Source organism: Aristolochia californica, unplaced genomic scaffold, assembly GCF_029961685.1.
Source record: "Aristolochia californica isolate CCGP_79_NKW_82.1479 unplaced genomic scaffold, dmAriCali1.0.hap1 SCAF_11, whole genome shotgun sequence".
NCBI classification, from domain to species: Eukaryota; Viridiplantae; Streptophyta; class Magnoliopsida; order Piperales; family Aristolochiaceae; genus Aristolochia; species Aristolochia californica.
In genome coordinates this window covers 3,268,873-3,411,755 of record NW_027181782.1, presented here as the reverse complement: position 1 = coordinate 3,411,755, position 142,883 = coordinate 3,268,873, and the positions used below count along the sequence as shown (strand labels likewise).

Here is a 142,883-nt window from a genome sequence, read left to right as displayed (position 1 = left end):
TATGTCGATTAATGTTTGGTTTCTTATTTTAACCATACCATTTTGAGACGGTGAGCCAGGCATTGTGTATTGTAGCACAACACCTTGTTCCTCAAGAAACCTTGCAAAAGGACCAAACAATTGTCCTCTTTCAGTGTACCTTCCATAATATTCACCACCTCTATCTGACCCCACGATTTTGATTTGTTTGTCTAATTGTTTCTCTACTTTTGTTTAATATACCTTAAAAGCATCTAGTGTTTCTCTTCTCTCACAAAGCAGATAGAGATACATATATCGTGTATAGTCATCAATAAAGGTAACGAAATACTTCTGACCGTTGAAGCATGCATCATAAGGACCTGAAATATCAGTGTGTATGATTTCTAAGACATCAAAAGTTCTTCTGGCACCTTTCTTATACTTGTTGGTTTGCTTTCCTTTAATGCAATCCACACATGTACTAAAATCAGTAAAATCAAAAGCCTCAAGGACTCCATCAATAACTAATATTTTAATTTTATAAATGGAGATATGGCCTAATCTCCAATGCCACAACATGAAAAATTTCTCATTTATAACACTTCGCTTAATGCCAACATTAATACCATGTACAGTAGTAAGATTGCAATCAAAGGTAGGATTTAATAAAAGTTTGAACAATCCTTCATCTAAGATTCCATTTCCAACAAGAACATGGTCTTTATACAATTGAAGGGAATTTCCAAGGAAATTAAAACTGAATTCAAAAAGTAAAAGTTTGGAAACTGAGATAAGGTTTCTAGAAAAATATGTAACATAGAATGTCCTTTCAAGGTCTAATACAAAGCCCTTATTGAGGACAAGTCTGTAAGTTCCAATCGCCTGCACATGTGAACCCATCTTGTTTCCTCAATAGATGGACCATTCACTTGGCGTCAATTTTTGTTGGTTCAAGAAACCTTGCATGGTGTTGGCAACATGGATAGTAGTACCGGAATCAATCCACCAAGTGTTATAAGAAGCATGAGTCATATAAGATTCAAAACACTCTATGGATATGAAATTACTTTTCTTTTCAAGCCAATGCTTGAACTTGGGGCAGGATTTCTTTATATGTCTTTTCTTCTTGTAGAATAAACATTTGACACCGCCCTAATATTCTTTATTAAGAGGCACTTTTCCCTTCCCTTTCTTAAAATGCGCACTTTCGATCCTCTCCTGATTCAGCCTCCCTTCCTCTTGTACACACATAGTCAAAAGTTCATTAATTGACCATTTATCCTTATGAGTGCTATAAGAGATTTTGTAGGGTGCATATGCAGACGAAAGCGAGTTAAGGATGAAGTGGAATAAAAAAGATTCAGACATCTCAATCTCCTTCAATTTCAGTCTTGCGGGTTATCAGGTTGCTTGCTAATGTCTTATTGGAAGTCTCAAACTGTTCCTAAATAGCTTGAAGATATTCCTTGGCTTTGGTTCATTTAGGAATGGATTCACGAATACTCTTCCCAATATGAGACTTAATAAACATCAAACTTAATCGATTGGATCGCTCCTAAAGTTCAAATGATGTTTTCTCAATTTGGGTACTAGATTCCGTGGGATTTGGCGGTTCATCCACTCGAAGTGCTAACTCAAGATCCATGCACCCTAATAACAGGAGAATTTTCTACATTTAGGGGAATAATAGAGGAATCAAAGTTTGGGATAGACAAAGTTTGAAGAACTGCAAAATAGACAACAAGCTTACTAAACATGTAATGAAACCAAAATTTTTGAATATTTTTCCATGTAAATAATTCAAACAAATAAATCAGCGTGTCATTATAATCTTTCCTGTGGGCTTAGATTATAGCACATATGTGATTTATGTCTCTTTATGATAAGACCCAGAAAATTTGTTTGTAAAGGAATATTCTAGGCCTGTGGGCGACTAGATTTTTTTTTAATATTTCTTTCTCATCCTGATTAATCACTTAAATATAACATTTACCCTGTGGGGTTAAATTATTATATCTCCATGATTAATCATAGTTTTTTATGTCATTAACTTTATGTGACTAAACTTAATGTCACTAGACATTTTCATAATTAAGAATGTTGTGACAATAACTCAACTATTCAAATGTATACCAAAAATAATTGACTAAAATTTATGTCAATTATTAATTCCTTATAATATGCATAAAACCTAAATAAATTTTTCACAATTGAAAAATCGATAAAATGTGCGTAGTATACAACTATATGTGCATGCACAATTATTTAATTCATATGAATTGAAATTGCATAAAAAGCAGATACTGCAATTTAAATATCTATTAAATGTGTGTCCAATGATAACACATGATGGCTAGTGGGCCTAATGGTTACTAGCGTCAGAAATGTTTCTAGTGCACAGGTTTAATTCCTGTTGGCGCAAAACAAAAAATTTGATTTTGAGAACCGAGTCGGCTCGGTCTTCTCTCGAGCAACTCACCTCGACACAACCCATCCAAGTCGACTCGTTATTTAAATGAAACTTAACTATAAGTTTCATATTTTTTTTTATTTCTACAATCAAGGTTGTCTTCAACTTCCAACCACACGCAGAGGGGGCGCTTGATGGCTCCCACCGGACTTTGGCCTCCTTTCAGACGTCAGCCGTCGTAGTCGGCATCACTGGAGCACTCCACACCAGCCAGCGGCACTCTTTCGCTGCAAAGGCCCGAGAGCTCAACGAACGAAGGGAGTCATCCGTCATCGCTCGTAGCCGGTCTTCGTCACTGCCTCAATGCTAGATTACGACGGCGACACCGGCCTACACACAGTGCCAACTCTACACACCGGTCGACTTCACAGCACCAACGCTCACAGATACCGAAGAGTGTACGCACCGAGCGTCGCTCTCCACATAAATAATGCCATATTAGAGAGGGTTGCTCTGATACCAAATGTAAAAATCTTCATATCATAAATTTCTAAAAATATAAATGAAATTCATGAATTTAAATCGTACGTTGTAACATGGTGTCAATTTTCGGCGAACAGAGTGTCTCGTCTATCGCAGAGGCTCGTCAATGACAACGTCGAGGCATACCTTTGCTAGACCAGATCCATTTCTTAAAGTCCTCTTTTCCATCAAAGAGGAGAGGTTGTAATTGTTACCCATTACAATCGGCGACCACCCACTCAGGGAAACACCCAAAGATGGGTTAGTTAGGTGACGGTTAAGGAACCCTCTAACAAAGTTACCTGCACCACCCTCCATTTCTCGATGAATTAGCAAGGACATGTTCCAGAGCTATATAGGATTGTTAAGGCTGTGTTTCAGCCTGACAAACAACCAAAGTCTTTCACTTCTGACCATAATCACCATCGGTGACTGAGACAAATCTCTTAAAAATTGAAACCCATGAACACTGCATCATAGTTCGTTTATCGTGCATGTTTCAAACAGATGTGGACTTCCCATTAACTTGTCACTATGATGACTGAATGCTAGAATCCAAGTTTCAAATTCGTCTCAAACAGAATTTGAAGTTGAATGAAGAGAAGGGAGACTCAACTTGTTGACGTTAATAGGATTCTGTCAACTTACAATGGAAAGAAGTGGTGTAAATGGCCTTAGAAAAACTGGTGGAAATATATGTGGACAACAAAGTCTCATGCGTCTAAGTAGCAATGTGATCTTCTTATGATCCTATAGATATGTGAAATTTGGGTCCAAGATACATCTCAAAATAACTGGTCAAGTTGAGAAACTTCTTTCCTAACTAATATAATATCTTTCAACTCATTGACCCATAGCAAACTATTTTTGAATACTCTCTCTCTCTCTCTCTCTCTCTCTCTCTCTCACGAGTTGTCCCTTTTTTGTAGCTCCTATATGTAGATAGTTTGGCTGAAAGCACGCATACAAGCACATGCTTTGATATCATATAAAATTTGAATCTAATGTCCAACTCAAAATGACTAGCCGACATAAACCCAAAGGTTTTTATTTGTTTATTTATTTGGAGGCACTATTGTTTAATATGAAAAATGAAATGAAAAGGATAGATAGTTTTCATAAAGTCAAATTTGCGTGCTTCAATTATTTGAGTTGAGTCTTCATAAAATCCTTATTTTATTTTTACTTTTTGTTCAAATATTGATCAGCTAGATAACAAAGTAGAATGAGCTGTTTTGAAAAAAAAATATAGATATCTTTAAATAAACATTGAAAGTTCTATAAGATTGACCAAAAAGGTCCCTTTTACATGATAAAATGAAAAATGTGGATATAATAGTGCATTCTAGTGGAGGACCCGAAACTTAAGTTTTTGTGTAGAAAAAGAATTAAAATGCTTAAGTATTCTTAGAACTACATAAAATAGCAAAACACAAATTTGTATGAAGTTAGAACAACTTGACCAAAGCCAAAAGTGTGTGCCTTAACATCTAAGATAGGAAGTTTTTACTGGTTCAACTCTACCAAGCTGACTATCTTGTCAATAAAAATAAAGAAATGAAACAAAAAAATCAAGGTAATAAAAGAGTAGATTAGATCTGGATAGGAGTTGTAAAAGGGTAAGGATAAAGCAAAAAAAAAAAAAAAGGAATTTTTGTTACTCTTTTGAATACCATTTGTTTATTTTGTTTCTAGTCGATCATTTTATTTTTAAGAGCATTATATTTATGCTTACCTACATATTTATCAACAGGTAAATGGGTAAAATAAAAAAATTTAGAAAATTATAAAACCTTAAAAAAATAATAATGATATAAATGAAAAATAATAAAAAAGGAAAAATTAATAACATAACACACACAATCAATACACACACACACACACACACTCAGTTGATCCAATACAAAAAGCCATTTGGTATGAAACATACAAAAAGGCTATCTTAGTCGTCCGATCATGATCGGATGGTTGAGATAGTTGTTGATCGGATAGCTGAAATAGTCATTGATTGGATGACTGAGATGGCCATTGAACGGATGGCTGAGATAGCCTTTTGATCATGATCAAACGGCTGAGATAGTATTTTGCATGTATCGTACAATTTTTCCTATTGGAAAGCTTTGCAACTGTAGCAAATGCCCGTGCATGAAGAAAGGGTGCTTTAATCAACCCTGGTCCTAGTAAATCAGAATCACGACGGAAATATAATCTGGTGCAAAATATACCAACAATCAACATGGGTTTAGTAATTACTTCATGAGGTAATCCAAGAAGAATCAAAGAAAAGAAAAAGAACGAGAAGAAAGAAAGAAATACACCAAATCCAAAAGTCTAGGGATGGCTCACTCGACCTCTATTTTTGTTGAAGTAAAAAACACATTACATAATTACAAAAATGCCATTGGTGCTTTAATTACAGGGTTTTCACTTTTGAAACATGAACAAGACCTTAAAGTTCCTTCATTGTGATTTTAATATCAATTATTAGACTGATTCAGTAAGGATCAACGTAAATATTTAACTCTGGACGATTAGAGCCGACGTCTTTGTTTCAACTTTGCAACAGTGAATGAAACACGCAATTAGACTTGACTTTTAAGTCTACAGACACCAAAAACTTGCGAATTTGACTAACATGGATTACTTTGGAGTTTCGCCTATAAAGAACGCCTTCTCTTCTGTTATTTCATCTGACAATGGAGGACTCTTCAAGGGCACTGGTGGCCGTGCTCGTTTTGGGGCTTCTGGTCTTCGGCGCCTCCGCTAGTTCCGAGATCGAAACCGAAGTAAGATTTGGTCGCGGAGGCCGCAGCTGGCTTAGGAGCTACCTTCCTTTTAGGATCCTACGGTATGACCCAGGTCGCCGGCCACCTTCTCCCGGAGACAACGGTCACCATCCACCGGGAAATTGACCGTGGCGCTCAGCCACCTCTGCAGACTTGGTTTGGTGATTATAAGGTTTCTTTGGTCTTCATGGAGAAACTTTTAATTTGCTGTTCTTGGAGTTCTTTTTTGCGTATATATGCGAATAATATCTGATGATTTGTCTTCACAACACAGATGGCTTGTTTCTCTGCATGATCCAAGGATTTTGTTATACTGCATATATGAAGAGTGCGTGAAGAATTATATTGAATAAGATATTCGTTTTTCTTCTCCGAAAATGCATGATGTTAAGATTAGTCTCGGACTCTCAGCTCTTTCGTAAAACCAGTGTGGGATGGTAACCTTTTTTGCTATAAACATTTGGCAAGTTAGAGCAGAACTTAACTGAGCCACTACCTAGGGGAGGTAAGGGGTTGGGTCCGCACGATTCAAAAATGAACAATTTGTCTTAAATAAAAGGAATAACTTCTCCAAAATGAAAATGACTACATGTTAAGATAGGGTTGATATTGTTTTCTTAGAAGGACAAAAAAATCTTGAAGCATTTTCAAATGTGGAACTTTTAACCTACACTAACCCCTTTTCATGTTTAAACCCAATAGGAAAACAAATGGCCTTACAAGTGGGTAGATACTTTCACCAAGCTCTTATATATTGTTTGTAGAGATAAGGTCTTACTCCATCCCAAAATAACTCGCTCTATTGTCGAACGTTACTTAGTAACATATTCCCAAATTATTTAATAGTTGTGGGACCTTTTACATACTCTCACCAAAAAAACCCTAATAGATTAATTTTTATTCAAAAGAGATTATTTTAGTACAACAAAAAAGCGAAGACACAATTTTCGAAAAAGCACCAATGACTGACAACTTCTTGTGCCTAAATCATTAAAATTTAGATATTTGAAGGAATATTGAGACCTTGTTCCAACAATTGTGAGTTGGAGTAAAAGACAATTACTTGGACTTTAAAAGCTCGTGGCTTTTGAGGATGGGAACCAATTTTCCCCATAAGAATCCCCAACATCAATCTCATTATACTTCAAAAACTAGTCACTCAAGTCTGTTATAAATATTATCATTGATCTTATCATTTTCGGTGATTTCAATTGTTGCCCTTTCAATGGTTTATTGGAGAACCAAATTGTTGAATCAGCTTCTTTGATTGTTGTTGCTAGTGATGGCTCCCATTGCCTCAAGTACCCGATTTTCAATGAAGTGGGGGCGATTTTGTGTACAACTATAGGACAAGCTATAGCACAATTGAATTTCAAATTTGTTTTCAATTTTTTCCAAAAATTGTGTTGGAAGATACCTCGAAGTGGCATCAATATAATTACCATCCCCACATCAAGGAGGTGGCAAAGGAGGTGATTTAAAGGTCTTCTCATAAGGATGGCACAAGGGTGTAATTATCTGAGAAAATGTATTCTACTTGTGTGTTTTCCTTTTTAAAGCATGTTCCCCTAAGGGCATTGTAGTTTTTGTTAATTTTCTTCCACAACTATAAATAGAGGCTCAAGGCATGGGGTTGATCATTAATGTCTCCCTCTCCTCTCTCAAATTAGTTCTTAGAATTGTCTCATCTCCCATGCTCTCTCTCTCCATCTATCTAGCTAAGTTCTCTCTTCTTTCTATCTTCACCTTTCTTTTCTTCCTTTCCTCTTTCACTACCTTGGTTGAGGACCTTGCCATGGGATCCTAAATTCAACATGGTATAAGAGGAATGAATTTAGGATCCCCACATCAAGATGAAAATTTGAATGGCTCTATTGATCAAGCTTCACAGAGGGTTCTTCTTGTTGATAAAGCGGACTTCTCTTGAAGGTACACCAAGATAAGTTTTTTTCTTATGGATGGCTTTCTTATCTAATATGAATGAAAAGCTGGTGATTATATTCTTGGTTTGAAAGTGGCTTGTCCGTGGTGATTATCTTCAGTTTTTATTCCTCATGCAAGACTGATTGTGTTATTTATCTCTTGCATATTATGCTAATTAGAGAGAGACCGTGCTGATTTGATATCAACCCTTACTTTTCCACAAACAAGGCCAAACCTTGTTGCTCTTCTTGAAGAATGGTTTGAATGCTTCTTTTCATAAAACTTTCATAACTTGAGCAGCTTTAATTTAATCCTAGAATCCTTGCTATAATACCATGTTAGATCTAGGGTTTAATCCATAGGAATCTTAGTCTAAAGGAGAAGAAGAAGTGAGAAAAGAAAAGTCTAGAGCATGAGATTAAGAGACCAAAGCATAGGGTTTGGAGTGAGCTCATGTCTAGACATCACAAGTTCAACTCAAAGGCCATGCGGTCACCACCCGTAGGCCACACGGGTTCGACATGTAGTCATCGCAGGTGCCACTATCAATGTACTATCTTCTTCAAAGTCATTATCACTATCAACGTTGTCGAGATTGATGGCATCAGAGGCAAGAGTAACTTGCGGAGAAACGCTTTCAATCTTTTGAGACATTTGAGATAAAATGCCCATTGAATTAGAGTTTGAAACTACACTAAAAGAGTAGTAGTTGTTCAAAACATTGCCAGACTCATCCCATTGTGCCCCTTCTCTAATGGTTAGGTAAGGAAACAAGCATAAGTACAGAAAAAGAGAAGAAACAAAACCAGTTTCCACAATTCTTTGAAAACAAATGACATGGAAACATAAAGCGTGTAAAGAGAGCAGAGATTACTAAGCTATGAGGGACCGGAGCTTGGGAGGAATAGTGAAAGCAGGATTGAAGACAATGAGCTTCTTTCTGGGTAGTGCAATGCGGACCTAGGAACGGGACTTCTTTCGTTTCCTTCATGATCCCCCCGTCATCCCTCTATCAGTCTTCTCCTTCCAACCTCATTGTTGTTAGCCCTACTTATATACGGAAAAAGATTGAGAGTTTCTAATTGTGGAGAAAATGTTACTTCCACCTATTGGTGCCTGCATGGCCTACCCTTGTTGCCAATGTGTGGCATCGGCATGACCTCCGTGTCGAACCCGGTTGGTGTCGTGTGGCCATCTTGTCGAAATAGCGTAACGTACAAGTCAAACCCATGTGGCCACCGAGTGGTACCCACATGGCCTACCCATGGCAAATCCACATGGTGCCTGCCTACCTCCGTGTCAAACATGCGTGGCACATGCATGGAATTTGTGTGGCCTACGTGTCAAACCCTCTAGACCTACATGTTGAACCCACATGGAGCCCACGTGGTTGGATCACCTAATGATAGGAAGTCTACTTTAGGGTATTGTACCTTAGTTGGAGGTAACCAGATTACATGGAAAAGAAAAAACAAAATGTTTTTGTGAGGTCTAGTGCAAAAGTAGAGTACAGAGCTATGACCTACACAGTCAGTGAGCTTCTATGGATCAGATCCATTTTTTACTGAATTGGGATTCTATAAAGAAGTTTCTATAAAAATATATTGTGACAACTAGGCAGCTATTCATATCACCTCAAATCTTGTCTTCCACGAGAGGACAAAATACATTGAGGTAGATTGCCACTTTATACAAGAAAAATTTCAGGTTTGGTATCTTATCTCTCAAACATGCCATCACAAGGGCAGGTGGCAAACATTCTTACGAAATCAATCACATTCATGAATGTAACCAATATATGCAGCAAACTGTGTATCTACGATTTTTTCTCTCCCCCAACTTGAGGGGGAGTGTTGGAAGACACATCGAAGTGGCATCAATGTAAATTACCTTGCCAAGTCAATGAGGTAGCAAAGGTCTTCTCATAAGAATGACACAAGGGTTTAATTACCTAAGAAGATGTATGTCTATTATGTCATTTCCTTTTCAAAGTTTGTAGCCCTAAGAGTATTGTAGTCATAGTAAATTTTCTTTTACAACTATAAATAGAAGTTCAAGGCATAAGGTAAATCATTAAGTCTCCCCTTTCCTCTCTCAAATTCGTCCTTAGAATTGTCTCATCTCTCAAACTCTCTCTCTCCATCTCTCTAGCCAAGTTTTCTCTTCTTTCTCTCTTCTCCTTTCTTCTTTTCCTTTTCTTCCTCTCTCCTATCATTACCCTCTTGTGGTTCTTGGTAGCTCATAATGATAACAAAAAGTAAAAACCAGCTGATTATGAATCTGGAGAACACAATGGGGATAAGCAAGCCGAAACTGGTTCTTCATTCTCACACTCCTTCATGCTTATAAAGTTGGAATTGATAAAGAATAATTCCAAGCTTACAAAGTTGGTGTTGGTAAGAATAAGTAAAGTAAAAGCGTCCGAGTAAAAATTTACCTTGTCCAAGATTTAAGTAAAGAATAAAGATAACTGAGTCATTCTCTCCTTTATACGTCCTCCAGCTTTTTCAGTCCCATTCGATGAAAATCTAACATAATCCTTTCCAATTTCTTCTTGTAAGGTACAAGCTTTCATCGTCTTTTCTTCCACTTTCATATCCTCCGCCAACATCAATATTTCCTATGAATCTGGTGTTAAATCCACAGACTTTCATCGGAGATATGGAAGAAATAATAATCTCTCCCCCTATTGATGCACTAATTGAAAACCTAAAATCAGCAGCAGAAGAAGAAATCAAATTTATGTGGGGCGTAGATAAGGAACTCACACGTCTCCTAAAGTCGTTCTCCTCGATCCAGTATGTGCTTGCAGATGCAGAAGGGAAGCAATTAACGTTGATTTCAGTGAAGAAATGGCTTCTAAGGCTCAAGAATGTGGCTTATGACGTAGAAGATGTCATAGAAAAGTTCAACACAAGAGTTGTAGAAACAAAAATGGAAGACGAAGAGGAATCGACCAAGATAGAGGAAGTGGAGAAAGAGAAGGGCGCATAATCTAGAAATGAAAAGCAGGTAATGAATCGTTGTTCTTGCTTTCAATCTGAAAATGCAATTCATGAGATAAGATACAAATTAAGAAGTTTAAGAAAAAGGGTAGAAAGGATTGAAAAGGATTGTCGTCGCCATCGTTTAATAGAAGCCCATGAGCAAGTGCTTATGCAAACCAGTATTCATGAACGACTGAAAATTTCTTTAATGGTTGATGCTCTTATTCTGGGGAGAGAAGAAGATAAAAATAAATTAGTAGAAGAACTATTGTCAAATATATTTAGTGTAAAAGTTCCTTCAGTCATTCCAATCGTTGCTCCTGATGGCATAGGCAAGACTACACTTGCTCGGCTTGTGTACAATTGCAAAGAAGCAGAACAACGCCTCAAACATCGTTGGTGGTTTCGTGCCTTTCCTGATCTTAACGAGGAAAAGGTTATTAAAGAAATTTGCTTGTGAACACTTAGAACTTTTTTATGATGGTATTGTTGATGCTAAGCTGATGTTTAAAGATTTGGTAAGAAAGAGCAGGTTCTTACTGGTTCTGGACGATGTATGAGACGACAATCCTAACCGGAAGATACTATTGAAACCCTTCACTACTAGACATAATCAGAGCAAGATCATAATAACTACACCAAGTGAGGAGATAGGACTGTTAACTGTTTTCATGAGAAACGATTTTCTCATTAATCGTGGTCTCAAACTTGTGGCAGTTGCAACTCCCTCGGTAACATGAAGCCATGAATAACCTTGATGGGAGGTTGTCTTCAGTTAGAGTTTCAGTCCCTTGTCTCGTCACTCAAGCCCCTTCAGTTGAGTCATTGCCGTGAGTGCTCAGAGATCAGAAGCGCCGAACGGAGAAGGGAATTTGAAGCGTATGGAAGGAGGTATGATTTTGCTTCCGTTTAAGGTATTGCAGATGTTGCAGAAAGAGCCATTAAAGATGTTGTTATTAGAAATTCATGTTTAAGGCTTACATTTGGTATCAGAGCAGACCTCTGATCCAGCATTTCGGTTCTATTTGAGCTTAAATTTAAAAGCTTTTTTTTGTTTTTTAAAACAAATTATGTGCGGTCTCTGTATGTTCCCCGTTTGCATGAGCCGGGGCTCTTGCATTGGCGAAAAGCGTCGAAGAAAAATGCAGCACCGACGCCGGTGACCATTCTGTACGATTTGCTGGAGTCGACATTGTATAAAAATAAATAAAAAAAAATTGGTGCCGACAGTCTCTGTCCGCTCTCGGTGCGGGACTGTCGGCGGCTCTCTCGCGACGCCTTAGAGCGTCAGAGCCGCAACGCCGACGCCGTCGACCATTCCGATAGGTTTGCCGGCGTCGACGACTTGAAAGAACATCGACAAACTTTCTTTCTACGCGCGGCTGGAGGTTGAAGACGACCTCAAGCGCGCAGAAACATATTAATTAAAATCATAAGGTATTTTTTTAAATACCGGGTGAGTTGGCTCAGGATGAGTCTTCTGCATCTTGTCTTTCCAACTCGGCAACCATGACTCAAATCGGGTTGACTCAGTGAAAAAATAAAAAAAATTGTCGAGTCGACTCGGACGTGTTGAGTTGGCTCGTCGTTCCGGGATCGAGCTGACTTGGTACTTATAATGGCTTTTGCGCCCGTGACCATTAGGCCACTGGTCGTCAACTGTTATGTACATAGGAAATTTTAGGTTTATTTCCTATTACAGTTTTTATGCATTTTTTTGGCATATATTTAAATGCATGAAATTAAAGTTATGCATAATATTATAGTTTTTAATTATGCATATCTTATGAGAATATTTTGTGCATAATGATAACATGTTAGTGTAAGTTAAAATTATGTCATTCATGTTATTCTCATACATTTATGAGATTTAATGTCTACTGATCCATATAATTTTTATTAATTAGAGAGTAGCCACAGCATCTTTAACTTAATAAAAATTATATATTATGATTAGGATTACATAAAGAAATATTTGACATTAATTGTAACTAATTTTACTTGATATAATAAATTTTATCCCACAAGAATTTTTATTATATTTGAGTTTATTAGTTAGGATAAAATATCAAGTTATTCATAATTTACCCACAGGGATTATGAATTTATAAATAATTTGATAGTATTATCACAAAGAAAAAGTAGAAATTAATTGTAATTAATTATAATTAATATAATAAATTTTATCCCACAAGAATTTTTATTATATTTGAGTATATTAATTAGGATAAAATATCAAATTATTCATAATTTACCCACATGAATTATGAATTCATAAATAATTTGATAGTTTTGTCATCAAGTTTACTCATAAAGAATATTGAATATGCTTGAATTAAAAAATATTTAGCCCACAGGCAATGTTTTTTATGTCAATTGATTTGATTTTTAAGCATGATTTACATTGGTAAAACATGATATTTTATTCAAGCCTCAGTTTTAACATCAGCATGTAATTTGTAATTTTATGCAGTTGTACAACCTGCACATTTCTCTGATATTCGTTGTGATATCCCTAATCTTAAGGGGGATAACTATAAGGTCTGGAAAGAGAGAATACTTCTTCATTTAGGGTGGATGGACATAGATTATGCTATTAGGAAAGACGAACCACCAGTAATTACTGATACCAGCACTGCAGCTGAAATTACACTTTATGAATGATGGGAGCAAACTAATTGCCTCAGTATAATGTTCATTAAGACTAAAATTGCTGTTGGTCTTCGTGGTTCTATTGAGCAGTATGAAAATGTCAAAGACTTGCTGAAAGCCATTGATGCTCAATTTGTCACTTCAGATAAGGCATTAACAAGTACCCTAATCATGAAGTTCTCATCTCTAAAGCATACCAGTATGAGAGGTGTACATGAGCACATCATGCAAATGAGGGATATTGCGGCTCAATTAAAAAATCTCGAGGTTGATATGTCAGAATCTTTCATGGTGCATTACATCCTGAATTCCCTTCTGCACTAATATGGATCCTTCAAAATCTTGTACAGCACACATAAAGATAAATGGTCAGTTAATGAACTTTTGCCCATGTGTGTTCAAGAGGAAGGGAGACTGGTGATGGAACAAGGAGAAAGTGTCATGCTGGCAACACATGGAAATGGCAAGTATCAAGCCAAACAAAAAGGGAAGGGCAAAATACCCCCCCCCCCCCCCCCCCCCCCCCTCAAGCTGGTATTAAGAAAGATTCCAAGTGTTTCTTTTGTAAAAAGAAGGGACACATGAAGAAGGAATGCGCCAAGTTTCAGAAATGGCTTGGTAACAAAGGTATACCAACCTCATTTGTTTGTTATGAATCTAATATGGTTAATGTCAATAATTACACTTGATGGATTGATTCTGGATCAACAATCCACATTTCGAATTCCTTGCAGGGTTTGCAAAACCTAAGGAAACCAGTGGGAAGTGAGCATCACATTTTCTCAGGAGATCAGATGAGCTCACATGTGGAAGCTATAGGAACTTGCTATTTAACTTTAAGTAGTGGCTTTGTTTTAAAATTAGAAAAGACCTTTTATGTTTCAAGTTTCTCCAGAAACTTGATTTCAGTTTCAAGGCTTGTACCTTATGAATATTCTTTTAACTTTTCAAACTCATCTTTCAGTTTATATTATAAGTCTGATTGTGTTGGGAATGGTACATTATCTGATGGTCTTTATAGCATTAATTTACAAAATGCCACTTACGGTTCAATGCATGTTCACACTGGTCATAAAAGAGGTGTTATTAATGAGGATTCCTCTACATTATGGCACCGGAGATTAGGTCATATCTCCATAGATAGAATTAAAAGATTAGTGAATGAAGGGGTACTTAATACTCTGGATTTTGCTAATTTTGAGACTTGTGTAGACTGCATTAAGGGAAAGCAGACTAACAAGTCAAAGAAAGGTGCCAATAGGAGTTCAACCATATTAGAGATCATACATACTGATATACGTAGTCCAAAAATGGACTCACATGGTCAGAAATACTTCATCTCTTTTATAGATGATTCCTCACAATACATGTATCTCTACATGCTTTAAAACAAGAATGAAGCATTAAACACCTTTAAGATCTTTAAGACTGATGTAGAGACACAATGCGGTAAGCAAATTAAGATCGTGAGATCAGATAGAGGTGGAGAACACTATGGTAGATACACAGAGAATGGACAAGCACCTGGGCCATTTGCAAAGTTTCTTCAAGAACATGGGATTGTTGCCCAATATACCATGCCTGGCTCTCCGGACCAAAATGATGTTGCAGAAAGAAGAAACCGAACATTATTAGGCATGGTGCGGAGTATGCTTAGCAACTCCAATCTTCCTAGATCCTTGTGGCTTGAAGCACTTAAGACGGCAGTGTATATATTAAACCGCGTTCCAACCAAGGCTGTTCCAAAAATGCGATTTGAATTATGGAAAGTTTGGAAACCGAGTTTGCGACATATGCACGTTTGGGGATGCCCGTCTGAAGTGAGAATTTATAATCCACAAGAGAAGAAGTTTGACCCAAGGACCATTAGTGGGTATTTCATTGGATATGCTGAAAGGTCTAAAGGTTACAGATTTTATTGTCCATCTCACAACACTAGGATTGTAGAATCAAGAAATGCAAAATTTCTAGAAAATGACTTAATCAGTGGGAGGAATCCAACTCGGAACATAATTTTTGAGAAGGTTCATTCAGAATCTCAACCTTCCACCTCAAGTGATAGATTGGTTATTGTTTACAGTACCCCTCAACTGCAAACTGGTGTTGAACAACCAATCATTGAAGTTCCACAAAATACTGACAACATTCCAGTAGATCAGGTACTTTAAGAGTTGCCAAGCACTTTTGAACAACTAGTTGAACCACATACTTCTCAGGAAAATGATGGTTCTACATTAAGAAGATCTACTAGACTCAGGAGATCAGCAATTCCTGATGATAATATTGTGTATTTGCAAGAATCTGATATTGGAACAGCAAATGATCTCATGTATTTTTTAGAAGCCATGAGTTGCAAAGAATCAGAATTATGGTACAACGCCATGAAGGAAGAGATGAATTCTATGAAGAGTAATGGAGTTTGGGATCTTGTTGAGTTGCCCAATGGATTTAAAGCCATTGGATGTAAATGGGTCTTTAAAACAAAGAAAGACTCATTAGGCAACATTGAGCGATACAAGGCAAGACTCGTTGCTAAGGGATTCAGTCAGAAAGAAAGAATCGATTACAAGGAAACTTTTTCTCCTGTATCTAAGAAAGATTACTTGCACATTATTTTGGCATTAGTAGCCCATTTTGAATTAGAGTTGCAACAAATGGATGTGAAAACGGCATTTCTCAATGGAGATCTAGATGAGGAGGTTTACATGAAACAATCTGAAGGATTCCCCTCTAGTGATGGTGACCAATTGGTTTGCAAGTTAAAAAAGTCAATATATGGATTAAAACAAGCATCCCGCCAATGGTATTTGAAATTCCATAATGTAATTTCTTCATTCGGGTTTGTAGAAAACATTATGGATCAATGTATATACCAGAAGGTCAGTGGGAGTAAAATCTGTTTTCTTGTTTTATATGTGGATGACATTTTGCTAGCAACCAATGATAAGGGTTTTCTTCATGAGGTGAAACAATTTCTCTCTAACAATTTCGATATGAAGGATATGGGTGAGGCATCTATGTCATTGGCATTAAGATTCATAGAGACAGATTTTGAGGTATCTTAGGTCTATCTCAGGAAACCTGTATTAATACAGTGTTAGAGAGATTTCAGATGTAGAGTTGTTCACCAAGTGTAGCTCCCATTGTGAAGGGTGATAGGTTCAATTTGAACCAATGCCCGAAGAACGACCTTGAAAGGGAACAAATGAAGGACCTTCCATATGCTTCTGCTGTCGGAAGCCTAATGCATGGTCAAGTCTGCACAAGACCTGATATTACATTTTTTGTTGGAATGTTGGGGCGATATCAGAGTAATCCCGGGTTAGACCACTGGAGAGCTGCAAAGAAAGTAATGAGGTACCTCAAGGAACCAAGACTACATGCTGATGTATAGGCGGACAGACAATCTAGAAGTCATTGGTTACTCAGATTCTGACTTTGCTGGTTGTATTGATTCCCGCAAATCAACATCAGGATACATTTTCTAGATGGCCAGTGGAGCAATATCATGGAGGAGTGCCAAAGAGACTTTGACCGCCACGTCAACTATGGAAGCCGAGTTAGTTTCCTGTTTTGAGGCTACTTCACATGGTGTATGGCTTAAGAGTTTCATTTATTGGCTTAGAATTATGGATTTTATCTCTAGGCCATTAAGCATATATTGTGATAATTCAGCTGTTGTTTTTATGGCCAAAAACAACAAAAGTGGAAGTCGAAGTAAACACATCAACATAAAGTATTTGGCCATAAGAGAACATGTTAAAGAAAAGAAAGTGGTCATTGAGCACGTCAGCACTGACTTAATGATCGCAGATCCTTTGACTAAGTGCATGCCACCGTTTAAATTAAAGGATCATGTTGTGAATATGGGACTTGGTTCCATTATCTAAATTTTCATTGTATGAACAATGTTATTTCAGTGAAATTCTTAATTAATGTGATATTTTTTCTCAAATTTATGTACACTTTAATTTTGAGAAAATTCATCTGTGTTGGACAAAGAGTAAACATAGGGTTTATTCATAAAGTATAAGTAATACATACATAGTAATACATGGAAGACAATACTTGTCATTAGAGGACCTATCGCCATGATTCATGTATTTATTACTTAAATTCAGATTATCGATGGGTTTAAAATTATATTAGAAGTTTGGGCCAAGTGGGAGAATGTTAACCGTTTTTATGAGAAACAGTTTTCTGATTAATCGTTGTCTCAAACTTCTGGCAGTTGCAACTTCCGGCAGTTGCAACTCCCTCGGTAACACGAAGCCATGAATAACCTTGATGGGAGGTTGGCTTCTTCCCCTGTCTCGTTACTCAAGCCTCTTCAATTGAGCCATCGCCGTGAGTGCTCAAAGATTAGAAGTGCCGAACAGAGAATGGAATTTGAAGCGTATGGAAAGAGGTATGATTTTGCTTCCTTTTAAATTATATAATGAATTTCATGTTGTTATTAGAAATTCATGTTTAAGGCTTACAAGGATCAGTCTTAGGCACAACTCCACCGTATCGTTTGGAAGGTTTATCCCATGAAAATTGCTCTAAGTTGTTTTACGTAAAGGCTTTTGATGCAGATAGCTTTCGAAGATACCCAAATCTTAGGGAGATAGGAGGGAAGATTGTAGAGAAATGCGGGGGCTTCCCTTTGGCTGTAAAGGCCCTCGGAGGCCTCCTTTGGAACGAAAGGAATGAAAATGAGTGGGTGAATGTCTTGGAAAGCTGCACATGGACCATAACCGAAGACAACAATGGAGTCTTACCTGCTTTGAAGATATGCTATCAGAAGCTTCCAGCAAACTCAAAAATGTGTTTTAGATACTGTTCTCTGTTTCCTAGGGACTACTACTTTAAGGACAATGAGTTGGTTGAGCTGTGGATTGGAGAGGAGTACATTCAAGATGAAGAATGCAGACAGATAGATAAAGCCACTCAAATCTTTTATGATTTATTGATCAAGTCATTTTTATCAGTGGATTCTTTCTGGTCGGACAGACCAAGATTCAAAATGCACGATCTCGCACATAATCTAGCAGAAGCAGTATCTAATGAAGAATTTGTAAGGTTGGAAGAAGGTAAACCTTCTGTGATTCCACAAGGTGCTCGCCATTCTTCTTTTGTTTGTTTCAATGAGAAGCCATTGGTTAAGTTGGAAGAGCTCTGCAAGTATAAGAGAGATGTTAGAGGGATTTTCCCTACTGAACAACTTGATCTTCTGCTACAATGCAAACTCATGCGTGTCTTGAGGCTGCAAGGTATCAACATTGAAACTCTTCCGTAAAGTTTCAGCAGTTTAAAGCTCCTACGCTTTCTTGATCTCTCGGACACTACTCTGCTACAGCTACCTTACTCGATCTGCAATCTGGAGACATTGGATCTCAGAGACTGCATTTTAATGAATGAATTGCCAAAAGACATTAAAAACGTCATTAACCTCAGATTCCTCTATTTGAAAGAAAGCATGGACTCGATTCCTCTATTTCCTCATGTTGGGAACCTGAGGAAACAACAAATTTTGCCTTCGCTTGGAGTCAGGAGAGAGGCTGGATACATGATTTCAGAATTGAAGGAGATGTCAGATTTGAAAGGAGGGATTATCATCTTCAATCTTCAAAATGTGGTTTATGGGGAAGAGGCTATGCAGGCTAAGACGAAGAACAAGCCTTACATTACTAGACTTGACTTTGGAATGGTATCCTATGAGTGGTGACAGATAGGGGTGGCTTCGAACAAAGCCGGCTCACGAGCGGCTCAAGTTCGGCTCGGTTCGATTCGTTATCTATCGAGCTCGAGCACCGAAATTGGCTCGTTTACCTTAACGAGCCGAGCTCGACCGAAGCCAGGTTCGGTTCGTCGGCTCACCAGCTAGCTCAAAGTGAGTCGGATCGGTCGAGATTGGGAGTGGGGGAGCGGGGGAGCGGGAGCGAGAACGAGGAGGGGAAAATTTTTTCCTCCCCTCGTCACCACCGAGCCCCTCCCGTCGGCTGTTGTCGCCGCCTCTACCACCATCGCAGCTATTCGCCGGCCATCTCCACTGCCATCGCAGCTGCTCGCCGGCCGCCTCTGTGGCCGTCCGTTTGATTTTTTCCTCTCCTCGTTGTCACCTCTGTTTTCGTCGCCGCCGCTTCCGTCACCGCCGCTTCCATCGCAGCCATCATTCCCCACGATAGGTCCTCCCCGGCGCCGTAACCCCCTTCCCTCCGTGTCGTCTCGGCGAAAAACCTGAACCTAAGTTCAGGGGAGAAATAATATCCCCCCTCCCCCGCGCGAAGATGATCTCGCACATGCGAAATAGTAAACAAAAAAAAAATTTCCTCTCAAAAAAATTAAAAATAAATTTTATAGAAATAAGTTTCTATAAACTATTAGAGTCTCATTTTTTTAAATATTTTTCTAATTGAAATTTTTTATTAAAAATCATATAATTTTCTAAGTAAGATTTTCATACCAAGATGGGGTAGAAAAATATATAGAAAATGTTTGAATAAGTATTTAACAGTTGATGCTATAATAATTTTAGCATGAAGCAATTTTGTGTTTGATATTTTATTTAATTAAAATTTTATCGATAAGTATAATAATATATTAGATTATTAATTTTTATTTATTTCCCTAAAAGAGACAATAAAAGGTCCATTTAACTTTCCTAAGAAAATTTAAAAATATTTCTTGAAATTTTCTAATAAGTCACTAATAGTTAGAAGATTTTATTTAAAGATTTTTTTGGAAATATGTATCATAGGAAAAATATTTTTAGTTTTTCCTAGAATATAAATTTTCATCTAGGGGCACTAAGGAGTTCATAATAAATTATGGCTAGATTCAAAAATTACAAAACAAGCTAGACAACAATTGGAATAAAAAAGATTAATATTGGTGCATTTTAATCCATTATTGAAATTCAATCCTAAACCTCCCCTATCATTATACTTTTTAAAAATGTATGCATAATTTTATATATAATTTATTCAAAGTCACCCCTACGTGCGAGATCATAAACAAGGAAAAAAAAAATTCTTTGTCCCTTCCTCATGGCTCTTAAAGAAATTGAAAAGATATTTTAGTAGAAATACGTTTCTAGAGATTATTAGTAGTTTTTTCAATAAATGTTGAAAAGACATTTTTAGTAGAAATATAGGGACCATTACTGCCTCATGTTTTTTCAAAATATTTTTCTAAATATAATTTTTTTTTTAAAAATCATATAATTTTCTAAATAATATTTTCTTGCCAGGATGGGTTAAAAAACCATATAGAAAATTTTTGAATAAGTATTTGACAGTTGATGATATAATACTTTGAGCATGAGGCAATTTTCATAACAATTTTGTGTTTGACATTTTATGTGATTAAAAATTTATCGATAAGTATAATAATATATTAGATTAATTATTAATTTTTATTTATTTCCTTAGAAAAGGCAATAAGAGGTTCATTTATTTCTTGTAATTTTCTAGTAAGTCTCTAATAGTAATAGGATTTTATTTAAAGGATTTATAGTTTTTATTTGGGTGATTGTAAATTGATAGTGACATTTCAATTAATTTTGTTGTGTTTGATTATTGTATGGAGTGTTTATACTATTTTACGGAGTGTACAAACAATTTCATGGAGAGTTTATGGAATGTATAGACAATTTTATGGAGTATTTATGGAGTTTTATGCAGGTATTATGTATATTGATTATGCCCAATTTTAAGTAGAGGTCATGTCGAATTTTATACAAGTATTATATATATAGATTATGCTCAATTTTAAGTAGAGGTTATGCCCAATCTTATACACGTATTATATATATAGGTTATGCCCAATTTTATGTAGAGGTCATGCCCAATTTTATGTAAAATGTATGCATAATTTTATCTACATTTTATTCGATATATATTTTTTGAAAAGTTTTAAATGTATGTTGAGGCTCGAGCTCGGCTCGAACTCGTTGGGCTCGAGCTCGATAACAATTTTAGGCTCGAGGCAAGGCTCGGCTCGAAATATTTAAATCAAGTTCGGCTCGAACATAAGCAGGTTCGCGCTCGGCTCGGCTCGATGCCACCCCTAGTGACAGAGATTCAAGTGTGGATGAAGAGGTGTTATATTCTCTGGAACCTCACAGCAGTTTGAAGAAATTAACTTTAGTCGGTTATCAAGGCAGGCGTTTACCAAGTTGGCTACAGAACCTCACAGATCTGAAGGATTTGGAATTGCATTCTTGCCCTAAATTGTCCTCACTGCCAGAAATGGATTGCCAAGCCCTCTGCAGCTTTTGAAGATCATTTCTTGTTCTTTATTGAAAGAGAGAGGCAAGCAAGAGACAAGCGAAGATTGGCCCAAGATAGCACATATCCCTGAAGTGACCATTGACTAAGGGTGTCATAGTGAAAGACGAAAATACCTGCCGAGTATATAATGTGAAACCCTGCAATGTACTATGCTTATACATGTAATTGGCACTGAATACTTTGCATTCGTGTTGGTGAATTTGGATTGATCTAAATGATGGGTATGAATACAATAGTCAATTTATAATATATTAAATGGACAAGAATATGTGCTAGAGAATCCTTTTTTTTTCATAATAGAAGGATTTTCATCTTGCACTGTGGCTTTAGAATGGTCCATGAGAATCCTGCTCTTATACAACAAGAAACAAAGAATATGTGCAAGAGAATCCTTTTTTTCAGAATCGAAGGATTTTCATCTTATACTGTGGAAGAGAAACATCTGGTTAGAGATACAAAAACTAGAGCTAAACTGATAGCACACAATATCATTCTAGAACTTTGGGAGCACTTTTTTGTTCGTAACGAGGGAGAGAGAAAGGAGTTCTTCATGAAGTTCGAGACAAAAGAACAAAAAAGAGTTTCTCTATGGCTAGGTTGGGAGAAATAATTTTTCCCCGCCCTGTGTGAATACGATTTCGCATATGTGAAAGTCACACCTGTGAGATCATAAACAAGTAAAAATAAATAAAAACTCTTTGTCCATTCCTCATGGCTCTTGAAGAAATTGAAAAGACATTTTCATGTTTTTTGGAAACATTTTTCTAATTAGAAATTCTTATTAAAAAATTATATAATTTTCTAAGTAAGATTTTCTTGCCAAGATGGGCTAGAAAACCGTATAGAAAAATTTTGAATAAGTATTTGACAGTTGATGCTATAATACTTTTAGCATGAGAAAATTTTCATAACAATTATGTGTTTGACATTTTATTTGATAAAAAATTTATCGATAAGTATATTAATATATTAAATTGATTATTAATTTTTATTTATTTCCCTAGAAGAGGCAATAAGAGGTCCATTTAACTTTCCTAAGAAAAATTTAAAATATTTCTTGTAATTTTCTAGTAAGTCTCTAATAGTAATAGGATTTTATTTAAAGGTTTTTCCTGAAATATGTATCAGGGGCACTAAGGAGGCCATAGTAAATCTATGGCCAGATTCAAAAATTACAAAATATGCTAGACAACATTTGGGGTAAAAAAGACTAATATTGGTGGGTTCTAATCCATTATTGAGATTCAATCCCGACTCTGCTATTATTTTTTTTTAAATGTATGCATACTTTTATAGATAATTTATTTGACATATATTTTATGTAGAGTATTAAATGTAGGTTAACCTCGAACTAGGCTAGAGCTCGAACTCGAACTCAATTAAAATTATTAGGCTTGAGCTTGATTGCAATTTTAGGCTCGAGGCTAGGTCAGCTCGAGCTCGAGTTTGAAATCTTTAAATCAAGCTCGGCTCGAACATAGGAAGGTTCAGACTCAGTTGGATTCGATGCTTCCCTTATGCCCAATGTTACGTAGAATTCATGCCCAATTTTATGTACAATATATGCCCGATTTTATGTAAAATATATGTATAATTTTATATACAATTTATTTAACATGTATTTTTTTGAAAAGTTTTAAATGTATGTTGGAGCACGAACTTGAGACATATAATTTTTTAAAAGTTTTAAATGAATGTTGAAGCTCGAGCGCAGCTCGAACTCGGTTAAAATTATTAGGCTTGAGCTCGATAAAAATTTTAGGCTCGAGGCTAGGCTCGGCTCGAACTCGAGCTCGAAATATTTAAATCAAGTTCGGCTCGAACATAGGCAGGTTTGGGCTCGGCTCGACTCGATGCCACCCCTAGATAAAATGAATCACAAGTCCCGTGCAATAAAAATAACATTCCTTCTTTTGTTAGTGCCCCATGTTGAAACTTATATCTTGGAAAACTTAGAAATACTTTTTCTAGGATTCATATTTTTCAGAAACCTTGAAATCTGAAATATATTTCTATTAAAAATATATTTCCTGTGTTTCCTAGAAAAGACACAAGGAGGGCACAAGTCCCGGGCAATAAAAATAACATCACTTCTTTTTTTAGTGCTCCCGGTTGAAACTTATATCCTAGAAAAGTTAGAATACTTTTCCTAGGATTCATATTTTCCAGAAACCTTGAAATCTGAAAAATATTTTTTCTATGTTTCCTAGAAAAGACACCAAAAGGGGGGGGGGGGGGGGGGGGGGGGGGGGGTCGTCTGTCAACTAAATATGAATCGAATGTTGGTGCTCCAGTAACGATGTCAAGAGATGAACTGAGAACTGCAATTAAAATTCATCTTTTGCGTCAAGTTGACTAACCCCCCTAACGAGGCGTACTTATTATAAACATGTGGTGGAAAGTTAATGGACCGATGTACTATTTGCTTTGGATCACAGCCCATTGAGGTGTTTGCCCTCTTTGAACTTCTTTATTTCTCTACTTCTTCCCTTGTTTTCTTCTTTCTTTCATCATCTACTTCTTTACTCCTTGAGTTCTCATTCTCTATTAAATACATTTTTCAAATCATATTATGGTATTAGAGAGTGTGTTTTTCTTTGACAAAAACTCTACCTTTAAATCTCTTTGATGTGATTTTTATATTTATATTATTGAGTTTCTCACCCTCTTCTTGGGTCATTGACTCTGGAGACCTAGTTTATATGTCAGTTGCTTTGTCTTATTTTTCAAATATATCTTATAATAATAGCCTTGGAGTTGTCACATTAGCAGATGGAACCACCTCCAATGTTACTTTTTGATGTGTTATTTATGCCTAATATTGTTATTAATCTATGGTTTGTTAGTAAACTTACTCAAAACTTAAATTATTCAATTACTTTCTATTATCCGTGTGTGTTATTCATGATCTCCAAACAAAGAAGAAGATCGGATGGGGCCATGACAGTGGTGGACTCTACTATCTTGAGTACCAAAAATCTACACTAACAGCTTTTAAAAGTTCAACTAAGGTATATGAGTGGCACTCAAAGTCAAACACCAAAGGTTTGAGAAACTAAATAATGGTGCCCTTTTTTGGTTCCTTTGATGGTACACCTACATTCCAATGAGAAGCATGTTAATTGGAAAATCAACACTTTGTCCTACCTTGTTAGCAGAACCTTGCATTTCACTTGACTGTTCCAATTAATTCATTTTGATGTATGAGGCCCTTGTCCTACCCTAGTAGTAGATACATTCCAACGTATTTATATTGAAGTTCAAAATCTGTTTGGAGTGTCCCTTGCTACTATCTGATTAGATAATACAAAACAGTTTATCAATTCTTCTTTCCAAAGTTTTTGTTTGTCTCATGGAATCATACATCAAACATCTTATGTCTACGGTGTATAGCCTTCTTTTCCATATGCTTGTCCCAGAGAGGTAATGAGCGGAAGCTAATCTTATAGTTATCTTTCTTATTAATTGTATGCCTTCCTTTGTGCTTGAGGAAAAATACCCATATGTATATTGCAACCCAAATGTAATTTTTTTCTCCCTACTACCAAAGTCTTTAGTTTCATTATGTATGTAATACAAATCCAACCAAAATGAAGTTATCTCCGTCTATTAAATATTTTTTTCTTGGTTATTCACGACTTCAAAACAGGCAATAGATGTTATGATCAACTTGCAATGACTTGGTATATTTCAGAAAAAATGTCTCTTTCTTTGAAGATACTCTATTTTATACTTCTACGCGAGTCAAAGATATGTCTATTCTAGAGATGCCTACTATTGGTCCAGTTGGTGTCTCAAGTCAGGGGTGAATTGAGTATAAAATAAAACTTAATCATTTTTCGTGTAACTAAAAATAAATAGATTCACAAAATGAAATGCATATGCACACAACCACAAAGAGGCAAAAAAATATAATATAATAATAATTAGTGGTAGTCCCCGTTGAATAACCCTTGTCAAGAAAATTCTCTCTATTTTACTTTAGTAATGAAAATTTCAAAGAAATTTTTCGCTCTCTTTAAGGTAAGTGTAATTCTTAATAACACTATCCCAATCTCCCCCAAAATATATTCAATACAAGCTAGATTTTTAGCTCTCTTTAAGGTAAGTGTAATTCTTAATAGCCCTCCCTCTCTAAATTCAAGGCTCTAGAATGTCAAATTTTCTAGCACTTAAGGTACTAGAATACCTCTTACATAGAAAAGTAAAAATACAAAAGATGAAAAAAAATTGAAACTTACATATTTCTTTCAGAGAAACAACCTTTCTCCTAGTGAGATCCAAGCTTCTAAATCTTTAAATGGAGTTTGATGGAACTATGATTTTTCTAAAGGTTTGGTGTGCCAATATAAGTTCATTGAATTCTCCTCTACAAGTTTAGGAAATTATTTAAAAAAATTCTAGTCAAGTTGTTATTTTTACACCATTTGCAAAAGCTGCAAAAAGGGTTGATTGATCATGCCATTTTGTTGATCAATCATGCCTTTGTAATGACTATATTTTTTGAGTAGCCCTTTTAAAAATATGTTGATCCATCATGCTATGGTGGATGATCAGTCACACCCCTTCAATTATTGATCATGCTAAGTGAATGACCCAATCATGCTTATAAATCCTATCTAACAGCACTTGGTACGATCGATTATTCTGCAAATTGGATGATTGACTATGCCTATTGCTAGTATACAAAAATGAGTTATAAGCATGACATAGACCATGCCTAAGGATCTTAAACTTTCTAAAATATTCATATGCAATTAAAAACATATTTTAGGAAAACATTTCATGCCCTAATGCCTTTTCATGAATTCAAAGATTGTGTAGTACAAAAGCATGAAATTAAAGTTTTAAGTGAAGTTTATATTTGGTGAAAACTTACGTTACAAAAACCTTTTTATAACATCTATGCGATGATTTTGAAAATATAAATGTTATAACTCCATAACATACTTGTGCTTAAGAATCAAATTTTGGTTTGCTATCTACTTTTGTTGTTATAGTTCTTGAGATTTTTCTAGTGATGTTTGTACTCTAGTCTACAAATCTTCAATCTTCTTCTTCATGTAGGTTCTTCTTCATAACAACAATCTTCAATAAGTTTTTGCTTTGAGACTTGACTTGAAAACTTGATTGATCATTCTATTGACTTGAGATTTTTGCCATACACTAATAACATGATTAGTAGCACACTTTTATAGTACCATTTGTTATCATCGAAATAATGAAGATCTATATGATGTTACCATTTGTCTAACTTATACAACTATTGATGGATGCCAAAGAAGATATAAATAGTTTTTAGATACAAAGCAAAGATACCATATCTCCAAGTTCTCTTCCAATTCCTTCTTCGTTGGTTGGCAGAAAAATGATACACTCAAACCTATAGATTAGACTATGGTGAGACTTTTTCCCTTGTAACTCGATTAAATTCAGTTCAAATATTAATCTCTATGCAATAAATAAGGGTTGGATATTACAATTAGCTTGATGTGAAAAATACTTTTCTATATGGAGACTTGGACAAGGAAGTATATACGGAGCAACCACTTGGATTTGTTGCTCATGAGGAGTCTAGAATAGTGCATCAATTGAATAAAGTTATTTATGGCTTAAACAAAGTCCTCAAGTTCGATTTGATAAGTTCACCTGAGTTGTTCTGAATTTTGGATTTATCAGAAGCAGTTCTGACCAGTCTATGTTTATTTTGAAGAGGATGACAGGTTGTGTAATATTGATTGTGTACGTGGATGATATTATTAACTCTAGAAGTAAGACATATGGCATTTTAAAAGTTAAAGCACATTTTCATAAGCATTTTTAGATCTCTTTTTCAATAATGCCCTTACATGCCATTGAGATTCTCCAAAAGTTTCTATTTTGGTGGTCAATTGTGGTAATTTTTTTGCTTCTACTTAATGTTACTTTATTCCTTTAAGAAAATTTTGAAAGACATGATAGAAATCTAGTCTTCTAATTAGTTTTATCCCTGTTTTGTATCAACATTGACTATTCTCATTAATCTATTGATTTGATGTATTGCTCTTTTTTTGGAACTATGAGTATCACATTGTCAACTCTTCACTTTTGAAGTATAGGTGTTGTTATCTTTGTGTTCCTCTAGCATTTTTTAAATTTTCATCTTTTACTTTTAATTACCATCTGCAAAGTACAACGTGAGTTTAGCGTTCACCCAATACCCAACGTGAGTCAAATCTTTTTATTCACCCAAGTGGTGATTTCCTAGTAAAGTTGTAGAAACATATGGCGTATATATATTGAGGTTTGGGGGGGGGGGGAGGGTGGTGTATTATTGTATAAGGATATTTGTGTATTTTATACACAAATATGTCTATGATTTAGTATAAAATACACGTATGTAACCCTAATTGAAAAAAGTGATTTTTCAGGCCGTCGCCCTAGTGGACGTTGGCACAGTGTCAAACTACCATAAAACTCTTTGTCGTCTTTATTCTTCCTTACCTTCTTCGTTAATCACGTCGTTATAGCGAAGAAGAAAGAGTTTTTTTGCACAACAATTGCTATCAGAGCTTTAGGAAAAACAAAGGAGGTTATAGCATCGCCGACAACCCTTTCTCTACCGACGATGCATCGTCGACAACAATGAAATCGTCGTTGTGAGAAATCACAGAAAGAGGAAATTTTGCATCTGCCATCCAAGAGGAAAAGCCTATCATCAGAAGAAAAAAAACTACCAAACGTTGACGATTGTTTAGCGACCACTACCGCTATCGGGGACAACAGCAGGGATGATGGAAATCTCGAGTCACGGGGCAGCTGTGAGAAATCACCGAAGAGAGAAGCGTCACGAAGGATGACGAGAATAAAATTTTGGAATTGTGAGGAGATGCCTGATGCGTGTGACGTCTGATTTTCTGACACCTGACACGTCTGGGATTTTTTTGACATCGTGGTCTACAGCGCACACCTGACGAGGTCATTTTTTGGTGTTTTCTATACAAACGCTAAAGGTGCATACACAATGCTTGAAATCTGGGCCTTTCGCACAAAAATCCCAAGTTAGGGTACGATGACTGGAGTTTCTTCTGCCAATTTTGACATGACGAAATTTGATGGAACTGGGAATTTTGGATTATGGCAAAGGAGGGTGAAGGACCTGTTAGTGCAGTTGGGCATGTTGAAGGCGCTATACAAAAAATAACTTGCAAGAATGGATGACATGGATTGGAAAGAAATGGAAGTGAAGGTTGTGGCGACTATTAGGCTTTGTTTGGCTGATGATGTGATGTATCATGTCATGGATGAGGAATCACTGGCAGAAGTTTGGTTAAAACTGGAAAGTTAGTATATGTCCAAGTCGTTGACGAACAAGCTCTATCTTAAGCAGAAACTATATGGTCTTAAGATGTCAGAGGGCTCGGATCTGAGCCAACATATCAACGTTTTCAATCAGCTCATTAGTGATTTGAGGCAGGTTGATGTGAAGTTTGAAGATGAAGACAAGGCGTTAATGTTGCTGAATTCCCTACCAAATTCACCTACGTATGAAAATTTGGTTACGACTCTGATGTGGGGAAAAAAAACTCTCGAATTGGAGGATATCACAAGTGCTCTAGTAGGCTTCCATCAGAGGAAGAAAGCCATTGATGAGACTTTACAAGGTAATGGACTTGTGGTGAAGGGTAACTAGGAATGTGGAAGAAATAAATCAAAACAAATCTCGGTCTAAATCCAGAAAGAGGAAGGACATCACATGTTTTAAGTGCGGGAAAAAGGGGCACATAAAACAGGATTGTCTAGAGAAAAAGAAAGGGAATGTAGAGAACAAAGAGGGTCCATCAATGTCTGTGAATGTAGTGGAAGAAAAATACTCAGAGAGTGGTGACGGGGATATGCTTTTTATTTCATCTAGTTCAGATTATCTCAGATATTCTTGGTTTCTGGATTCGAGATTCTCTTATCACATGACACCCAGTAAAGATTGGTCTCACACCTACAGGTTAGTAAACTTTGGTTCTATTCCGATGGGTAATGATGCTTCATTCAAATTTGTTGGAATAGGGAGCATAAAAATTAAAATGTTTGATGGTATGATTAGAATGTTGTGTGATGTTAGACATATACCGAATTTAAGAAAGAATTTGATTTCATTGGGCACTTTAGATTGTAATGGGTATAGTTACAAGTCTGCAAGTGGAGTAATGAAAGTGAGTAAAGGTGTTTTAACAAAGATGAAGGGGCAGAAACTATCTGGAAATATCTGTACATTGCAAGGTACCATAGTTGTAGGTGGAGTTGCAACTGTAGAGTCTAAGTCAGATTGTATAGTCTTGTGGCATATGTGGTTAGGTCATATGGAAGTAGGGGTGGCATCGAGCCGAGTCGAGCCTGAACCTCCTTATGTTCGAGCCGAGCTTGATTTAAATATTTCGAGCCGAGCTTCGAGCCGAGCCTCATCTCGAGCCTAAAATTGTTATCGAGCTCGAGCCCAACGAGTTTGAGCCGAGCTTCGAGCCAAGCTCGAGCCTCAACATACATTTAAAACTTTTCAAAAAATATATATCAAATAAAATATATATAAAATTATGCATACATTTTATATAAAATTGGCATGACCTCTACATAAAGTTGGGCATAACCTATATATATAATACGTGTATAAGATTGGGCATAACCTCTACTTAAAATTGAGCATAATCTATATATATAATACTTGTATAAAATTCGGCATGACCTCTACTTAAAATTGGGTATAATCAATATACATAATACCTGCATAAACACTCCATAAACACTCTATAAAATTGTCTATACATTCCATAAACACTCCATGAAATTTTTTATACACTCCATAAAATAGTCTAAAACTCCATACACTGCATAACATTATAAATAAACTCCATACAATAATCAAACACAACAAAATTAAATGAAATATCACTATCAATTTACAATCACCCAAATAAAAACTATAAATCCTTTAAATAAAGTGTGGATAGGCAATGAGGTAGACTACTCTGGCTTGAGAGTGTTTGGTTGTCTAGCCTGTGTACATGTTTCTAGTGAGGAAAGGTTGAAGCTTGATGCCAAGTCTAGACAATGTATATTTCTGGGCTTTCAGAAAGGGGTGAAAGGTTTCAAGCTCCGGGATCCGAAGGCAAACAAGATGGTGATCAGTAGAGATGTGGTTTTTGATGAAAAAGTCATGTTGCAGCGTACTCAGGAAGAACAAAAACATATTCCAGAAAATTGTAGCATCAATGAGCATGAGCATATGGTATAGGTGGAGCTAGAGAACCATGGTAAAGAAGAGGATACTCAACATGCATAAAGTTCTAGCTCAAGTGATCAGCAACATCACCATATAGTCACAGGCATACCTAAATGCACTATCAAGCCACCTACCAGGTATAGTTTTGAATATTTGGTTTCTTATGCGCTTATTAATAGTAGCGAGGATCCTACTACTTTTCAAAAGTCAATACAAAGCCAAGAGAAAAGTAGATGGATGGATGCTACGGTGGAGGAGATGGAGTCTTTGCATAAAAACCAGACATGGAAGTTGGTGGAGTTTCTCACGGGGAAGAGAGCGAAAGGGTGAAAATGGTTGTATAAGAAGAAAAAAGTAGTATTAGAAAAAGTGGGGGAAAAAATCAAGGCTAATCTAGTAGCAAAGGGTTACTCACAGAGGAAAGGGATTGACTATGATGAGGTCTTCTCCCCTGTGATCAAACACACCTCCACTAGGGCAGTGTTGGAGTTAGTAGCACAATCAAACATGCAGTTGGAGTAGATGGATATAAAGACAACTTTCCTTCAAGGTGACTTGGAGGAAATAATTTACATGGTACAGCCAGAAGGGTTCAGTCACCCTGGACAGGAATATTTGGTCTGTAATCTGAAGATATCACTTTATGGGTTGAAGCAATCTCCAAGGCAGTGGTACAAGCTATTTGACCCTTACATGATCCAGACTGGCTACAAAAGGTGTGAGTATGATTTTTGTGTTTATGTGAAAAGCCTTGATGATGATTTTTTTTTTAATTTTTCTGCTACTTTATGTGGATGATATGTTGATTGCTGCAAAGAGTATGAGTGAGGTCAAGAAGTTGAAGACTTTGTTGAACAGAGAATTTGACATGAAGCATTTGGGTGCGGCCAAGAAGATTATTGGGATGGAGATTTGCAGGGACAAAGCTTCTAGGAGAGTATGACTATCTCAGCATAGCTATGTTAAGAAGGTGTTGGACAGGTTCAGCATGGGTAATGCAAAACCAGTAAGTACACCTTTGGTGAATCATTTCAGATTGTTTACCGCTCAATGCCCGCAGACAAATGATGAAGTTCATGACATGTCAAAGGTCCCATATGCCAGTGCAGTGGGGTGTTTGATATATGTTCTGGTTTATTCGAGACCAGATTTGGCACAATCTATCAGCATGGTTAGCAAGTTTCTTTCAAATCCGGGTCGACAGCATTGGGATGCAGTCAAGTGGATTTTCATATACTTGAGGGGTACTACAGACTATGGCATCATGTTTAGCAGACAACAAAGTGACCTCAGTTGTAGGATATGTGGATGCAGATTATGCAGGGGACTTGGATGACAGGAGGTTTACCACATGTTATGTATTTACTCTTGTGGGAGAACCTATTTGTTTGAAGTCCCTGGTACAATCTATAGTTGCACTATTTGCTATTGAGTCAGAGTATATGGCAGTAGCTGAGGCTGCCAAGGAGGCTTTGTGGCTTACAGGATTGGTCAAGGAGCTGGGTGTCCAGCAAAGTGGAGTTCAGTTGCATTGTAATAGTCAGGGTGCCATTTATTTGGCAAAGAACCTGGTGTATCATGTGAGGGCCAAATACATAAATGTGAGGTTTCACAGGATCAGGGAATTGGTTTCATCAAGTGAACTACTACTTGAAAAAGTTCACACTTCTAAAATTGCAGAAGACATGTTGACAAAGCCTATTACTACAGATAAGTTCAAACATTTTTTGGACTTGATTAATGTCTCCAGTTGCTAGATGGGAGACAACCCTAACCTATTGTTCTAGGTGGAGTCCTATGCTATGCTTTCTTTTTTTGAGGGGATATTCGCTAAGGTGGAGATTGTAGAAGCATATGGCATATATACATTGAAGTTGGGGGTATTATTGTACAAGGGTATTTGTGTATTTTATACACAAATATGTCTAGGGTTTATTATAAAATGCACATATGTAACCTTCATTGAAGAAAGTGTTATTTTTTCAAGTCGTCAATCCAATGGATGTAGGCACAATACTGAACCACCGTAAAACTCTTTGCCGTCTTCGTTCTTCCTTGTCTTCTTCGTTAATCATGTAGTTATAGCAAAGAAGAAAGGGGGTTTTCGCACAACAAAAGCACTAATAGGATTTTATACTGAAGGTTTCTTGGAAATATATATCCTAGGAAAAATATTTCTAACAATTATTGGAATATAAATTTTTAACCAGGGGCACTAACGGGGGTCATAACAACAATCATTTCTGTTGCAGAAAACCGGTTTCTCACACGATAGTTTCAGAAAAAAAAAGTAAATTAAAGTTATATTATTACATTCAAAATACGTAAATAAAATCAAAAGTGACTCATGAGCATATTGTTAGTAATTAAATGGCAATAAGAGTGTCAGGTGTAAAGTATAAAGCTTTAGTGGGCAAAACTTTTTCATAAATTTTGCTTTTTGAGCTTAATTCCTCACGTTAAGAACAATTTACTGCTCCATGTGATCATTAAGCCCAACAGAAAATTTTGCTCTTGCTGCCTTATAAATAGCGAAGCGTTTTGTATTTTCTGAAACCATCAAAAGCCAAAAGATGGCATTGCCCAAGCAATTGCTTCTGCTACTCTTAGCAATGGTGGCTCTCACCTGTCCCTGTTTGATGGCTGCTGATGGTGGCTACGAGCAGAAGACCGAGGAGGTCATTCCTCCGCTGCCAAAGGCCCCTTTAGAGCAGAAGCCACCGTTCGTGGAGAAGCCCTTACCAGAACTTCAGCCAAACCTGGACGAAAAGAAGCCACCATGCAAGAAGGATAAGAAGGAGGAGAATCCACCGCCAGAGGTAAAACCACCACCGGAGATAAAGCCGCCCCCAGAGGTGAAACCACCGCCGGAAGAAGAGCCTCCCCCGATCGAGAAGCCAGAACCAAAGGACAAGCCTGACGATGAAAAGAAGAAGCCATGCAAGAAGAAGGATAAGAAGGAAGATAAGTCACCACCGGAGGAAATGCCGCCTCCACTGCTGAAGCCGCCGCCGATGGAGATGCCGCCTGAGTTGCCGAAACCGGATGATAAGCCCGACAAGAAGCCAGAATGCAAGAAGAAGCCCAAGGAAGACAAACCGGAAGAACAGCCCCCTCCATTGGAGAAGCCGCCTCCGCCGGAAGATAAGCCAGATCCCAATGTAAAGCAGCCTCCAGACGACAAGCCGGAGCCCGACGAAAAGCCCCATCTGCACCATAAGCACAAGCACAAGTGCAAAAAGCATAAAAAGGAAAAACACGAGGAAAATCCCCCACAGCCGCCTGTCCCACCACCGGTGCCTCCGCCTGTCCCACCACCTGTCCCGCCGCCGGTGCCACCACCGGTACCACCTCCAGAAAACGAGCCAGACAAGAAACACAAAAAGAAATGCAAGAAGAAACCACCACATGGGGGGGACGAATTGTCTTCACCTGAGCAATCGGGACCCGATAAGAAGCTACTCGAAGTAGAGATACCAACAGTCGAAAACAACCCTCGGTTGGGGAAAGCGCCATTGAAGGACACCCAGATGAAGATGCCACGACGGCTGGGACGTCCAGAAGCAGAGAAGGTTGCGGAGTTCAATAACAAGCAAGTGAAAGAGAAGGCACCAGGTAAGTCTCATAAGCAGCAGCTTCAGGCCAAGCCTTCACAGTCGAACAATTCCAACTGAGTCTTGTTTTGTTGGTGTTTAATGTGATCACCATTAATCTTCCAGGTCTGTGTGCTAAATATTTTTCATTGTCACTTTTGACTGTTGTTTCTTGTGATGTTGTTATCTGCGAGCCTTCAACTCTATTATTATGGCATTAATGGATTTCCCTCAAGTAAAAGCAAATGTGTGCATGCACAGTGAGAGAGCTCTCTTGCTCCTGTGTATCATTTCCCTTGCTTTTTACAAATCATAGTGGATGATGTTTTTAGCATACTACTTTATTGATAATAAGAAGTAAAACCTTATAAGAAGTATTTCTTCTCCAAAAGTGATACTTTCACATTTGTACTTGTTATTTTTATTTTCTTTTTCTTTTTTACTATATGGAGGTGTTTGTGTTGAGAGAGTGAAGAAAGAATCAACTAAATTTTTATTTTTTTTAGCTTTGTGTCGGTTTTAGGGGATGGGAAAATTATCACACAACTCATTTTATCCCACAAAAAGTTAAGGTCGATAAAAAAATTGGTTTTGTATTACTCCAGAAGAAAAATAAACCAAGAAACCTCAGATTGATCCTTTACCATTGACCCGTCTATCCTCCACCTTATCATCTGTTATTTATAAAGTATTATTTTATTTCTAGTGTAGGCACAAAAAACTAAAATTTAGTTTTTTGCCTAGAGAGGGTGGCAAATACATTTGTTACCTTTGTTATGTTTTACTTCTTTTTAATATTTCACTTAATATTGGTTGTGTTCACAATAGTAGTTTTGTAAATGCAAAATAACAATAATATGACATGTGTTTCAAAAGTCTTGGGAAAGGGGGAACATGGTTCCTGGACAACGGATGTTCAAGACACATGACTGGGGACAAGAACCTTTTCACCCACTTAGATATCAAGGAAGAGGAACAATAAAGCTTGAATGTGAGCAAGACCACATCAAAGGGATTGGGACTCTAGGTATGTACCCTTCTCTTATTATAGATGATGTTATTTTCATTGAAGGACTCAACTACAATGTCTTAAGCATAAGTCAATTGTGTGACAAGGGATTCAATGTTGAATCTGGGTTGAAAAGTTGTATTCTCTAACTTTGTTTTTAATGTTTGATGTATATAGACAACGTAACATGTATATTCTTAGAATAGATGATTTGCTTAATCATAAAGTATCATGTCTTATAGCTATAGTGAAACTACATTTTTGTGGCATAGAAGGTTAGTACATGTTAGCATGAAATTTTTGAAAAACCTTTCATCCAAAAGCATCGTGAAAGGCCTTCCTAACGGAATTTGAAAAATAATTTTTATTTGATGCATGCATGAAAGAAAACATGAACGCTGCATCAATCTATTATTTATTTTTAAAAATGTCTCAATCTAACATAAAAAAAGTAATTAGTGAACATTAAGACCCCAACCAGGGTCTTTCACTTTTGACCATAATCGCCGTCGGTGACTGAGACAAATCTCGTAAAAGTTGAAACCCATGAACGCTGCATCATAGTTCATTTATCATGCATGTTTCAAACAGATGTGGACTTCCCATTAACTCGGCACTACAATGACTGAATGCCCGAATCCAAATTTTAAATTCATCCCAAACAGAATTTCAAGTTGAATGAAGAGAAGGGAGACTCAACTTGTTGACGTTAATAGGATTTTGTCTTGCTTTTTTAAAGTTGTGTCATGTTGTTACAATGGAAAGAAGTGGTGTAAATGGCCTTAAAAAAACTGGTGGAAATGTATGTAGACAACAAAGCCTTATGCGTCTAAGTAGCAATGTGACCTTGTTATGATCCTATGGATATGTGAAATTTGGGTCCAAGATACATCTCAAAATAACTGGTCAAGTTGAAAAACTTCTTTCCTAACTAATATAATGTCTTTCAACTCATTCATCCATATCAAACTATTTTTTGAATATTTTCTCTCATGAGTAGTCCCTCTTTGTAGCTCCTATATGTAGATAGTTTGGGTGAAAACACGCATACAAGCACATGCTTTGATATCATATAAAATTTGAATACATTGTCCAACTCAAAATAACTAGTCAACATAAACCCAAAATCTTTTACTCGTTAATTTATTTGGAGGCACTATTTTTTAATATGAAAATGAAATGAAAAGGATAGATAGTTTTCATAAATTCGAATTTGTATGCTTCAATTATTTGATTTGATCCTTCATAAGATCCTTATTTTTTTTTTTTTTTTTTTTTTTTTTTTGCATGTATCAATCAGCTCGATAACGAAGTAGAATGTGTTGTATTGCAAACAATATAGAGATCTTTAAATAAACATTAAAAAGTCTATAAGATTGACCAAAAAGGTACCTTTTACATGATAAAATGGAAAATGTGGATATAATAGTGCATTCTGGTGGAAGACCTGAAACTTATGTTTTTGTGTAGAAAATGATTAAAATGCATACATTGTTAGAATTGCATAACATAGCAAAACACAAATTTGTATGAAGTCAGAACAACTTGACCTAAGCCAAAAGTGTGTGACTTAGCATCTAAGATAGGAAGTTTTTACTTGTTCAACTTTACGAATTTGACTATCAAGGGTAACAAAAGAGTAGATTAGATCCGGATAGCAGCTGTAAATGGGTAATGATAAAACAGAAAAAGAGGGTATTCTGGTTATTCTTTTGAATACCATTTATTTATTTTGTTTCTAATGGATCATTTTATTTTTAAGAGCATTCTATTTATGCTTACCTAAATTATTATCAACTAGTAAATGGGAAAAAATTTATAAAACCTTAAAAATAAAAGAATAATGATATAAATGAAAATTAATTAAAAAGGAAAAAGTAATAACATAACATCAACACACACACAGAGGACTAATCCAATACAAAAAGCAGCCAATTGGTGTGAAACATGTGAAATGTTATCTCAACCATCCGATCAATGTCTATCTCAGTCGTCTGATCATGATCAGACGACTGCACACACACACACACACATAGGCAAGGTAAGGGTTTGGCTCTGCACGATTTAAAAATGAACAATTTGCCTTAAATAAAAGGAATAACTTCTACAAAATGAACCATTACCTAGGCAAGGTAAGGGGTTGGCTCTACACGATTCAAAAATGAACAATTTGCCTTAAAAAAAGAAATAACTTTTACAAAATGAAAATGACTAATGTTAAGATAGGGCTGATATCGTTTTCTTAGAAGACGATCGTGTGACCTTATACACACACAAAATCTTAAAGCATTTTCAAATGTGGAACTTCTAACCTACACTAAGTCCTTTTCATGTTCAAACCCAATAGGAAAACAAATGGCCTTACAAGAGAACTACACCTATGGGGCATAAAAGAAACAAAAAACGTGGGTAGATACTTTCACCAAGCTCTTCTATATTGTTTGTCAAGATAAGGTCTTATTCCATCCCAAAATAACTCACTACTTGAAAAGTATATTGTCGAACGTTACATAGTAACATATTCCCAAATTATTTTAGTTGAAGGACATTTTACATTCTCTCACCAAAAAAAACCCTAATAGATTAATTTTTAATCATAAGAGTATTTTAGTACAATAAAAAAGCGAAGACAATTTTTGAAAAAGCACCAATGACTGACAACTTCTTGTGCCTAAATCATTAAAATTTAGATATTTGAAGGAATATTGAGACCTCATTCCAACAATTTTGAGTTGGAGTAAAAGAGAATTACTTGGACTTTCAAAGCTCGTGGCTTTTGAGGATGGGAACCAATTTTCCCCATAAGAATCCCCAACATCAATCTCATTATAGTTCAAAAACTAGTTGCTCTAGTTTGTTATAAATATTATCATTGATCTTATCATTTTTTGTGCTTTCAATGGTTTATTGAAGAACCAAATTGTTGAATCAACTTCTTTTATTGTTGTTGTTGGTGATGGCACCCATTGCCTCAAGTCCCCGATTTTTAATGAAGTGGGGGCAATTTTGTGCACAACTATAGTACAAGCTATAGTACAACTGAATTTCAAATTTGTGTTCAATTTTATCCAGAAATTGTGTTGGAAGACACCTCGAAGTGGCATCAATATAATTACCTTCCCCACAGCAAGGAGGTAATTTAAAGGTCTTCTCATAAGGATAGCATAAGGGTGTAATTATCTAAGAAGATGTATGTCTACTTATGTGTTTTCCTTTTTAAAAATGTGTAGCCCTAAGGGCATTGTAGTCATCGTAAACTTTCTTCCACAACTATAAATAGAGACTCAAGGCATGGGGTTGATCATTAAGTCTTCCATCTCCTCTCTCAAATTCGTTCTTAGAATTGTCTCATATCACATGCTCTCTCTCTCCATCTCTCTTCTTTCTATCTTCTCCTTTCTTCTCTTCCTTTCGTCTTTCACTACCTTGGTTGAGGACCATCATGGGATCCTAAATTCAACATGGTATCAGACCAATGAATTTAGGTTCCCCACATCAAGATGAAAATTTGAATGGCTCTATTGATCAAGCTTCACAGAGGGTCTACTTGTTAATAAAGATGATTTCTCTTGAAGCTACACCAAGATAAGTTTTTTTCTTATGAGATTATTGCTGATAGTTCTTTATCTCTATAAGATAGTTTATGAATGGCTTTCTTATTTAATCTGAATGAAAAGCTGGTGATTATATTCTTGGTTTTGAAAGTGGCTCATCCATGGTGATTATGTTCAGTTTTTATTCCCCATGCAAGACCGATTGTGTTATTTCTCTCTTGCATATTATGCTAATTAGAGAGAGACCATGCTGAATTGATATCAGCCCTTAATTTTCCACAAAAAGGTCGAAACCCGCTGCTCTTCTTGGAGAATGGTTTGAAGACTTCTTTTCATCAAAATTTTGTAACTTGAGCAGCTTTAATTTAAACCCTAGAATCCTTGCTATAATACCATGTTAGAACTAGGGTTTAATCCATAGGAAGCTTAGTCTAAAGGAGAAGAAAAAGTGAGAAAAGAAAAGTCTAGAGCATGAGATTAAGAGACCAAAGCATAGGGTTTGGAGTAAGCTCATGTATGAGCTCATGTCTAGGCATCACGGGTTCAACTCAAAGGCCATGCGGGCACCAGTCGTAGGCCACGCGGGTTCGACATGTAGGCAACACAGGTACCGCTATCAATGTACCATCTTCTTCAAGGTCACTGTCACTATCAACGTTGTCGAGATTGATGGAATCAGAGGCAGGAGTAACTTGCAAAGAAATGCTTTCGATCTTTTGAGACATTCGAGATAAAACGCCCATTGAATTAGAGTTTGAAACTACATCGAAAGAGCGGTAGTTGTTCAAAACGCTGCCAGACTCGTCCCATTGTGCCCCTTCTCTAATGGTTAGGAAAGGAAACAAGCGTAAGTACAAAAAAAGAGAAGAAACAAAACCAGTTTTCACAATTCTCTGAAAACAAACAACATGGAAACATAAATCATGTAAAGGGAGAGCGCAGATTACTGAGCTATGAGGGACCGGAGCTTGGGAGGAATGGTGAAAGCAAGCTTGAAGACATGGAGCTTCTTTCTGGATAGTGCAATGCAGACCTTGGAACGGGACTTCTTTTGTTTCCTTCGTGATGCACCCATTGTCCCTCTATCAGTCTTCTCCTTCCAACCTCATTGTTGTTAGCTCTAATTTAATATGGAAAAAGATTGAGAGTTTCTAATTGTGGAGAAAATGTTACTTCCACCGAGTGGCGCCTGCATGGCCTACCTGTGGCAAACCTGTGTTGCCAATGTGTGGCATCGGCATGACCTCCATATCGAACCTGCTTGGTGTCTCAGGGCCATCTTGTCAAAACAGCGTAACGTACGGGTCAAACCCACGTGGCCACCGAGTAACGCCCGCATGGTGTCCACGTGGTGTCTGCCTACCTCCATGTCAAACCTGCATGGCTTGCTCATCAAACATGCATGGCACGTGCAGGGAATTCTTGTGGCCTACGTGTCAAACCCACATGGAGCCCACGTGGTTGGATCACTTGATGATAAGAAGTCTACTTTAGGGTATTGTCCCTTAGTTGGAGGTAACCAGATTACATGGAGAAGTAAAAAACAGAATGTTGTTGTGAGGTATAGAGCAAAAGCAGAGTACAGAGTTATGACCTACACAGTCAATGAGCTTCTATGGAACAAATCCATTTTTACTGAATTGGGATTCTATAAGGAAGTTTCTATAAAAATATATTGTGACAACTAGGTAGCTATTCATATCACTTCAAATCTTGCCTTCCACTAAAGAACACAGCACATTAAGGTAGTGCCGCTTTATATAAGAGAAATTTCAAGTTTGGTATCTTATCTCTCAAACACGTTCCATCACAAGGGCATGAGGTAAACATTCTTACGAAATCAGTCACATTCAATAATTTAACCATTATATGAAGCAAGTTAGGTATCTACGATTTTTTCTCCCCCTCCCCCCCCCCCCCCCCCAACTTGAGGGAGAGTGTTGGAAGACACATCAAAGTGGCATCAATGTAAATGACCTGCCCCATGTCAAGGATGTAGCAAATGTCTTCTCATAAGAATGACTCAAGGGTGTAATTATCTACGAAGATGTATGTCTATTATATCTTTTCCTTTTCAAAGTTTGTAGCCCTAAGGGCATTGAAGTCATAGTGAACTTCCTTTTACAACTCTAAATAGAAGTTCAAGGTATGGGGTAAATCATTAAGTCTCCCCTCTCCTCTCTCAAATTCGTCCTAAGAATTGCTCCTCTCCCAAGCTCTCTCTCTCCATCTCTCTAGCCAAGTTTTCTCTTCTTTCTCTCTTCTCCTTTCTTCTTTTTCGTTTCTTCCTCTCCCCTTTCATTACCCTCTTGTGGTTCTTGGTAGCTCATAATGATAACAAAAAGTAACAACCAGCTGATTATGAATCTGGAGAACACAATGGGGATAAGCATGCCGAAACTAGTTCTTCATTCTCACACTCCTTCATGCTTATAAAGTTGGAATTGATAAAGAATAATTCCAAGCTTACAAAGTTGGTGTTGGTAAGAATAAGTAAAGTAAAGCGTCCTAGTAAAAATTTACCTTTTCCAAGATTTAAGTAAAGAATAAAGATAACTGAGTCATTCTCTCCTTTATACGTCCTCCAGCTTTTTCAGTCCTATTCGATGAAAATCTACCATAATCCTTTCCAATTTCTTCTTGTGAGGTACAAGCTTTCATCGTCTTTTCTTCCACTTTCATATCCTCCGCCAACAACAAGATTTCCTGTGAATCTGGTGTTAAATCCACAGACTTTCATCGGAGATATGGAAGAAATAATAATCTCTCCCACTATTGATGCACTAATTGAAAACCTAAAATCAGCAGCAGAAGAAGAAATCAAATTTGTGTGGGGCGTAGATAAGGAACTCACACGTCTCCTAAAGTCGTTCTCCTCGATCCAGTATGTGCTTGCGGATGCAGAAGGGAAGCAATTAACGTCGAGTTCAGTGAAGAAATGGGTTCTAAAGCTCAAGAATGTGGCTTATGACGCAGAAGATGTCATAGAAGAGTTCAACACAAGAGCTGTAGAAACAAAAATGGAAGACGAAGAGGAATCGACCAAGATAGAGGAAGTGGAGAAAGAGAAGGGCGCAGAATCTAGAAATGAAAAGCAGGTAATGAACCGTTGTTCTTGCTTTCACTCTGAAAATGCAATTCATGAGATAAGATACAAATTAAGAAGTTTAAGAAAAAGGGTGGAAAGGATTGAAAAGGATTGTCGTCGCCTTCGTTTAACAGAAGCCCATGAGCAGGTGCTTATGCAAACCAGTATTCATGAACGACTGAAAATTTCTTTAATGGTTGATGCTCTTATTCTGGGGAGAGAAGAAGATAAAAATAAATTAGTAGAACTGTTGTCAGATAAATTTAGTGTAAAAGGTCCTTCAGTCATTCCAATCGTTGCTCCTGATGGCATGGGCAAGACTACACTTGCTCGGCTTGTGTACAATTGCAAAGAAGCAGAACAACGCTTCAAGCATCGTTGGTGGTTTCGTGCCTCTCCTGATCTTAACGAGGAAAAGGTTATTAAAGAAATTTTCATGTCAACACTAGAACTTATTTATGATGGTACTGTTGATGCTAAGCTGATGTTTAAAGATTTGGTAAGAAAGAGCAGGTTCTTACTGGTTCTGGACAATGTAAGAGACGACAATCCTAACTGGAAGATACTATTGAAACCCTTCACTACTAGACATAAGCAGAGCAAGATCATAATAACTACACCAAGTGAGGAGATAGGATCAGTCTTAGGCACAGCTCCACCGTATCGTTTAGAAGGTTTATCCCATGAAAATTGCTCTAAGTTGTTTTACGTAAAGGCTTTTGATGTAGATAGCTTTCGAAGATACCCAAATCTTAGGGAGATAGGAGGGAAGATTGTAGAGAAATGCGGGGGCTTCCCTTTGGCTGTAAAGGCCCTCGGAGGCCTCCTTTGGAACGAAAGGAATGAAAATGAGTGGGTGAATGTCTTGGAAAGCTCCACATGGAACATAACCGAAGACAACAATGGAGTCTTACCTGCTTTGAAGATATGCTATCAGAAGCTTCCAGCAAACTCAAAAATTTGTTTTAGATACTGTTCTCTGTTTCCTAGGGACTACTACTTTAAGGAAAATGACTTGGTTGAGTTGTGGATTGGAGAGGAGTACATTCAAGATCAAGAATGCAGACAGATAGATAAAGCCACTCAAATCTTGTATGATTTATTGATCCAGTCATTTTTATCTGTGGATTCTTTCTGGTTGGACAGACCAAGATTCAAAATGCATGATCTCGCACATAATCTAGCAGAAGCAGTATCTAATGAAGAATTTATAAGGTTGGAAGAAGGTAAACCTTCTGTGATTCCACAAGGTGCTCGCCATTCTTCTTTTGTTTGTTTCAATGAGAAGCCATTGGTTAAGTTGGAAGAGCTCTGCAAGTATAAGAGATTAAGGTCCTTCTTGTATATAGACATGTTCCACAATAAGCGCCGTGTCTGGGTAGATGTTAGAGGGATTTTCCCTACTGAACAACTTGATCTTCTGCTACAATGCAAACTCATGCGTGTCTTGAGGCTGCGAGGTATCAACATTGAAACTCTTCCGGAAAGTTTCAGCAGTTTAAAACTCCTACGCTTTCTTGATCTCTCGGACACTACTCTGCGACAGCTACCTAACTCGATCTGCAAGCTCTACAATCTGGAGACATTGGATCTCAGAGACTGCATTTTAATGAATGAATTGCCAAAAGACATTAAAAACGTCATTAACCTCAGATTCCTCTATTTGGAAGAAAGCATGCACTCGATTCCTCTATTTCCTCATGTTGGGAACCTGAGGAAACTACAAACTTTGCCTTCGTTTGGAGTCAGGAGAGAGACTGGATACATGATTTCAGAATTGAAGGAGATGTCAGATTTGAAAGGAGGGATTATCATCTTCAATCTACAAAATGTGGTTTCTGGGGAAGAGGCTCAGCAGGCTAAGATGAAGAACAAGCCTTACATTACTGACTTGACTTTGGAATGGTATCCTATGAGTGGTGACAGAGATTCAAGTGTGGATGAAGAGGTGTTATATTCTCTGGAACCTCACAGCAGTGTGAAGAAATTAACTTTAGTCGGTTATCAAGGCAGGCATTTACCAAGTTGGCTACAGAACCTCACAGATCTGAAGGGTTTGGAATTGCATTCTTGCCCTAAACTGTCCTCACTGCCAGAAAATGGATTGCCAAGCCCTCTGCAGCTTTTGAAGATCATTTCCTGTTCTTTATTGAAAGAGAGATGCAAGCAAGAGACAGGCGAAGATTGGCCCAAGATAGCACATATCCCTGAAGTGACCATTGACTAAGGGTGTCGTAGTGAAAGACGAAAATACCTGCCGAGTATATAATGTGAAACCCTGCAATGTACTATTGCTTATACATGTAATTGGCACTGAATACTTTGCATTCATATTGGTGAATTTGGATTAATCTAAATGATGGGTATGAATACAATAGTCAATTTATAATATATTAAATGGACAAGGATATGTGCTAGAGAATCCTTTTTGTTTTCAGAATAGAAGGATTTTCATCTTGTACTGTGGCTTTAGAATGGTCCTTGAGAATCCTGCCCTTATACAACAAGAAACAAAGAATATGTGCAAGAGAATCCTTTTTTGCAGAATAGAAGGATTTTCATCTTGTACTGTGGAAGAGAAACATCTGGTTTATAAGTGAATTCAATTATTTGAGGACCATTCTGTTCTGTCATTCCACTCAATGAACAATCTCAAACATAACTTACATTTATATTGCAGAGATGGATTAGAGATAAAAAAACTAGAGCTAAACTGATAGCACACAATATCATTCTAGACCAATAGGGTATAGATCATACAAAGGGACAACTCTGATTCACATTAAGGAGGTCGAAAATAACCATAAGAAGAAAAGAAAGTTTGCACAGCAGTCATGATGAGAAGGACGATGGCTGCTACAACAGAAAGGATAGTCCAAGGATTACTGAAGTAATCTGTCATCAATTTAGCCCACCATATGTTAAATCTTTTTCGGTAGTATATATTCAAATCTCTGCATAGATGGGGAAGCAAATCATTTTCTCCTCCAATGAAGACAATGTTGGTGCCCAAGCCATTAAAAACTGAAGCAACCTGTTCTTCGGATCCTAATGTTTGCTCGATTATTCCATGGTAGTTAAGTATCTCCACATCCTCTACTGTATTAATCATGTAATCCATAAAGATGGCGTAGCCTGAAAAGTATGACCCTGCAGTAAGATGAGATTGCTCCCAGGCTACCAGTGTCCGTAACAGACTTTCAGTGTTGTTGTCAATGTGCAGACGTGGGATTTCCAGGACACCCCTGTGGAAGGTAATGTTGGAGAATCCAGTAGTGCGTTTCTTTCGAACCTTTATACCAGCATCTTGCAGTCTTCTCGCACATGGAATCGGTTCAATGGTCATCAGACTCGAAGATTGACGATGACGGGGAAGTTCGGGAGGTGGGCGTGATGGCATTAGAGTGCTCTTTATCTTATTGAAGAAAAGCTGTATCTGTCCTGGAGGTTCTTGGGGGCTGTTAGTTGGAAGAAGATGGGAGTGAACTAAATGAAGGAGGTGGAGGACTGATCCAGAGTTCATTAGAGGAGATTCCCCATTTTTGAACTCTAAAAACTGGCCAAAAAAACTAATACAGAGTGCCACCAAAGAAGGGTACTGAGAATCAGGAAGGACCATTTCATATAATTTCTGAAGAGCAAAGAAAGGAACCTGATTGTCAACAAGAAGCATGTCTATCCACAAGTCCTGCAGCCCGGCGGAACAAACTTGGTCCACTTGAGGTACGAGTTTGCCTTCATTGAACAGCAGCAGACAGTCAAGAATCTGGCAGCAACTCATTACCAGAACACTCAAACACTTGAAATCCACCTTGATTCTTACAAGGTGGGACACTCTTATCCGCTCTCTCATCTCATTCATCGCCAGGAGGTAATCCTCGAAACGCCTGGCGGGATTCCGGATGAGGATTGACTGGACGTGTGCCGAGATGTGCAGATCATTCAAACTTTGTCTTGGATAGGTTGATTCGAAGTTCCAGGCGACGTTGAAATAGGTGGATCGAACACGGTACTGCTGGGGTTTGACATTGTAAATGATCCTTGGGATAACGTAGATTGAGGTGGATGCGTTCCGATAAAACAAGGGTCGGAATCCAACTTTGATATCTTTCAGTAGATCCTTGTCGAAATTTTCAATCTCGTTCAATGGATCCTTGGGTGGTTCTGTTTCTGTGCTGTCCGCTGTGCTGCCTGCTGTGCTGTCTGACCACCTGCAACAAAGATTGAGCCCCAATTAGGCAGAAATCGTCTAGCTTAAATGGGAAGAAAGATTTATGAGCTGAGAGAGTTACCAATTCCATCTAGCACGATTAGACATCAAATATAACTGGAAATCTGAGGCGGAAGCGACCCTCTTCAGAGAAAGGACTGCGGAGAAGCTTGATGGAATGACAGTCAACGAAGATCAGGAGCAAATAAGATATCTTCAACGAAGGAACGATAAAACGAATCACAAGTCCCGTGCAATAAAAGTAACTTCACTTCTTTTGTTAGTGCCCCCGGTTGAAACTTATATCCTACAAAAGTTAAAAATTCTTTTCCTAGGATTCATATTTTCGAAAAACCTTGTGATCTGAAACATATTTCTATTAAAAATACTTTTCCGGTGTTTCCTAGAACAGACACTAACGGGACGTTATTAATTTAAATTTTCCGGTCAGATCTACCACTACAACGGCACTTCGGTGAACTTTCCCTCCGGTGGACTTTTCCAATGGTCCCACCCTCTTAACGTGCTCCTGAGGTTCCGTGTCAGTAGTCAAGTCTGAACATGTGGTGGAAATTAGGGTTGCTTTTCTCTTCAGTGTTTTCTAGCAGGAAAGTTAATGGGCCGATGGACTGTTTGCTTTGGATCACAGCCCATTGAGCTGTTTGCCCTCTTTGAACTTCTTCCCTTGTTTTCTTCTTTCTTTCATCATCTTCTTCTTTACTCCTTAAGTTCTCATTCTCTATTAAATACATTTTTCAAATTATATTATGGTATTAGAGTTGGTGGTTTAGAGTGTGTGCTTTTCTTTGAAAAAAAACTCTACCTTTAAATCTCTTTGATGTGATTTGTATATAAGTTGACATGCATAGGTTTTATGTATTGCATGATATTTGATTTCTATTATAAATGAAGGTGGTTCATCTGTGATCAAATATTAGTGAGGTAGTTAAGTTTCATAGGAGTATTTAAGTTGAATATTTGGTTGGAGTTGGAGATGTTATTAATCTAGTTACTAGGACAAACGATTTATTAGAGAAATATGAACATTTTTTGTAAGATTACGACTTCAAAATTGAATGGTGAATCAAGACAAGTATGTTTTTGGAGAACCTCCGACTACATATTTTTTCAGAAGAAATTTATCCAAAATCTATGGATTGTACCAATTTTTACACTATGGGGGTTAGTCAACTTGAAGTCCAAAATAAAGATCAACCGTATTACGCCCTTCATCAGTTGAAGTCATTAGTGGACTGCAGATGACATTTCATCTGGATGTTGGGGATGAAGCGGTCCTTCATCTCCACGTTATAAAAAATTTCATCTCGTTGAAGACCATTTTTCCCATTCTTCCAGATAAAGGACGTGCACCACGATTGAATTTTTCTTCCCCCTCTCTCCTCACACCACCATCTCTCGCGCGTCCTCATTTCCATTTTTTCATCCCTCTCCCGCACCCCCTCTCTCGTCTCCCTGCACCCCCGACGTCTTTGCTCCCTGTCTTTTCTCTCCCTCTCGTCTCCGGCCTCCGTCTCTGCTCCCTCTCGTCTCCGACCTCCGGCTCTCAGTCTTCTCTTGAACTCGCCCTCTCTCTTGCACCCCTTCTCTAGTCTCTGTGCTCCCTCTCTTCTTACGGACTCACTCTCCATTTTTCTCTCTCTCTTATCCCTCTCGACCTCCCTTTCTTCTCTCTCTTCTCCCTTTCGGTCTCCCAGTCCCTTCTCTATCTCGTTATTCTCCTTTCCCCCAAAATACCTTCCGATTTCGTTCGATTTCTATTTTCTTCGATTATGACATTTGGGCATCGATTGCTTAATTTATACTTCGATTAGGCATCGATTTCACCCTTCGGCTTCGGTTTTCCCCAAATTTCAGAAGGTATGACTAAACCCTAATTTTTTTCATTAAATTAGTGTTTTATTTTATTTTATTTTATTTTATTTTATTTTCAGTGCCTAATTGGGGGTTATTTGTGCATAATTGTGGGATTTAGGGTTATGGTTTAGGGTCTAAATTCTTGATTTGGGTTAGGGATTATTTTTAGGGCATACTTAAAACGGTTCAAGAGATTAACTAGAGATAAAATCAAACGTTTATTTTTTGTGAATCAGTGAATCAGAGTTGTTCAACATTTTCAGTAAACTATCTCAATAACTGGTTTAGAATTCACAAGTAAAACTCGGTGGGTGCCTGTAACTTGAATGAGAGAATACCAAGTCGCTCATTTTTGTTTGAAGCACTGCTTTGGATATATGGAGCAGCTAAAAGGTACAGATTTTTTAATCATCTCTTTTGAAAACATTGTTTGTACCCTTAAAGTGGTTCTTCGAGTGTGTCACTGGAAATGGTAGAGATGGAGTTGCATGGTTAGTGCAACTTCCCTTGCACCAAAGCTTGGCCGGAAAAACTCAATAGAAAACTCGATTTCAAATGTTAAAAGGTGCTCCTCCATTTTCTTTTAAAATCCAGGTGAAAATTGTACATGCTTGTTGCATATTGCACAATTATATACGTGGAGACGATTATGATGATATATTTGAAGATGAAAATGATAATTCGGGTGGCAAGCTTGGTAGAGGAGGTGATGCGGTCCAATTAGGTGCAATGGATGATACAGACAGTGACGATTGCGATGGTCCTGAGGATGAGGGTAGCCAAGTAACAAGCTTTCGGAGGCAGAGTGCATTACAATCCACAAGAACCGCACAATTTCGAGATGCCATATCGACTTCCATGTGGAACGATAAATTATGGTTGTATCTTATTACTTTTGAACATGTGTCGTTCATATGCAATAAACTTATAACTTGATGATTTTAATATTAAAGGCACGAACTTATTATTTGAATAATCTTTCTTTTAGGTTATTTATAAAGTTGTATATATATTTATTTATTATTTTTGTTCAATTTTATTACTATATTAAACTTCATATTTAAGTCTACGGTAAATAAAATATAATTAAAGTATGCATTTGATTAATTAATCACTTTTAATTTTTTTAAAATATATTATTAATTAATACCATGTAAAAAATCTATCTTATGTTATTAATATAACATTTTTTATTCATTAATCATATTTATTTTTTATTTACTCTATTGTATTAGTGATTTAATAGTGATAATTAAAATATTGTTAACTTAAGCACTTGGTTTAATTAACTCATTTTTATAATTAATAAAATCAATGGTTTTAAATTTCGAAGATGAAGATGAAGATGAACTTGTCCACACTAAGGGGGGGTTAGTCCACAATGAAGTGGAAATGAAGTGGAAAATTGAATTGAAGTGAGATGAATTGCTTCCACTTCAATTCATGTTTGGGTGTTAGTATAGACGAGTTCAAGTGGTTGGAAAACAGATTCCAATGTTAGTACCCCCAAATGAAAAATATGATATAAAAAGGAGAATAAGTGACATTTTATAATATACTTAAATAGAACATATACCTAAACATATAATTAACAAAAATAAACGTGGTTACTACACTTATAAGTGATTTATAGTATTAGAATATATTAATATCTTAATTAATGAAAAATTATATTATATTACTTAATGATTATAATTTATTATAAATTAAAAAAATAATTATGGTTTAATTAATTATAACAATTGGATAATTAAACCAATTAATGATTATAGTTTATTATAAATTAATATATTAATTACGTGTGACTAGAATAAATTATTTAAAATAAATAAATAAAATAAAAATAACATAAGTGAATATAATAAATAAATAAATTATTCTGTAATAACATAAGATATAGTTTAATATTAAAACTCATTATTTTAATAAAAATAAATAAATACATAATAAATAAATAAATATATTAATTTATCAATAACATAATATACATTTTAAATATTATCAATTAATAATATATTAACAAAAAATGAAAAACTAATGGTTTAATTAATTGGATAATTAAACCAATTATGACGATGTTTAATTTTTCCTAACTTAGGAAAAATTAAATATCGTCTTCGTCTTCCTCTGAGGCGATCTTGGCAACGGCGACGGCAGCGAGCAACGGCGATGGCGGCGACGCTCCGACGGTGCGCCGAGAGGGAGAAAATAGGGAGGCCGAGAGAGAAGAGAAGCCAGGAAGCCGAAGGGCTCTAGCCTCCCGTGCTCTGCGACGGAGGTCGAGAGAGGGAGGAAGGAAGGCCAACGGGGGGGGAGAGGCGGAAAGAGAGGGAGGCCGAGGGGCTCTGACCTCCCGTGCTCTGCGACGGAGGTCGAGAGAGGGAGGCCGAGGGGCTCTGCGACGGAGGTGGGGGCAGAGGGAGGACGGCCGACGGGGGTGGGGGTAGAGGGAGGAAAAAAAATCGCGGAGGGGGGGTAGAGAGGGAGGCCGAGGGGCTCTGCGTCTGGAGAGGCTGAGGGGGGGGAAGAAGCAACGCACGTCGCGCGTGGAAAGCTGATGATTCGCAAAATAGGTAGGAAACAGCTTTCCCCCGTTTTTGCCTGAGCGAATGAAATGGTGTTAGCTTACTTCAATTCAAGTCATTCTGGACTAACGCCATGAATGGGATGAACTAAGTAATGCAGGGGGAATTCATTCCACTTCATTGTGGACTAATCCCCCCTAACACCCATTTCGAAGATGAAGATCATGTAGATGCATGAGATGAACTTCAAATTTCCAATTTGTTAACTAACCCCCTATGGAAAGAGGTGACAAGCCTTTGATGCAATTTATGGGTGAATTGCAAGGAGCCTCAACAAATCAGTAAATTCCTTCTTGTTAAGTTATAAAAATACTAAAAAGCCAAAGAGAATAAATTAAAGTAACTCGATTGTTACATGCAATGTGACAAGTTATGAAGCTATTCAGGCATAGATTTTAACTTGAACTAACATACTCATATTTGAAGCACAGTAATAAGCCTCATGAGAGTATTCCTAGTGTTGAGTTAAAAAGTGGATAATTCGGCTACGGTGGTGAATAGTGATAACTTCGATAGTAGTGGTGGAGGAAACAATTTCAGAGGAAGGCATACAGGTTATAAAGGAGGAAGAGGTAGAACTCATTGAATTCTATGTATGCATCATGGAAAAATAAATCATTGGTCTAAGAAGTGTTGTGAAAAGTTTGGCAAGCCAATTTGGGAACATCAAGTAGTTCAAGGCAACAACACCAATAACATTGATCTAGTATGAATAAAGATGAATTACATTAGTCTGTACAAAGCTACTTGCAGAAATCTTATTCCTTATCTAAAAACTCATCTCCTACATCTTCCTCTCCTATTGTGGCTACTACAGCACAAATAGGTATATTTGTATTATTGAGTTTCTCACCCTCTTCTTGGGTCATTGACTCTAGAGGCCTAGCTTATATGTCAATTGCTTTGTGTTCTTTTTCAAATATATCTTATAATAATAGCCTTGGAGTTGTCACATTAGTAGATGGAACCACCTCAAAGGTGTTGTTATTGGTTCTATTTCTACCTCTCCAGTGTTACTTTTTTATGTGTTATTTATGCCTAATTTTGTTATTAGGTTATTATTTGTTAGTAAACTTAATCAAAGCTTAAATTGTTCAATTACTTTCTATTATCCATGTGTGTTATTCATGATCTTTAAACAAAGAAAAAGATCAGATGGGGCCTTGAGAGTGGACTCTACTATCTTAAGGAGCACCAAAAATCTATGCTAGTAGCTTTTAAAGCTTTTAAAAGTTCAACTAAGGCATATGAGTGGCATCTCAAAGTCAAACACCAAAGCCTTGAGAAACTAAATGAGTGTTGCCCTATTTTGGTTCCTTTAAAGATGCACCTACATTCCAATGTGAAGCATGTTAATTGGGAAAGCAACACTCTATCCTACCTAGTTAGCGAAACCTTGCACTTCATTAGACTGTTCCAATTAATTCATTTTGATGTATGAGGTCTTTGACCTACCCGTAGTAGTGGATATCTTTATTTTTTTCCTTTCATTGATGACTTCAGTAGGATCCTAGGTATATTTACTTAAGTCGCTAAATGAAGTGTCGATACATTCAAAAGTCTTTATATTGAAGTTCAAAAATCATTTCGGAATTCTTGATTTTCAGGATTCTATGAATTTAGCTCATGGAAAAAAAGACAATGACACCCATTGGGAGAAAAAAAAGAAGAATAAGAGTTTATGGACTTATATCTTAACTCATCCCCTGAAGTCCAATTTATAGATTAATCAAACTACAGTATAACAATTGTGCCCCTGGAACTTAACCTAATTACATCAATCATGCTTTATCCAAATCTACATAAATCAAGTGACGATAAATTAACTACATTAATCTAGGAAGATTTACCAAATCTTCCAACTCAAGTGATAAGGATTTCAACTCGTGCCAAATCTTCCAACTCATGTGATAAAGATTCCAGCTTGTGTGATGACTCATCATGACACCTCACATGATCATGGTGGATCCCACCAGCTCGTGTGATCATGGTGTATCCATATTTTATGGATTTGGGCCCATCTTCCAATTGGAATGTCCATCGCTACTCTCCGATTAGATAATATTAAAGAGTTTCTCAATTCTTCTTTCCTAAGTTTTTGTTTGTCTCATGGAATCATACATCGAACATCTTATGTCTACGGTGTGTAGCCTTCTTTTCCATATGCATGTCCCAGAGAGGTAATGAGGGGAGGCTAATCTTATAGTTTTTTTTCTTAATAATTGTAAGCCTTCATCCATGCTTGAGGGAAAATACCCATATGTATTTTGAAACCCAAATGTAATTTGTATCCCTACTACCCAAAGTCTTTAGTTTCATTATGCATATAATACAAATCCAGCCAAAATGAAGTTATCTCCATCTATTAAATAATTATTTCTTGGTTGCTCTCAACTTCCTAAAGGCAATAGATGTTATGATCGACTTGCAATGAGTTGGTATAATTCAAAAAATGTCTCTTTCTTTGAAGATACTCTATATTATACTTCTACTCGGGTCAAAGATATATCTATTCTGGAGATGCCTACTATTGGTCCAGGTGGTGTCTCAAGCCAGGGGTGAATTGAGTATAAAATAAAACTTAAGTGGTTTTGGTGTAATTAAAAATAAATAGATTCACAAAATGACACGCACATACACACAACCACAAAGAGGCAAAGATTTTTTTGTTATCAATGTTCCATTAGTGGTAATTCCCGTTGAAGAACCCTTACCCAGGAAAATTTTCACTATCTTATTCTATTAATGAAAATTACGAAGAGATTTTGACTCTCTTTAAACTAAGTGTAATTCTCAATCACACTGTCCCAACCTCCCACCCAAAGATATTCAATACAAACTAGATTTCAGCCCTAGTAGGCACTCCCTTTCTAAAATCAAGGCTCTAGAATGTCAAATCTTCTTGCACTTAAGGTACTAGACAAAGAAAAGTAAAAATACAAAAGATAAAAATGAAACTTACACATTTCTTTCAAAGAGATAGCCTTTCTCCTAGTGAGATCCAAGCTTCTAAATCTTTAAGCACATGGAAAAAAATGGATGGAGCTTGATGGAACTATGATTGCCAAGAATGTAAATAGAAATTGGAAGATTTAGACAAAATATGGTTTTTTCTCTTCAAAAAGGTAAAACAGAATTTTAAGCCCAAAAATATTTTTCTAGAGGTTTGGTTTGCCAATATAAGCTTATTGAATTCTTCTATACAAGTTTAGGAGCTTTTTTTAAAAAGTAGTTATTTTTTTACCGTTTGCAAAAGTTGCAAAAAGGGTTGGTAGATTATGTCATTTCGTTGATCAATCATGCCTTTGCAATGGCTATATTTTTTTAGTTCCTCTGCCCAATCATTGATCAAGGCATCGATCAATCACTTTGCAGCCCTTTTAAAAATATGTTTATCAATTATGCTTTGTAAAATGGCTTAGTAGTGTTATTTATGATCCATCATGTTATGGTGGATGATCAATCACATCCCTTCAATTATCCATCATACTAAGTGGATTATCCAATCATGTTTATAAATCCTACCTAACAGTATTTAGTACAATCAATCATTCTACTAATTAGATGATTGATTATGCCTATTGCCAGTACACAAAAATGAGTTATAAGCATGACATAGGCCATGACTAAAGGTCTTAAAGTTTCTAAAATATTCATATGCAATTAAAAAAATATTTTTGGAAAACATTTCATGCCCTAATGTTTTTTTCATGAATTCAAAGATTGTAGAGTACAAATACTTGAAATTAAAGTTTCAAGTGAGGTTTATATTTGGTGAAAACTTGTGTTATAATTCCAAAACCTTTCTATAACGTCTATGTGATGATTTTGAGTATGATTTTGAAAATATAAATGTTATAACTTCATAACATACTTGTTCTTAAGAGTCAAATTTTGGTTTGCTATCTACTTACTTTGCTATAGTTCTTAAGATTTTTCTAGTGATCCTTGAACTCTAGTCTACAAATTTTTAATCTTCTTCTTCATGTAAGTTTTGTTAGGAATTAGATGCCCTAATTCCAAACTAATGAGATCAATAATTATAATCGTGGAAGTAAAGAAAAACAAGCATGAGAACAAACAAGATTTATACAGGTTCGCCTCAAGGTGAGACTACGTCCTGTCTTCCGCCGTTATAGTAATCTACTATAAAGATAAAATAGTTTACAAGATAAATCGCACTGACTTAAAAGTGGTTTTTTTCTCAAACCTCTCTCGACCACAATTGACGCTCCTTGGATGATAAAATCCTAATAGCGGCACCCCAAATATAAAGAGGAAACTAGGGCAACCGCGAACAAGAGTAAAATTCCCAAACTGCTCTTACTGAAATAGCAACTAATATATTGTAGACCGGGCAGGGGCTCCACCCCCACACTCAGTGAAGGGCATTGATTAGGCTCCACAACTTAACAAATTCTTCTTCATAACAACAATCTTCAATGAGTTTTTTTCTTTGAGACTTGACTTGACAACTTGATTGATCATTCTTTTGACTTGATATTTTGCCGTAGAGCTTATACACTTGTGCTAGAAGGCATGTTTCTAACATACACTAATAACACCATTAGTAGCACACTTTTAAGCTACCATTTTGTTATCATCAAAATAATGAAGATCTATATGATGTTACCATTTGTCTAACTTATACTACTACTGATAGATGCCAAAGAAGATATATATAGTTTTTAGATACAAATCAAAGATACCATATCTCCAAGTTCTCCTCCAATTCCTTCTTCGTCATGTAAGTCTTCCTTTGCTCTTTTTGACGATCTTCATTTGCATGTGGCTATTACAAAAGGTGTTAGAGCATGTAATAAATACCCCATATAAATTTTTTTTGTCCTTTTAGTGGTTTTATCCTTCTTATAAAGTGTTCTTATCTAATATAAATTATGTATATGTTCCTAAATCTTATGTTGAGACTCTACAATGTCCCTATTAGAAAACAACTATGGAAGAAGAAATATTAGCCTTAATACATAGGGGTAATTGGACTTTATGTATTCCTCCTTCCATTGATACAACTATGGGTTGTAGATGAGTGTTTACCATTAAACACAAATCAGATGGCTCTATGGAAAGATACAAGGCTTGGTTGGCAGAAAAATGACACACTTAAACCTATAGATTAGACTATGGTGAAACTTTTTCCCTTGTAACTTGATAAAATTCAGCTCAAATATTAATCTATGTGGCAATAAATAAGGGTTGGATATACAATAGCTTGATGTGAAAAATATTTTTCTGTATGGAGACTTAGATAAGGAAGTATACTTTTCCTCAAGTCTTATTTGATAAGTTCACCAGAGTTGTTCTGAATGTTGGATTTATTAGAAGCAATTCTAACCAGTCTATGTTTATTTTGAAAAGGATGACAGGTTGTGTGATATTGATTGTGTATGTGGATGATATTATTATCTCTAGAAGTGATACATATGGAATTTTAAAAGTTAAAGTTCATCTTCATAAGCATTTTCATATCTCTTTTTCAACTCCCTTTATTGCCCTTATGTGCCACTGAGATTCTCCAAAGGTTTCTATTTTGGGGGTCATTGTGGTAATTTTTTTCCTCCTACTTAATGTTACTTTATTCCTTTCAGAAAATTTTGAAAGACATGATAGAAATCTAGTCTTCTAATTTGTTTTATCTTTTTTTTGTATCAAGACTGACTATTCTTATTAATCTATTGATTTGATGTATGCCTCCTTTTTTGGGAACTATGAGTATTACGTTGTCAGCTCCTTACTTTTGAAGTATAGGTGTTGTTATCTTTGTACTCCTCTAGTATTTTTTTTCAATTTTCATCTTTTATTTTTAATTACCACATGCAAAGTACAACATGAGTTTAGGGTTCACCCAATATCCAACGACAGTCAAGTCTTTTTATTCACCCAATTATTGGGATATAAATTTTTAACCAGGGGCACTAATAGGGGTCATAAAACCGATGTGATGGTTTCAGGAAAAAAAAAAGTAGATTAAAGTTATATTATTACATTCAAAACACGTAAATAAAATCAAAAGTGACTCATGAGCATATTGTTAGTAATTAAATGGCAATTAGAGTGTAAGGTGTAAAGTATAAAGCTTTAGTGGGCAAAACTTTTTCATAAATTTTGCTTTTTGAGCTTAATTCCTCACGTTAAGAACAATTTACTGCTCCATGTGATCATTAAGCCCAACAGAAAATTTTGCTCTTGCTGCCTTATAAATAGCGAAGCGTTTTGTATTTTCTGAAACCATCAAAAGCCAAAAGATGGCATTGCCCAAGCAATTGCTTCTGCTACTCTTAGCAACGGTGGCTCTCACCAGTCCCTGTTTGATGGCTGCTGATGGTGGCTACGAGCAGAAGACCGAGGAGGTCATTCCTCCGCTGCCAAAGGCCCCTTTAGAGCAGAAGCCACCGTTCGTGGAGAAGCCCTTACCAGAACTTCAACCAAACCTGGACGAAAAGAAGCCACCATGCAAGAAGGATAAGAAGGAGGAAAATCCACCGCCGGAGGTAAAACCACCACCGGAGATAAAGCCGCCCCCAGAGGTGAAACCACCGCCGGAAGAAGAGCCTCCCCCGATCGAGAAGCCAGAACCAAAGGAAAAGCCGGACGATGAAAAGAAGAAGCCATGCAAGAAGAAGGATAAGAAGGACGATAAGTCACCACCGGAGGAAATGCCGCCTCCACTGCTGAAGCCGCCGCCGATGGAGATGCCGCCTGAGTTGCCGAAACCGGATGATAAGCCCGACAAGAAGCCAGAATGCAAGAAGAAGCCCAAGGAAGACAAACCAGAAGAACAGCCCCCTCCATTGGAGAAGCCGCCTCCGCCGGAAGATAAGCCAGACCCCAATGTAAAGCCGCCTCCAGACGACAAGCCGGAGCCCGACGAAAAGCCCCATCTGCACCATAAGCACAAGCACAAGCACAAGTGCAAAAAGCATAAAAAGGAAAAACACGAGGAAAATCCCCCACAGCCGCCTGTGCCACCACCGGTGCCTCCGCCTGTCCCACCACCTGTCCCGCCTCCGGTGCCACCACCGGTACCACCTCCAGAAAACGAGCCAGACAAGAAACACAAAAAGAAATGCAAGAAGAAACCACCACATGGGGGGGACGAATTGTCTTCACCAGAGCAATCGGGACCCGATAAGAAGCTACTCGAAGTAGAGACACCAACAGTCGAAAACAACCCTTGGTTGGGGAAAGCGCCATTGAAGGACAGCCAGATGAAGATGCCACGACGGCTGGGACGTCCAGAAGCAGAGAAGGTTGCGGAGTTCAATAACAAGCAAGTGAAAGAGAAGGCACCAGGTAAGTCTCATAAGCAGCAGCTTCAGGCCAAGCCTTCACAGTCGAACACTTCCAACTGAGTCTTGTTTTGTTGGTGTTTAATGTGATCACCATTAATCTTCCAGGTCTGTGTGTTAAATATTTTTCATTGTCACTTTTGACTGTTGTTTCTTGTGATGTTGTTATCTGCGAGCCTTCAACTCTATTATTATGGCATTAATGGATTTCCCTCAAGTAAAAGCAAATGTGTGCATGCACAGTGAGAGAGCTCTCTTGCTCCTGTGTATCATTTCCCTTGCTTTTTACAAATCATAGTGGATGATGTTTTTAGCATACTACTTTATTGATAATTAGAAGTAAAACCTTATAAGAAGTATTTCTTCTCCAAAAGTGATACTTTCACATTTTTACTTTTTATTTTTATTTTATTTTTCTTTTTTACTATATGGAGGTGTTTGTGTTGAGAGAGTGAAGAAAGAATAAACTAAATTTTTATTTTTTTTTAGCTTTGTGTCGGTTTTAGGGGATGGGAAAATTATCACACCACTCATTTTATCCCACAAAAAGTTAAAGTCGCTAAACAAATTGGTTTCATATTACTCCAGAAGAAAAATAAACCAAGAAACCTCAGATTGATCCTTTACCATCGAAACGTCTATCCTCCACCTTATCATCTGTTATTTATAACGTATTATTTTATTTCTAGTGTAGGCACAAAAGTTAAAATTTAGTTTTGTGGCACAAACACAAGAAAATTGATTGGGAAAAAATTTCAAATGAAAATTTCTGTAGCAAAAATAGGTTAAAGAAAATGTGATTTTTCTATATTTTTTCCTCAAAACAACTCGAGAATTGTTACACATTTTGTGAAAGTGAGCAAATGAACAGTCAAGATAACATGTAATTGAATATAACAAAATAAAATAAAATAATGTTGACCTAAGAATAAGTTTAAAAAGTGTATGTTTACTTGTTCCATTTACTTTTTGTTGTTACAATCCTATTAGGTCTAATGAGGTGCAAACCTAGAGAGGGTGGTGAATACATTTGTTACCTTTGCTATTTTTAACTTCTTTTTAACATTTCACTTAATATCGGTTGTGTTCACAATAGTAGTTTTGTAAATGCAAAAAAATAAAAATTAATAAGACATGTGTATCAAAAGTCTTGGGAAAGGGGGAACAAGGTTCCTAGACAACAGATGTTCAAGACACATGACTGGGGATGTACCTTTCTCTTATTATAGATGATGTTATTTTCATTGAAGGACTCAACTACAATGTCTTAAGCATAAGTCAATTGTGTGACAAGGGTTTCAATGTTGAATCAGAGTTGAAAAGTTGTATTCTCTAACTTTGTTTTTAATGTTTGATGTACATAGACAAAGGTAACATGTGTATTCTTAGAATAGATTATTTGCTTAATCATAAAGTAGCATGTCTTATAGCTATAGTGAAAATACATTTTTTTGATTGTGAAATGTCTTTCTAATTGAATTTGAAAAATAATTTTTATTTGACGCAGGCATGAAAGAAAACATTTGAAAAATCCATTCATGCCTAACAAAGAAATTCTCACCTCCGGCCTGGACAACTAATTCATATAGATGGACTTGTATTGGACATTAGAATAGCTAATCTAGGTGGAAAACATTATGTATTTGTGATTGTTGATGATTATACTAGAGATTCACATGAACCTTGTTTCTAGTTCATAAGAATGATGAAATTTAAGGAATTTGTAGAACGGTCTACCTTGGTGGGAAATGAAATTGATAGGAGGATCATTAGAATTAGGAGTGATTGAGGCGGAGAATTTTTATGAGAATTTGAACAGTTTTTGATAAGAATGGATATAGACATGAATTATTCAGCATCTAGAACGCCTCAACAAAATGTAGTAGCTAAGTGAAAAGATAGAACCGTTCAAGAAATGTGTAGGATTATGCTAAATGAATTCAATCTACCTAAGTCAAGTTGCTTTATCATCAACCAAGTATACTTGAGACCATACTTTAAGAAAAACTCTATATGAACTTTGGAAGGGAAGGATGCACAACATTGGGATGTAAGTGTTACATTATAAACACAAAGGATACTTCAGATAGATTACTCTAAATCTAGTAAAGTAATTTTTATAGGATACTCAATATCTACAAATATTAAATATTATTGATAGACTTTTATTTGTCAATTAAAATAATATTATCAATATATTTTGATTAATAAAATAATTATAAATAAGCATACTATGTTTTAGTATTTCTATGAATTTTAAAAAATTTAAGACACTACATTTGTCTTTTTTATATTACAATAATCAAAACGTTCCTAAAAAATAATAGTAGTAATTATTATTATTTTAAAAACCAATGTACCTAAATAATATTTAGAGGCTCTAATGTTAAAAATTCCTCAATCTAACATAAAAAAGTAATTAGCGAACATTGAAAAAATGGCATTACCATTTTCACCTTATTTTCTAAGAAAAGAAACCCAATGTCATCCCCCATTCGCTCTCGAAATCCAAGTGAATTCCAAAAGGGCTACTCATTACAAATCTATCTCTCATTCACTCTTACCAGGTTGAAAGTTTGGGTGTATTCCAATTTTTTAGACCATCTAAATAGGAGAATCTAATTTTACATTGGAATCCAAACCTCACTTCATCCAATCTTATTCCTAGATTATTTTCGATCCAAAATTATTTCTAAATTATATTCACCCTAGGATGAAAGTTTCACAATGGCTTTTGCTCTGCCTATCAGATTTTAAGGATCATAAGACATCCATCACTGGAAATCCCCTTTTTACATCCAATATTTATCATTTATTCCTTTATAACATTCCTACATTCATATTTAAAATGTCCACATATATTCATTCATATTTCAACACATTCACAGTTATAACATCTCTAATAAAAATACCTTTATTTAATAAAATCCGCCTTAAATGTCAATTTTTTTATCAAAACCATTTCATCATAGAAGTAAGTCAAATTCTAAAGTACACAAAATTCTATTAAGTCGATTAGTTATCTATTTTCATTATTAGTCACATTTCTCGATCTTCAAAGGGGCACCCATCTGTTAAAAAAAAATTAGGATTCCATTATATATATATAATCACAATAGAAGAAGATTAAGTAGTAAGAAGAAGAAGAAGAAGAAGAATTGTGGAGAAAAATTTTTAAGACGAGAAGAAGAAGAGTGACAAATTTGAAGAAAGAGAAAGAAATAGGAGAATTAAGGTTATAGACTTGTCCAAACCCTCCCCCTTAAGTTGTATTTATAGATATCAAAAATACTAATATTATAATAATACCCTTCACTATAGTAAGAGTGAATAAGAGACATAAATCATAAACTATTTATTCACTAATACCTAGGGACAAATTCCTGTGTTTTCTACAACCTTGTTTGAAATATACAACAACCATCCTGAGTTCCTGGCAAATAAGTCTTTGCATTTTGTCAGAAGTATCCCAAAAGTGGAAGCTCACTAGAATTGATCATTTCAAACATATAAGAAAGGGTTTAAGTTAGCTCATGCCAGAAGAGTATGGAAGGCTTTCAGACAGTCATTACAAGGACATGACCAGGTTGCATGTCATGCATATTGTAACTATTATAGAAAGTTTCCCACTTCTAAACACACTATTTTACAACATGAACAAGTAGAAGAATAATTAAGTGACTCTTGTTCAAAGATTAAAGAGTGAAGTAATAAATAAATTTTGTACATTTTAAAAAGCTCAACATGATCTTTCCCAGTTTCACAGAACGTGCTGAGCCTGACTCTATCAACCATTTTGCCACAAATTTGAAGCCGGCATCTAATCCTCTGTCCTCCAATGGGTACTTACGATGGTCTCAATCCCTTCATTGCTGCTGCAAATATCTGCACACCAAATTTGAAGCAATTGCTAAGAGATCAAGAAAGGGAAAAATCATAATGTTTGGATAGAAACAGAATTCAACAATTCATGCATGCATAAGAATAGAATAAATTACCAGAAAATAATTAAGGTTCAAGTCTTAGATCTTTATGATGTTAGAGCAAACAAGCCTCTGAAACTGATTTTAAACTTAGTCACTGCATCATTGGTCTTGGTTTTAACATTGAGCTTCTAGTACATAATTTCATTTGCCACTTTTTGAATAGTAATTAACTCATAAAGTTCAACTCCCCTACTTTTACATACAAACAATTTGCCAAATGCAATGACATTTGCAATCATGTGATCATTTAAAATATGGAAGGTTTGCGTAGACGGTTCAGAACAGAGATATTGAGACCGCAAATGGAACAACTAGATTGTCTACTATGACAGAAATTATATGGCCAAAGTTGCATCTAGATATCAAACAAGCTAAATAGACTAAAAATGAAAAACCAAAAAGGAAAAAAAAAAAAAGAATGTGCTCTTATTGAGGGATTGCAAGAAAGTAAGAGTTTATATTGGCGAAATCAATATTTTAAGCCCTGAAGCAGACCAACTGATGACACCCAAGCCGGGGCATACTGGTTCTATATATTCCAACCCACTCTCAATCAGAAACCTGGTCGGTTAGATGAATCAGTTTGACCACTAACCTGTCAAATCAAAAAATGAGGTTCCTTGACTGACCTCTTGCTACCAAAATTTAGAGTCCAAATTTTGGGCTTTGAGGACAGATCATCTACCGATTCAACCCATGTTTTGTGAGCTTCAAGAGACCACCAACACCAAGTATATACTTCCAGCTCTATGTCGAACTGTCTACAAATGTTTCTTACTATTGTTTTGTTATACTATACTGCTGGCTATCAGAGCCATATAAAGCAATTTGACTAGACCTGACTGGTCCACCAGGTCACAGAACAGGGTCAAGTCTTTCAACAATGGTAAAACCTTATTACGTGGCAGCTGAAGAGGATTACATTGCACTCAACTTTCAAAAGATAAGACATTAATATAAACCAAAGAAAATCCTACATGTCATGTCTGACAAGGTAAATAAACCACTCAAAAAATTTAGTATCTGTAACCTGTTTTACTTGGTGTTCTACATAATACCAACAAAAATTCCTTTTCTTATGTTCTCTTCTTTTTTGGAAGACTAATATTTTCCCATTAAGTTCTAGATTTCACGATTCTTCTACCTAGGACTCAAAGACCACAGATGTATCTTTAAAATGCACAAACATATACATCCATCAGCAGATCTTCCGCATTTAAAGACATTGAACAAATCAAAATTATTTTGGAGAACAAAGCAGCCCCAGGTTCATGAAATCGAAATTACAAAAGAAAAGCAGTTCAACAAGATATGTGAAAACAGTAGAAGAATATGGGAAAACTATTTGCTGAAAATGTGGCTTCTCCTTAAATAGCCATGATCACACAAGGGGCTAATCTCCAACATAGAAGGGTGATTCAGTCATTTGGTTTCAGTTAGCAAGAGTTGTTAGTTTTATTCACTTTTGTTTTGTTCTAAAATAATATACCATCACATAATAAGTGATAAGAGGCATATGTGTGGTTTGAGAGGTGATAAATAGCTGGGCTAAATCGGCCATCATCCCCCTCATTCAAATAACAAATTCAGAAAAAAAAGATAAAAAACATTACTCTTTTCTAAGTCAAGAGGCCAGTCAAAGTGCCAAGTTGTTGGTTCTTTGTTCTCCAGAGTGACTTGGTCTTATGGTTTGTTTTCCTCTACATCCCACAAAGGTGACTGTAATGCATACTAGATGACCCATTGGCACAAATAAACACAAAATTGAAGCCAGAACATCTCTAACCTTATGAGGAGCTGCCGGGGGCTGCTTCATATCTCCATCAAGAACTAGCTCATGCTTGCGACTATTTCTTTCATGAGCTATACTGTTTCCCTCTTCCGCAGGATCACGAGTTCCTACATTCAATCTTTTATCTGAAAGATCAGTTTTAATCTCATCTTCAATGGCAATTCCACTGTTCTTTGGTTGACTGTTTCCTGCGGATTTATGGGCATCTCTTTCCTGTACTATATTGTGGTATTTCAATGTGGTTCTGTTTTCCCCCTTAGAAAATTGTGTAGCAGCAGCCCTAGCACCTGCTATGGCAGTATGAAGCCTTGCAGGTTTTTCCACTTCAGTAGGTTTAGATCCTGCCAACTGGAGCTTGAGTGACCCAGGCTTTAGCGAGAATTTATCCAAAGGATTTGGCAATGGGAATTTCACTGGAAGCGGACCTTGAACTGAACAAAGACCTCTTATTGCCGCCTCATATATCTGTGCCAACGTCAAGAGGACAAACAGATAAGTGTCCAAGGCACTGAAAAGAGGTTTTATAACAGTTATCCATCATATGAGATAAACAGATCGAGAGAGGGGGGGCACTGAACTAAGTACCTTCCTTTCCAAGTTATAAACACCTTGAAAACCTCGCATTTCAAATGGCACCAACAATTTCTGTTCAAAGCATAAGTGATCTTATCAGTGTTTAGACATGGTAATCTATGAAACCTTGAGCTCCTCAAACAAGGCACAAATACTTGCTAATATGAGTATTGGTATTATTCATGCATATCAAATAGAATAGCCAATAGTTGATTGACTTTGTTTTTCCACATGAACAAAGTTTTTCTAGAACTGAATGGCTCTAGAAGAGATACAAATGGGTTGAAGGATATAAATAATTTTGAAAGACAGAATAGTAGTAACATTCTTTTCCTACCAGACTCTAATCACAAAGTTGAGCGTTTCCGAGATATTAAAATTGAAACTAAATTTTGCTCGGCAGAGATTTAACACATGAAAACTATTGATAGAAGGCAATTACTCTTTTGGATACAATGTTAAAAAATGAAACAAAAATAAACTAACCCAGAGATGACAGGTACCTGTGGATTTTCGCAAAGCCAGCAAAACTCAGTTTGTCCTTCAAATCTCACCTGTAAAATGAACCCAGAATGGTTCAATAAGGATTAATGCTGATTCGTCCAAAATAAGAATAAGTTTTTTCATTTTTTTGAATCACAAAAATTAGAATTGAGTTTAAAAATCAAATTTTGGAACTCACCCCCTCAGGTAAGTCCGACCAGCCCACCAACTCTTCACATTTAACACATCCAACTACTTCAACACAGCCTGCAAGGATGGATGTTTCAAGATGCAATACATGACATCTAACAGTAGCATGTGTGTAAGAAACACCCTACACAGATGCATAAACTACCTTGGATGGACATAAAGTCCAAAGATCTTCATGAACACATGAAATTGAACTAATGATGTTAGAACCAGACCAGCCATCTGACCAGAAAGGACCAGGTCTGCCTCAATTGTTTCCACAACAAATCTTTTATGGTTGAAGCAGTATGGCACAGTTATCAATAAATCTTCCACACTCTCAATCCATCCTTCTCCTCCAAACTGATGTGTGTGCCCTTCCTCCATTGCTTAAAGGCAGGGGAGGGATGGAGCAGCACACCCCTCCCCTCAGTTTTATGAGGAGGGAGAGTGTAAAGGGGAGATTGTAGGCTGGCCTACCCCTTCCCTGCCTTTCTGCAGGCAAGGGGAGTGTAATTTGTCCTCTCTTATCAGCTTCCTCTCCAATGGGAGAAGCTAGAACGAGCTTGCAAGGATGGATAAAAATGTAATAGTAGCACATACCCAGAAGTCGCGACACAGGATAATGCTCAGGAAATTTCATATCCATTATCCCATTTACTGCATAAATCTCTCTATAGAAGTCTTCCATTGCTTTTATTGTTGCAGGATCAGGAACTTTACCCGCCGCATGTATCCAAAGCCGACCTTTCAGAAAGAAAAAATCACAAATTAGACTCACACCCATTAGAATCACATCTCAAGAAAAAAAAAATCTTTTGAAGGATCACATGTCAAATAGAAAAAAATAACAAACATTACTTCAGAAAGAGGAAAAAGATGCATTGTGTAGAATTTAGAGGTTAAGAAGAAGGAAGAAGAGAAAAAGAGAGAATGAAGAGAGAAAAGGGGAGAAAGCAAGTGTGTGGCAATCCCAGAACATGTCAGGTCAAAACACAACCCCCTTTTCTATTATATAGACACTTAAGCGAAAACCCATCAAAGTTACAATAATACCCCTCTACACTTAAACTATAATAACTCTCTAAAAACATATCAGAATAAAACAAACATTGAACCACGTAACTCTAATATGAAGAGGAACTTACTGCAAAACTATGAGGGACATGTGTCAAGAGTGAAATAAACAAACTACCCTTAACACATATTTCAACATTTCGCCTCAAGTTAGCGTATAAGTCAAGAAACTCCAGCTTGTTAAAAATTGCAAATTCTCACTTGATTAAAGTTTTGGTAAAGATATCACCAAGCTGATTAGCAGACTTAAAGTATTAGAGTGATAACTGCTCTACTCATCATAGCATACAAACAAAGTACTGGATTATTAGTAATGAAAATTGCAGATTGGTTTTTACAATACATCCTCATAGTCTCCTTGGTAGGAAAGCCTAACTTTTGCAACGTTGATCTACCCATAAAAGTTCACTAGCAGTATGAGCCATTGCTCGGTATTCAACTTTGCACTAGAGCAGCCCACAACGTTTTGTTTCTTCCTCTTCTAACTAATTAAATTTTTACCAACTAATTAAATTTCCACCAACAATCAACATCAAAATACTCACTAATCTGCAAATGACTTTGTGGCTCATACAATAATCCTTTTCCTGGTGCCCCCTTTAAGTGTCTTACTATCCTGTGAGCTGCCTCCAAATGGATCTTCCGAGTATGCTCCATAAACTGAATAACTATACTCACAACACATGACATATCTGATCAAGTCATTGTATTATAAGTAAGTTTGCCTATACATGGTTTTAGTTTTGCACTATCATCTTCATAAAGACTATGGTTTACTCGAAAAGTTTTGCCCCTAACAAACCATACTCTTGTAACACATCAGTGACATCCTTCCTCTATTCCAAAACAATTCCTGCCTTACTCCTTAATACCTCAATCACAAGAAAATACTAGAGCAACTTCAAATCCTTGTTTTGAAAATGTTTTGCAAGATATTCCTTTATCTCTTCGAGCCCTTTAGAATAACTTCTTGATAATGCTATGTCATCCACATATACAATTAACACCACAACCCTAACAGATTCTTGAAGACAAACAAGGATAGTCATGGTGACTTCTAACAAACCCCAAGGACATAACTCCTCTGCTAAATTTGTCGAACATCACTTTGGGGCCCTACTTGAGATCATTGGTTGTTTTGTTCAAGCAACATACTTTCACAGTCTCCCCCAAGGTAACATACCTAGGAAGTTGCTTCATGTAAACCTCTTTTTCCAAATCACCATACAAAAAAATATCTTTAACATCAAATTGGAACAAAGTTTAACCCTAGGTTAATGCTACAAAAATAAAAATCCAAAAAGAAGACAATAGTGCAGTCAAAGAAAATATTTCAAAGATATCCACACCTGGAGTTTGATTATAACCTTTTGGCCACAAGTCTGGCTTTATACCTTCCTATGGAGTCATCAGCCTTATACTTCACAATGTAGATCCAAAGCAGCCAACTATAGCAATATATGGTGGCAGGTCACATAATGTCCAGGTACTCTATCAAATAAAGTTTCCATCTCCATATTCATTGCCTACTTACGTTAAGGAGATAACAAGACTTTCTGCACTAAAGAGGGAATAGAACAAAGCTTTGTGGACTAAAGAATGAATAGAACAAGAAGACAACAACAAAGCAAATTTTTTGAAGGCACCAAACAAAGAATTCTGAAATTTCCCCTTCCTAGAGTAACCGCAAACTTAGAGAAAAGAGGAAGAGAGGCTTGAAACTTGCAACAATTGGATCAATGCTCTAATATCATGTAGAATTTAGAGGTTAAGAAGAAGAAAGAGAAGAGAAAGAGAAATAAGGAGAGAAAGTAAGTGTGCAGCAATCCCAACACACGTTACGGTCAAAACACAACCTCCTTTTCCATTATATAGGCACTTAAGTGAAAAGCCACCAAAGTTAAATATTGCCCTCTACACTTAAACTATCATAACTTTGTAAAAATGTAACAAAATAAAACGAAAAATTGAACCACATAACTCTAACAAGAGACAAGCATACTGCTATACTATGAGGGTATATCAGGAGTGAAATGACAAAAGTACCCTTTACAAGTATTTCAATGCATTAAAAACTGAGTTCAAAAGATACATCAAAAATACAAATCATGACAGACAAACGAAACAAATCCAAAGTTTGGATAGTATTAGTAGACCTGGAAGCCGCAGAGAACAAGAACGTGAATAGCAAAAGACATGATACAGTATCTGTCCAACGACTGTAGTCAACCTCATTGTTAGATATTCATCTAGGTATAATCTTGAAATTGAATCAAAAGATAGCACTTACTTCGTAGCCTTTATGACCATCTCAGTCTTATAGCTCATATAATTTCAACAAGCACACCATATTGGAAACGTCAGGACACAAAATTCTTGCCTCCAGCAAACCTTGACCTTTGTCCTTTTAAAATCAGGATGCACATTCTCTCTCTCTGACTCTCTATCCTCCCCTCCCCTCCTCTCTATAAAAGAAGAAGAAGAAGAGGGTGCATATCTCCAAATTGCAAGCCCACGAGAAGGCACAAAGATGACCTCAAAATTTACAAAAATAATATAATAATTATCTTCTCCTAAGACCATAAGGAGAAGGATAGTAACATTAACGCCTACTTCCAGCAGACAAGATAAAGGCCGTTATGGCTCTCTCCCCTTGTTTGATTCTTTTGTTATTTTTTGGTATCTATTACAATGTTTATACCCGGTTAACCCTGAGCCTAGGGAGACTCAAACTTAAGACCCCCATCTAGAAAGCCTCCTAATGATTATGAACAGTTAGTGCTACAGCATGTCAACAAAGCAAGGTTTCCTTTCTATTGGATCAAAACTCTTTCCAATTTTCAGTATTCCAAATTACAAAAGAACATACTTAGAGCTATGTTCAGAGGCATAAATCTCAGAAAGACCAAAAGCTGTCTAGTTTATCGCACTGTAATCTAAAACTAGTTTTCCATATACTGTGACGCAATATTACAATCACTTCAAAAACAAAATCGAGAATTTCAAGCAGTAAAGCAAACCTTTCCAAGACCCAACCATGCAAGGATCGTAACTACTAACTTTTCAAGAAGAGAAAAGTTGTCTCACCATCCGAGAACATACATACACCAAAAGTCGTAAAAAATAGAAACAACTTCACAAAAAAAAAAAAACACGCTTCAGATTAAAGGAACATTACAAGCAACGTAGTTCGGTAGCTACCTCTAATTGGCGCCGGCCAGGATCTTCCTTCGACGCGTTTGATTCCGTGGACGAGGAGAGAAGCCCATGGCTGGTGCATCGTCAGGCATGGGTTTCTGTAATTATCCCGAGAACGACCACTCATTTTGGTATGGAAGCGAATATCTCCCCGTATGCTACTTCTTTGCAGCTATAGTAAGAAAGGGGGGACAACAGTAGGAGATTCTCCGAGTAATGGAGATCGGAAAGAATCAAATCCAGCGCCTTTCTGCTTCCTGTAAATTTTGCTCCGGCTCTAATCTATCTGCCGAGAGTGAGATTCGGGTGAGATTATTGTGTCTCGCTCTCTTTCAAACCCTTCCTTATGCTAATCTCTTTCTACTGTGGCGGGTTCTTTATTATCGTTTGAAATTAGATTTTGAATTTATAGAAAAGATATAAAACAATTAAACCCTTAATTGAGACTATTTATGAGACCTCTTCCTATAAGACTATCTCGTAAGACTCTACTATATTAATTGTGTTTTTATGGTATATACTGTAAAAATATGAAAGACTCTTTTATATCTATTTTTCAACATTCTTCCTCAAATTGGAGTTTATAATCGAAAAAATTCTTCATAAATACAAAAGTTTCATCTTTTGTACTCCCATTTTCTTTAATATTTTGGTCGCATAGAAATTTCTACAATATGTGAAATTATTGAATTTATGACCCCATTACTAATATCTCAAGCAAGGTGAGAGAGGGAAGAAAGAAAAGAAGGAGAGAGAGAGCTCTCGAATAGAGAAAAGAAAAGAAGAAAAATAAGAAGGAAGGGAACTCTACACGTGAGAGAGAAGAGAGAACTCTTTGCTTTGATGATATTAATTCCGAGTTACAACACCTCTATTTATAGTAGAGGAGGTGATAAAATTCATATACAATTAAACTTTAAGTCGCCTAATTACATTATAACTCTAACTCTCTAAGATAAGCATATCATGATAAGATAACACAATCTATTTAGAGGTCTAATATAACTCAAATACTAACTCTTCTTTAAACACGTGAATACAAGAGAGGAAGTCAGCTCGTGGTTTTATCTTTATGGGTCCCACTTTATCTTCAAATCTTCTAACTTATTCCAGTTCATGCTTCTTATCTCCCAACTTGTGTCAGCTTGTGTGAGAACTCTTCTTGATATCCCACGTCCTCATGGTGGGTCCCACATTGTAACAGAAACAAAATACCATTTTTTTGCACTTCTTCAACTATTTTTCCCCCTCAAACTGAGGATAAAAAAACATAGAGAGCCAACTTGGATAGAATACAATGTGAGAGAAGAAAATCACTCTTAGTCATACGACAAAACTCCGTACACCAGTAAAAAATGGTCATAGTCAGAAGCATGCTCCAGTCAATTTTAAAGGTAGAAAAACAGTCCAACTTTAGGATACAACAAAGAGACTATTCACTTTTTAAGGGTAATTCAAACACAAATCACCTATTGGGTGAAAAATAAAATACATGACTCAAGTTGGATGTTGGGCACACTCCTATACATTTTAGGTAGTGGGTCTATGCATTGCTCTAAAGTAATGAAAACACGAAAAGATAAATTAAAAAAATACTAGAGGAAAATAATTTTAACCTAAAGGAGGCGACCATGCAATACTTATACTTCCAAACGAATTTAGAATATGATCTTTTATTTTTATTTTATTTTAAAAAAAAACTACGGGAGACTATAATGGTAGAACTTAATAAATTTGACCAAGTATAATTTTTTTTGGGTGACCACAAACCTTTAGAGTTAACTATGCGGAAGATACATAATTAAGTAACAAAAACGCAAAACTTGAAAACAACATCAAAGCAAGATATTGCATAGCTTGAATGAGCACATCCTAGAGTGATTAAGTCTGACCAAAACTCTCTAATTAAAAGAGAATTTTGGTTTAAAAAATTTGAATTTTAGGAGAAAAAAACCCAAATTAGATCAATGCACAAAGAAATCATAGGAGAGAAAATACGAAAAAATGAGAGATTTTTGGTAAAATTGACGTGTGGTACTTCTGATATTGATATCTCCAAAAATATAGCTCTAAATCACAAACGGTTTGTTGAAAAATAAACTAGACTCAAATATATTTAAATTGATACCTAATTTGACATAAAAAAACTTTATTCTTGAATCTTTTATGACCTTTTGATTTTCTTTGTTCTGAAGCTTGACCATTGCCGACTCCAATGCGAATATCTCCTTAAATGTAAATTAGATTGACATGAAATTGTCTCCTTTTGAAACTAGAATTCAATAACTTTCCTCTATACATAACATGTATTCATAAAATATACTTATTTTCAGATAAAGAATCTAATAGATTTTGGACTCTTTAATCTTGCTCGAACCTCTCTTGTTGTCTGACCTTCATCGCTTCAAATATATGATTTATCTTTGTAGAAAACTCTGATTTCCAAAATTCTTTTTGAGTTGGAAAGTAGAATCGAAGATATTTCCATAAATATAATTTTTCAATATAAAAAATTTATTATGGAGGTAAGAAAATAATGGGTAATGGGACAAGACAAAAAGAAAAAAAATATATTACGAATTTAAACTACTAGAGATGATAGATTAGAAAAGGATCATATTATTTGTGTGGGTGAACCGAGTCAAGTCAAGGAACCCACCCTGCTACCATGTTGAATTTTTGGAAAAGAGAAAAACTTCATCGACTTGTTGTAATTTGAGTACAATAAACTTCTATTTGTAATAGAGGAAACAAGTAGAAACAAATTACAATTAAACTACCTTTGTCCCAATTACACCCAAAGTTAAATACTAAAATATAAGTCCTAGAACAATTGAACAACTAAATATAAATAGAGAGCTATCATAACTAAAACACCTTTAATTGAGACTTTTCTATGAGACCTCCTCTTGTGAGACTCCTATAAGACTCCACCATATTAATTGTAGCTCTAAGACTTCTTACTGTGAGAGTTACGTAAGACTCTTCCATATCCATTCTTCAACACCTAGTGAAAGTGAAAGTATTTTTTTAATCTATTTCACGATGGAAACATATTTTTTTATGTTAACTTGTACAATGGAAAGTGCATAGGAAGGACAATAATAAGGGGGAGGGGCAAACAAGCTTGGAAGCCCAAATCACCTAGCACTTCAAATTTCATCCCAAAGGCACCCAACCCAAAAAGGATTTTTAGGGGATAAACTTTTCGTGATGTAGGTATGTCTCCGAACCAAGGCACTGAAAAAAAATTATTTTGGATAGCGGTTGCTCAAAGCACATGACAGGTGATAAGAAGAAGTTTGTTGAACTCAATCCCAAAGATGGAGGTCATGTATCTTTTGGAGACAACAGAAAGTGTACCATAAAAGGATTCAGTAAAATCGGTACCTCAATCTCTTTCATATTCGATGTGTATTATGTGGAAGAGTTGATGCATGACTTACTTAACCTTGGTCAATTTCGTGATAAAGGAAACAAAGTTTCATTTGAAAAGGACAAATGTTTAGTAAATAATGAAAATGAGAAACTAGTTCTAGAGGGGCATAGAAATCGAAATCTTTATGTAGTGAACATGGTCAATTTACCCTCAACTAGTGCCATTTGTTTGGGTGCAAAAATAAATGAATCTTGGTTATGGGATAAGAGACTAGGACATATATGAATAGATTTATTGAACAAATTAGTGACAGAATAACCTAGTGAGAGTACTACCAGATCAAAATTTAATAAGTGAGAGACCTTATGATGATTGCCGACTTAGAAAGCAACGCAATTTTTTTTTCAAATCTAAAAATGTAGTTTCAACCTCTCATCCTCTTCAACTAATCCACATGGACTTAGTTGGACCTACTCGAACCTTAAACATTAACGGAAAACATTTTGCCTTAGTGGTGGTAGATGACTCTTCAAGGTTAACATGGGTAGATTTCCTAGCTCATAAGGATGATGCTTTTCTAGCCTTAACTAAACTATGTGAAAAAAGTTCAAAAAGAGCAAGGTATAACATTGTCAAAATTAGGAGTGACCATAGAGGAGAATTTAAAAATTCACACTTTGAGGAATATGGCACAAAGCATGGTATAAAGCATACATTTTTAGCAACTTCAACAAAATGGTATTGTTGAGAGAAAAAAAAAACGAATCTTAATTGAAATGGCTAGAGTTATGCTTTATGCATACAACATGCCACATAGGTTTTGGGTCGAAGCTGCAAACATCGCATGTTATATCATTAACTGAGTTAGTATAAGGACACTTCTCAATAAAACTCCATATGAGTTGTCCACATGCACCCTTCCCAACATTACTTACATTAGAACCTTTGAATGCAAAATGTTCATATTGAAAGAACCAAAGGAAAAATTAGGGAAATTTGACTCTAGAGCTAATATAGGAAATTTTTTTGGATTATTCTTCTCATAACAAAGCATATAAAGTTTATAACAAAATATTTATGAGAGTAGATGAGTCAACTCATATTGAGTTTGACAATCCAACCCCAACTCCAATTTTTAATGATGAAGAGGGAAAACCCCTTAGATTCCTCCATGGGATCTCAACCTCAAGGCCAAAATCTTGAAGAAAACTCAAATGACTTGAATAACCAAAAAGAATCACATATGGAGCTAATGAACTATAAGTTCATGGCTAGTCATCATCTAGAACAAATCATTGGTGACTAAAGGCAAAATTGCTACAAGAAGAGCAACTCATGAGACTATGGCAAATAGTGCCTTTGTTTATCAAATAGAGCCCAAAAGCTTTGTCGAAGCCGAAAAAGAGGATTTCCGAATTATGGCAATACAAGAGGAATTGAATCAATTTGAAAGAAACAAAGTTTGGACTTTTGTACTTAGACCCAAAAATCAACAAGTCATAGGAACAAAGTGGGTCTTTAGAAACAAAGCTAATGTAGAAATTCAAGTAGTTAGAAACAAAGTTAGGTTAGTTGCCAAAGGATATAACCAAGAAGAAAGTATTGATTTCGAAAAAACCTACCATTACATATGGCTTTCCACATATCTAAGCTCTCAAAATTAATAACAAAAATTCCTTATTTATTTCTAATGTATTGGGTCTCATCAAACCTAGAGAGGCAAAGGAGTCACGACTCTCCATAAAAATAATGTTTTCATATGTTATCATTTATGTTAACTCCTAATTCAATGATGTTTGGTGTTGTTTCTTAATTCCACACTTAGGATCTTTTACTTTCTTTTTTGTTATACTTCTAACTTTGACTATTCTCACAATCTTAATTGTAATTCAATATGCATAGTCAATTTTATATGAACACACATTCAAATTCACAATGAACACAAATTTTAATAGTTGTTCACAATCTAGATTTTTAATATTTTCAATGTGTTTTTCACCTTAGTGTTCTACTATGTTAGAGTTGTCAAACAACAACTTACATCTAATTGCCTCTAAGGTAAAATACCATGTTGTCCAAATAGGGACTTACACCACTCAATTGACCATAAAAATCAATTTACAATGCACACCCTCACATAAAATTTACAACAACAAACTAGTCACACAACCTAGACCGTAAAAGGCTTTTCAGCAGCAAACTAAGCAATCCAAGCTAGACCCACACCTAATTTTTTTAGCAGCAACTCACTAGGCACACAAGGCCTAGACCCATAATGGGATTTTTAGCATAACCTACCTAAGCAATAATTTATGGTTTAATAGTAAGGCTTATCGATCTTATTTTCTCAAGAACACAAACAGCCAACTAAGTAGCACCTTGGATTTTACAACAACTTCTCCACAACCCCATGGTTCACTCATGATCAAATTGAGATGATGACGGTCTTGCATACCCAAGGCTTACCTAATTCGTATGGATTACTTGCTTACTATTCAGCCCAAATAAATTGCCTCTCCAATGCTAAGAAGCAGATGATCGTTTGGCAGCTCCTTGGCTACAATAATGACAATAATAGCAGATAAATTAAAATGAATTATTGCAACATGTGCCCACCTCCCACAAGGCAACGATCTACTCCTGTTGTTTGAAACATTGTCTCTTAGTCTAAGAAGAGATTACACTCCAACTTCGCAAGCAAGCAATCTCAAAACACCCTTCTACGTTCTTTCCATGTCTCTGCCTCTATGACTATAGAAATGGGGGTACTCTGCAAGAAAAAAAACCGCTGTACAACAATAAAAAAACTCGACCTTCTATCAAAGTTGATGATCATTACAACCAATGGCTTCAACCACCACTTGAATGATGTTGTCTTCCCAAACTTGGGATTTCTCATGTTGGAAGCCTTGAGGAAGACCAGAAATAAATGTTGTTATCCTCATAAAATCCCAGCTCTATTGAGGTAATGAAGGCACTTCAATTGAGGAGGAGTCATTTTGCAACTCAAAAAGTTTCACCTTACGAGGAATTTGAATAGTAGAAGGAAGATATCCAACACATCATGGTCTTAGGAACAACACTTTATTATGTCTCCAAAACTCTTAGACTGAGTGTTCCTTAAAGTGTGAGACAATCATGGTGAGATAAGGACACGTAGCAGAGGAGGATGAAGGTGCTATGGCGCTTGTTGTCGAAATACAAGAAATCGACAAGCACATGTACCATGACATGTACATGAAAGTGAAGGGTAGTGTTTTCAATAACAAGTGTGTGCTTATGGAGAGTATTCACTGGTCCAAGGCAAACATTGGCGTTGTGGACATTAGGACTAAACGAGGTAGAGAAACAAGGAGGAAGATGATGATAGAAGATGATGTGGATTTCTAAAAAAAATATGAACTCTATTTTTGAATTTTTGGGAAAGCAAGTTGAGATATATAACTGGACAAGTAAGCAAGAGACAATGAGCAAAAAAGGATAAACTAAACTAACACCTAATCGGGAGATCAACTTGCTCTAATACTATGTTGAATTTCTAGAAAAGAAAAATAATTTATTGACTTAATTATACCTCAGTAGAATGAACCTCTATTTAAAATAGACGGAACAAGTAAAATTAGATCACAATTAAATTACCCTTGTCCCAGTTACACCCAAACTCAAACAAAAAGACAAGTCCAAAAACAATAAAACAATTGATCATGAATAGAAAACTAACATAATTAAAACCCCTTTTAACTAAGGTTCTTCAATGGGACAATTTTTTTTGTGTGACTTTTATTAAACTCCACCATATTAATTTTGGCTCTATGAAACTTTTTATTGTGAGAGTTACGTTAGACTCTCCCATGCTAAAATATATAACCATGTCCCTGCATATAATGGGTGAGTTAGGGCAGGCTCTCACAAACCCCCTTGCACCCATCTCTCGCCTTTGGACTTTTGAATTTAATCCAATTTCGGGGGGGTGTTTGGTCCCCATGATAGGAAAAAAGGGAGGGGGGTGCGAGTTCATGTGATTACATTCTTCATTCACTTGAAGCTGTTAGTGGTGCACTTCCATCAAAATTTGAACTTGAAGTTGAATCTATCATGGGGATCTAAATGTCAGCTTCATTGTCCTTTGAAGGAATTAGTGTATCATAAACTGGATATAGTTAAATATATTATATAACCTAAGGTCAGCTCTCATATAACTCAGTGAGTCGTGACAAGGGGCCTGGATGACGGTGACTCCGCCCACCTAAACATGGGGCTGCAATTTTAGTGGATATAGGAAGTGACCCTGCCATGTAGGCCCCACACCACATTTGACACTATTTTTCCCCTCCATCTCCCCGTTTTCGTTGGACGGATGCGATCGTTGAATGGATTTAGATTTTCCCGGGTAAGGTCAAATGTAAGAGTCCACTTGGGTTACCGGTGGCGTGAGAATCCACAATACCATTTCGCGCGTAAGGTCAGAGCCTGAGCAGCGCGGTGTGCGCAGTGCGCACTATCCCTCAGATTCTCCTTTTACTAGGTCACAGCTGCCTGCTTCTTGCAGTCTCCTCGGCTCCTCCGGTATGCGCAGTGCGCACTCTCCGTCCGTTCTCCTTTTATTTCACTCGTCTCGGCTCTCACCCTCTCTCTTTCCGCCTGAGGCTTGACCCCTCTTTAAAGGCATCAAATTCTTCCTGTCTCGCTCTCTCTGGGAATCTCTCTTTAACTCTCTCTGATTGCGAGGAATGTTTGAAAAGCTTGTTATCACAGGCGCAAAAGTAAGGTCCAAAGCAAAACAGGTTAAAAAGATCGAAAGAGGCCATCCACTTCTCTCGCTTCGTTCTGTCATGTAAAGAAAAGGAGAAAGGGAGTGGACGGAGAGAAAAGAGGAAACGGGAATTAGGGTTTTTTGTTTCGTTGCTGTTTGTTTGGCTTTCCTTCTGTGGGAGAGGGTGGAATGGACCCTGCTGTGTTGGATGATATCATCAATCGACTCTTGGAAGTGCGGGGTAGTCGGCCGGGGAAACAGGTGCAGTTGTCGGAGGCTGAGATTAGGCAACTCTGCCTTGTCTCTAAGGACATTTTCATGCAGCAGCCAAATCTGTTGGAGCTCGAAGCACCCATCAAGATTTGCGGTAATTTGCTTAATCCTGTTTGGTCTTTGATGTGGGTTTGTTGGTCTGGGTATCGAACAACTTTGCTTCTGTCAAATTTAGTCGTGGTTGGAGACTGTTTCTGTGGGTTTTGACTTAATTGGCTTCTGGTGAATTATCCCCATTGTTCAACTTGATATGGTTTAGTTACAATTTTACGAAGCCATCGTGCCTTCCTTTTTATTTTATTTTTTTATTTTTTATTTGTACCACCAGTGAACTGATTTTTTTAGGCTGCCGGCTGAAGACTGAATATTCTCTGAAACTTTCTTTTCGTGGTCGTCATTTTGCCGATCGGTATAATTAAAGAGGTTTTCTTAGATGGTTCAGTTACCTTTCTCGATTGTTTCTGATTGTTTTTGTAAGTCGTCTGCTGTTTTGGGTTATGGTTTATTTGGAGATTTCGAAACAGTAAATATTTCCGTAAGCTAGGTGAAGCTCTCTTATTCCTTTTGTTACTCAAAATTTATTAATTTTCCTATGATTATGTCCTTCGAGAACGTGATTGAAGTTATTTTGGGGTGTTACTCATTGGGGTAGTTAACATACCGTGTGTTGTTAATAGAATTGAACCGTACAGCCAAGTCATTGTTATTACTCTAAAGGACAGTTTCGGCGAGATATAGAGGCAAGTATAAGAAGTTTCCAACAATATCTTTTTTCAAAATTACTGTGTGTTTTCTAAATTAGGAGCAAGTAGTTGCAACATATTCAGTGTGCAGTTAACCGTCATGTTCCATTTGTATGTGCAGTGGCAGCATCTGTGGTCCTCTTTGGTTTTGAAATCTAATAACCCATCTCGTTGGAAAACATTAGTCATTTTATTGTAATGGTTTGAAGCCTACGTGGTTCAACTGTACATAAGTTTACAGACAATCATCCAAACCATTTAGTAAGCACTATAACAATGATCTAAACCATTTAGTAAGCTCTATAACAATGATCTATACCATTTACTGGTGCACCTGCAGTCGGTACTTTAAGAGTGCTATATCATGTATAGAAGCTATAGAATATGATGGAGAAGATGAAGAAGATACTGGCAATTTCTTTTTGAACTAATTTCTTAGACTACAAAAATTAAGTTTTCTGACTATTGTAGATGAAAATGAATTATGGCTGTATTTTCTGATGAAAGGAAGTGTTCTGAGGCTGACTAGTTTTTTGGAAGAAACAGAAACAAAAACGCCAAACTTTGATTCAGAAAATAGTAGAATATGTTGACTATCTTAATTAATATGTGCACCTCATTGGAGCTATGATCCTGATAGTACACCTGTTTCAAAATTGTGCATTGGTCATTTTCTTCACTGGTCATATTTGGTGTATATTAACCAGTCTGGTGACTGTTTTGAATGCTATCTGTGAAACTTAAAAAAAAAGGAGAAATAAAAAAGAAAAGAAAAAAAAAAGGTATATATTGTCAAGGTATTATCTGTGTGCTTTTTCTATCTCTATATATGTCCTTTATGTATGATATGTCACTTTTCAATGCACTAGGTCAGGTGATTTATAATTAGGCATGTGGTCCTAGATAAAGAAAAAATAAGATGAAGCTAAATGATAATTTATGCTGCTCAGTTTTCAAAAAAAGATATTTTATACCATTCATTTTTTAGGAAAAGAGAATTTTATTTAGGATGACAGGTATGGAGATACAACAAAGAGGCAGACAACCTCTATAAAAAAAATTAGAGTATGGAGCAAGAAGGGGAAAAGAATAATCAGAGATACTAGATGATGCTGATGTATGATTGAGAGTGCGATGAATACCTATCTGTGGTCTGGTTTCTTTATATTTACCTGCTGGTCTGCTTGAGTATTTTGCTTCCCTTGCTGTGAACCCAGGATATCTTATCGAAAATATGAACTAACTTCCAAGGTTCACTATTTACTTGATTTCCTACCTAATCGTGTTAAAAGAGATCCCCTCCGTAAAGGGAAATGATGTCAGGCATTTCATATGAACTACCACGGATGTTTGGTTTAATTGTATTGCCTGGAAACATGTTGGGGTTGTTCTCCTCTGGACACTTGGAGCCAGTATTACCTTTCTATAAATCAGATCAACATGATGATGCTTAAAGTTTTATTTTAGAAGGTATCGTTATTTCTCTCTTGCCAATTAGGCAGGAGAGCTTCCACTAAAGAGTCCCATCTGACAGGAAAAGTATAATGGTCCATGGTGCTATTGAATATATTACCTTTTAAGCATGCAAGTTCCACAGCAATTCTGGAGATAAAGTGACTGTTCCACAGGGACTGATCAATGAAATGGTGATCTATCATGGAAGCTGCAGTTAAGATTATAGTAACAACCTCTATGAGCTAGATTTTCTGGAATAAAAGGCTTTTTGTTAAATGTCACATGAACACAAGAATGTTTGTGGAATGGGAGGCCATATCCTGGGTTCTATTCTTGTCAAGGGAGTAGTCATATCCGTCCAGAGGTCATGCATGGACTTGGATGTGAAGGAGTCATTGGGTTAAGAGTTCAAATATACTTATCTTTCTCATGGTCACTGGAAAACTTTAAAATACATTCATTGTTCGTTGAAAGAATTTATATTTAATGGCTACAATGTTACTGAAAAGAGAAGAAAAGTACAAAATCCACTAAAATGAAAGAAAATGAAAGAGATACCACGTCAGGGTCGAATAGGAAATCCATAAAAAAAAGGATTGAATAGGAAAGAATGTCCCACAATCTGTTGTTAGGAAACTTAAGAGTGAACTAATGTGTCTGCATTATGATTGACATTGTTTGGTTTATGAGATTGAGAGGCAACAGTGGAGTAAAAACCATTTAAAACCATCTAAAACTGTCCTTGTTCTTGTTAAAAAACTTCAGCTACCTCTGTTAGGGTAGTTTCTTCTTAGAATCTTTGCTGTTTATAGCTGTTGAATTGGCCTTTGCAATGAGAGGAACAATAAAGAGCTATGAAAACCCTTTAACCCCTGCAGGAGAGCTTTGGCCTCAGCTTCCATGGTTTAGTTCATTATTTACCAATTTCCATGGATAAATAAGTCTCCTCTTTCTTATGGTAATTAGTGTCTTTTCTGGATTGGTGGTTGTCATGATGAAAATTGGAGCAATAAAAAAATCATCATTTCAGAAAATGAAAAGAAAACCATTTGAAAAAGAAAAAAATAAAAAAATAATGAAAAGAGGAGCAAGCAAATGAGCAAGCTAGACAATGAAGGGGAGAATGCTGCCAAAACACAAAGAGACATGAAATATTAAGGGAGAGGTATGCTTCTCTCACCAATAACATGTTGGTGAGAAACACCTTCTGAGGTAGCTCATCTGCTATCAAGCTGGTAGTTTGACTGTGATTCCATGATATTGTGTGAGAGTTGCCCATGTCATGGGCCTCACAATAGTACTGCTGAAGTCTCCACTGGTTGTTCCTTAAGAAGCTTTCAGCCAATTGATAAAGAATAAGTGGTCACAGTAGCCCTTCAACCCCAGCAGCATAATCCTGGTTCAGCCTCCAAACCATTATTGTGCCCCAAGAGTCCCCAAGTATGGCAACAGATCATGGCCATGATGATCCTTGAGCAGAGCCTCACAAAACCATGGTTGCCAAAAGCAATGCCATCATTCTTTTTTTTATTATTACTATTTTAAAGAAGTTGGCAACAAGGTTTAGTTGTGTTAAATCTAAAGAGGGCTGTGGGGGTAGGGATTGCTCAGGCACATACTGCGAGATCATTGCCAAAGTTTAGCCCAACAAAATATTGAGTGAACTTTCCACTCAGTTACATGACCAATTCCTGTTGCTCTATGAGTGAATATTTTACATATGTGGCAAGGCAAATATTCCACAGTACAGCAGCAAGTGTTATCTTCCAAGACTTTCCAAAGTTCTGTTCAAATAAACTTTTCAAAAAATTGAGGAAACAATTTGATGTTGAATCTCCTTAGAAAGTGCTTCCTTGCCTTCAAAGCAAATGGGCAACATAGTAGAATATGATTTACCATTTTGTTTGTCATTGTTGTAAAGTTTGCTAGTGGAATTAAGCATTTGGATAATTTTACTCGATTACCTATTACTGTTTGTTAAATGGAGTGGAAATGGGTAAGGGTTATTCCATTCCGATTAACCAATTACTCCATTATATATAAGAGTAATTCAATTAACTTTTATCTGACCTAGTGCATTAAAGAATTAAAGTAGTCCGATGTTATGTCACCTAGTTAGTTTTAAGCTTTTAGTTTTTGGTTCAGAATACTTTTATTCGTTAAGGTTGATGTGGATTTGGTCTGAGTGGCCCTTCTAATATCTTCCAATGTGCCCCTTGTGCTTCTAGACATAGCTTTAGTGTCGTTGCTAAGTTGATCTGGATTTATCGCTCATGCTCTCTTTGTCTCTCTCTCTCTCTCTCTCTCTCACTCACACACACACACACACACACACACACACACACACACACACACACTCACTCTCTCTCTCTCTCTCTCTCTCTCTCTCTCTCCCTCTCTCTCTCTCTCTTACTCTGTTTCTCTCTCCTTAAATCTTGGCCTCTAACATAGTTGATTTTTCAGGTGATATTCATGGCCAGTACTCTGATCTTCTAAGACTGTTTGAATATGGTGGGTTCCCCCCTGCGGCTAATTACTTATTCTTGGGCGATTATGTGGACAGGGGCAAGCAGAGCCTGGAGACGATTTGCCTTCTCCTTGCTTATAAGATTAAGTATCCTGAGAATTTCTTTCTTCTGAGGGGAAATCACGAGTGTGCTTCTATAAATCGTATATATGGGTTTTATGATGAATGTAAGAGAAGGTTTAATGTAAGGCTCTGGAAAGTCTTCACAGATTGCTTTAACTGCCTACCAGTGGCAGCTTTAATTGATGAAAAGATTCTTTGCATGCATGGCGGTCTGTCTCCTGATCTCAATAACTTGGATCAGATTCGAAATTTGACACGTCCCACTGATGTACCTGATACAGGATTGCTCTGTGACCTTCTTTGGTCGGATCCCAGTAAAGATGTCCAGGGATGGGGAATGAATGATAGAGGTGTCTCTTATACATTTGGCCCTGATAAGGTTTCAGAGTTTCTGCAAAAGCATGACTTAGACCTTGTATGCCGGGCCCACCAGGTTACGTCTTTCTATTCATGTTCCAATTATTTACTGCAAATAGAAAGCTTCTCATGTGGAAGGTTCTTCCTGAACAGTCTAGTGCTCACATTGGACACTTGGTGCATGCATGGATAATTAATTGAAGCGTTCCATCTCTAATTTATTTTTCTGTTTTTGGTAATCCTCCCTATAAACTTACGGTTTAGATGATTTATCATTCGAATGGTGGAAGGTAATTGCCTGGACTGTCATAGTGATTTTTGAAACTGTGCACTGGACTAGACCCTTCAATTTGTAAGATCATGACATGTATGCTTTCTTGTTCAGGCCACAAGCTATTCAAATGAGCTTTCATTATGCAGGTGTTGGAAATTGCTTGTGTTCCCATTGATGCTTAAAGCAGGTTTCATGTTCTAAAGTTGGGTTATGTTCTCTTGTACAGGTAGTGGAGGATGGTTATGAGTTCTTTGCGAATAGGCAACTAGTGACGATATTTTCTGCTCCTAATTATTGTGGGGAGTTTGATAATGCTGGTGCTATGATGAGTGTAGATGAGACCCTGATGTGCTCCTTCCAAATGTTAAAGCCTGCTGAAAAGAAAACAAAATTTAATTTTGGAAGTACAACCACTGCTAAGCCTGGTACACCTGGAATCAAGGTACTTTTAAATTTGCCCTAGATATTGTGTCAAGAACCCTTTTATGCTTTTCAAAAACATTTTGCTTTGTTTTTTGTTTTCATTATGTGACTTGGTGGGATTGAACCTGTGATTTCATGTTAAAAATGGAGACCTTTACGAGGTGTTTGTTTATTCCATGAATGTTCTTGTGGCTTTTCCTTTAGTCTGCTGTAGGCTATTAGTGGGCACTCTTCTAGTTTTATGGAATTGGTAGACACTGGGTAAAAGTAAATACTAGGATGCATCATCATTTTCCAAAAAAAAAAAAAAGGACCTAGAATTTTTGATTGATAGGTTGTTTGGAACTTTTGCTCAATGGCCGCATGGGTGGTTCTCGTGTGAGGTCTTTAGTTTGGGTCTCACCAGGGTGTGGAGTTCAACATTCAAAAAAAAAAAAAAAAAAAAAGAAAAGAAAATAACTTGTTATTGTATGAGTAGATTTTGTCAATCAAACCAACTGTACTAACTTGATAAACGACTTGTGAGTTTTTGAAATATTACACATTTAATTGCCTGATAAAATAACAATCAAATGTGTTAGTCGCATCCTCAACTAGGTTGCCACACTCATAGTGTCTGATCTTTAGTTTGTATTACCAGTTTGTGTATCACATCTTGCTCTGGGAATGGAGTTGAATATTCTATTTAATGCCACTTTATTTGCTTTTTATTGGTACGGTAGCATATCTTGTTTATTATGTTGCCAGTACTTGTTGGTATGTTCGTGATACTCAGTATGTAATTTCTGTATGGTGCAGATATGCCTACTATAGAAATGTAAAAATAAACCTACACTATTAGCAGATCTGGAAATTTTAAAGCTTTTTAGTTAAACAAATGGGTACGATGCATTTATTTATTTATAGAAGTCATCTAGGTTTTTTTTTTTTATAAAGATGTATTAAGTCAAGTCAACTAGGTTAAGTGTACCAAATATAGTTATTTGTTGTGTTTGATAGTCTATAGTTCTTCTTGATCTGTCCTGGAACCAATTTGTGCCAGTTTCCCAAGTGTAGCAGGTGTAGGACAGCTAGAGAGGAGAAAGCATCAGATATCGATTTTGGATACAACATTTGATAGAACTTGTTTTCAATAAAAAAAACTTTTAATAGAGCTTCTTATCCAAATTTCTCAAAAAATTCTCTGCAATTCTTATTCCATAACTTTTAACATATTAGTCTAATTGGTGTCGTAGATACAACTAGCCATTAAAATCAATCACCCCAGATTAAAACATGATAGTAACAAGGTCCAGTTTATTAGTTGGATAATCTTTCTCCACGGGGGCTTGAGGGCTTACTTCTCCCCCTCATCTGTATTCTGCTGGTTAATTAATGAATCACCATATTTAAAAAAGAAGAAGAAGAATTTGAACTCCAGTCCACCTTAGTTTGTTGACCGTTTTCTCATTTAACCATTAGTTCCAATCTAATAGTTTGGATTTCATATCTTCCTGTCAAACACTTCTACCCTTCTCCATCCTTTCTTGGTTCTTTTCTGAAGCTGAAGATGACAATGAATGTAGTGGAAGTATTGCAAGTTTTGTTTTTTTTTTTTTTTGAGAAAAAGGTGCATTTTATTAAAACAGCCTGAAGGTAAGGACATCAAGTGAGGAGAGGGGGGTATGCCAATGGGGATCTTTGGTACTAGAGCACCAAGCAATGACATTTCTAGAACCCCCCTTGATGTGCAACTTCTCTTGAAATTTGCTATAGAAGATCAACAGGCCATCCCTGAGAGCCTGAAGCTCAGCAAAGGTTGAGTCAGAAACAGCAAGGGGGCTCGCATAAGTTGCCAGTGTCTTCCCCAGGGCATTTTTGAAGACTCCTCCAAAACCGGAGAGGCAAGGATTACCAAGCGAGGAATCGTCAAAGTTGAGCTTGATGTAGCGCAAGTTAGGAGGTGTCCAAACAACCAGAGGAGGGACTTTCACAGGTTGAGAGAGGTCAGCAACCTGCCGGTCAGTTAATTTTGAGGTAGCTGCACTTAATATCATCAAATAACTCAAGGGAGGCTAGCCAAGAGGTGATAAGATTGAGAAGCTGATCTGCCACTGCATTCCAGGAAGAAGAAACTTGTTGACTTGCTATAATAGCCGCTGGTTCCTCTCATACCAAATGCCCCATGGAATGAAAGCTTTGAGTATTCTTTCCCAAAGAAGGGAAATGGAAGATCCATACCAATGGTGTGAGTAAGCCACCAAGTGAGCTGGGAAAGCACAACGAGATATCAAAGAGCTTGAAGTTCTAAATTCACCAAGAAAATCTGCCATGGATGAAAAGATGAGTGATTGTTTCATCTGCAAGGCTGCAAAATAAGCATGTTGAACAAGGAATGGGCATCCTCGGCAAACAAGGTTGACTTTAGTTAAGATCTTGCCATGCAACGCAATCCTATGGAAGAATTTGATTTTTTTTTTTTGGAGGGAGGGGTGCGCAAGAAGGAGCCAAGCAGTTGTGGCAAGATGAACACTGCTGCCAGGCAAAGATCGTAAATTTAAGCAAGAAGACACTGAGAACTTATTGGTACTGGATTGCTCGTGTAATATTGATGAAGGAGGAGAATAAGGTTGGATATTCAGCATCATTTAGCTCTCTCCAGAAATAGGAGCTCCATATTCTGCAGACTGTTATTGCTGATGAAGCTAGCCAGCTGAGCATTTTGATTTATGGCCAAACTATAAAGACGAGGAGAGACGATCTTTAAGTGCTCATTGCAAAGCCATTTGTCAAGCTAAAATCGGATGCTGTTACCATCAACAGTGCAGAGATGGATATTGTGCGCGAAGAACTTGAAATTCTTGAAGATAAATCTCCAAACAGCACATAAGCGGTTAGGAAGATTCTTCCCAGAGGTACCAGAATCCTTCCAAATGCCTCATTTTCTGAGTAACAAAATTGGCCCAAAGACGAGTCTGACAAGCATTCAACCTTCAACGCCACTTTCTGAGAAGTGCTTCAACCTCCAAATCGAAATATTGGAAGTTTCTAAAAATTAAAATTCCTCAACCAGTGAAAATTAGGTTGCAGCCACTGACAGGTGGAACTCGTGTGCATATTCTGTGCTATCAGCATTATCGTAACTGACATATATGAGCTAGGACCCGGGGAAAGTAAACACTAGTAGACAATGTTATCAAACTTGGGCCTGACTGACGGGTTCAACTGGATCACCTGGACCTGGCCTCTGTCCCTGCCTCCTTTTTTGAGCAAGGATGGAAATTTTTATTAAAAAAAGGAGGTTGTGAGCTGGTCCTCTAGAGAAATTACGTATAGCAATTTACATCAAGGTGTTGCAAGATTTCCATCCTCAGCAAGCTGGTCAGCTGCACTCTTGGCTGACTGAATTACACGGATCCATTGAACGGTAAGCGAGCTTATTATGACAAATATGTGAAAATACTGTTGGCCTCCATGGATAGCCGGTAGTTCCATTTGACCCTGAACAATCACCAGGGAGGGGAAGTGCCAAGCGTAGACGAGAAGGCCATGAACCTCATGTGAAATCTGAGGTCATGAAGGAGGCCCTTGCTTCTGGTTTGTAACTGTAAAAACCTTGGCGAAGGCGAAAAAGCATTTGACTTGCTGGGTGGATCAGTTCAACCATTGAAGAGTGTGAGCTAGTCCATTCAATTGGACTGGTTGCCTCCTCCCCTCTTTCAAAATTGACAAGAAGGGAGTCCCTCCCTCGTCAATGACAAAGCCTAGCAGGGGTGGGGTGGCATCTTCTCTCTTTTTTACAGGCAGGGGAGGGCATCTGCCCTTCCTCGGGTGTAGAGAAAAAGGGGATCAGGCAGGTGCCACCCCTCTCAATGGCCTTAGTAATAACTGAATGGCCATGACGGAGACTCTGCTCCCTTTTGTTTGTGTAGGTGGGGGAGGGGAAGGGCTCAGGCTTCTGCCCTGCCTGCTGGACAGACAAGAGGAGGGGGTGGAGAGGCTTTCTCCCATAACATTTCAAAGTGGTTTGGCAGGCAGAAAGCCATCCATATAAGGAGGCAGCTTCATATACAACCTCTAACTCAGCTTGAAATTTATGGGACAATGTTATTATCTGGCCATGTTTGTGTTGCTTTGCCAATACCTTTGGTAGTCTCTTTATCTCCCTGAAGAACGTTACTTCGGGTTTTCTTCTACTAAAAGTTGCAGAACTACACATTTTATCCTTGGGCTTGTGTACAATTTCTTAATACTTTGTGTGTGAATGTGATAATGGTAATTCCCATCCAGTGATATGTAGTAGCATGCTTGATATTAGCATCTCAAGCAATTGAATTCTCGGGCAGCAGTAGCCTTCTTCATCCAACTTTCCTAATGCATTTGAATTGGGTGGTGCAATCATGTATGTAAGAAAGTTATGGATGTTTCTCCTCTGTTTCCCTCTTAGGAGCTCCTCATATAAATACAAAATATCCTTGTATATGCTAAATTATCTTCTATAGGGTTAAGGAATCATTTCCTCTCATGGTATTTATTCTATTAGGTAATTCTGCCGTGGAGTTTAAAAAAAAGTTGTTAAATATGAAAGATTGTTGAGAATGAGCTATACTAAACACTGTCCATATTTGAAGTTACTACTTTGCTGTATATGTTAATAAGAGGATCAACCTCTTAAATGAAAGCATAGCCAGTCTTTCCTTGGACAAAGCAACCTTCATTTATTTAATAATTTAGTGCCATCACTCGGGTAGTAGCTCTTTACAGAAAAGTTGCATGTGATAGTCTGGCTGAGCAGTGTCATACCTTGCATCCCGCCTCCAGAAAAGCTCATCCTAGAACTAGAGGTGTAAGCTATCATCCAACTTGTACCCTTATGTGCATGTTTGGTAGTTTTCTATTGCCATTTTTGCAGGAAATTATCATGTTACTCCTACTTAAGCTCATGTTTCCGTAGTTTAGTGTTTTTCCTTCTTTTTTTACGAGAAAAGGGTTTGTTTGTAGTTCTTGGTTAATTTGATTTCGTTTCTGTAGCATTTTGTACAATTTTTGTGTTCAAGTTTGAGATAAAGTCAGTCTTATAGTGCTTCTTCTCCCAGCTTTTTCATGGATCTCCTCTCCTCTCTTATATTTTGATTCTAGGATGCTTTAGCTAGTTTTTAAGTTTTGATTTCTGCTTTCTTCCTGCCTACAGTCTTTCCTAGGCGCCAAAGCATGAAGCAGGAGCAACCATGGAAGTGTTCTGTGTCATCATGTTGACAACTCTTTCAGGGGATTTTAGAGAAGCTCAAATCATGTGTTCTATTGAGCATACAAGGGACAAGGTGAACTTTCCAAAGTGTGCTAAAATGACACTGCCACAAAATGCAGTTTTTGTGTGGAAAATAAAAAGCAAGTTCAAGGAGCTGTGATTTCTCTGTACATTAGATACAAAGATTAGAATGTGCCCACAAATCCCCTCATAACTTGGGTAATATGCTGTGGGTACTGACTTTTAGGGCCTTAGAAAGGATTGCAAACGGAAGAAGAAAAGACAGGTGCTTCTTTCTACTCGTGTGTGTATTATCTGAACCTCAATCTTGGATAGTGAAAGTGATTGAGCTGCTGGGAGAAGCCAATGAGCAAACAACCCAAGTGATTCAAACCTCTACCTGAATCAATTTCATGGCAGCAAGTTGTAACTGAAGTGGATTCTTTTTCCCTTTCCTTGTTAATTTGCTTACAGTTATTATTGGCACAACATCACTCTTTGAATTGAGAAAAAAAGAAAAAAAAGAACAAAACTGCTTTCAGCATGGAGGCTATCATATTGTTTTCGCTGGATCATAATTAAAGTCTGTCCATACTCGAGGACCCACTGGAATCAACCAAACGATTCATTTATTTCAACTCTCTTATATGTTTCAAATTTTGATTTTTTTAATGTTTTTCTAGTTTTAAAAATGGAGTTCTTCGATTCTGTTGCTAGAGGAGAATGAGAACAGTTAGTTACAGTGAACAAAGAGCAGATCTCAAAAATGAAACACCTGTTTCTGGTTTTACAGTAGAGAGAGAGAGAGAGAGAGAGAGAGAGAAACTATCTTACGACATTTCTAATGACTAGACTGGTACCATCCTACACTAAACAGGGGTTCCATTCTCCATTTCTTCTTCCTCCTGCTCCCCGGACATCTCTTCCAGTGATTTTCCCTTCGATTCGGGCACCAGGAAAGTAAACAGCAAGCCCAGAAGGTTGCATACTCCAAGCACGATTAGAGAGTTCTTCACTCCAATACCAGGAGGGTACCCGGGATCTGTCTTCGTCTTGTCCTTGGTCTGTGCTGCGTACAAGAACCCGAACGCACCGACCATTGCTCCGGCTTTCCCTGCAGCCGCCGAGATTCCATGGCAGGTTGACCTCAGCCTCGCCGGGAAGATCTCTGCCGGCACGATGAAGGTCGTGCTATTAGGTCCGAAGTTGGCGAAGAAAAAGGTGAGCGCGTACATGATCACGAACCCTATTCGGTTATCGTGCTCCGTCCAGTGGTTATAGGGGATAGCGAGAGCGAACATGAAGACGGTCATGAAGAAGAATCCGATCATTTGGATTGTGAAACGGCCGATGTGGTCGATGAGGGCGACCGTGAACCAGTACCCCGGCACGGTACTGCAGAGGGCGATGAGCGTCTGGGCTCTTGCGATTCGGAACACCTCCTCGATTGCATTCATGGTGCCGGCGCTGGGGATCCACCCGACTGCACTGAAGATGTCCTTCTGGAAGAGGTTCTGGCTGTAGAAGGCGATGTCGAGAAGGAACCAGGTAGTGGTGGTGCCCACCAAGTGAAGCCCGTGCCGGCGGAGAAACTCCTTCGAGAACAACCCGAATTGGTTTTTTGAGGCCTCGGTTAATTTCTCGACTTTGTCTTGCTCCGCTTCCAGCTCCACCTGCAGCACCTTGGTCATATCGGCGGCCGCTCGCTTCGCGTCCTTGGCCACAAGGGCGGTGTACCGGGCGGTTTCCGGCATCTTCATCCGCCAGTAGTAAGTCGTGGCCGCCGGGATTGCACCGAACATGAGGATGATCCTCCAGACGTAATCCGCCTGCGAGACCGTAGACCCTACCGGGTCTGCTATATAGCTGGGAGCGTCATACTTAGCCTTGAAGGCCGCGGAGACGATGATGGCCACCATCCCTCCCGCGAGGATGCCGAACCCCTGCATGGCGAAGACGGCGGCGATGAAAGCCCCACGGGTCTTCTTGTTGGCGTACTCCGACATGATGGTCGCCGACAACGGGTAGTCTCCGCCGATACCGAAGCCGAGCCAGAAGCGGAAGAAGCAGAGGGTGGCCACGACTCCTTTAGGATCTTTACCGAAAGAGAGACCAGAGGCGATGGAGCAGATGATCATGATCATGAGCGTCATCCCGTAGACCTTTTTCCTCCCCATCTTGTCTCCGAGCCAACCGAAAAAGAGCTGCCCGGCGAGAGTCCCACAGAAGGCGACGCCAGTGACTGCGGCGGAGACATTCGGGGGGAGACCCCCAGGCCTCTTGGCATCTCCCTCGAAGTAATAGATTCGGCCGAGGAGCTTGGTGACGAGGGAGATGCAGAAGAGATCATAAGCATCGGTGAAGAATCCCATGCCGGCAATTACAATAGCAGTGAAGTGGTACCACTGCGTCTTCGCCACATCGAGGGCATTCAGCACTTGAAGCTGCTGTCCACCTGCCATTTTCGATCACTAGCTTCTCTGTTTGAGTACTTCTTCGTTCCCTTTCTATATTCGGACGGAAGTCACGAAACCCAGAAAATTCGAATCTGTCACAGAGAAAGAGATTCAAAATTTCAATTCCCGACTACCAAAACCAGAAATCGTGAATTTTGAAACTCTGATTCGATTAAATTTCAATTTCCAGAAGACAAAAAGGGAAACCTGCGCAACCTGAGAAGCATTCCTAAGTCAAGGTGGGCATATCAAATCCCAATCAATTTAAAAAACTAGTTCATTGTACAGGGAACAGTTAGCTCTCGTACCCACCACTGACATCACCATTAAACTGCAGAAGAAGTCAAGCTACAATTTTCCTGGTCAATACAGACTTATTATTTATGGGCAAGCATTTATTCGATTTAAAATCAAGAATTTGAAGAGGTTTTCAATGGTCACAGTCGACAGTAGACTGGAGAAAGAAACAAAACAGGTTCTTTCGGAAAAGTTCAGAAATGAGTTCATTGATTATGACAAGGACAAAGATGGTAAAAATTTCAGAGTGACGAAAAGATCGAAGAGACGCCCCTGTTACTGTGATTTTGAAGGATAAACAGATTAGGAACGGAATAGATAATGGAATCGGAGAAGGAGATTTGCAGCGGAAGGAAATAAGCATGAAAACAAAAAGATAAAACTGGAAGGGAAAGAATTTCGGAGATTTAAAATCTGTTAACTGGTAAAAGAAAGAGGAAAAGCAGAAAAGGGAAGAAGAAGATAAAAAATCTTTTTAGGACTTCTGGGTCTTCTTCTCGTCATCATAAAAACAGGCACCATCCCAGCAATCAGCTGAGACAAAAGAAACCATTAAAAAGATCGAAGAGACGCCCCTGTTACTGTGATTTTGAAGGATAAACAGATTAGGAACGGAATAGATAATGGAATCGGAGAAGGAGATTTGCAGCGGAAGGAAATAAGCATGAAAACAAAAAGATAAAACTGGAAGGGAAAGAATTTCGGAGATTTAAAATCTGTTAACTGGTAAAAGAAAGAGGAAAAGCAGAAAAGGGAAGAAGAAGATAAAAAATCTTTTTAGGACTTCTGGGTCTTCTTCTCGTCATCATAAAAACAGGCACCATCCCAGCAATCAGCTGAGACAAAAGAAACCATTAAAAACTACATAGTTTACAGAGAGAAATGAACGCCAATACATAAATCGAAACTCAAGAAAACAAAATTATAAACTAAAAAATACACCAAGTATGTACATAAAACAAAATCTGAAACAATCAGGAAAAAAACAGAGCCGACATTAAGTAAAATCTGAAGCAACATTCAAAAGAATGAGAACCAAGAAAGAGAAAAAGAGAAAAAACAGAGACAGAAAGAGATCTTCAAATCTAACAGTCGGCCAATAGAAGAAACAAACAGACCCGACAAAAAACCCCAGAAACCAAATGCACAAGATTACCATCTACAACTTGAAACAAAAAGAAATTCGAAATACATAATAGGGAAGCAAACCAGAACGATCCATTCATAACCTCGATTTCAATGACTCATCCGAAGAGAAACCAAATAGCCAAAACTAGAATTTTCTTTTCCTTACCCTTTGGAACAGGATCGTCTTCACGGATCACCCTGACTCTGAACACAAACAAAGCAGGGAAGACAACATTCCTGCATTAGGACGTAAAAAGAATATAAAAGAAGAGGAGGGACTGGAGTGAGGACACATACAACACAGTTGAGTACAGAGCGGAGAGATGGGTGGAGCGGGCGAACATTAATAAGCCCCGGTAACGGAATCCTTTGACAGTATATTCCTCTTGCCTTTCAAGTCAACGCTGTTCACGGCCTCTTAGGCGGAATTGCTTTATGAATATTTCATGCCTCTTCAAATTACCATCTTTTGATTTGGCCGCATGCTGAAGTTATAAGAGGGTAAATTCAAAGGCTAGAAGAGAAGATGATTGAATGAGATGGTAAACCAAAAATTGCAGTTTGGGACCATATTGGGGTGCTATGAAAAAGTCTTATATGACTATCACAATAAGATGTCTTACAAAGCCAAAATTATTACGGAAGGAAGTCTCGTAGAAAAGTTTCAATTAAAAGGTGTTTTAGTTATGTTAGTCTTCTATTCATGTTAAGTTATTTTATTATGATATGCCTTATTTTAAGTGTTAGACTTTGAGTGTAATTGGGACAAGGGTGGTTTAGTTGTAATTGGATTCTACTACTTTCTTTTATTATAAATAAGAACTCATGTAATCAGATTACATCAAGTTAGTGAAATATTTCTCACACGGATAAAAAACCCACTTTGCTGACAAAAGTGACATATCGACATTTTCCCTTCTGGTTTGTTTTCCGATATCACTCGAGTCACACGAGGACACACTTTTCTAACACATAAGGCATAAAATTCAATCAAGGATAGGGTCGTTGAAACAAATTGCCTCTTAGGCCAATCATTTTGGATTCGAAGCAGCTTCAGTTTCACCTTTTCATGAAAATCTATAATCAATTTGAATAACTGGTGTTTTTATTAAAATATTAAATTTTATTTTTAGAGGTAATAACTAACCTCTACCACAACTTAGATGCTTCAATTATAAATAATGAAAGGGGTCATATTTATTTATTTTTATATATTAAACATCAACTTATCTTTATAATTTATTTTTATTTGTTCTCTAATGCTTCACTTTCTTGTAGCCATAGTAAGTTTCATCTCTTTTCTCTAAGAGTGAAAGACCAAAGATCAGATTTCAGTCTACCCATTTCAAACAGACAGGTGACAACTCATAATCCCAAGGTTAATTAACCACCCACATTAATTAATCCACACTAAACTAGTAAAAGATGGAAAGTCTGTTTTTGATGCAGATGAACTTTAAGAAATCTGGAGTTAATTAATCTGATCAGGTGGTCAATGAAGCCAGTCCAGTGTGAAAAGACTTTCTGCTGATAATGCTTCAAGTTGATGTTCCAAGACATTGGAACAAGAAGATATATCTAAGAATATTAAAAATTACTAAAAAATACCAAACCCTAAACCCATACTAAAACCTGAAATTAGAAAAAAAAAGAAAACCCAAAACCCATCCATAAACACTAGAACCCCTAAAAAACCCAAAACCATAAGAGTCTAAATCCTAAAACCCTAGAAAACCCTAAATCAAAAAAACTGTAAACCCTAAAAAACCACTAAACCCTAAACCCATAATGAAACCTGAAATTAGAAAAAAAAATCCTAAACCCTAAAAACCACTAAACCCTAAACCCATCCTAAACACTAGAACCCCTAAAAAACCCAAAACCATAAGAGTCTAAATCCTAAAACCCTAAAAAACCCTAAATCGAAAAAACTGTAAACCCTAAACCCATAGTGAAACCTGAAATTAGAAAAAAAAAAAAAGTAAACCCTAAAAACCACTAAACCCTAAACCCATCCTAAACACTGGAACCCCTAAAAAACCCAAAACCCATTCTAAACCTTAATACCCTAAACCCAAAAAAAAGAGAGTGAGGGTGTGGGGTTAGTGTGGGTTATTGGGTAAGTGGGGATAGACAATGGTGTGGTGAAGTTGTTGTGAAAAAAAATAAAAAAATTTGATCTACCTAAGTTTAATGACCCCATACTAAGAAATAACTTGGTCAATTTCCTAGAAAATGTCTACCTAAGTTTAAAGGAATAATCATTCACTTACATCTGGCATTTCTTGCTACCAAAACCAAGCTCTAAGTCAAGCTTTCTTTTCCCTAGGCTACCCACCCACATTGGTTGCTACAAATAGATATATATTATATGAAGGTAGCTCCTAATGCAGATATTTGTCTTGGAGGTCAAAGACACTCACTTGAGAACAAATTAAGGTATCCTTTTGTCCTTGGATTCAACTCATTCTTCTGACTTGATGAGAATGAATCGAGGGATGTCTTGCTTTTCAACGAAGACAAAAGAAAACTGCATGGGAATTGACCTTCCAAAGAAGATCATTCCTAAGCAATGCTTTGACAAATTAATGCAACACTAATACCTAGTGCTAAGAAAAATGAGAGGAGAAGAAAAGGTGGTTATTTTCTTTGATCATGTATAATTGAAGCTTAGGAGATTGTCAACCTCTTGCAATGCTTATAAATTATTCTACTGTCTTAGGCTGCAAATTTCTCATGTATCAGATGATTTTAATTTTTAAATGTTTTTCTTCTCTGTTTTTTTCTTAACCCACTACCACAAAGAGGACATAGGTGTCACTATTGGCCCAAGTCGCTTATCAAGAGGGAGGTGAATTGAGAATTTCAAGTTTAAAAACATAAGATGTGCAAGAATTAAATCAAGTAAATATGCAAATAAAATGCACAAAAATTCAAACACTACAAATTGAATACTAAATATTTTGTTATCATTGTTCCCCTATTGGTAGTCATTGCCTAAGAACCCGTGCTTGTGAAATTTCACTAATAATAACTCTATTAACTTGGAATTACAAGAAAGAGATTTAGCTCTCTTTCAAGCCACACGTATGCCTAAATACATGATTGCAATTTAATCTCCCCATGAGATTTGCTAGATTCAGGCAATAACAAACACTTTCTCTCTTGATTTATCAAAGTTCTAGATGAACCTATCAAAAAAAATTTCTCAATTAATTTTCCCAAGCCACTCTAATTAATACCCCAATGGCAAGATTTTCTAGAAAGTAAACTATTAACTCTAATTATGTCTTCCAACAATCCCCTTCAAATTGGAGCATATAACTTCGGCTTGGTATAAAATTTGTATCTCAATTCCCATATGCATGAAAAGAAAATAAAAATTGGGTTTTAATAAAAAAAATTTAGTCTTCAAATATTTGTCGCCTATGTAGCTTCAAAATTCTTCAAAATTATTGTGGTCCTCAAATTTCATGCTTTCACTTCACATGTACTCCTCTCTTTCTCCCCTCAAGCCGGAGAATATATGGTAATGATCCAGCCTAAATATAAAAAAAACTATAACAATCATCTTTTTCCATCCCACCTTAATAAAAAACCATCAAAATTTTACCTTAGATAATGCACATCATTGGTAACTTGAATATTTGTTATTGTCAAAATTATCTCTTTGGACATCTTGAGACCAATAACTAAGAACCTCAACTAGAGGGCAAAACCCAAGGAAAGGGTAAAGGAAATATGGGTGATATAAATAAAAATTTATAATTTGGCATAAGGGATTTAAATCACAAAATAGAGATATTAATCACTACGCGAGATAAAAGCCAGTCACTCAAAGGACAATGGTAAGAAACCCACTATAGAACAATTAGAAAGCTCACTTAAAAGGCCAGAATAAGAGTCATAATGGACCAAATATCACCCTATATAGCAAAAAAGAGGACCAACCCAAGGAACTTGACAAAGAGATTGACTCAAGTAATTCCTAGAAAATGAGATAAATTTTCTCAACATTAAATTCAAATCACACAAAGTTAAAGTTTGAATAAAAATAAAGAGTTCCAAAAACAAACTATAAATTCTCAAAATCTTGTGGGATGGCTTAGTAGAGTTGAAGCTCACTATGGTAAAAGTTTTAGGTTGGTTGAGGCAAGTTTGGTTAAATAGAAAGCTCTCCAATATTCAAAAACTAGTTGTTATGGCCAAAATATGAATTTTTTAGTATTTAGAAAAACTAGGTTGAAATTAGGTCTAAAAGTTTGAAAAAAGATGCATTAAATTCAATTTTTATTAGCGATGACAATGGTAGGTCACTTACATCATTTGAAGACCTGCCACTTTTAATTCTATGCTTGAAAGTATGACAATATGAATTTTCTATACAAAGGGGTCGACTTAATATAATTATTTGGCTTTTCCTTTTGAAAGGTTCCTTTTTTTGCACAATGTGGTCAATTCCTTTTCTAATTCACAACTTGTTATTTTTAGTGATTGATGTTGACCTAGGTGGTGTTTCACCACTCAAGAATTCTTGCTTGAAAAAATTCGAGTAATAAGTTCTATTAGCTGAAATTGATATTCAAAAGAGATTTTGACTCTCCTTAAGCCTAGTGTAATGCCCAATTACGTAAGACAAATCTCTTCCAAGAGCTTGTACAACTAGATTATACTTCTCGTAAGTTCTTCTCTTTCTAGATTAAGGTTGTAGAGCTCCTCTCCAAAGATAAATTGAAAATACACAAGTAGAAAAGGAAAAATATACATTTTTTTTATAGGAGAGATTGCCTTCTTCTAAAAAGATCCAAGCTACCAATCCTTTGAAGACAATAGAAAATATAAAGGAGTTTGAGATAGCCAGGAATGTGAAGTGATTTGAGACAAATTGATGTGATTTCATGATGAAATTGCTCTTTTTTCTCTAAAAAAAATTGTATGAAAATTTTAATTGAAAAAATCTTTGGATTGCTTTGAATTGCCAATAAATTCCTAATTAATAGCCCCAAACAAGTTTGGGGGGCCTATTTATAAGATTCCCAACCAAACTAAACCATTTTTTTGTCGTTTTTAAAAATATACAAAAAATGGGATCAATCACTGGAAAGTATGATGAATCAACCATGTATAAAGACCATATTTTTTGTCCTCCAAATTTATTGGTTGATTAGAGCATGAACATCAACGAGTTTTCAATCTTTCAAAAAATGCATTGATTGATCAACTCCTTTGGATTGATCGATCATGTTTTATAGAATTGGCTATGAAGAGTTTTATATGATCGATCGTGCTTTATAACCTCATCTAACAACATTTTGTAAGCTCTAAATGATGGATCTAATAATCAATTACACTTTTATAAGCTCTAACATTTTGCATTCTAAATGATGGATCAAACTCATGAAGGTTGATGGATCATGCTTCATGTTAGTGTACTATTTTGAGTTCATTAAAGTTAGACTAAGAGTCTTAGCAAAATTAAACCATTCATATGTATCGTTTAAATATGATTTTAGAACATTTCATGCCTTAAAGCTCCAATGCTCTTCAGTACCTTAGAATCGAATTTTTATTGATTGTCTTTTTACATTGTTACAGTTTTTTTATATTTTCTTATGTAACTTGACTCTAAATCTTCAAGTCATCAAGCTTCTACTTCATATAAGTTCTTCTTCACACCAACAATCTTCAAGGAGTTTTTGCTTCGGGTCTTAACTTGGTAGCTTGATTGATCATTCTTTTTCCACGAGTTTTGTCATAAGCACTCAGTTTGGATTTTGGCTCTTCAAATTTTCAATTTTAATTTTCCTTATTGAAGGAGTCGCCTCTTTTGATTATCCTACTTAAATGGTCAAATCTTTGCTATGTGGCTAACTCTTCTCTCCCCCTCGTTCTGATTTCAATCTCCGAGCTTATACATGATTTGTCTACGTAGATGCACAGGAATTTAGCAGTTTATAAAAAGGTGAGAAATCTTGATCTTGGGTTTGGTTTTTTTTTCGTGTGTCAATGGTTTTTCTCGTTTTTCTGGGCTCTTGGTTTCGTTTCTCCCATTGCATGCTCTGTTTACTTGGTGGAGAATGATGGGTGGCATACGATTTTGACCTCCGCCTCCGGTTTCATGGATAGCTGGTGTTTATGTTCTATGTTTCTTGGAGCTTTAAGCTTTCCGAGAGCTCCAAGAAATACAGCGATTTGCGAAGTGCTTTTGTTGAAGTGATGTGAAAGGTGTTTCTGCGATTTTTTCCCAGAAAACAAACTTTGTTCTCAAGTGTCGCTGTTTGTCTACATTCTTCTTGATTAAAATTTGTTCTTTGCTGTCATTTCTTCTGCGTTAACCAACTGTTTCCTTCGTCCAAACCGGATTATTTATTCGATCTTCTTTTTCTTCTAGGAATCGTTTTTTTTTTTTTTTTTTTTTTGCTGAAAACGACAATTTGAAGTAACATCTGGTTCTAAACTGTTCTGGTTTGCTTTCATGTTCTTCTCCAGATTTTCTTTTCCAGTTTGTCGTTGTCTGTTTCTCTTTTTTTCTCGTATAGTTATTTCTGTCTAGTAGTGTCTTTCTTTTCTAGACCAGGAGGACATGGTGCAATGGGTGTTGACGGGGGTAGGTTCAGGGATTTCGCCTTATTTCAATTTTGTGCCTCCCCTCAGTTTTGTTCTCTGCTGTTTTCCCTCTCAGCTACCGAAATTTTTATTTTAATCAAGCTTTTTCCTCAGTCATTCTCTTTGTCCTTTCTCTGCTTAGCCTTTTTTCTGAAATTGCCTGCAGCACCTTCTTTCTCGCCATGATTTCCTGATTCCATCTTTGTTTCTTCCGGACGTCCCCTCAGTCGTGGAAAGGTTTCTAGATTTCCGCTTTTGTTAGATCCTAAGAAGATCCTTCTTCTTTTCTTCCTCTTGCTTTTTGAACATCCTTTACTGAATCCATGTCCCCCTAATAATCTTTCCCAGAAAAAACAAACTACAATTTTTCCGGCACTGAGGCTTTCGTTTCTGTTCTAATCGGAAATTGTCGTTTTCCCTTTGTTCCTAACTTGTCACTGCAAACAATATAATATTTCGGTACTGATTTTTTTTTTCCTTAATCCACCTGAAATACGTTCTTTACTAAGAAATTCTCATGATGACACAGGGCTGGACTTATTTGATTATTCTTTTCTAATTTCTTTTCATTTTTACTCTGTACTCAATGTGATTTTGACGATCACGGGATTGTTTAATGCTTTTTCTGTATTGTGGCTGGACATCCAACTGTAAATGACCTCTACTTCTCTTTTCCTTGCCGGAGGGATGGTGGCCATCATCGTCTCCGCGGCTTTCAAGGCCAAATACGACGCTCCCGACTATGCGACAGACCCGGCAGGATCCACTGTGCCGCAGGCGGATTACGTCTGGAGAATTGTTCTCATGTTTGATGCGATTCCGGCGGCCGTGACCTATTACTGGCGGATGAAGATGTCGGAGACGGCTCGGTACACCGCCCTTGTCGCCAAGAACGCCAAGCAAGCTGCAGCAGACATGACCAAGGTTCTGCAGGTGGAGATTGAGGCAGAACAAGTGAAGGTTGAGAAAATCATAACAAGTCCGAAGAACAACTTCGGGCTGTTCTCGAGAGAGTTTCTCCGTCGACACGGGCTTCACTTGCTGGGAACCGCCACCACCTGGCTCCTTCTCGACATCGCATTCTACAGCCAGAACCTCTTCCAGAAGGACATCTTCACGGCAATCGGGTGGATCCCCAGTGCCCGCACCATGAATGCGATCGAGGAGGTTTACCGAATCACAAGACCCCAAACCCTCATCGCCCTCTGCAGTACCGTGCCGGGCTACTGGTTCACGGTTTGTCCTCATCGACCGCATCGGCCGTTTCAGGATCCAACTGATGGGATTCTTCTTCATGACCGTCTTCATGTTCGCTCTTGCCATCCCCTACAACCACTGGACCCAGCACGACAACCGAATCGGATTCGTGATCATGTACGCGCTGACCTTCTTCGCCAACTTCGGGCCAAACAGCACGACATTCATCGTGCCGGCGGAGATTTTCCCGGCGAGGCTGAGGTCAACCTGTCATGGGATCTCGGCGGCTGCAGGAAAGGCGGGGGCCATTGTCGGGGCGTTCGGGTTTTTGCATGCAGCACAGAGCAAGGACAAGACGAAGACAGATCCCGGATATCCTGCAGGAATTGGGGTGAAGAACTCGCTGCTAGTGCTGGGAGTGACAAACCTTCTGGGCCTTTTGTTCACCTTCTTGGTGCCAGAATCTAAGGGGAAGTCACTGGAAGAGATGTCCGGCAAGAACCAGGAAGAAGAAGGAGCCGCAGCACCTCTTTAAATAAATTCGTTTGATCTGTTCTTTATTTCGTAATAAATTAATCAAATTTGTTTTTGTATCATTAATTACTATTTTGAAAAATATTAAGCAGACAGTGAAGATTAGCAAATAACATGCAACAAAGGCAAACTCCTTACAGAGCAAATACAGGGTTATAAAACAGTAATCCATTTCTTGAAACATTGTTGAAGAAGGCAGGTATTCTAAACGATAGAAAAAATTAAGAAAAAGTCTACTAGCAGAAAATAATAGAAACGAGCACTTCAGTGACTCTTCCAAATCCATGAAGCTAAGGCGTGTTTGATATAAGAAAAATATTGAATATTCTTCTTCAAAATTGAGGTCTAAGCCTCATGACTATTGCTCCAGCAGCTGAACATCTAAACAGGTAGAAAAAACAACTGCAGCTATCCTATTCATACATCAGGCAACTCACCAGATACTTTTTCATCTTCAGAATCACTCTTCCTATTTTCAGTGTCTGTCTGCTTCAATGCCCCTGACTCCTGCTGTGAGGATGGGGATACAGCTCCAGTAACGGATTGCTGATACAGTATTCCTCCGATAATTGTGAAAAGCAAGCAAACCAGGCCAAACGGGCTCGCATGCTTATCCCATATCAAGACATTAATGGCAACTGTCAAAAACTTATTGACAACTCCAGTGACTGTAAAAGCTGTGGCAGAGATTGCTTTCCGGGCAGCAAAGCCAAAAAAACTAATGAGCAACCCAAACAAACAAGACAATGCCACTGCAAAGAATGCAGCTGACCCAACCCACTTGCTGGCATCCGATTCTGCAGCCAAAAAGACATCAACATACTCCCCAGTGAGAACCCAAAATACTGGTGCAATCATCAAGGATAATAAGTTGTTGTACAACACAAATCCCCATGTGTTCAATCCAAGATTAGTCACCATATGCTTAATGTAAACCATCTCAGTCGTGATTGTAATCAAGTAAGCAAATGCCCATGAGTAGGCTGTGAGAGTAAAACCAGAATCTGTAATAACATACCCAATGGCACCACCTAAAATGGTCACAAGTGATAAAAAGGTTAGTTTGGAGGGGACGGGTTGCTTTCTAAAGAAGGTATCCGCAATGGCAACCAACAGAGGGGTCAAAGAGCGAAAAACAATGAAGGTATCAACATTGGCATGTCGGAGGAGATTCGTGTTCGTGAAGATTGCAAGATAGAACACAAAAGCAGCAGGGAAGAATTTCTTGGCAGTATGGAATGTGAATGGATCATGGTGGAGAAACTTCAATTTTCCGAGAATCCATACGCCAAGGACAGAAGTCAGGTACTGCAGCGCAGTTAACAGACCAGGGAAGTTGAATTGGGTTATAGCATATTTGTTTATAACAGCAAGAAGGCTAGAGCAAAGGGCATAGCCAATGACAAGACTGGACGTGGCATAGTATTGTTTGGAAAGCTCTAATTTTGGGGTGACCATTCTGACTACTAGTGGGATTTATTTTCTTTATGAGAAGTTTGAACAAGTTTCTTGAACGTCTTGAAGAGGTTTGATCGGTGATGATCCAAGTTCTCAATCTCCCCTTGGAGCCTCATACCTCTGAAATAAATGACATAAAATCAGTAGAAGCAACAAGCTACTCCAGCAATAACAAACAAAAAAATTATAAAGAATTTTTAGAACGACAATCCCATCCTCCTATACAACAGGCTTCAATAATCCATGAAAAGAGAGAAAAGCTAAATTATTAAAAAGGAGATAAGAGGACAGAAGATTTCACAGTTTTGATCGGAATGCTTCAGGTGCATGGAGAGCATGTACTCCATGGCACCTTGAGCTATGGGATGACAGTAGTTACAGGCTACCACAACCACTGTTTAGGCAAGCCTTTTGGAAATTCACTTTCATTCTGGATGCACTACAGCATCTTGGCTTCATAAACTAATTGAATCCTCTGATATTTAAGTTCTAAACTTTAGTCCCCATGACAAAACATTAGCCTTGGAAATATTCATATACAATTAATTTCAAAGGTGAGACAGAAAAACCAACTTTCTTTTTTTTATTTTTCTGTAAAATATTGATTCAGCACAAACTCGGTCCCAAGATACCTGACCTTACATACGAAAAGCCCCCAATATAGCAATCAAGTCAAGGTCTCAACCCATAAAAAATCATGGATCTAACTGCACTTCACCAACAAAGACCATGAAAAGGACACAAAAGTTCTAGGAGAAACACATGGTTCACAAGTTATGCAATACCAGAACAGCTTGAGGCTCAACAACCATGCCCACAAACTCATTTTTATTGCAGCCAAGACATAAATCAAGGCAAACCTAATAGAATTTTTAAAATATTTAACTTTAAAGAATTTAATGTTTCTACATAATGCATGAGATGCACCATCACTTCCTTGCAAAATCAGAGAAAGAAATATCGATGCACTTGATACATTTATTGGCAATCTTCTTGGATGAAGCAGTTATATGCATAACTAATAGGTGAAAAGTTGACATGCATCTAATGGCAGTAAAACTGCATAACATGAAAGAACTGACACATATTGAACAACATCAACAGTTCATGTAAAATGCCACCAGGGATCTTTCTTCAACATTGTTAAGGAATAGTCCCACATGGATTAGTGAGTACAAAGATCTTGAATTTATTAGCTGGGAAAAAGGTTTCCTAAGTTGGCTAGTCATTGTGGGATGGGCCTTGGACCCAACTTAACATGGTATTAGAACAGGTACTCATATGTGGGCCTGTACCTAAACTATCAACTTGTAGAGCCACAAAAGATGGCCTACACCTAAACTATCCACTTGTAGAGCCACAAAAAAGGGGCCTACACTTAAACTGCCTACTCCTAAACTATCCATTTGTAAAACCACAAAAGAGGGGCCTACACCTAAACTGCTTACTCCTAAATTATCCACTTGTAAAGCCACAAAAAGAGGGTCTACACGAGAGGGGGAGTGTTAAGTAATAGTCCCACATGGATTAGTGAGTACAAAGATCTTGAGTTTATTAGTTGGGAAAAAGGTTTCCTAAGTTGGCTAGTCATTGTGGGATGGGCCTTGGACCCAACTTAACAAACATAAAGAAAGCTAAGATGAGTTTCAACAGAAATCATCAATGTCAACCCAAATTTCTCAAAAAAATGATAAAAAACAACAATTAAGGCATAAGCACGTTCTTAACAGAACTACCGTAGTCATAACTTGCAATTTAGATGATTGTTCTTTTTAACCAATCTTATCTTTTAGTTGTAAACCCCTTGGACTCAACCGTCAGATTTCTAATGTTTTCCAATGTGCATAAACGGTGTAATAAATTCCCAAAAACTCAAGACAAAAAGGTAGTTAAGAAAAAAGAAAAAGGAAAGGGAAACATCTAAAAAAACAACAGCTTTGAGATTTGCAAAGTACAAAACATTCCACCTGTAAGTGGGAAAATGAAAAGTCCACGTCTACTGTCATACATGTACTTGCAACTCAGGCTAGTTGTAACCCAAGCCCATGTCTGTGTTTTCTGTGACCTTTGTCTCTGTTCTCTATGGTTTGTATGTGTATGTTCTCCATGTACTGAACTATGTTGCTAGTTTAGTGTTGGATGAGAACGACAGTGTAGCTCAGTAAAAGAGGTCCACCAATCTATTCTTGCAAATGTGCTCAACATATTAGACTATTTCAATGAGAATGAGCATTTTGTGTGTGTGTGTGTGTGTGAGAGAGAGAGAGAGAGAGAGAGAGAGAGAGAGAGAGTTTGAAAATATCTCATGCTTATTATTCAATAAAAGGTTTCCTACCTTTGGCTAGTCATTTTGGGAGGAATCAACTAGGCTATAACAACACCAAATTCTCTAAGGAGTTTGGATTGAAGAATGGACAGCAAATAAAGCAAGAAAAAGAACCAAGAGATGAGGAAAAACATAGTAAAGAACATAAATCTCATGTAAGCAACAAATCCAATGCAAAGCCAACCATCAAGAAGTTTAAGTCAATGAAAAAGCAGTTTATGTGATCCATTTGGCATTTCTTACAGTCTCAGCAACAAAACGTGGACACAAATCAAAACCTGGATGACCAGGCCGGATTAACCAATTCAAACCAGGCCAGTTTAACAAATTCAAATGGTGAACCGGTTAACCAGGCAAGGTCAACCAGGTAACTCGCATGGGACAGATTTCTCTCCTATGCGATGCAATAAGGGCGAAGGGAAGAGGGAGGCAGCACCCCCTCTGCCATACGGAACTCTGAGTGATGACAAGAGGTTGGAGAATTCTTCCCCCATTGCAGAAACAAATATTGCTGGGATTGGGGGGACTGCAAAGCCACACCCCAACCCCCATTCACTGGTAGAAAGTGAGGAGAGGCATCCTCCTCCTCCAGTTGCAGATCAAGGATTCATTTTTTTATTTTTAAATATTTAATCACAATGACATTATTATGACATCAGCACTGGTTCAACGTTGGGCCAAACCCAATCACCTCACCAGGTCAGTGACCAAGTTGAGTTTTACAACTTTGGTTTCTATTAAATAAAAAAAGAAATCTCTCTCTCTTTCTCTCTCATCTCCTCTCTTCTGTGTTGTTATGGACTATGATCTTTTTTTTTTTTTTCTGTCCATCAAATTTAGTAAATGTGTGACTTTCCAATAACAATGTACAATGACAATATACTCTACAATTTACAATTTAGTAGCTGTGCGTAGTCGTTGTGGCTAAATGTCAAAACGAATTTGGTCTGCTTAGCAGTGGCCCATCATAGTGGGGCCTTGGGTAATGTCACTTTTAGAACCCATTCTTATGAATATTTCAAAGTTATCAATAACATTTTACATTATTAGCTTATGTTGTCATCAATAATAAAGCAATCGTTCTTGAGCTATCAAACAGGTTGTCACAAGACGTAAATAGAGAAAGCTGTGAACATAAAAGCCAGTTATTCCATGGATTTAAATTACCTGATGTTTGATGACTAGTTGTTGTGCTGGAAGCTGAAAAACAACAAGGAGTTGCTTCAAGATTCAATTGCAATCAAAATGAAGTCAAGGGATATTAACAAAAACCGAACTGATCTCACAGATATTTCACGAAATCAATTAAAGACACCCTGATATCACCACAACTTCGACACACAAGCACGTAGAAAGGAGACTAAGAAAAAAAAAATTACTTGCAAAGGAGAGATTTTCCAATCTGAAAGAACCATAAACAGAATATAAACGAAAAGTGAGACAATAAAAAAACCTTGCATCAAAAAAGTAAACACCTATAGCTGGCAAGAGAACTACCAAACCGACCTGCGACAGGCAACCCAACCGAATATACAGAGAAGACAATTTCGGCGACATAAAGGAATCCGTTTGGCATTCAGGGATAAACTGACTGCCAGTTTAAAACGGATCCATGGAAAATCGAGAAGAGTTTTCATTCTCTGGAATAAGACAGCTAATTTATTCTTTGATGACCAAAACATCGAAATAACAGAGCCATATCTGGAACAGAGATAAAACTGGAAAAGCACAGTGCTCCTGAGATCGAGCAGAAAATGAAGCCATCTGACACTAGTAGAGGAAATATTTCTTACCCGTTATCAAATATATCTTACTTAATCGACAAAAAATAGAAAATAAAAATGCAACACAATACAAAATAAAAATAAACCATAACAAATAAATCAAAAGCTATCTGGAGACCAAAAACGTAGTAAAATCGAATTGTAAACTTAGAGACGAGGAAAAAGCGGTATCAAGAACCGGCAACAGCTGGAAATTTGAAAATCTAGCTACAAGATCCGTTCTCGGCACAGACGCTGTACTAGACAGAGTGAGAGGAGAGAGAGGAGAGAAAAGAGAGAGGTGAGGAGAGGAGAGTACAGCAGAGGGAGGAAAGATAGAAAGAGGTACCTGTTAGTAGCTGTATGGATCGAATGCGGCGTTGGGAGAAATTGTGTCGAGAGGAGGAAGAGGAGGAAGGGGGCATCGAGGAAGAGGGTATAGAACAGCGGCGGGATGTTTGGGGATGGCTTCAGATCAGGTCGACGCCGACACTTTTCCAGTATATGGTTTTCCATCGTTTTATAGTTTACCTGTAAGAAATTCCGGCTAGATTTGTGTTTCCAATAAAACATAATGACAGTAAAGGCTCTGTTAGTGCCTTTTTCTAGAAAATAGCTGAAAATCATTTCCGAGTAAAAATATGTTTCCTAGAAACACATATCTGAAGGCACTAACAGGGCCTCAGAGTTGGATTGCAGAGGAAAATAATTATTGTTTAAAATTTTAAAAAGTAGTAGAACTCAAAAAGAAAAAAGCAATATTGTTTATATCATGCTTTCATTGAGATTCGAACTCAAGACCTCCCGCTTACTAAACGGGTGCTCTAACCAACTGAGCTATGAAAGCACACATTCCTTCATAAAACCAGTTATTAATATAAATCCTTTTCTCCATGTGTAACCAGCATCAATGCAGTTCTTCTATTAAATTTTAAAAATAAAAATAGTATAAATACAATCAAATAAAACATATAAAATATTACTACTAAAAAACACCATATAAATAATAATTTTTATTATTATTTTAATAATACAATCCTATTATTTTTTATGAATTTATTATCATCACAATTTTTATTTTTAATATTTATTTTTTCTCTGCAGGTTACTCCATCTATTTGAATATTTGGAGAATTTATTTTTATTACTTTCTATTTGTTGTTATGGCAACTCCTCTTGCCCCTAGAGTTGAAAATAGGGAAAGAAAATTGAAAATCCTAAACTCGAAGATGGAGAGAGGAGTGAAATGAGAAAATTTTGATTTTTTCTTAATGAAAATTTTCTTGGTGGAACTAATTTCATTGAGAAAATTTGCTTATTTATCTCGTTGAAAGTTCAATTTCACCAAGAAAAGTATCCCCACTTAATGGTGAGAACCACATTTTTTGAGAAAATAACACATTTCTCGGTGAAATTAAATTCATTGAGAGTAGTCTATGTATTTTTAAAGGATATTAAATTAAAATGGTGTGTTTTCTCGATGAAATCAATTTTAGAGAAGAATTTATGTATTTTTAAAATGGGGTTAAATAAAAAAGGGGGACTTTTCTTGAAGAAATTTAAATTTGTTAAGTAAAGTATACATTTCTTGGAAAAATTAATTCCATCGATGTATTTTAAAGTTAAATAATTTTTTTCTCAATAAAATTAACTCCACTGAAAAAAATTATGAACTTTAAAACGAGACTAAATAAAAAGGGGACTTTTTCTCGGAGAAATTCTTGATTGGAAGAGTCCCCATCTGACAACCAAAAAGTTTGCCCGTGCTATGAAGGGTGTCATCAAGAATATTGAAACCGAATAGAGAAGTTTTACTCCAGCTAATTTTCTAACCTGATGTCAATTCAAAGAGCCCGAGAAGAGATTTAATATGTTGAGCCGCATCGACAGTGTCGACTCCAAATAAAATGGTGCCATCCGAAAATTATGGTAAATGAATATCAAATTTTGCACGAGGGAAAACCGGTTGGAGCCAAGCAACTAACTAGATAAATACTCGACCACTAAGTTGAAAAGCAAGGAAGGGTGAGGGTCTCCTTGCCAAGTACCTTTAGAACCCCTGAAGTATCCCAGGACAACAACATTGAGAAAAATTGAAACCAATATTGCCATCTAGGCCTGAATCCTATTATGTGTAACACATTTGTCTCCTTTGATCAATCGATCAATGAAAAAAAAATGGTTTTCTGGAATCCTAGAAATCACTGCTTTGATAACATGTTGATTTTCAGGACTCCAAAGATTATATCTTGGGTAAAGAAAGCGTGAGGAAGAATAGATGCTAAAAGTACAATATTATAATTATACACTTCACTCTAGTAAAAATGAAGAAGAGATAAGAAACATAAACTAATTACATCATTGAAACTCTAATTACTTATATCTTCCAACACTCAGACAAAAAAAAAGGAGCACAAACATATGAAATGAATTACACGTGCAACTTATATGCCTGAGTGGTATGTTCACTAGCTTCTTTAGACAAAATCAAGCTTCAAGATAGAAAGTAGTTTGTACTTCATCTTTTGTAAACATTATGGGAGGCAAGTAGAAATGAACATAGAAATGCTCTTAAAGAAAATGTCTCTAGCAAATGTTGTTCATGACAACTTTAAGCTACCAATTCAATTATGAAAAATATTGATCAAAGTGCTCTCTTCTCTACAAAAGTTGAACAACTCAAGATGCTCCAGAATGATCCTTTTGCTATTATAGTTCCGTATAGTCAATAAATCTCCTTCTAGGAGGAAGACTTACAACTTACCTCAAAATCACACATTTGACTTCTCTTTGTGCCTAGGCACATAATAGAGCAACCTATAAATCATAATTGTGATTCTACAATCAACAATATTCATATATGAACCATGAGGAATATTGGGGTTATAATAAATGAGTTTGCCACAAGCTCATTGGTGAGAGTGATTGTGTCAATTAAGTATCCAAAGTTTATATATTTTATATTCGTTAGATCTAACTTCGCATGGAAACCGAATGTTTGACATGACAAACACTATTGAACCTTTTCATTTTTTAGGTTGATTCTTTAACCACAGAGCGTGATAAAGATGGAGGATGGGTTACAGGGCGTTTCTTCATGCACGTTGACAACCTGTTCACTACAATCTCGAAGATGCATTTGGGACTTCTATTCACTTCTGTAATTTTTTGCTAGATGAGTTTTTGTTTTATTTCCTATTTTGTTTATAAGGTTTGGGTAATGGGCAAGTTTAATTTTGGGTTCAAGATAGTTGAAAGCAGTAGTTTGCATTCTTCTATTTATTCATTGTTATTAACGTTTCGTTTTGGTAAGTAGCCAAAAGTTATTACTTCAAAGAACTTATTTTTTTCGTATATTTGACTGTGTAATGTACTTGCATGTATTGGACAGTACGCTTTCCTAATATTCATTCTAGTTTACTAGTGCAGTAAGAGAAATGGTGATTCTTTGTAGCTTGTAGAAATTCTCTTATTTTAGCTAACATTACCAAATACTTTTCACCTTCTAAGTGGAAGTTGGTGTTCATCCTATGACTTGATAACAATGGCATCAAAAAGCCCAGAAAAGACATCTTTTGTTCCTTAATTAACTTATAAATAGACCATTTTTCATGTTTGTTAAATAGTATTCCTCAAGAAAACAAGAACTAACCTATGATGGGAATGATTTCACAACAAGAAGTCTTATAACAGAAGGTCTTAGTTAAAAGTGATTTAATTATGTTAATATTCTATTTATGTTTAGTTGTTTAATTTTTGTAGGACTTATCTTTTAGCGTTAAACTTTGGGTGTAATTGGGATAAAGGTAATTTAATTATAATTGGATTTAGGGGTGGCTTCGAGTCAAGTCGAGCTCGAACTTGCATATGTTTGAGCTGAGCTTGATTTATATATGTCAAACTTGAGCTCGAGACGAGCCCAGCTTCAAGCCTAAAATTGTAATTGAGTTAGAGCCCAAGAATTTTAATCGAGTTTGAGTTCCAATATACATTTAAAATTTTGTATAAAATACATATCAAATAAATTATACATAAAATTGTTCATAAAAACCGCATAATAATATGCATAAACTTTATTCAATAATCAAACACAAATTTAAATAAAATATCAATATACAATCACCCAAACAAAAAAGTATAAATCCAATATACATTTATGTCTTAAACACCTTATTGGGATTAGTCCCCTAGAGCCGAACAATGTAAATTTTTATTGTGCTTCTAGCTCCTTACATGTCCAATGCCATTTTCGCATGCCAATTTTCACATTGTATAGGAAATAAAGGAATGATTTTATCTTCGTTTTGTATTTTGATCATTTTTTGGATGTTTTTGCATCATTCTGCTCTCCTAATTGAGTCATCTATTAGATGGTGTGGTTTATTTATATCATTTCAGCTACTATTCCATAAAAAAAACATTGAGAAATAGTTACTAATTATTTATTTTATCCATGAAGAAAACTTTTTGAAGCGCTTTGGTTTTATAATACCATGTTTTTTACTTTAAATTGAAGCAGTGATTTGAGAGAGAATGAGAATCCAACCATTTCTACTCTTTTTTCGTCATAATTCATAAAAAATGATGTCACAATTGCAAAAAAAATTTCTATGGCTCATTTGTGTCAAGAGGTAGATGACAAGCAAGCATGGCTAGCCCTGATAGCCACATTGGCTCGCACATCCTGTTTAAAAAACAAGGGCTTGTGCACTCAACTACATGTCGATCTAACACGGTTTGGATCCGATACATGGATCCAATGCCATGCAATTACCTGGTTCATCTCATATTTTTTTTCTATGGCTCATTTGTGTCAAGAGGTAGATGACAAGCAAGCATGGCTCGCCCTGATAGCCACATTGGCTCGCACATCCTGTTTAAAAAACAAGGGCTGGTGCACTCAACTACATGTCGATCTAACACAGTTTGGATCCGATACATGGATCCACATGGATCCACATGGATCTCATATTTTTTTTCAAATTTATGTAACTTTTTTACTATTTTATTTAAAAATTAAATATTTATTGTTTCCCATAGGGGGTCTTGAGAAAGGGCTTACACTTTGAATCACTAGGGAGAAATTTTCTTTTGGGTATTAGGAATAGAGATTGTGTAACATATACAGTCTCATATCCTATATCTTTTTTCACATAATAATAATAATATATACAACAATCTTATTTCACCTTATCTTCCATCTACTCTTCCATTTTTATCACCTTTTATTTTCTTTATTTGCTTGTAGTTTTTTACCTCTTAATAATATTCACAATATGGTTTTTTTTTTCTTCTTCCTCTATCCATTCTGCTCCTACTAATAATTTTGAGAATAATTTTTTATCACAAATATGAAAAGAAGGTATGTTCAAATAAGTTGGACCTTCCTTTCATTTTCATCCAATCAATAGTGACACCAAGTTGATGCTAGAGGCCATGAGACTATGGGATTATCTAATATATAAGAGGCACAGTTCTGCCCCATAAACTGAACAGAACTTAAAAAGGGTATAGATTATTGGACACCCATGCTTATCCTTAGCTTCTTCATCTCCATCATTAAGTACCTGTGCTTGTACTCACCCTGAAGTTCTGCATGCTATCAACAGCAGCAACAATTTCATCTTCTTGCTCTATCATTAAGTACCTGTGCTTGTACTCACCCTGAAGTTCTGCATGCTATCAACAGCGGTAACAATTGCATCTTCTTGCTCTTCGCAGACTACACTCGAAGGTGAGCAACTGCCGGACGGGATATTGATGCCAGCAAATCCAACCATAACAGCTATAGCTCCTGCGTAATCCATAACATGTGGAGCATGGCCAGTTACTGAATCTACAATAGCAGCTAGCGGGACCTGAATTGTAAGACCAGCTGTTGCTACTGTAGTTGTAGTAAGGAGGACAGCCTTTGCCCACAAGTAATCACTGAGTACATTATCCAGCAAACCTGTGAAAGATTTCACAAAAGTCAAATAGATTGTATATGCACCAGCTTCAAAGAGATTATCATCTACAAAATGGTAGGGAACCAATGGAGGAAAAATACAAACATTAACTAATAAATTCAATCTCTACGGTACCTTGAGAATTTTAAGGTATATTATATGTAATGGATTGTTGTAGATGAGAGGTATCCATGAATCAAAAGATTAACAAAAAAATGAAATCATACTACAGTTATTTACACAAAATATACGATTTGGTTTCTCGGTCAATCATCTCTATGCTCTACACAGACACAAAGAGTCAATGCAACACAAGTTAAAAAATTAAATTGCATGTTACCTTGAGAATCTGAAGCAAAAATTGTATGTAAATAGTTTGTTTCAGAAGGGAGGTATCCATGGATCAAAAGATTAACAAAACAATGAAATCATACTACAGTCATTTACACAAACTTACAAACTTGAAACAAACTAATAGGTATAGATTTGGTTTCTCAGTAAAGAAGAAGAAGAATTTCATCAACGATTATTATAAAAAATAAAAATAATTATGAAGAAAAAGCTACAATTCTTCGAGGAGAATTCACAGATGCTACCTGACGTGTCATTTAACCACTTTCACATACTTAGAATATAGTTTGTCAGTCAATCTCTACAAAGGAATCTAGGGTGCTTCAGAGGTGTTGCTTAACCTCTCATACATAGCAAAATATTGGTCAACACACTGTGACGTCTAACCAAATAGAAAAGAGAATCTATTACATGCATTCAGAACTGATTCATTCTTGCATTCCTTTAGCCAGATAAGGAAGCCATAGCATTTGGTTCAATAGCCAAATGGGGGTTCGTAATGTAAAGTAAAAAAAAAGAAGAAGGCCAAATTCATCTCAAGACCAAGGGTTTTCCCGTTCAGCTTTTAGCCATGATCTTCATTCAAGGTTACCATAAGAAATTGGCGTTACTTCAACTAGTCAACTAGTGCTGCTGAAATATGGTTTAAGAAACTTAGATATGAGGGAAAAATTGTAATTTTTCTTTTGCTTTGAAAAGTAAAAACTCCTAGAGTTTTCTAGTCCTGCCCATTAACATGAAATTGACAGAAAAATCCAACACACTAATAGGTAATTCTTACCGAAAATATTTTTTCGCCTCATACAAAGAAGAAAATAGATGTGTTCTAAATCAGGATGAGAGAAAATGAAGAAACATTAGCAAATATGTACACATTTATAAGGTTTCTCAATATACCTTTTCCAACAATGAGACTGAATTGCTTCAAGCTCAGCATATGAACCGACTCCACCTTGATAAAGTTCAACACAAGAGCAACTGGCAGAAAAATCAAAAGATTGAACAGCCCAATAAACCCAAGGAATTGTGCCATGCTGGCCTGGCCTTCTCCTTTTTCTTCATCAGGCAACTTTTTACGAATAAGTGTAATGTAAACAGCATATAGTCCAGCTGAAACAAGAGCAAGAATGTCACCAAGAAGTGGATCTGAAGCTACTGAACTAGCACCTGCCTCTGAGTCACCCAAGCTGACTATAATTGTTCCCGCCATGCAGAGAAGAACGCTAAATAGTTTTACCCAAGTGAACTTCTCACCCAAGAAAACTAAAGACACCAAGAATGTGAAGAGACTAGAAGCACTGCTTAAAATTGTATTTGACTGCAAAGAGAAAGAGTGATTCGTTTAACTCTACAATGCCACAAAAACACAAAGGCAGTTCAAGAAGATCTAGATTACTCTCTATTTTTTGTGTTTAAGTAACTTATTCACTGTTTTACCTATTTACTATGTTTTGATTCAAGGGTGCATTTGTATTTTTCTGTGAGCAAAGTAACACATAAATCATAGAGCATCAAATTCAACCTCGGGAAAAAAATTTCTCTCCCTTTAATTTTTCTCTTGATTTATCTTCTTCTCGCTTCTCTCATTCTCTTTCCTCTCTTCTTCATCTCCTCTTCTTGTCCTTGCTTTATCAAACCTAAGTAGTCTATACTCTTATCAGTGAACTACTTTCCTCTGGTTATTTTTCTTTTTCTTTAACACATGAAAAGCTAAGTCATAATAAAAAAATTAAATTTTTTAATTAGTATCACATATTACAAGCGCATACCGTCACAGTAGTATATTTGAGTGAGAGATTGAAGGCTAGCTGAGCAAGAAACCAAAAAGGGCAGATCAAAAGGCTGACTTTAGCCACTCTAGTACGTGTCCAGCGCCCTTTCGCATCCAATCCCTTATTTTCAACTTTCTGAACAATAATCAATTCCTTTCGGGCCAAAGAGACCACCTGACCACTCAACTCAGAACATTTAGACTCAGCTTCCAAGCCCTCATCCTCTCCATACTGGTTCTGCTCTGGATCAACAAGCACATGCTGATTTAAACGATCTTGTTCAGAGGGAAACCTGCTCTTGCTGAGAAGAACCACTTCCTCTGAATCTCCCAATGGTACCTCACCAGAATCCTTATTGCTATGCCCAATACAAAAGTTTTTTGATGAATCCTCCCAGTACCGAGCAATCTCTACCATTGGTATATAAACTACAAACAATGAGTTACATATGTAGGTGATAAGAAATGGAGAAACGCCTGTATCTACAACTGACTGAACAACATAACTGGCAGCAATCCAGATTGTTGCAACAGCCAATATATACACTAGACCAAGGACCCATCTCCAAGTTTGCGTCTGCATCTCTTTTTAATTGAGATATTAGATCCAAAAAATTCAGCTTATATCCTATACAATATTAACTTTCTTCAAGAAATTTACAAAAATATTCTTCTTTAGTTTCAATTCAGTAAATATCCACAGTATAAATATGATAAAACTCGATGATGTGCAACAGAGGAATCTGGCAGTTCCTAACCAAAAGAATAAAACAGTGTTCTGCGAGACTGGCCGATATCATATCCAAGCAACATGTAACCTGAAAACAAAGAGAACTATCAAGTCAATAGAATAAGACAAGATGCAAGATTTATCCTCGTTAAGGTGGCGGCAACGAGGGTTGGGTATAATTCAACCATAGAGATTATCTGATTATGAAATGTAGACAATTAATCTTTGATGTAGCTCATCTAGGAAACCATTTCAAGCATGAAATATTATTCTTAGTGTGAAGCGGGACATTGTCAGCTGCACCACTAGTTAAACAACGTGACGCAAGGTAGGTGGACAAGCCATTGTCCCATCATCTGTAATTCCCCAAACGTGTTTTTATTTTATTTTTTCAAAATCACTGGTATTCAATCATACCTCACCCGATTTCCCCGTCGACAAACCCCTCACAGAATAACAAAGAAAGGAACCTCAAAAATAGAGGAAAAATAATCATCTTCAAGAAAAATAAAGTGAAAAACTAAGAAAAATCGTAGCAGTTTTTTACAGTCGGTAATCTTCATTACAAACCCTTCAACCCAAAAATCCACAATTTTCCCACATCAACAGCATAAGCAAAGATAAATCCGTAGAAGTAAAACTAATTTGATCACACGCAGGAATACCTTTGAAGGTGCTGAATTTTATAAGACCGACCAGCCTCTGTTCGTTGCGCAGGAATGCTGAATTTTATAAGACCGACCAGCCTCCGTTCGTTGCGCAGGAGAGAGGCGGAGCAGAACTCGTCCGATTTTCTCCTACAAGGTATTTTCGTTTGACATATATGGGCGCGTCTACAAAATGACCTCTCTGCCCACAAGAAGTCAAGCTGTGGCATGAAACGTGGGTTCTTCTGCAACTTATTGTGTTAATGAACCAGGTCCATGGCCAATAAATTTTTGCTTTTTGCATATGTTAGAGTGAAATCTCAAGATCCCTCAATTTGCCCTAATTTTAATTATAACAAACTATTATGTTCCTAGTTATAGATTTGGGACCTAAGTGACTTAGTGGATGGTTTGGGTGCAAGACCAAGAGAAGTTTTTAGGTAGGTATATGGTTCGACAAAGACAATCGACAATGAGAACGAAATTAGGGTTTCATAAGTTTATTTGTTAAGTGGAGGGGTGATGGGAGAATTGAGATTGCAATTTGGCAATTTAGGGAGTTCAAAATCTAATTGCATGGGTTTTATTGGGATTTGAACAGGTTGAAAGTTAAACTTTTTGGGATCAAACTAAGGTTTGTGACTAGGGAAACGATTATTTTTAGGGTTTGTACGACTCTTATGGAGATGAAACTTAGTATTTAGAAATTAGTAGTTGTTGATTTTTAGGGTCAAGACATAAACATAAAATATCTCAAGGGAAGGAGAGAAGAGAGGAACTCTCTTCTCTTGGGAGAGAGGAGAAAATAAACTAAGGAAGAAAAATAAGAGGAAATCTAGAGAGTTGTAAGGACGAATTTGAGCCAAGAGGAAAGTGCTTGAATGTTTTACTCCATGATTTGAGGTTGTATTTATAATTGTGGGAAGATGTTTACAATAACTACAATGCCCTTAGAGCTACATGCTTCAAAAGAAAAAAAAATGTAAGAGGACTTATACCAACTTGCATAATTACAATTCTACGCCCTCTATGAAAGTTCTCCTTATTTAGTAGTCATGCCACCTCTACACATGTGGTTGAAGGATGACACCTTAGTCATAAGTTGGTTGTTAAATAACATGGATGAATCAATTGTTAACAATTTTATTCACTTAGATACAGTCCAGGGGATTTGACATACTTTTTCCAAACTTTATTCCACTTCTTAGCAACCTTCAAAAGGTTTATGATACTATTCAGGAGAAGTGTAAGACAAAGCATGGACATAACCTTCATGGACATTTGGCTAGATTCAGCAGACTGCTACAAGAGTGGAAAGTTAATCAACTATACTCAACTGATATCGCCACTTAAGAGAAGTAAAGAGAATGATTTTTCTCAGCCATATGTCTTGCAAATTTATAGCCTACTTGGATGTTATAAACTCACATGTACTCATCTCTTTTGCAATACCTCTTTTAATGATGTGCGTACAACCATGCTTCGGATTCCAATGAAAGGATCCAACTCTCAATCGGTGCAAACAAAGAATTCTGCAATATTCTCCCAAGGAAAGGTGAGCAACTATTATAGAAGAGGCTAAGGAAGAGGTGGTAGTGATTCCACCTCTAATCCCACAAATTTTGGTCAAAACAAGAAGTGCACTATTTGTGTTTTAAGTAACCACTTGGTTGACAAGTGTAGGAATTTACTAAAGAAACCAAATTATTTCAAGGTTAATCAAGCCTCTACCTCTACCACAATCACGAGCAATGAAGTGCCCTTAGATACTCCTAAAGAGAATACAACACTCAGAGAAGAGGAATATTGTTTTATACCAAAACTTAAATAATTCATGGATGGTCCTTTAAGTGCACCTACAACTACAATTGTTACTACTAGTACCTTTTTTTTTCTTCTCACGTATGAGTTCTTCACCTTGGATCATTGATTCGAGAGCTTCAGAACACCTTAACTGTAAAGTTGAAAACTTATCCTCTCTGGCTCCTTGTACTATGGACCAATTTGTATTCATTGCAGAGGGTCCCAAACAAAGGTTCATGGTACCATACATTTTCTACTACACCCTCATCTCTCTCACTTTCAAATGTTTATATTTGTTCCTCAATTTCTCATTTCCTGTTGAGTTTTATATTTGTAAGCCAACTAACAAGAAAACTAAATTATTTTGTCACCTACCTTTTTTCCTTCCCTTTGTGTTTTTCAAACATCAGGACAAAACAGGTAATTAGAGGTGGCTATGAGAGAGGTCTTTATTTTGTAGATCCTTCAATATTAACAACAACAACAACAACAGGCTATGAGAGAGGTCTTTATTTCGTAGATCCTTCAATATTAACAACAACAACAACAACAAATAAAGAGGCACTCTAATGGCAAAACCGACCAGGCCATCCTTCATTGTGGAGTTTAAAAACATTAGTTCATTCAGTTAAATCTATTTTTACATTAACTTGTGAGTTTTGTGAACTTGGGAAACATCACCAAATTGTTTTTCAACCCAGGTAAAATAATGTGTCTTTTAATTTATTTGCTATAATTCATTTTGATGTTTAGGAACCTATTAATGTCTCAAATATTTCACATTGTAAGTATTTTTTTAATATTTATAGATAATTATAGTAGAGTTACTAGGTTATATTTGATCACAGATAGATCTGAAGTGTTTTCCATTTTAAATTCCTTCTATGCTATGGTTGAAACACAATTTCAAAAGAAAATTCAGGTTTTTATTTTTAATTTGATATCATTTTAAATTATTACACATACAAGTATAATATTTAATATTTAATAATTAATATAATAAATTTACCAACTTACCCATCTATGCATGGCTTAACTAATCAAATGAGCAAAAATGGAGTAGCCAGTTGGCTATTTGGATGAACTAGAAAAGAAAATAAGTGGTGAGTAATCAAAATAACAAAATACCCATTAATTTACCTTTAGATATCCATTTACAACACTAGAAGGGTAGAAAAATATTCAACCCTTGAGAGGTACATAGGAGCTAAGAGGTGACTAGAGAGTGAATATGATTAATTGACTTTCCCTAACTTTCTTATTCAAAATAGAGGAAGCAAGTTCAAAGAAAGGAATTCCTTCACTTTCAAAGCCAAGGTGAACCAAAGAATTCCCCAGAATTTCTTCCACCATGATCACACATTTTGGTCACTCTCCCCCACATTTAATTCGGACGATAGATCTGGACCGGGCATCTATTAGGCAATTGTATTGGTCTGGCATTCTTCTCAGCATACTGCAATAAAGCAACTACTTCAATAAGCATATAACCAGAATTACAAACAAAGTTAGAAACCAAAAGTAGGTTTTTCATGAAACTGTAACTGGCAAAACTCACATCATGAACAGCCTCTCTCAGCAGTCTAATCTGTTCTCTTGAAACCGTCCTCACCTGAACACAGATTTTTAAAGGTTAGCAGTCATGAGAAAGTGTGTTTGATGGTTGCCAAGGTAGTGTTTATGAAAGAGATGCATATTGCATACCTTCCTAATCATTGTCCAAACTACACCTTCAGTGCAAGGTGGAACAGTGAGAGAACCTATGTATCTGTAATACTTTCTACTCCCTATCTTTATGTGTCTGGGATCCACTACTCCAACTTCTCTTTCTCCATCATGGGTATCCATGATAGACCCTATTCCTTCCATTAGCTGCTTGAGAACCCCACAAATAGGTGAAAGAGAGAGGATATGTTAGATGTTGAACTGAACCACACTTTTACAATTGAGTAAGGGTGATATTTATACAAATTAGAATATAGAAGATAAGCTTTACATGATAAGATAAATCCAATGGGATCTTATCCGATAACTGAAGGGATTATGCTTATCCCTTATCAAGAGAGAGAGAATTACCTCCGTTAAGAAAGTATCAGGTCTGCCAATTTTGTACATAATTCCAACCACAGCAAGCCTTCCATCTGAGCTTTTGTGAACCATGTGAGCCTCTAGGTCAAACCTGCATTGATCATGGATAAACCAGCTAAATTTATTGAAGGGCCTTTGTCTAAAGTCCCTTAAGATTGACTAAGACTCGCTCTCAAAAAGCTAACTTGGCCCTCATTAAGTCAAGCAGACAATCTATCCGTTTCAATTTAAATTATGATTTTGTCAAAATCCTGTAAATGTTTTTGTGGGAAGATGATATATTTACTCCAGCCAGTTGACAATTTGGCCGCTCTAGATGGGTACAGTTGCAGAGGTTGAGAAAAGGAAAATGTTTGGCGAAATGCCCCAAAGAGATAAACTGGTAACAGGTATGAAGAAATTACAATTTACAGAGGTTCATTTCACATGGTAGGACGAACTCAAATCTTATTGATTGCTGAAGAAATTTAGCTTACCTCCGGCCATTGATGGTGTGCTCAGAAGGCGAATGCCAATGGCATTGCTGAAGCTCATACTCCGTTCCATTGATAGAAATCCATCCAGCTTCCCCAATCCATTCCAACTACAGTAATCAACCACATAATACTAAAAGATGTTAAATCATTTAATTCAACTGATTCTTAGCAGAAAGAGAAATTGAATCCCAGCAATTGTTCCCGTTCCTCTTGTTCTCTTACCATTATATCATGGCCCCTGTTCTTGAGTTTCGCAATTGAAGGCTTGTAACTCCTCTTCAATCTTCCTAACTTTGGCACAATCTCCACCCTTTCACCAGATAAATCTATCGGAGACTGCATTTGCCCCTTCTTACAATCTGCCCATTCCTTGTGAATCTCTCCCCATTGCTGAGGCCCCTTGCTACTTGCTTCATTGTAATCGAACTCCCTCTCATTTTCTGCAGCAGGATATTACAAATACTATCTGAAGAATATCGAGACAGAAAACCAGAACCATACACAACAAAGGAAGCCTAAGAAAGAACGAAAACTAGTTCAATTCTTACCAACTTCCTGAGCATTTGATCGGCCTGAGTTCAAGACGACGAACAGGACTGAACAACAGAATATCAGACGCGTAGTTGCGTTCGCCATGTTTTTTCCTGAAGAATTTGCAGAAGCGATGAATATGAAATGTTGAAGAGCCTCCAAGCTGCAGCTAGGTTATATGGAGCACATCTTTGACTATTTTTTGTAAATCGAGCTTGGAACTCCATGTTGTGAACGGACCAAAAAATTCAAAAATGTAAAGCTTGCACCGTTTCGACACTCACCAACCCAGAAATTTACGCACAAGTAGAACAAGAAACGATGACCTGGGTCCCATTTGCTGACTTACTAAGAAGGTTTTCAAACAATCAAAGTGGAAATGTTTTGACTGAATACATCAATGCAATGACGCGATGAAGCTTTTAATTTTGGTTTATAATCACCGACGCGTTAAGCCACCGCGGTTTTACAGCTGATGGCGTTTCTTCCGACTTCCGGGAAATGTCTGCCGTATTCCGTTGGGATGGAAAAATTGATTTCTAAAGACCGAAACTGCTCATATAATAAAATTGTAGAAATCCCATGAAACAGTTCATGAAGAACTATGCTATTAAAATAGGGTGTATCCAAACTAGGGTCTGAGTTAGAAATCTCTGAGATCCGAGGAAAGTGAGAATCTCTGGGTAGGTTTGCTGGTATAACAAGCAAATAAGATGACCCAACAGGCTAACCGAGTCATAAGTTCTCCCCACTGTCATTCAACAAAGACGACTGTAACGAGGGAAGGTGTGAACTAAAAGCTTTTCCTGACTGATAGAAGAAGGGAGTGGGTGGGGCTTACCTATTATGCTGCAAAAACGATCATCAAAGACATGAAAGTCACGGAGGTGTTTACTATTCTGCTCTTCTGTATCGTGCATTCTCAATGGCAAACAACAACATTAAATACTGAATTACCTAAAAGAGCTAAACGATGGATCTGTCTTTTGAAATTTCATTTAAATAAGAGCAACTATAAATAAAATAAACAAGGAATTGACCCAAAAAATTAGTGTACAAGGTATTTTTGTACCTTCTGGTTTCATATCCAAGAAGTAGAGTTACATCTAGCCAAGCCGAACCCGAACTTGCTTATGTTCAAGCCGAACCTGATTTAAATATTTTGAACTTGAGCTCGAGTAGAGCCTAGCCTCGAACCTAAAATTGTTATCGAGCTCGAGCCCAATAATTTTAACCGAGCTTGAGCTTCAACATTCATTTAAAACTTTTCAAAAATTACATGTCTCGAGTTCAATATCCAACATACATTTAAAATTTTTCAAAAAATACATGTCAAATAAATTATATATAAAATTATACATACATTTTACATAAAATTGGGCATATATTTTACATAAAATTGGGCATACATTTTACATAAAATTGGGCATGACCTCTACTTACAATTGAGCATAAGGGTAGCATCGAATCGAGCTGAGTCTGAACCTTCCCATTTTCGAGCTGAGCTTGATTTAAAAATTTCCAACACAAGTTCGAGCCGACCTAACCTCGAGCCTAAAATTGTAATCGAGCTCGAGCCTAATAATTTTAACCAAGTTCGAGTTCGAGGTTAACCTACATTTAATACTCTACATAAAATATATGTTAAATAAATTATCTATCAAATTATGCATACATTTTTAAAAAAAGAATGATAGGGGAGATTCAGGATTGAATATCGATAATAGATTATAACCTACCAATATTAATCTTTTTTACCCCAAATGTTGTCTAGCTTATTTTGTAGTTTTTGAATCTGGCCATAAAATTAATATGGCCACCTTAGTGCCCTGATTGAAAATTTATATTCTAGGAAAAACTAGAAACGTTTTTCCTAGGATACACATTTCTAAAAAAAAACCTTTAAATAAAATCCTATTACTATTAGAGACTTACTAGAAAATTACAAGAAATATTTTAAATTTTTCTTAGGAAATTTAAATGGACATCTTATTGTCACTTATAGGAAAATAAATAAAAATTAATAATCAAATAAATTATTAAACACAAAATTGCCTCATGCTAAAAGTATTATAGCATCTATCAAATACTTATTCAAAATTTTTCTACATGGTTTTCTAGCCCATTTTGGCAAGAAAATTTTACTTGGAAAATTATATAAATTTTTAATAAAAATTTCTAATTAGAAAAATGTTTCCAAAAAACATGAGGTACTAATGGTCCCTATATTTCTACTAAAAATGCCTTTTCAACATTTATTGAAAAAACTACTAATAGTCTCTTGAAACGTATTTTTACTAAAATGTCTTTTCAATTTCTTGAAGAGCCATGAGAAAGGAACAAAAAGTTTTGTTTTTTTTTTACTTGTTTATGATCTCACACTTGTAACTTTTACATGGTGGGAGAAATTATTTTCTCCAAACTTAGGTATCTCTCTGGTTTTCCGTCGAGACGACTCAGAGCAAAGGTGCGCGCCGGTGAGGACCTATTGTCGGCGACAGAGGCAATGGCGGTGAAGAAATCAGAAGAAGAGGAAGAAATCGGAGGGAAGGGGATGTAGCGGTCGACGAGGAGAGAAAATTAGGACCACTGTGATACAAGAATAGAATTTTAAAATTACCCTTAATGAAACAAAAGTTAATATATCACTTATCAACTCAGCTTAAAGTGTTGATTAGGCTTGGCAACTTGACATGAAGAGCCTCCTAGCTGCAGGTAGGTTATCTGGAACACATCTTTGACTATATTTGTAAATTGAGCTTGGAATCCCGTTTTGTGAACGGACCAAAAATTTTAAAAACGTAAAGCTTGTGCCATTTCGACACTCATCAACCCAGAAATTTACGCACAAGTAGAACAAGAAACGATGATTGCTGACTTACTGAGAAGGTTTTCAAACAATCAAAGTGGAGATGTTTTGACTAAATACAGCAATGCAATGACGCGATGAAGCTTTTAATTTTGGCTTATAATCACCGACGCGTTATGCCACCGCGGTTTTACAGCTGATGGCGTTTCTTCCGACTTCCGGGAAGTGGCCGTAATCCGCTGGGATGGAAAAATTGATTTCTAAAGACCGAAACTGCTCATATAATAAAATTGCAGAAATCCCATGAAACAGTTCATGAAGAACTACGCTATTAAACTAGGGTGTATACAAACTAGGGTCTGAGTTAGAAATTTCTGAGAGCCCAGGAATGAGAGAATCTCCGAGCAGGTTTGCTGGTTTAACAAGCAAACCCAACAAGGTAACCGAGTCATTATTGCAACACAATGCTTCTCCTATGGTAGCAATAAAATTCTCGCCACCGTCATTCAACAAAGACGACTGTAACGAGGGAAGGTGTGCACTGACTGATAGAAGGGAGAGGGTGGGGCTTACCTATCATATGCTGCAAAAACGATCTTCAAAGACATGAAAGTCATGGAGTTTTACTTTTCTGCTCTTCTATAACTTTTCCTGTTGCACCGTGCATTCTCACTCGTCTCTTCTTGGTCAGCAAATCGACATTTCTTCCGGTAAAAGTTCTGCCCTCAAATCATTAAAAAAAATTCTCTGTCGCACCCCCATTCTCTGCAACACGCAATCGTCAATTGTCCTCAGTTTATTGCGCCATGGCAAAAGGAAGGTTTTGAGTCTTTTGACTAGACGTAAAATCGAGATGACAGTTTGAATCTCAGAACAAGAAGACACAATAATGTCTTCTACAATTATAAACGTAAATACAAAATAAACTCCCATGGTTGGTGGGAACTTTTCCTTAAGTCCAACCCATGCCTCTCTTTTTGTAATCAATGTTCTTTTGCAATGAACTGTGATGTGATATGAAGAGCAGACCCAGTTATCACATCAAACTTTATTTCACAGTCCAATAGTTGTCATTCGACAAACAAATCTTGAAAGTTCATCGAAAGGACCTTAGAACCAGCCTTCAGGGTAACAAATAAAATAAGGGAATCGAATCAAAACAATCTTTTATTCCAATCAATAATTTGGTTTATTTAAATAGTCTGGTTTGAATGATTGAACCGATCAAGAATACAATATGAATATCAACGTGGGTGGCCAAATAACTACCCCGTTTGTTTGTTTACAGTAGTATCTAGAAATCAGGACGAAGCTTAAAATTCATCAATAGCGATCGTCAGGACGAAGCTTCGGTGTGTAGAGGTGGACGGCACGTTCGTTGATCGGCTGCAAGGGTCTTGCATTCATCTCTGCATCCTGCGCACAAGAAGCGATTTCTTTTACACCGTTACAGTACAAGAAACAAATACCATTTCCCATCTCCTGCGGAGAGATGAATCTGTTTGTTTTAGTGAAGTACTTACATCATTGACAGCATCTCTGAGCAGCTTCACTTGTTCTTTGGACACTGTTCTCACCTGAAGAGATGAGAGTTGGGTTAGAGAGAGATGAACAAGAGCAGCAAAGATTTGTTTGGGTTGAAGGAAATTAAATACCTTCTTAACCATTGTCCAGATGACCCCTTCTGTGCAGGGAGGGACAGTGAGAGAGCCCACGTATCTGTAGTATTTTCTGCTACCAATCTTTATGTGCTTTGGATCCACTACCCCTACTCTTTTTTCCATTTCATGGGTATTTGCAATTGATCTGATGCTTCCCATCAGCTGATCAAAGAACACATGAAATTTTCAGAACTCAGAAAGAGAGAGAGAGAGAGAGAGAGAGAGAGAGAGAGAGAGAGAGAGAGAGAGAGAGAGAGAGAGAGATGGGATCACCTTTGATAGGAATGTATCGGGTCTACCAATTTTGTACATGATTCCAACCACTGCGACCTTGTTGTCAGTGCTCTCATGAACCAGGTGTGCCTCTAGGTCGAATCTGAAGCAGGAGGATTGTTAGCATGCTTATTGTGTTGATCTTAGTGAGAAAGAAACACTTTCTACTGCGTTTTATAAGGGATCATTCCAGGAAAACCTTTTTCAATTGGGAACTTACGCAAATTAATTCTTCTACTATGTTTTCTTTTGTAGGAAATTAACCAAGATACCTTTTCCCATTGATGGTGTGCTCAGAAAGTGAGTGCCAGTGACATTGTTTCAGCTCAAATTCAGTTCCATTAATATAGAGAAATCCTCCGCCGTTTGCCCACTCCAACTGCTCACACATTTCAAAAGTAAGCGACAGTCCTCATCAAAAGAAGCATCAAATGCAGAATTAAGAAATGACTCAGCTAAAAAGGAAAAATGCAAACACTTGCTGATCTTACCATTATATCATGGCCCCTGTTCTTGATTGTTGCATTTGATGGCCTGTAACTCCTCTTCAGTCTCCCTAAACTGGACAAAATTTCCACTCTTTCATGCAACAAATCAATGGGAGATTGCATAGTCCCATTCTTACACGCTCTCCATTCCTCATGAAGCTCTCCCCATCGATCAGGTCCCTTGCCACTCCCTTTAATATAATCAAACTCCTTCTCATCCTCTGTCCAGTTACGAAAGAAAAAACAATATCAACCCAATTGCATCAGATCACGAAAAAGAAAAAAACATGGAACGAGAACAACAGAGAGTAATCACTTTTCTTCAATTCCCATACCTACTTCCTGTCCTCTTACCACAGTTGAATGAAAAACTATAAACAGAAGAAAAACACAAGACAGGGAACGTGAAGTGCTTGGGTTTCTCATATTTCAGTCCAATTATCAACTTGCTCTTGCAACAAGAGTAGGTGATCGATTTCCAACAAATTTTTAGTAAATGCTGGGGAGACTTGCAGAGCTTATATAGAATGACAAGGGCAGGAAAAATGGTGCCTGAATATAATTTTAAAATCTGATGACGGAAGTTGCGTTTCAAGTCACAGTTCCGAATAGTCACAGTTGCGAATAGAATAAAAAAATCAAGCCGGCCATCTCTTACTTTATCAAACCCAATAAAATGTGAACACGCAGCAGAGAAGAAGGTTCCTGGCTTGTGTACGGTTCTGTCTGTGAAATCCATGGAGGCTGGGAAGATGGGTCTCTCACGGCTCGGCTTGTTTGATCTTCTGTCACGGTAAAAGCTTTAGTTCGACAAAAATGGTAGCCCTGTGACGAGGTGGCGCGACGAAGTGACAGACAACAATGGCGACCCTGTGTTTTCTTGTTTGGTGGATGACGAAAATGAAACCGGCTTCGTTTGACAGAAGCCTGTTTTTTGGTCTAAGTCGTGGAATGAAATTTTGTGATGGTGAGGTAAGCGCCACTATCAATTTCTTTCAATATTTGAGAGCGAACGATAATTATGCACGTGTGACGAGCAGACCCACCAATTAAGATGTGGACATAGCAAGTTTCAACGACTACACCTCTAACCCACTTCAAGTAGGGGAGCTGAGTTTGATTTAAATATTTTGAACTCGAACTTAAGCTGAGCCCAACCTCAAAGTTTAAAATTATAATCGAGATCGAAACCAATATTTTTTACTAAACTCAAGCTGAGCCCAACCTCGAGTTTAAAATTATAATCGAGGTCGAAACCAATAATTTTTACTAAGTTCGAGCTCGAGCCAAGTTCGAGCTCTAACATATATTTAAAACTTTGCAAAAAATATATATCAAATAAATTATATATAAAATTATACATATATTTTGCATAAAATTGGGTATAACCTATATACATAATACCCGCAAAAAATTGGGAATGTGCCAGAGGAGAGGTAGGCCTGGTTGGCTAATAACCGACATTGATTTGTTGCTATAGTGTACAGAATAAATGACTCCAATCAATAGATAAGGGTTACCCTACCCTAGTGACAAGTATCTTATTTAAATTTTCCTGTCACTAAAAGTTAAGGGGTGTGTCGGTTGAAGAGAAAACAACTATTTAGAACAGAAAATCACCTTAAGTTAGATTAATCAGCAAAGAAAGGAAAATAATAATTTAGTTTGATATAGGAAAATTAGAGTCTTATATTTATTGAAGTGCCTTTCTATTTGTAGGAATTGGGGATTGGTTGGGACTTCTTCTGAACCGTTCCGACTGGCTCTAGTTTTTGAATTGCAGATTGTATGGAGGGGACGATGTAGGAATAGATGTAAATAGAACTCTAAAACCACCATTAAAACTAAAAAAATGGCAATAATTCACAGAAAAATAAGGGGCAATTTCACCTCCTTTTGGGATCTTGGTTTCAAAAGGCTCTGCTCACCTCTAGATCTGGTCAACGCTATAATGGCCGCAGTTGATCTCCTCTTCCCAATCCAGCTGAGATTACGGGGGTAATGGTAGAGATTGCAAAACCATCACCTCTAGCTGAGAGAGAGAGAAAAGGGGGGTGGGGGACTACTCTCCTATGTAATATGTTCCTCGGTTACAAAAAATTGATTGACGACAAAGAATGAAGAGATTGAGATTGAAGAAGAAATCGTAGAAAAAAGGATGAAATCGAATAAAAACGAAAACTTACCTAAAGGGCCAAATTGCAGACCTCTTCTTTCTTTGTTTAGGCTTGGGAAAGATTCGACTGAGGGAAGTTCGCATCGCCATCTGTCATTTCCTTCCAATTTTCATATGATTTTTTCGAGCTTCTCGAATCTCTTATTCGCTACTCTCTGATATCGAAGAACAAAAAAGTCAAAGAGAGGAAGGAAGGGCTCGGGCAAAAAATTGCTCGTTAAGTAACAAGCCGGCTCGGGAGCCGTTGAACCGAACCACGGTTCGCTCGAGCTCGACTCATTTACTTAAACGTGCCTGAACCTCATCTCGAACTCGGTCCAAGTTTGAGATTCTTTTAGCTGAGTTCGAGCTGTTCGCAAACCGGATCAGTTCGATGCCACCCCTACTTCCAAGCAAATTTTAATGCACTAGGTCAGAAATGTGTATCTAGGGAAAACTTAGAGATTTTTTCATGAATATTATACGTTTTTAAGATATGTTTAATTTTAGGATTTGTCACTTGCTCTCGAGAAAATTCGTAAAAAAATTTCTAGTTTTTTTTATAGTAGTTATTAGTATAGTTTCAAAGGAAATGATAGAAATATCATATTTTGCATATTGTTGAGTTGGTTTGAATTCCAACATGAGAATGTATGAGTTACAAGATGAACTTGATTTGCCCCCAAATCATTTAAAGACTTAGCTTGAATTGGGTTCACTTAAATGATTTGAACAACCTAATCTCACTAGATCATAACCATATGTCTTATTTTGGGTTGGTGCTTGGTAAACAAAACCCATGTTGACCGAGTTGGCTCTGATTTGGTTGATCACTATACGAGAATAAGGGAGCTCACGAATTATAATGATGTCATATGAGAAAGTAATTGATAAGTTGCAATGTCACAAGTGTTGGCCCAAGTGGCTTCTCAAAAGGGAGGTGAATTGAGACTTTTGAGTTAAAAACTAAATAGTGCATGTAATAAAAAAAATTGTGCTATAAGGCAATTTCAATGTAAAGTATGTACACACCATAGGAGACAAGAGAATTTTTATTATCGATGTTCCCCTATTAGTATTTACCGCCCAACAACCCTTGGGAAATTCTACTATCCTTAATAGCTCTACGAGTTGGAATTACATAAAGAGATTTTGGCTCTCTTTAAGCTACAAGTAGCTCAATACACGTTTTTTACAAATACAATCTCTCCAAGGGATTGGTTAGATTTTAGTTCTAGCTGACCCTTTCTATTTAGATTAAATAGGTTCTAGATGAACCTTTGTCTGATGGAAAATAAAAGAAAGTAAAACTTACACCTGAAACTCACAGAGTACATTCTCATTTAGAGATTCAAGCTTCCACTTCTTTTCAGCATAGAGTAAGGTGTTTGGGAGCTTATCTATGATGATATGTAAGGAATAGGTGGAGGAATGAGGCTTGAAAATGCAATTGGGTATTACTCTTTAACTCAAAGAGCACTTTTGAGAAATATTGCAAGATTGAAAAATAAGGCTTTAAGGATTTGCCAATAAATGTTTATTATCTTCTTTAGGTGTGGTTTGGTGAGGTATTTATAGTGGGGGTATTTATAACTTCCCCAAGCCAAACTAGCCATTTTTTGTCAGTTTAAAAAAATTAGACTGGTGATTGATTGATCATTGTAAAGTAATTGATCATAACAACTTTTTTATGTCAGGATGTGACTTATTGATCAATGGATTGGTTAATTAATATGTTATTGGTCCTGAAAAGTTAAGTTGATCGATCATTACTAGGGGATGATCGATAAGTGAACTTCCTATGATCATTTATGCTTTATATCCCTGACTAGCAAGATTTTGTTTGATCGATCAATCGGGTGGGATGATCGATCATTCCATACAATTTTTGTTTACCTGAACAACATTAATTGATCAATCCAAATGGGATGATTGATCATGTGTTATAACATGATATCGCCATGTTCTAGATGATCGATCAATCGACTAAGGTTGATCAATCATTGGCAGAGGTTGATCTATCATTCCAGTGCCAATTCAATTAAATTGATTTTTAAAGCATGAGAATGATTTAGTCTAAATGCTCTAACATGTTATCAAAGATATATATGATGTTCCTAAATATGTTTATGTGCAATGTATGTCCTAAAGCTCCATATTCACTATGGTAAAGAAGAGAGTTATGAAAGGTCTCTTACATTTGTGATTGAGTTTTGACATATAACATTGTCACTTAAACGGTAGTCTTATTGTTGACTTTTTCTTCATGGGTGCTTCTTCAAGAGATGTCCTTCAATGTTGCTTGAGGTCTTGAATATGCTTGGTCATTTTGAAACTTTAGACCTTGAGATGCATTGTCTCTTAAACGTAAAGTATCTAAAATACTTTAGTTTGCAAATTGTTAGTTCTATTAAGTTTTGTTATTATCAAAATCAATAAGAGAGTCTGACCTAAGGTAAAAAACAAGAAATAGAGGCCACATGCAACAATTTGGCTTGGAACTTGGGACATTGTTGAGAGAGTTTATGAAAGAACATTGTAAGAATATAAATGGGTCTACAAAACAAAGTACAAGTTGGATAGGTTAATAAAAAAAGATATATTAAAAGCTTGATGGGCAAAACAATTACACTTTAGACAAAGTTGTGAAGAGGACATTGTCGAATATAAATAGGTCTGCAAGGTTCTTATGAAGAAGACATTGTCGAATATAAATTGGTCTGCAAAGTTTAAGTACATGTTAGATAGGTTAATAAAAGGATATAAAAATAATTTGGTGACCAAAATGTATAATCAGTACCATTATTTGGATTCTAAAGAGTCTTTTAAACCCATGGAAAAGATAGTAACAATTACGAAAACCTTTTTTTAAGTTTTGACAAAGCTTGTGGGTTCTAAGAAACGAATGCACTATTTGCCATAGTTTCATGAGTTGTTCTCCTAGTTGAAATTTTACATTGAAGGTCACCAATGGTTTGTTCTAGAGGATGATTAGCCATGAACTTATATATATGGAACAACAAAAAGGATCCAAAGTATTGGGAGTTGAGTAACACCGGCTATATACTATAAGTAGCATAGTTACTCTACCTCGACTCTAAGTTGTGCACTGTGATCATATTCACCATCTCTAATACAGTAGTTGAACACCTTCTTCTTTACCAATAATAAAATTTATTGAATTTTTTGCAAAGGGACATTTAGAAAAATACAAAAAAAAATATTTAGGAAAATACAGAAGTTTGAAACTTATTTGCAAGAATACCAGATTTCAAAGATTATTGCCATTCATCCCAAATATAAAAGAAGACACAAGTTATTGCCATTCATACCAAATAGAAAGGAAGATCATTCTATCATGTACCTTTTTGTTGACATTTTTTGGTCATTTGATGGTTTTTTTTCTAAGTGTTTACAATTTATTTAGACTTTTTCTCTTATGTTGCAGCCTATTCCAAATAAAAAAATTCCATTGACCAACTCTAGAAGGTCTCCCTAACAAGTATGTTGATTTTACTAATTGAATCTCAGTTGTTTCATCTCTATTGGAAAATTAGCCCAAACCCACACGACCAAGGAAAGCCTACATGTCCATGGAGTTAAAAGTTGAGCTCAAGCCCACAAGGCCAAGGAAGGCCCACACATCCAAAAGAGGTCGCATAATGGTAAATAAGAAGACTTCTCGTAAAGATGGTACAAAGATGTATTTAGTCAAGGAGGAACATGTCTACTTATGTTATGATTGCTTGTTTTGCTTTATTTTTTAAGGTGACCCTTGTCGACTCCATTGAGAATATTCTTTTACATATGGATCATATTGACATGAATGTTACTCCTTCAAAGAATAGAGTTCAATACCTTTCATTCAAGTATATGTTTTCTTTAGAAATATAGTTTCTCTGAGAGAAAGAATCTGATAGAGTTCAGACTCTACAATCTAGTTGAACCGAATACTCTTTCTTCTTTAGCTAACATGACCATTGACTCTTCCAAATTTGATATCTCCCTCTAGAAATTTCAGATTGTGTATTGGTTTTATAGGTTTCAAAATTGACTTACGCTTATTTCTTTTGACATATAATTCTCCATATATAGTTCTTTATGGCATAAAATGCCTAAAAAAATGAAGCTTTCTACCACTACTCAAACCTCTCTTATTGTTTGACTTTTGTTGCTTCACATATTAGTTTCTTTTTATACAAAACTCCAATTGTCAAAATTATTTTTGAGTTGGAAGGTAACCTCAAAGAGCTTTTAGTCAATATATAATTTAAAATATAAAAAAATTCAATATGGATGTACAAATACCAAAGAAACAACGAGTATTGGGACAAGAAAGGAAGAAAAATGTGGATATGAACCTAAACTACTAGAGATGATAAATCAGAAAATGATCATATTATCTCTGTGAATTGATCGAGTCAACTCACAGAACCTGTTTCGATACCATACTAATTTTTTTTTAAAGGGAAATAGTTCACTTATTGTAATTTGAGTAGTGCAAACCTTTATTTATAATAGAGGAAACAAGTGAAATTCGATTACAATTAAACGATCCTAGTCCTAGTTACACCCAAAGTCTAACACTTAATGATAAATCTTAGAATAATTAAAAAACTGAACATAAATAGAAGAATAATATATCTAAAATAATTTTTAACTGAAACACTTCTTTGAGACTTTCTCTCATGAGACTCCTATAAGACTCTGCCATATCACTTGTTGGTCTATGAGACTTCTATTTATTAGAGTCATGTAAGACTCTTCCATTCCTACTCTTCAACACGGATACTTTTCCACGTGGTTGGCTGGAAAGGTAATTTTCTTTTCCAATCGTGTATCAAGCTTGAAATTGGGTTTGTGATCCTTTTTTTCCAATTAGGAGAAAGACTGCAAAATATATGATTCGCTTCATGCCTGAAATTGGCTTGACGCTCTATCAAGCTCCGTGTAGAACACAAAAAATAGTCTCAATTGCTTTTTGCCAATTTAAGATGGAAGATTAGTGTCCCCAAACAAATTTTAAAACAAACAAAAGACTATTTAAGGTTTTGGATTAGGGGTTGGCAAAAGTAGTTCTAAATGTTAAAAAATGTATGCCAATCATGTTACATCTCGTTAATAACACTTGTAGACTAAGAGAGTGAGGGAGGGACGTTGTAGTAATTTTGGGAGGTAGAGTTATAACAAAAAAAGGGAGAAGTCGAGATGTTTCATGGAGCTTCGAGAGAAAGGGGAAAACAAGAGAGAGAGAGAAAGGAAGGCAGAGGAGAAGAAGACGGGATGAAGAAGAAAAAAGAGGTAAGTCCGAGAGCTGAGTCGTTTCCCTTCCTACCCTCATAGACCCCTTTTGATTTTTCGTTTTCTTCGTTGTTCTCCTTTAACTTTTCCTTGGGATTAGATGGAGTTAGTTTCGCTAAACATAGAGCTTTGATTTTAGTATTATGGGAGGATTTTAGCATGCACTTTTGTTTTGAATACATGGGTATATTTTTCTCAATTTTAGTAGCTTTTAGAAGTAGTTTCATTTAGGTGTTATGATTGAATAGGTGGCTGTAATTTCATTTTGTTTCAATTTTGTCTGCTGTTAGTGAATATTGTCTGTGGATTTGTTCTTGTAATCTATTTTTTTTTCATTGTTTGGAGGGGTTAGTGCATTTTTAAAATGAAAGTGAATTATTTTTTCATGTTAGTGTGCTTAATGGAAAATGCATTGTAAATACTTTCTTGTGTTAATGTGCATAATGGAAAATATAGTAGAAAGTAGAAAATAAAGTTATTAATAAAATGCAATGAAGAATTTAACTTTATCAAGATATTTTAATTCAAGTTAAATAATTTTAAAATTTAAAATAAAATATTAATTTAATTAAATATTAAAATAATATACCTAAACAAACATGATTACTTTTATAATGTCCAGACACTTAATCAAATTCTTAATGTTTCAATATCTAAATTATCACTCTTAAATTAGTTGTTTAATATAATATTTTTATGAATAAGTTTACAAAATAATTAAACAGGACATTAGACTATTAAAATAAGATAATTTTTGTTTAATATAAATTAATAAAATAATTACAAAATAAAATAAAATAATTAATTTAGTTAATTATAAAAAATACTTAAATAAAAATATTTATTTTTATAATGTTTAGATACTTGATCAAATTCTTACTTTTACAATATATCGATTATCACTCTTAAATTAATTATAAGTAAAATTAAATTATTAATTTAGTTAAGTATAAAAAATAAAAATAAAATACCTAAACAAAGATGTTTACTTCTATAATTTTCGGGTGCTTGATAGAATCTTTACTTTTACAATATTTACATTATCACTCTTGAATTAGTCATTAAATATATTATTGAAAGTCATAAATTTATATAAATAAATAAATAGGATATTTAGTATAAAAACAATTTGATAGAGGGTAATTTAGGTTGATAAAATATTTTCTTTGTACAAAACAACTACAACATAGTTTAAATATTTAATATGAAAAAATCAAGTTAATATCTATAAAATATAACCTAAATGTTCGTATTCATTAAAATACAATAATCAATAATTAAGCCACATTTGAGTTGCCAACTTATCTCGAAAATATGATGCTCGTTCGGATTGTACAACACTCTCCCTCTGATAGTCATCATCATCTACAAGATCATCACTATCTTCATCATCATCTATACCATCACCCTCATCATCTTCTCCATCAGACTTATCATTTAAATCATCCACTTCGTTTTCAAAGATATCTATGTAATCCTCCTTGCGTATATAATTATGTAATATACAACAATCAATTACAATTTTTACCTAGATATCAAAAGTAAATGGAGGAGCACCTTTCAATATTTGAAATCTAGCTTTTAAATCCCTGAAAGTACGTTGAATAATTTTCCTCAAAGATGAGTGTCTTTGGTTGAACAATTCTCTATCATTTTTAGGAAAATTATCTCCACATTCTTGCAAATGATAATGAGTACCTCGATAGGGAGCCAAAAATCTAGGAAGATTTGCATAACCATCATCCACTAAATAATATTTACCTAAAATAGAAGATATATTCCACATGAATCAATTGAAAACAATAATAGATAAAAAAATACTTAATAAAAAAATAATATTTACCTTCAAGTACATGAAATTTATCTCGTCTTGTGAATGCTGACTTCAGTACATGTGAATCAGATGCTGATCCCTCCCATCCAGCAAGTACATAAGTGAATTGCATGTCAAATGTACACGCTACCATTACATTCTGTGAGAGAAAACCTTTTTTGTTCCAAAATCTTTCTTGTTGATCAAGCGGGATGTGAACTTTGATATGAGTTCCATCAATAACCACAATACAATCCTAAAGCAAATTGTGATCATCATGCATGTTATATTAACATAAAATTATTCATCAAATAACTTTTTTGTTACCTTAAAGTAAGGATAATACATGGGATTGTTCAAAATCTTCGAGTGAGTAGTCTCGAAGGCCGTTTGATGTAATCGGAATGTATTTTGATAATAGCATCTAACACCTTATTAAAATATTTGCTGATGGTCTCATTCGATCTATCAAATATCTTTGATGTGACACTGTGTGATTGTTGTTGACCAACAATAAAGAGAAAATATGCAAGTTGTTCTTCCAATGAGATGATCCTTGTATCTGATAAGAATCCTCTACTCTTTAAAATCTTAGTCAATTTGAGAGGATTCAACCTGTAATTTTTTTGAAATTTAACAGGTGATTCTTCTAATATCTTTTTCAAATATAGTGGACCACCAATCCCATAAGAACGTCAAACAAGCTCGTTACAATGAAATACATAATATCTTGCCATAGATAACATAATTGTGGTAAAGAAAAACATAATGCCAATTTTTTCTTCATCTGACAAATTATCCATGAATACCTGCAAAGGTACAAATTTAATAATGAAAGGAAAGACACAAAAACAAATCACTATCTTAACTACTATTATTTGAACCACAAAAACACAATTTGTATCAACATAAAAACACAACTTATACCAATACATTCATATTGTTATTTGAAACATAACATGTATTAACACAAAAACACCTGTATCAACTTAAAAAAAACCTATACCAATAGATTCATTTTAATATTTGAAAAACAACTTGTATCACATCAAAAACACCTATATCAACGTAAAAATAGATTCTAAACCAATACATTCATATTGTTATTTGAATCACAGCCTGTATCAACGCAAAAAACTAAACACAAATACATCCCTATCTTGGCCACAAACACATCTCCGTCTTAACCACAACCACAATTACTAACGTATATTCATCCACAAACACACAATTTAGGTATTCAAAAATATAATGAGATTAATAATAATTTCATCCGTCTTACAATGTTATAACTAATAAAAACATAATTAATGAAGAACAAATGTCCCAAAGTCAATACAATCATAAAAAAGTCAACACAATCATTCATCGATGATTACAATTTACAGTAGTTAAAATAAAGTCAATTATGCCGCTCTTCCACTATCATCCTAATGAAAATGTCTTTGTTATCTAAAGTGCCCAACTACTAAGGAGTGCGATATGTCAATTCTCTCGGGAGGAGGAAAAAGATGATGGGGGAGGAAGGAAGGGGAGTGAGGAGGAAGAGGAGGGGGGAGAAAGAGTAAGGAGGAAGGAAGGAAGAGAAGGGAAAAAAAGAGTGGGGAGAAAGATTAGGGTTTAGAGCAAGGGTTTAGGACTTATGGTTAGGGTTAGGGGTTAAGTTTTAGGGCTTAGGGGTTAAAGTTTAGGCTTTAGAGGTTAAGGTTAGAGTTAGGGTTAGGATTGGGTTTTATGGTTAGGGGTTAAGGTTTAGGGTTTAGGGGTTGGGATTAGAGTTAGGGTTTGGGTTAGGGTTAGGATTGGGTTTAAGATTAGGGTTTAGGGTTTAAGATTAGAGTTAAGGGTTTGGGGCTTAGGGCTTATGATTTATGGTTTAGGGCTCGGGATTAGGTTAAGGGTTTGAGGCTTAGGGCTTATGGCTTATAGTTTAGGTTTAGGGTTTAGGGTTTAGGGCTTAGGATTAGGTTAAGGGTTTTGGGATTAGGGTTTTGGGTTTAGGTTTCTAGGCTTGAGGGTTACGGTTTGGGGTTAGGCTCTAAATACAAAAAATTGAAATTTGTATTACAAAAAAAAATCAACTTCTATAGATTATCCATTAAATCATCCACTAAATTAAAATCATCATTTAAATAACAGAAATAAAATACAACATTCAAAATAAACATTATTGAATAATTTGCTCAAGTTATCGAAAAAAGTATAACATTTATTGGCATAGACCTCCATAAACTAAAATATAGAAAATTAATAAATGAAGAGATCAATTCAATTAAGTTTCAACTAAACTTAGTAATATCTTATATTTAAATCAAAGTTCAATTTATCAATGATTGATATAAATCCCATTAATAGATATAAATAAATTAAAATGTAAATTACACTAAAAATTAATAATGTAATTAAACTCTAAATCACTACAAAAAATCAATGCAGTAATTAAATACATAAATTAGAGTCAATTAATAGAAACCCTCCAAATAATTTTTTTTATCTCATTGGGCACACACTAACAATGTTAGTGAATTCGAAGGTTTTATATTGTTGACAGATATAATTTTTTTGGCTTGTTTCTTTCTCTCTTTGTCAATTACTCTTGGAAATAATTTTGGGTGATTAATCTCTTATTTCTGGGCAATGATAAATCTCATTTTAGAAGCTTCTTGCAAGAAAGAAACCGTGTTTGTTATTGGCCTAATTTTAATAGATCCTTGTAAGGAGGAAAAATGTTTACTTTTGAGTGACTAGGTAGGTGTTGGAGATAATAGATATCGTTTGAGACTTGAAATAGTCTTGTTTGGTATAAAGTTCTAAATTCATTTGGATCATTTTTGAATCATTTGGAACGGTCAATTGTTTTTTTTATCTCAAAACATATTGAGTTAAAGAACTATAATGAGTGATTGTTTTTCTTCATAGCTTCTTGGGCTTCTTACCTTATCAACAAAATTTCTCCCTATTGTGATGAACCTTCTCAAGAAACTAGCAGAGGAAGGCTAGAAGGCAACATGATCTAATACTAGAAGAGTCTAGAGAGTTAAACAATGCCAAATTACCTTCTCAATTTGTACAAATATCCTTCTCTTTGGCACAATATGCTGAAAATAGTCCTTCCTGATGTCGTTTAGCGAACCTCCATGCTTTGCTAGTAAGAAACAGACTAATTAAGCACAATTTTTTTTGGAAAAAACCACTACTTTGGTCAAAGGAATTGGGACTTTGAGAGAGAGAGAGAGAGAGAGAGAGAGAGAGCACAAAAACTTGAGCATCAACCATGAGTTCCAATTCACTATCTGAACAATCTTTATTTATTCCTAGGTTTTCAAAAAGAATACCTGAAGATCATTCAGACTTTGTGAAGCCCAAAAAAACCCATAAAACAAGAGTTAGAAACCCAAAGTATAATAGAAAATCATATTATTTTCAAATATTAGCGCTTGCGGCAGGGACGACTTCTGAGCTGTAAACATTTGTGTGAAATTCATGGAAATTTTAATTATGAAGATATAGATTGTAGACTCAAATCCGCGACCAACCTTGCTAGTGAGAGAGTTATTCTTTATTTCTATATTCTACAGTCAAGGACACTCATTCATGATGCAAAAAATGAGAAAATCAACCTAAATTGCATAAAAGAAAGCAAAAAGGGGATAGCCAAAACACTAGTATATTGTCTGTTCCTCAGTATATAATAGAATTGTCCCCATTGGAAGCCAAAATCCCCATTGAACCTTTGAGGGACCTCGACACGGGGAATGTGACTGGCTCGGTCCCAGTCTTTGATGACGGCGATGGAGTTGATGGTTGTCGGGGATAGAAGCGAAGTTTGATAGCGACAACGACAACGATGGAGGTGAAGGTTGATGGCAAAGATGGAAATGTTCAAAAACAGAGAAAAGAGCTCAGTGTCGATGAGAGGTGATGACAATGACATCGTTGCAAATTTGGTGAGGGTCGGGAAGGTTTGTTTGCTTTGGCTGGGGTACGACATGCCCATAGTGTGAGATATGGGGGAGAGAAAGTGCTCGTTGATGTCACCAACTGTGCGGTCGACGATTTGACAGGAAATCAATGACTGGCGGGGCGATGAGGGATGCATCATCGACAGGAAGTTTGGAGGACATTGACGGGAGGAAGAACGATCGTTGACGGAATTTGGGTGTTGGCAACAAGAAGAGGATATCTGGAAGATGAAGAAGCGGGCTCAGAAAGGAGGCAAAGAAGACGTGGCACGATGGGAGAGGAGTCGGATGGACGAGGGGCAAGTAGATATGCTTGCGGCTTCTGGTGCTCTAGTTGAAGACGGAGTGAAGTAATTTGGGTACGATGAGATCGTTATTGGAGTGTGGATCAAAGGCGTTTCATGAGCAAAGGAGAAAGGGAAGAGGAAGAGATGGTGGGGATGCAACTAATATTTAAAGACTAGTTACTTATACCAAATTAAAAGAGTTTTTAGTTTATTAAAGTCTTGATTGATTTAAAAATTCAAGGTTTAGTTGCTTATCATAATTACGCCTCTTGATAGACAAATACTACAATAAAATTAAAAAATAAGATAATAAGCAAGTTTGTACAGTCTAGATAGATTGTTAATCCTATCAAACTCAAAATTTAGGGAACCATGACATAAATAGACCTAGCCAAACAATAAACTCCATACTCCAACAAATAAGAAAATCGACATCTACTAGGCATTGAGACAAGAACTCAACCCTTTGCCGATTTCCTAACTTGTCATAGCCCCTTGAAGTGACAAAAACTAAAATCAAGGAAGAAGGTCAGACTAATCAATTTTGGCTAGATGGATCCTTTATATAGTATCAAATTAGACTTGTACACCCTTCAATTTTTTTTAGAAGGCATATCAGAAAGTGCTATTATGGGTAATGGGTGTGTCATTGTTAATTTGAAGTGATGAAATAAACAAACATTGACAAGAGAGGTACTAGTAGAATTTAGGTAGTCAAACACTTGCAAAGACATGACTTGACCTACATGAGAGGACCATGCAAAGACCCATATGAAAGAATGGAACCCCTCAACTTTTTAAGAGGACCCCACACTCCCAATGTTGGTCAAAGATACCATGATAGAACATAGACTACAGATGAACCTTAAGCAAACAACTAGCTAGGCTACCAAGTTTTACACGAATTCTACAAAGCTTCAATTGAGACTATACCTGCACAATTCTGACTAACCTTCGACAGAACATTTAGAGTAGATAACTTCAATTGAGACTTCTTTCCAACACAGTTGCAATGAATACTTTGCTGAAGAAAAAAGATGTCCAAGGCTATTTAAGGATACTTAAGAATTGATTGTTGGACTTTTTCTTCCAATCTTCCAATTAGATTAAGTGGGTTGTTTTTTTTTTTTTTTTGGCAAACTGAAATGAGAAATATGAGGGCTACTTTAGCAACAAATCTTGGCACAATAAAGAAACACAATATTCAACAAACTGCACTTAACCAAAACAAAGATAACTAAGGGATAGAAATAACAACATGAAAAATTGACAAGCAAATGGAGCAAATGAATAAAAAAGAGATAAAAACTGAAAAAAAAAATCTTCTCTTCTCTTTTCATGTCCTTTTTCTTTTCCATTCTTTTCATTCTCCGTGTCTAATACCATGTGAAATTTTAGGAGAAGCAAATGAGAGAATGTGGGAGAAGAGATAGGGCTTGAGAAAATGTCCACATCAAATTAGAAGAGGGAGGTTAAGGGCTCCATCTTCTCTCCAATTTATAACATAAAGTAATGATAAATAAATGTTCACAAAAATAAAAAAGACTTCTGCCAACAAACCTTTTCATAGGCAAAAGTCAAATTTTCATTTGTCTGAACCTTCAATCATAAAAAATTTCGCTGACTAATTTCCACTGGAAGAGGGTTCTACCACCGAATTTAAAATTTCCTTGGCATAACAGAGAAAATCAAAATACGATGTAAAAGACTTTTGTCAACGAAAAAATATTTTTTAAAAAAATTTAACAATCTCTCGTGTAATAAAATTTAGCTGGTAGATGAGAGCTGATCATATGGGCATATGTTGAATAGTTTGTTAACTTCTACTACTAATTTTAACTTATTTTGGTTAATCTTTGTGATTATATTTTTTAATTAATATAAGTGCAAACAGAATCTAATTGGGCATACTGGATTTTCCAATAGCTTTAAGCTGCACAAGCCTAGACTCACAAAAGGATTTTTAGCACCACTTGCCTACACAAGGTATTATTGCTTATAACAATTGATGCCACTTGTCAAGTTTTACTCTTCATCCACTGCCAGTTTCCAACTCCTATAGCAATCCCAACAACTTCTTAGTATTTACATCTCAATTCAAACAACTTCTCTCACACAATTTTCAGCAGCTAATTCACTTTCTCAATCTCAAAACTTCAACTATCACAACTTCTCAACTTTTATACTTCAACCCCAACAACTTTGCAACTTTCATAACTCAACCCCAACAATTTTTGTCAATTAATTAAATATTAAAGATGGTCTTGCCTACCCAAGGTTTGACCAAATTTGGAAGGTTTACTTGCTTACGATATAACTCAACATAAATTGCCTTTCAAAAGGTATATTTAACAATCTATGTTCAAGCAAGCAGGTAGTCTAGTTCCTAAGTACCTACTCAAGAAATCAAAAGCTCAAGAAAGTCCTTTATGAATAGATTTGAAATATATGCAAAATGTAAAGATGGAATTGATTTTTCAAACAAGGAAAACATACCAAGCAACTAAATGTAATGGTTGATTTTAAAATACAACCCATGAGAAGTAATCTAAACTTGTAATTTCAATGAGTAATATTCACTAGTTCGATGTACTCTACCAAGTATAATTAATATTACTCAAAGTACATATTTGTATATACTTGGATTTGAACACTTATCCTTAAATTTCAATATTTTGTGCTACCCCATTCAAAATTTCCACCAAATAAGAATACTTGCATATATAAATTCATTTTAAATTAAAAGATTGAGCAAGTTTCATTCACTACAAAAAATCTGACTTCTGAAAGTGATTTTTTTGCTAGTAGAAGTTCTAAATTTGTTGGCAAAACCTTCTACGAGTGAAAGTTTTGCTTGCAAATTTCATTGGTAAAGGGTTCTACCAACAAAATCTCAAATTTGCTAGTAAAGATTTCACCAAGTAAAATTGAAAAATTCGTTGGGATAGATCTGTACCAATGAAATTTAAATAAAAAAGTAATTTTTTAAATTACTTTTGTTGTTGCCAATAAAATTTAAAATTAGTTGGTAGCAATAGAACTTCTTTGGCTGAAATAAAATTTTCTACTAAATTTAAATTTTGCTAATGGAAATATCCTTTTGCATAAATTTTTGCCAGCAAATTTTAATTTTGTTGTTAGAAATTTCCTTCTGGTAGAAATCTCTATCAAAGAATTTTAATTTCATTGGCATAAATTATTAATTTTCGAAAAATAATTTTATTAATTCCATGTTTAATGATTTTTTAAAATAATAAAATA

The 142,883-nt window shown here is 36.4% G+C and overlaps 14 protein-coding genes, 1 non-coding gene and 1 pseudogene across 15 annotated transcripts; 6 read left to right on the top strand and 10 right to left on the bottom strand.

Moving 5' to 3' along the window:
* Positions 1-13,280: 13,280 nt before the first annotated feature.
* On the top strand, positions 13,281-18,951 carry LOC137944594 (putative disease resistance protein RGA3). Its single transcript, XM_068790281.1, has 4 exons — positions 13,281-13,532; positions 15,458-15,650; positions 17,819-18,480; positions 18,583-18,951. Exons 1-4 carry the CDS (start codon positions 13,281-13,283, stop codon positions 18,949-18,951), a joined length of 1,476 nt encoding a protein of 491 aa, XP_068646382.1.
* A 14,392-nt stretch (positions 18,952-33,343) lies between these two features.
* On the top strand, positions 33,344-34,444 carry LOC137944593 (early nodulin-75-like). Its single transcript, XM_068790279.1, has one exon. The coding sequence runs from the start codon at positions 33,344-33,346 to the stop codon at positions 34,442-34,444; it is 1,101 nt and encodes a 366-aa protein (XP_068646380.1).
* A 5,030-nt stretch (positions 34,445-39,474) lies between these two features.
* On the bottom strand, positions 39,475-40,001 carry LOC137944592 (uncharacterized). The gene is made up of 2 exons (XM_068790278.1): positions 39,874-40,001; positions 39,475-39,748 (listed from the first exon to the last, which is right to left on the bottom strand). The coding sequence occupies exons 1-2, from the start codon at positions 39,999-40,001 to the stop codon at positions 39,475-39,477; spliced, it is 402 nt and encodes a 133-aa protein (XP_068646379.1).
* A 1,672-nt stretch (positions 40,002-41,673) lies between these two features.
* On the top strand, positions 41,674-44,241 carry LOC137944591 (disease resistance protein RGA2-like). The gene has a single exon (XM_068790277.1). It carries the CDS (start codon positions 41,674-41,676, stop codon positions 44,239-44,241), a length of 2,568 nt encoding a protein of 855 aa, XP_068646378.1.
* Positions 44,242-44,609: 368 nt separating this feature from the next.
* Positions 44,610-46,488, bottom strand: LOC137944341 (UPF0481 protein At3g47200-like). The gene is made up of 2 exons (XM_068790000.1): positions 46,307-46,488; positions 44,610-46,225 (listed from the first exon to the last, which is right to left on the bottom strand). The coding sequence occupies exons 1-2, from the start codon at positions 46,330-46,332 to the stop codon at positions 44,797-44,799; spliced, it is 1,455 nt and encodes a 484-aa protein (XP_068646101.1). The 5' UTR covers positions 46,333-46,488; the 3' UTR covers positions 44,610-44,796.
* A 10,459-nt stretch (positions 46,489-56,947) lies between these two features.
* Positions 56,948-58,054, top strand: LOC137944589 (early nodulin-75-like). The gene has a single exon (XM_068790276.1). It carries the CDS (start codon positions 56,948-56,950, stop codon positions 58,052-58,054), a length of 1,107 nt encoding a protein of 368 aa, XP_068646377.1.
* Positions 58,055-61,456: 3,402 nt separating this feature from the next.
* LOC137944504 (uncharacterized) lies at positions 61,457-69,649 on the bottom strand. Its single transcript, XM_068790188.1, has 7 exons — positions 69,293-69,649; positions 65,618-65,761; positions 65,025-65,092; positions 64,846-64,896; positions 64,355-64,414; positions 63,764-64,234; positions 61,457-61,876 (listed from the first exon to the last, which is right to left on the bottom strand). The coding sequence occupies exons 1-7, from the start codon at positions 69,414-69,416 to the stop codon at positions 61,838-61,840; spliced, it is 957 nt and encodes a 318-aa protein (XP_068646289.1). The 5' UTR covers positions 69,417-69,649; the 3' UTR covers positions 61,457-61,837.
* Positions 69,650-77,241: 7,592 nt separating this feature from the next.
* LOC137944151 (serine/threonine-protein phosphatase PP1 isozyme 3) lies at positions 77,242-89,307 on the top strand. Its single transcript, XM_068789700.1, has 4 exons — positions 77,242-77,788; positions 82,356-82,915; positions 83,340-83,555; positions 88,707-89,307. The coding sequence occupies exons 1-4, from the start codon at positions 77,611-77,613 to the stop codon at positions 88,728-88,730; spliced, it is 978 nt and encodes a 325-aa protein (XP_068645801.1). The 5' UTR covers positions 77,242-77,610; the 3' UTR covers positions 88,731-89,307.
* Positions 89,308-89,523: 216 nt separating this feature from the next.
* Positions 89,524-92,947, bottom strand: LOC137944150 (inorganic phosphate transporter 1-4-like). Its single transcript, XM_068789699.1, has 2 exons — positions 92,811-92,947; positions 89,524-91,311 (listed from the first exon to the last, which is right to left on the bottom strand). The coding sequence occupies exon 2, from the start codon at positions 91,223-91,225 to the stop codon at positions 89,633-89,635; it is 1,593 nt and encodes a 530-aa protein (XP_068645800.1). The 5' UTR covers positions 91,226-91,311; positions 92,811-92,947; the 3' UTR covers positions 89,524-89,632.
* A 6,158-nt stretch (positions 92,948-99,105) lies between these two features.
* LOC137944192 (low affinity inorganic phosphate transporter 1-like) lies at positions 99,106-100,983 on the top strand (annotated as a pseudogene).
* A 279-nt stretch (positions 100,984-101,262) lies between these two features.
* Positions 101,263-106,934, bottom strand: LOC137943947 (GDP-fucose transporter 1). Its single transcript, XM_068789393.1, has 3 exons — positions 106,878-106,934; positions 105,933-105,965; positions 101,263-102,559 (listed from the first exon to the last, which is right to left on the bottom strand). The coding sequence occupies exon 3, from the start codon at positions 102,437-102,439 to the stop codon at positions 101,399-101,401; it is 1,041 nt and encodes a 346-aa protein (XP_068645494.1). The 5' UTR covers positions 102,440-102,559; positions 105,933-105,965; positions 106,878-106,934; the 3' UTR covers positions 101,263-101,398.
* A 367-nt stretch (positions 106,935-107,301) lies between these two features.
* On the bottom strand, positions 107,302-107,375 carry TRNAT-AGU (transfer RNA threonine (anticodon AGU)). The gene has a single exon. It is a non-coding gene; the product is annotated as a tRNA-Thr (tRNA).
* A 4,534-nt stretch (positions 107,376-111,909) lies between these two features.
* LOC137944072 (thiamine-repressible mitochondrial transport protein THI74-like) lies at positions 111,910-116,123 on the bottom strand. Its single transcript, XM_068789585.1, has 4 exons — positions 115,994-116,123; positions 114,597-115,416; positions 113,725-114,145; positions 111,910-112,478 (listed from the first exon to the last, which is right to left on the bottom strand). Exons 2-4 carry the CDS (start codon positions 115,179-115,181, stop codon positions 112,168-112,170), a joined length of 1,317 nt encoding a protein of 438 aa, XP_068645686.1. The 5' UTR covers positions 115,182-115,416; positions 115,994-116,123; the 3' UTR covers positions 111,910-112,167.
* A 2,778-nt stretch (positions 116,124-118,901) lies between these two features.
* On the bottom strand, positions 118,902-121,769 carry LOC137944170 (alpha carbonic anhydrase 7-like). The gene is made up of 8 exons (XM_068789734.1): positions 121,715-121,769; positions 120,891-120,986; positions 120,565-120,782; positions 120,343-120,449; positions 119,855-119,957; positions 119,483-119,650; positions 119,337-119,390; positions 118,902-119,234 (listed from the first exon to the last, which is right to left on the bottom strand). Exons 2-8 carry the CDS (start codon positions 120,976-120,978, stop codon positions 119,163-119,165), a joined length of 810 nt encoding a protein of 269 aa, XP_068645835.1. The 5' UTR covers positions 120,979-120,986; positions 121,715-121,769; the 3' UTR covers positions 118,902-119,162.
* Positions 121,770-125,005: 3,236 nt separating this feature from the next.
* On the bottom strand, positions 125,006-126,843 carry LOC137944587 (alpha carbonic anhydrase 7-like). The gene is made up of 8 exons (XM_068790272.1): positions 126,614-126,843; positions 126,440-126,525; positions 126,108-126,325; positions 125,889-125,995; positions 125,617-125,719; positions 125,338-125,505; positions 125,206-125,259; positions 125,006-125,098 (listed from the first exon to the last, which is right to left on the bottom strand). The coding sequence occupies exons 1-8, from the start codon at positions 126,841-126,843 to the stop codon at positions 125,006-125,008; spliced, it is 1,059 nt and encodes a 352-aa protein (XP_068646373.1).
* Positions 126,844-134,830: 7,987 nt separating this feature from the next.
* LOC137944586 (protein ALP1-like) lies at positions 134,831-138,512 on the bottom strand. Its single transcript, XM_068790271.1, has 9 exons — positions 138,507-138,512; positions 138,310-138,369; positions 136,421-136,431; positions 136,301-136,352; positions 136,139-136,182; positions 135,805-135,988; positions 135,404-135,629; positions 135,118-135,321; positions 134,831-135,027 (listed from the first exon to the last, which is right to left on the bottom strand). Exons 1-9 carry the CDS (start codon positions 138,510-138,512, stop codon positions 134,831-134,833), a joined length of 984 nt encoding a protein of 327 aa, XP_068646372.1.
* Positions 138,513-142,883: the final 4,371 nt, after the last annotated feature.

Coding starts and splice junctions, on each gene's coding strand:
- LOC137944504 (XM_068790188.1), bottom strand. CDS start 69,416: ATGAGTGGTCGTTCTCGGGATAATTACAGAAACCCATGCCTGACGATG. Junction 65,762..69,292: donor CTGGCCGGCGCCAATTAGAG/GTAGCTACCGAA, acceptor TCTTTCTGAAAG/GTCGGCTTTGGATACATGCG. Junction 65,093..65,617: donor TCCTGTGTCGCGACTTCTGG/GTATGTGCTACT, acceptor CCATCCTTGCAG/GCTGTGTTGAAGTAGTTGGA.
- LOC137944594 (XM_068790281.1), top strand. CDS start 13,281: ATGTTCATTAAGACTAAAATTGCTGTTGGTCTTCGTGGTTCTATTGAG. Junction 13,533..15,457: donor ATATGTCAGAATCTTTCATG/GTGCATTACATC, acceptor CATACTTCTCAG/GAAAATGATGGTTCTACATT. Junction 18,481..18,582: donor TACAATGCAAACTCATGCGT/GTCTTGAGGCTG, acceptor ACTCTGCTACAG/CTACCTTACTCGATCTGCAA.
- LOC137944151 (XM_068789700.1), top strand. CDS start 77,611: ATGGACCCTGCTGTGTTGGATGATATCATCAATCGACTCTTGGAAGTG. Junction 77,789..82,355: donor AGCACCCATCAAGATTTGCG/GTAATTTGCTTA, acceptor TTGATTTTTCAG/GTGATATTCATGGCCAGTAC. Junction 82,916..83,339: donor TTGTATGCCGGGCCCACCAG/GTTACGTCTTTC, acceptor TCTCTTGTACAG/GTAGTGGAGGATGGTTATGA.
- LOC137943947 (XM_068789393.1), bottom strand. CDS start 102,439: ATGGTCACCCCAAAATTAGAGCTTTCCAAACAATACTATGCCACGTCC.
- LOC137944589 (XM_068790276.1), top strand. CDS start 56,948: ATGGCATTGCCCAAGCAATTGCTTCTGCTACTCTTAGCAACGGTGGCT.
- LOC137944591 (XM_068790277.1), top strand. CDS start 41,674: ATGGAAGAAATAATAATCTCTCCCACTATTGATGCACTAATTGAAAAC.
- LOC137944170 (XM_068789734.1), bottom strand. CDS start 120,978: ATGGCGAACGCAACTACGCGTCTGATATTCTGTTGTTCAGTCCTGTTC. Junction 119,958..120,342: donor CACACCATCAATGGCCGGAG/GTAAGCTAAATT, acceptor TGATCAATGCAG/GTTTGACCTAGAGGCTCACA. Junction 119,651..119,854: donor CTGATACTTTCTTAACGGAG/GTAATTCTCTCT, acceptor GTTCTCAAGCAG/CTAATGGAAGGAATAGGGTC.
- LOC137944593 (XM_068790279.1), top strand. CDS start 33,344: ATGGCATTGCCCAAGCAATTGCTTCTGCTACTCTTAGCAATGGTGGCT.
- LOC137944341 (XM_068790000.1), bottom strand. CDS start 46,332: ATGTCTAATCGTGCTAGATGGAATTG. Junction 46,226..46,306: donor AATCGTGCTAGATGGAATTG/GTAACTCTCTCA, acceptor TCTTTGTTGCAG/GTGGTCAGACAGCACAGCAG.
- LOC137944587 (XM_068790272.1), bottom strand. CDS start 126,843: ATGGATTTCACAGACAGAACCGTACACAAGCCAGGAACCTTCTTCTCT. Junction 126,326..126,439: donor GGTAAGAGGACAGGAAGTAG/GTATGGGAATTG, acceptor GTAACTGGACAG/AGGATGAGAAGGAGTTTGAT. Junction 125,720..125,888: donor CACACCATCAATGGGAAAAG/GTATCTTGGTTA, acceptor CTCCTGCTTCAG/ATTCGACCTAGAGGCACACC.
- LOC137944150 (XM_068789699.1), bottom strand. CDS start 91,225: ATGGCAGGTGGACAGCAGCTTCAAGTGCTGAATGCCCTCGATGTGGCG.
- LOC137944072 (XM_068789585.1), bottom strand. CDS start 115,181: ATGCAGACGCAAACTTGGAGATGGGTCCTTGGTCTAGTGTATATATTG. Junction 114,146..114,596: donor TCAAATATACTACTGTGACG/GTATGCGCTTGT, acceptor TTCTCTTTGCAG/TCAAATACAATTTTAAGCAG. Junction 112,479..113,724: donor CAGTCTCATTGTTGGAAAAG/GTATATTGAGAA, acceptor AATCTTTCACAG/GTTTGCTGGATAATGTACTC.
- LOC137944586 (XM_068790271.1), bottom strand. Junction 135,989..136,138: donor GAAGAAAAAATTGGCATTAT/GTTTTTCTTTAC, acceptor AAAAAATTACAG/GTTGAATCCTCTCAAATTGA. Junction 135,630..135,804: donor TCAGCAAATATTTTAATAAG/GTGTTAGATGCT, acceptor AATTTGCTTTAG/GATTGTATTGTGGTTATTGA.
- LOC137944592 (XM_068790278.1), bottom strand. CDS start 40,001: ATGGGTGCATCACGAAGGAAACAAAAGAAGTCCCGTTCCAAGGTCTGC. Junction 39,749..39,873: donor CTCCGGTCCCTCATAGCTCA/GTAATCTGCGCT, acceptor CCTAACCATTAG/AGAAGGGGCACAATGGGACG.